General features: G+C 36.0%; 8 protein-coding genes and 1 pseudogene across 9 annotated transcripts; 7 read left to right on the top strand and 2 right to left on the bottom strand.

The window, feature by feature from the left end:
* Window positions 1-21,337: 21,337 nt before the first annotated feature.
* LOC141655927 (uncharacterized) lies at window positions 21,338-23,319 on the bottom strand. Its single transcript, XM_074462920.1, has 5 exons — window positions 23,066-23,319; window positions 22,866-22,973; window positions 22,676-22,754; window positions 21,804-21,902; window positions 21,338-21,691 (listed from the first exon to the last, which is right to left on the bottom strand). Exons 1-5 carry the CDS (start codon window positions 23,224-23,226, stop codon window positions 21,578-21,580), a joined length of 561 nt encoding a protein of 186 aa, XP_074319021.1. The 5' UTR covers window positions 23,227-23,319; the 3' UTR covers window positions 21,338-21,577.
* A 6,955-nt stretch (window positions 23,320-30,274) lies between these two features.
* Window positions 30,275-33,028, bottom strand: LOC141654879 (uncharacterized). Its single transcript, XM_074461991.1, has one exon. It carries the CDS (start codon window positions 33,026-33,028, stop codon window positions 30,275-30,277), a length of 2,754 nt encoding a protein of 917 aa, XP_074318092.1.
* Window positions 33,029-53,440: 20,412 nt separating this feature from the next.
* Window positions 53,441-54,648, top strand: LOC141656797 (jasmonate-induced protein homolog). 2 transcript variants are annotated; one of them, XM_074463850.1, is made up of 3 exons: window positions 53,441-53,675; window positions 53,819-54,151; window positions 54,280-54,648. In XM_074463850.1, exons 2-3 carry the CDS (start codon window positions 53,825-53,827, stop codon window positions 54,469-54,471), a joined length of 519 nt encoding a protein of 172 aa, XP_074319951.1. In that variant the 5' UTR covers window positions 53,441-53,675; window positions 53,819-53,824; the 3' UTR covers window positions 54,472-54,648. The 2 variants fall into 2 exon arrangements, with proteins under 2 accessions (XP_074319951.1, XP_074319952.1); XM_074463851.1 differs by lacking the exon at window positions 53,441-53,675 and having other exon boundaries at window positions 53,810-54,151.
* Window positions 54,649-60,399: 5,751 nt separating this feature from the next.
* Window positions 60,400-62,230, top strand: LOC141655926 (uncharacterized). Its single transcript, XM_074462919.1, has 2 exons — window positions 60,400-61,642; window positions 61,939-62,230. The coding sequence occupies exon 1, from the start codon at window positions 60,520-60,522 to the stop codon at window positions 61,597-61,599; it is 1,080 nt and encodes a 359-aa protein (XP_074319020.1). The 5' UTR covers window positions 60,400-60,519; the 3' UTR covers window positions 61,600-61,642; window positions 61,939-62,230.
* An 8,385-nt stretch (window positions 62,231-70,615) lies between these two features.
* LOC141654878 (jasmonate-induced protein homolog) lies at window positions 70,616-71,196 on the top strand. The gene is made up of 2 exons (XM_074461990.1): window positions 70,616-70,942; window positions 71,071-71,196. Exons 1-2 carry the CDS (start codon window positions 70,616-70,618, stop codon window positions 71,194-71,196), a joined length of 453 nt encoding a protein of 150 aa, XP_074318091.1.
* A 4,953-nt stretch (window positions 71,197-76,149) lies between these two features.
* On the top strand, window positions 76,150-77,177 carry LOC141656793 (jasmonate-induced protein homolog). Its single transcript, XM_074463846.1, has 3 exons — window positions 76,150-76,198; window positions 76,345-76,677; window positions 76,807-77,177. The coding sequence occupies exons 2-3, from the start codon at window positions 76,351-76,353 to the stop codon at window positions 76,930-76,932; spliced, it is 453 nt and encodes a 150-aa protein (XP_074319947.1). The 5' UTR covers window positions 76,150-76,198; window positions 76,345-76,350; the 3' UTR covers window positions 76,933-77,177.
* A 3,117-nt stretch (window positions 77,178-80,294) lies between these two features.
* On the top strand, window positions 80,295-83,625 carry LOC141656792 (uncharacterized; annotated as a pseudogene).
* Window positions 83,626-91,543: 7,918 nt separating this feature from the next.
* On the top strand, window positions 91,544-92,869 carry LOC141654877 (uncharacterized). The gene has a single exon (XM_074461989.1). The coding sequence runs from the start codon at window positions 91,544-91,546 to the stop codon at window positions 92,867-92,869; it is 1,326 nt and encodes a 441-aa protein (XP_074318090.1).
* Window positions 92,870-125,542: 32,673 nt separating this feature from the next.
* LOC141656791 (jasmonate-induced protein homolog) lies at window positions 125,543-126,587 on the top strand. The gene is made up of 3 exons (XM_074463845.1): window positions 125,543-125,597; window positions 125,744-126,076; window positions 126,206-126,587. The coding sequence occupies exons 2-3, from the start codon at window positions 125,750-125,752 to the stop codon at window positions 126,395-126,397; spliced, it is 519 nt and encodes a 172-aa protein (XP_074319946.1). The 5' UTR covers window positions 125,543-125,597; window positions 125,744-125,749; the 3' UTR covers window positions 126,398-126,587.
* Window positions 126,588-144,179: the final 17,592 nt, after the last annotated feature.

Genomic DNA, 144,179 nt, shown 5'->3' with positions numbered 1-144,179 from the left:
TTAAATCTTCACATGCTAGGATTAATTTAATGGATGTTGCATTGCATGCATATAACCGACGATATATCGAGTGCGAATAAATTCCCTAATCATTAGTAGAGGCCGCTATCGAGGCGGGCGGGATTAGGTGTTCGATCAAAAGAGCTTCCTAATACGTACCCTCACCCCTTACTCCAGATCTCCGTGAGCACCCGTGTTCATTGGCATCCACGAGAGTCATTCTAGACATAGAATGCTAAGGGTAACGATTGCTTAGTGTTCATGTCACTACTTTGTGTCTTGACATGACATGAGGTATTCGAACGGTTCCAATTTCCCATAAAAATTGGTGGCGACTCCATACGAAATGCAAACGCTTGTTTTCGAGCCCCTTCATCCAAGCGCCCCCGTGGGCGGCCCGCTGTCCACAGTTTGGCGACTCCGCTGGGGATAATACACTTACGTGTAGCCAAGGGTGAAACTTGAACAAGGTTAGGGAATAAGTTTGTACAAGACAATTGTCGGTTTTCATAACTCGGTCTTCCTAGACCGTTTAATTCGGCCTTCCTAGGCCCAACCCAACCCATTCGACCAATCGTCCCGTCTAAACGGTCCTAATTCTTATTTGGGCCTAAGGATGGATAGCGATTGACGTCATCCATACCATGATGCTTACTCTTGTTTGTATCAAGGGCCTTCACTACTTGAGGAAATGGACTAGGAATCGGCCTTACTCTTGTTTGGCACGAGCCTCTCCACAGACTTCGGGTTTGATGGTTCGGTATGGCAACCCACCCTTTAAACCAAAACCCTTCTAAAAGCACTCAGCATCCCGTTATAATGCCTGTATAAATATGTAAACCTTACGTGATCACCATTTCAAAACAAATCATGACGAATTTTCAAAAAAAAAAAATCAAAACCCAAATTTCAATCAAGAATTTCGAAATAGGGCCTTTAATTAATACAAAATCCGGTCAAAACTCTGTCCGTTCGTCGTGTCAAAATTCGGGCCACAAGCCCATTTCAAACCTCACTTCGAGTCCACTCCTACAACTACACTACAGTTGACTAGGACGCACATTTTCAAAGACCTTGTCTTTCTTCAAAACTCACTCAACACAAGTGGCACACACCCACTTCACGAGTCAAAATCTTTCCTCTTTTAGCAAGTGTGATAGAAAGGTCGATCGTGTTTTGATTCGTCGCCGATCTCTTATCCAGTTTCCAAGATGCCCGGATCAAGTGATGATACGAACCTCCAGCAAATTCAAGAAAGTAATGATCGAATCCTAGCCGCGCTAGCCCAAATGCAAGTCACCCAAAACCAAACCTATGACCGCCTCGAGCTCATCGAAGGCCGTATCTTTGACGTAGAGGGAAGGTTGCCTCCCATTAAAGGTGAAGTACTACAATTTTCCGACGACGAGTCTAAGGATGAGAATCCAATCATAGGGACAACCGCAGCTGAGAAAAGACTCCAATACCTAGAGGAGCAATTGATGTACCTTAAGGGGGATGACATTTACAGGGAGAACAATCGTAAGTATGAAGCCGTCAATTCCAAATTGCCCACTAACTTTAGCATGACGGATATCCCTAAGTTTAAAGGACACGAGAACCCTTTGAACCACATCCGTGCCTTCAAGGATTACATGTCTATCAAAGGCATCAAACCCGAGATGTTCTTAAGGATCTTTCCTTCATCTCTCGACACCATCCCAAAGCAATGGTTCTACACTTTAGACCACAAAAAGGTCGCTACCTGGGAAGACGCCGCGATCGAATTCTCAAAGCAATACGCGGATAATGCCGAGATCCAAGTCAATATGCGCACTCTAGAGGTTCTTACCCAGAATGACAAGGAAGGATTCACCGACTTTCTAAGTAGGTGGAGGAAGACTAGTACTCAACTAGTAGAACGCCCGGATGAGGCCACTCTTGTGGAAAAGTTCGTGGATAATCTCAAGCCCATATCCAAGAAAACTAGCCCACCAAGGAAGTTCACAAACCTTGGGGATACATACTCCAATGCTCTAAAAAGGCTAGTGAAGCAAGGCAAACTCCAACCCATTGGACCTACTCCCGAACCCGAAAGGAAATCCAAATTCTGGGACGAAAATTCCTACTGTGAATACCATAGGGGCAAGGGGCACGACACAGAAAAATGCTACAAGTTGAAACACGTGCTTCAAGACATGATTGAAGATGGTCGACTTCCAATACCACCAGGAGGTAAGCCCAACAACACTCAGAATCCTCTTGGAGTTCTAGTGATTACAAGTGATGAATCTACCTTAGATTGCTCACATCTCATTTCTCCCACCGAAAATGAAATTCATGCAATTGAGAAAGAAAGACTCTACTCTACCATCTCCCCTACCATTTCCGACTTCATCGCATGGGCAAGGAGTGTAGATAGACAAGTGTGGGAACTAGAAAACATGGTAACAACCTTGCGCAATCCCAATGCAACACCTAAAAAGCGTGTACCATTGACCTTCCCTCAAAATGCCACTATGCAAGAAGTAGTCACCATGGTCGACAAGCTAGTCGATCAAATCATACAACTAGAAAGTGACATCATGAGGATGAGGGAACTAGCCGCAATCAATGGGGTTTGGGCCGATGACGATGAAGACGAATATCTCATTGAAAACTCCTTAGTCAAGGAAATAGTCCAAAATGGCGAAGACCAAGATGTGGATCACCTAACTCGCTCGGGTCGTCCATACCAAAGCACTACTCAAAACGGTCCAACCAACGTCATCACACCAAATGACAACGAAGATGACCCCACTGATCATTTGCTCAAGCAATTACAAAGAACCAAGGCTGATCTTTCAGTCTGGCAACTAGTGGCAAGCTCATTTCCACACCGCCAAGCTTTACTGCAAGCTTTGGCCAAATTGAATGTGGCACATAACTCTACTCCCGAAGATGTAGTCAACTTGGTCTTCCAAGAATCACCGAAGCTAAGTAATCCTATTACTTTTTCAGACGAAGACTTGCCACCTTTTGGCGCCAGTCACAACCTTGCTCTATACATCACCGTCATCTGTCTAAAGAAGAATGTGCTAATGACCTTGGTAGACGATGGCTCCGCGGTCAACGTCATACCCCTCAAAACGGCATACAAACTAGGCATGAAAGAGTCGGACTGGACCCCTACAAATCAAGGTGTACGTGCATATGACGGTACACGACGAAAAGTGGTAGGACTTGCTAACCTAACCATAGCAACGGGAAAAGGTCAACTTCCAAATAGTGGACATCGAAGCTTCATTCAACATACTTCTGGGAAGGCCTTGGATTCATGCTTCCAAAGCAGTAACATCCACCCTTCATCAAAAGATCAAGATCCCACTAAATGGCAAGGTTGTGACGATTACTTCGTCACCCATCAAGGCCATAATCGAGAAGCAATCAAACAATCAAGTCCTTGCGGATCCCATATACGAACTTGGGGGCTTCCAAAGTGTAAATGTCATAGAAAGTGAGTTGGCACCCTTATACTATAATCCCTACTCTAACTTGGTGGTCAACCACATACTCAAAAACCAGGGATACTTCCCTGGAATGCCTTTGAACCCAGTTCGGAAGAACACCTTCGCGCCATACAAGAAAGGCAACTCATCAAGAATACCACTTGGACTAGGGTCCAAACCCACAACAGAAGAAGTTCTCGAAATGCTCACCCAAGTCCAAAACCGCAAGTATGTAGGAGTCCAAATGAGGCCATATCTCCCTACCTTGAATGGATACTTCGTTCAAGAAGGAAGTTCGGAACTCTTTCATGGATTTCCCGAACCTTGGCATTACCTCGAGAAGAAGTTAGCCGGAATCGAGATCTTTCACGATTGCTACTTCATCCCTCCGAAACGGTTCCTACTCACAAAAAAACCCGTCAAGCACCTTGCTTAGACGAACAAGCTGTTAGCCTCCTATTTGGAGAGGACCGATTTGTTAGGGCCGCGCAGGATGAGATCATTACTACGATACTTCAAGACGATCGCTTCAACCCCACCGCCTTGATCACGGAAATCGACACAAAGTAGCAGAAAGGGTGGAGGAAATCAATCAAATGGACCAACAATCAAGGAAGACTCTTCAAGCTCACCACTGGAGAAGGAGAGATGTTCAAAGAAGAACCAGAAGACGACGAGTTCGAATCGGAGTCGGAGTCGGAGTCCGAGTCGAGTCAGAGGAGTCATTAGAGAGTCTACTCCCCCGTCATCCCCACTCCCTTCGTTTCTCCTAGCTTATTTTCAAGTAGTCACAGTAGTTCGGGAAATGCCCCAATTACTGTCCCTTTGCCGCCACTATCCATCGATCAGTTGGCTCATTTGTTTCAACTTTACTCAAATCTTAATATGAATAAATCAGGTTCTGCTTACTCTTCGCGTTATCTTGAGTGCAATTCTGTTTATGATGATACTGAGGACGACCAAAACCCAGACTTGACCGAAATACCTCCCTACGTAGCCAGAGAAATACTGCAAGAAGGGGAGGGGGGACCTGTAATTGAGGACACCGAACCCATCAATGTAGGAACTGAACTAGAACCCAAAGAACTTAGGATAGGGACTACCTTGAGCTCTACCGAACGGGCCGACTTCGTAGACCTCCTAAATGAATTCAAAGACGTTTTCGCTTGGTCCTACAAAGACATGCCAGGGATCGACAGGGATATCGCCGAACATAGGATTCCGATTAAGCCAGGTTTCAAACCTGTGAAACAAAAGCTTCGACGAATGAGAACAGAGTGGGCTCTAAAGATTAAGGAAGAAGTTGACAAGCAATTCAAAGCCGGGTTCATCAAAGTTTCCGAGTATTCTGACTGGGTAGCTAACATAGTACCCGTACCCAAAAAGGATGGGAGAATCCGAGTTTGTGTTGACTTTAGGGATTTGAACAAAGCAAGCCCAAAAGACGACTTCCCTCTACCTCACATTGACATATTGGTAGACAATCATCGTGCAGACCACGCATTACTATCCTTCATGGATGGATATGCGGGTTACAATCAAATCAAAATGGCCATGGAAGACATGCATAAGACCGCGTTCGTCACCCAATGGGGAACCTATTGCTATACAGTAATGCCATTCGGATTGATCAACGCCGGAGCTACATACCAACGCACCGCGACTACACTCCTACATGACATGATGCATAAAGAAGTCGAGGTATATGTGGATGACATGATCGTCAAATCCAAGGAAAGAGAGGGACATATCGCGAACCTTCGCAAGTTCTTCGCAAGGCTACGGAAGTACAACATGAGACTCAATCCTCAAAAATGCACATTTGGGGTAACATCTGGCAAACTCCTAGGATACGTCGTTAGCCAACGTGCCATAGAAATAGATCCTTCCAAAATCAAAGCTCTGATCGAAATGCCACAACCTCAAACAGAAAAAGAAGTCAGAGGATTCATGGGAAAAGTGCAATACATAAGTCGATTCATATCGAAACTTACGATGATTTGCGAGCCTATTTTCAAGAAACTCAAGAAAACAGACCACACCATGTGGGATGATGACTGTCAAAAGGCGTTCGACAGAATCAAGGAGATATTGGCTAAACCACCAGTGCTCATGCCACCACAACAAGATCAACCTCTTGGTTTGTATCTCACAAGAATCGAAATCGCCATGGGTGCTATGCTAGCTCAAACCGTAGGAAGTGAAGAAAGAGCTATTTACTACCTAAGTAAGAAGTTCTTGGAATACGAGTGCAAATACTCACAACTCGAAAAGACATGCCTCGCTCTTGTGTGGGCAACAAAGAAGCTACGTCACTACATACTTAGCTACTCCGTCAAGATATACTCCAAAATGGATCCCATCAAATACCTCTTCGAGAAACCCGTTCTCAACGGACGTCTTGCAAGATGGACCATGATGCTCTCAGAATTTGACCTCAAATATGTGCCACTGAAAGTTATAAAGGGTCGTGCCGTCGCCGAATTCTTCGCAGAAAATCCCATCAACGACGCACAAACCATAGATACTTGGTCATTTCCCGACGAGGATATACTTCAAACTGATGTAGACTCTTGGGATCTATACTTTGATGGAGCATCAAACCTAAGAGGGTTTGGGATAGGAGTGTTGCTCATTTCTCCTGAAGGTGAGCATACACCGATCGCTGTCAAACTCGACTTCGAGGTGACAAACAACGCTGCAGAGTATGAAGCTTGTCTCATTGGACTACAAGCGGCAGTAAGCTTAGGCATTAAAAACCTACGAGTGCACGGGGATTCGTCACTGATCATCAACCAAGTTACAGGATCCTGGAAAATCCGAAGTGAAAGCCTAGCACCCTATCAGGCTAGGATAGACCAAGTGGCTCAATTCTTTGATCATGTAACCTACTTACACCTACCTCGAGAAGAAAATCAATTTGCGGACGCTCTTGCGAAGCTTGCATCTTTGATAAATATGCCAGATTACATGATGGAAATGCCTTTGTGTATCGAACGACGGTCGGAGCCAGCGTATGTCCACCAAATTACCGATGAAGAAGAAATCGCACAAGAACCCTGGTTCCAAGCAATCCTGAATTTCAAGCTTAATGGTACCTATCCACCAGATATGGACAAAAGGGGACAACGAGCTATACGCCTACTAGCTTCCCAATACATCCTAATGCAAGGAGAATTGTACAAAAGAACACCTCTTGGTGTAGTCCTACGTTGCCTTGATCATTCACAGGCACGAAAGGTAATGGAAGAAGTCCACAATGGAGAATGCGGTCCTCACATGAGCGGACCTATGATGGCAAATAAAATCACACGTCTAGGGTACTATTGGACCACAATGGAATCCGATTGCATCAAATATGTGAGGCATTGCCACAATCACAAATCTTCGAACGTACAACATGTCCCTCCTTCGTTGCTCTATACGATGACATCTCCTTGGCCATTTTCCGCATGGGGAATTGACATAATTGGGAAAATAACCCCGGTAGGAACAGGGGTCACTTTGTTTCATCCTAGTAGCAATTGACTACTTCACCAAGTGGGTAGAAGCGGCTTCCTACACCGCTCTTACGGCTAAAAATGTGGCAAAGTTCATACAAAACAACATCATCTGTCGATATGGTTGCCCACATGAAATCATTAGCGATAATGGGTCACACTTCCAAGCCGAAACCGAACAATTGCTAGCCAAGTACAAGATCAAGCATCACCACTCCTCGCCCTATAGACCACAGACTAACGGCGCGGTAGAAGCAGCTAACAAAAATGTCGTCACGATCCTCAAGAAAATGACTGACAACTATAGAGATTGGCCGAGCAAAATACCCTTCGCTTTGTGGGGGTATCGAACATCCGTCGGGGACGCCCACCGGGGCTACTCCTTTCTATTTGACCTACGGCATGGAAGCCGTACAACCAGTTGAGCTAGAAATACCATCTCTGCGCATCCTCCTCGAGAGTCAAATCCCGGAAGCCGATTGGAAGAAAGACAGATACGAAGAACTCATCCTCCTGGATGAGCGTAGGCTACGTGCCTTACATAATGTCCAAACATATCAAGCACGTATCAAACGAGCTTTCAACAAAAGAGTTAGGCCAAGAAACATCAAAGAAGGAGACTTAGTACTCAAATCGGTTAGAGCTCTTTTACCTGTCGACCCAAGGGGAAAATTCAAACCTAACTGGGCCGGACCATATCTAGTCAAATCAATTCTCCCAGGGGGTGCGGTTAGAATCATGGACCTAGATGGGAATGAGTTCTCAAACCCCACAAATCTCGACCAACTGAAACGATACTATGCCTAGGATAGAACAGAAACGCGCCTCGCGTAAACCCACGTGTCGCTCTTGTGGCACTAAATAAACGGCCCCTGGCCTATTTGAATGTCACTATGCTCTTGCATCTTGGCAAACTTGTCATCCTCATATCATCAAACAAACTAAATTCGCACCTCCAGAGTAAGCAAAAGCTCATGCTTATTTTCTATGTTCATTACAAGCTCTTGCTTCGAACAATTATTCTTTTACATTTACTCGAACTACGCGCAAGGGTTTGATTTCGCTTTTTTAAGTGAATACGTAGGCAATCCTTCACGGGATTCAACCCACCGTCATATTTAAAATGTAAATAGAAGGACATTTGCATTGCATTTGAAATTCGACAAGGATAATAATAGAAAATACCAACGGTTTCATAACCATTTAACCTTTTTATTTCATTCATCCATTTTCTAATAAAAATAGTACGACAAATAATAAAAATAGATAGGCTAGGATTCTAAAAATCCCTCCTTTTTATTACAACAATAATAATAATAATGAAATAATAATAATAAGACTTGGGCTATTCCTCCATCTTTCCCTTGCCCTTGTCGTTCTTGTCATATTTCTTGTCACGACCTCGAGCCGGGCGCTCTTGCACCACTTCAGACCTAATCACCAACGGTCTTTCTCGAGGCCTGACTCTTCCGTTCTTGCCAATCACCATCTCTGCGACAGGAGTAGTCTTCGATTTCTTCGAAGGATGAATGACTTGAAAGCCGGCTTCTTCTTCTCCTTCAGTCAGATGCTTCTCTTTCTCTTTCTCTCCCTCGCGCACTTTGTAGTCAACGGGCTCGCGCTTCCTCAGTCTTTCGCGCTCTTCCGAAGTTGCAGCCTTTCTCCACCTCAGATAGGAATCCGACACCCACAAAGCATTGGCGGAGAAACTCAGGAACCACATGTTTCTTTGGGCCCATTTCATAGCCCACTCTCTTCGGCTCTCGGTAGTCAACGCCATAGCAGTCTGCGGGACAGTGTCAAGCCTAGGGATCATCTGCTTCAACCCGACTTGCCTCATCAACCTCTCAGGAAAGATGCATACCATAAACTCCAATCCAGGAATGCGCACGGACCTAGTAGGATCCAAAGAAGATACTCCGGTGACAGACTTGAGGTGCCACCACGGTACAACCCACTTGATCAAAGGGCCATCATCAGTCTTCAGCTTGTTCTTCCAATAGTCATAGACCCGAGTGAAATCCACCATGTACAACCTCGTCCTCATCGAAATCATACGGGCATGATAGGAAAGTGCATGAACAGGGGGCTCGAGCAATCGGAGCCGTTCCATAAGCCAAACCTACCAAAACAGGTATTAGACACCCGCAAAAAAAAAAAAAAAAAAAAAAAAAAAAAAACGAAAGAGAAAAAAAAAAAAAAAAAAAAAAAAAAAAAAAAAAAAAAAAAAAAAAAAAAAACGAAAAAAAAAAAAAAAACGAAAAGAAAAGAAAAAAACCAAAAAAGAAGAAGGTGTCTTTTACCTGTAGGATGACGGGACTCCCCAAAAATGGAAGATCGTGGTTGGATTTCCTATTATCCAAGCCCAAGATAATCTCCCCTAAGCATAGGCAAGCTGGGCTCCTGCGCAGCTCCATTTGCTCAATAAGACCCAATAGACGGGGATCACCTCGCAGTTCTTCGTCAACATGTCCCTGAAAGACATATACATGAAGCAAACAGAAGCCAAATGCTCTCCTTCTAGCAACATAAGAGACAGTAGGGTCGGCCCTGTTGATGAATCGATCTATAAAATCCAACATCCGCACGCCTTTCGAAGTAACAAGACGATCCACCTCGAGTCTGGTCAGTCCAAGCAAATCTCTAAACTTGCTCTTATACTCTTGAGCAGTAGAAGGGATGGCAGGTAAATGTTCAGGGTCCCACCCGCCAATAGCAGCAATTTCCTCCGGAAAAGGACAAATATCACCTCCTGGGAACGCAAAAACATGGTAATTTGGATCCCAATAATCAAGGCAAGCATCCAAGAACGGTTTTACAACCTTAATGAGTTTCAAACTCAACAAAGACCCAAGGTTATAAGCACCCATATCATGCTTCTCCGTGTTCGAAAATTCATTGGTTCATTCCTTCAAGCGGATCTCCAAAGTATTCATGATGATAATTTTCTCTTGAGAATTTGTTTTGAGAATTTTATGAGAGGCGACGAAGAAGAGACGGAAGAATTATATAATTTAAAGCTTCGTCGACGTTTCTATTTATACCAATTGCTGTTTCCAAAAATCCGCCAGAACTGCCCTGCTTGGGAACAGGCGCGGCACCTGCTGCGCCTCTTCAAAGGGACGCAGCTCATGCTGCGCCTCTTCCCCAGACTCACTTCTGTGATTTCCGTGTTTGGATCTTTCCTAATTCTATAACGAATAATTTCCTATTCCTACGGGATTTTATTTTGGTAAATCCGAGAAATTTACCATGCTTCAGGTTTCCTAAATTCGCGGGCACGCATTTCGAGGCGACATCGACACTTCCGCCATTTCAGCACACTTTAAATCATTTCTTTTTTTGACATAATTTATTCTTTATTTTCATTTTAATAAAATTTCAATATTTTCATTTCTCCACTTTCTAACTTATAGATTTCTCTTTTTCTTTTTTTTTAGGGGGTAGCCCTCCCTACCGTCCGGTCATTTCTGACAAATTTTTTGCATTTTGGTCCTTTTGAGTCTCATTTTGCACTAATTAAAGGCCTTATGCGTATATAAAATGTATGTGTTGCGTGATTTTTTCTATGTAAATTTCGGCAGCATGACGGCGTAAACCGTTGTCTACCAAACCTGTTCAAGAACTAACTGCGGTACAAACAAAGACAACCAAAGAAAAAGGCACTCGGGCCGTCATATATGCAACAAAAAGCAAATGTACAAATAACCGGCTTGCGCCCCGAACAAGGTACAAATGTACAAGCAAACTGGGGCTTGCGCCCCGAACAAGTCAAAAAGACCAAGTAAACTGGGGGCTCGCGCCCCAAACCAAGTCCAAAAATGTTTCAAAATCAGATGTACAAAACTACACAAGCTACTGCTGGGCGCCCTCCAGCTCGGCAACCCTCGCCATAAGAGCAGCGATCTCGGCATCCCGAAACTCGAGCTCCCTCGACAGGCGAGCCGTCTCCTCCCGAGCCTGGGCCAACTCCCGTCCCGACTCGCGGTCACCCTGCAAACAGCAACGAATTGGCTCCTGTCAATCAACTCAATCAAAACTGGAAATCAAAGGGAGATCGAAAAATGGGTATAAAGGTTCATACCTGACGACCTCGACCGCCGACGAGTGCCTCAATGGCCGTAGCTCGTAGCCGGTTGGCCACCCTCCATAGTGCCACGAACCGAGATGGTGCGACCTGCATTTCAAAAGAATTCTCAGTAAATTAAACAAATTCAATCAAATGTGTTCTTACACGAAAACTATGCAAAATGGGAGCTCACCCTCCGAATCAGATGCTGCCAGTCATCTAGGCCAGCATCCGTCACAGCTACGTCAAAGTCACGTAACTCGGAGATCGTCGTCCTCCCAGTAGCGTCAGTGTACTCAAGGGTCTCGGGGTACTCTGGGGGCTCGATGCCCGCCGCCTCAACCTCCTGCAAAGACAAATGGCCCTCGTTAATCGATGATCTTTCGTCGCAATTCTCGAAAATCAAAATCCGACAAGAAAACGAAAGATACTCACCACTACCGGCCAATACGCCAACCTCCCGTAAAGGAACGCCGAGTAATCCTCGTCGGGGAGAAGAAGGTCGTCACCACCGACACCGGCCAAGTCCGCCTCCCTCTCAGCCTCAGAAGGCTCCCTAAACATCGTCCTAGGAGGATCGACGGGAACCGTCAACGCGCCCCGAAAGCACTGACGAGCCAAACGCTCGCCCAGATACCACACAGGACCCATCGACGTCCACAACAGCAGCCGACTCGAGCTCCTAGGTCGAAGGACCTCAGCAACAAAAGGAGGCGCTCCAGCATACTCCGCCCAAGGTCTGGGCACCCACTGCAACAATATGAAGGCAAAGGTCATTCCTATGATCAATTTAAAGCAAAGGACAAAAATATGAATGAATACAAGTGGGATACTCACGCCGCTCAGCTGAAGGGCGTTCACATCCCGCCGGTAGACGTTGTGAGAAGAACGCTTGCTCTTCGTCCGACACATGACCCAATCCCTCACCACGGGATAGGCCCTCTCCAACGGCTCCGTCCTCTTGGGCGCGAGGCCCGGAAAGTAGGAGTACACCCACGCCTATAAAACAGAATAGTCAATGACGATCTTTCGATCTTTGATAAAAGAAAGGAATTTACGTTGATCTAAAGGAAGGTTCATACCTCCAACAGTAGCCCAGGTCCGACAGCGCCAGGAGAAGTCCCCTTCTCCATCAACTCCGGACGAACCATGGCCCTCATGAAGCGGATGAGGACCGCAAAACCAAGAAGATGACCCGTCCCAGCGCCCTAGGGAACTCAGGTCAGAAAGAAAGGGAAGAAGCTTCGTCGACAGCCTCTCACCCTTGTCTCCGAGGTAAATCGAAGACAAGAACCACCAAAGCCACAGACGAGCCCTCTGCTCGGCTGTACAAGGAGGAGGAGTCGTCTCCCTCCCATCGATCACCACCGATGTCGGGGTCTTCCCCGCAAAGTAATCTCGAACATAGGTACTGGGTACCAAACCCGGCACCGCAACAATGCCTTCGGCGACGGTTCCACCGATCAACCTCCTCGCTTCGGCCGAATCCGCCCTCATGCCGGTCTCCGGCCACGTCATCTCCTCAGTCCCACACGGCAGACCAGAAATCATGCCGTAGTCCTCCAAGGTGACCCCCACCTCACCAAAAGGCAGGTGAAACGTGGAAGTCGTGTCCCAGAATCGATCCAAGAAAGCGCGGACCAGGCTAAGGTTGGCCCGCAACTTCCTCTTCACGATATCCCTCCAGACCTGAACCAGAGGACCAAACGCTCCGCGCTCAATCATGGCCCTCTCCTCCTCCGACAGCCGCTCGTAATGCTCCATCGCTGTCGTATACCCCGAGAACGACCGGATGTTCCCGGCCTCCTATTATGATTTGAAACAAAGCTATCTTTAGTTTTGAAATAAATTTAAAAGAGATTTGAACAAAAATAGAAAAGGATAGGTAATGAGTTAGGGAATTCCTATTTACCAAGCTCTTCACCGTCCTGTAGGACAAGTGACCCTCTGCAGCCCACACAAGGTGCCTACTCTCCCGTGTCTCGGCCACGCAGAGCACCTCTCACCGGGCGACCTCCTCGTCCGAGATGGGCCCGTCTCGGAATCTCCTCCTCATCGCCGGCCTCCTCCTCGGGAACCTCCTCTGCAGCGACCATCACCGCGCGGTGAAGGCCCGCTCCAAAGCCTCCTCAACAACAGCGGCATCTACATCCATGGGATCTCTCCCGGAAGTGGAAGCATCGTCACCTGCAGCGATTAAAGCAAATCCAGGCCGCATCACATGATGGCAAGCCTTTGTTAAGTAGTATTTCGAGCCTTCAAGGCCCTAAATCGCCCTTTCGGCCATCCTTGGCCATATTCCCACCAAATCAATCACTCATGTGATGAATAGGGTCAAGTCAAGTCCAAAGTCAAGGCCTAGTTCCGAGTTCGAGTCGAAAATTCGGCAGCATTTCGCTATAACGGCGATTATGCCCTAAAAAGTGTCCTGAAAAAGTTGTCACAAACCAAAATTCCAAGATGGTGGAGAGTTTACCCATCATCCAAGGGTCCCGAATATCAAATTTCATCACCAATGGGCAATCCTAGGGCCATTTTCGAAGTAATTTATGATCTAGCTGTGAAACCGTCTCAAAATTCGCTCAAGGGCTCAAAACTTGGTGAAAATTCGAAGTAAATACATGGTTATGTTCCTAACATTGCCTACTACTCATTTCTAGTATCAATTTGGCATGACAAATCCATTTGGGGGAAAAGCCCCAAATTTTCGATCAAAAGGGTCGAAAACCCTAATGTTCGCGGCTCAAAATTCGACAAATGTGGAAGATTAATGCAAGATTAAAGCACATACCTCGATTAGTCATATTTTAAGCAAGCTTTTGAATCCAACCTCGACGAAATTGGTGAAGATTTGAGAGAGAATGGAGTAATTTATGTTTCGAAATAATGAAATAAATCTCTTCTGATTTCGCGTTTTTACGCAGAATTGCTGAATTGGGGAACAGACGCAGCAGGTGCTGCGCCTCTTCCAAGAGACGCAGCTCTTACTGCGCCTCTTCCTTTGTTTCCCTCCATATGGATTTTCAAAAATCCGTTATGAGTTCGTTATTCGTGGGCCCATCTTTGGTGTGCCTCTTCCTCGATGACATTTTATCACTTTGGTCCGTTTCGACGATTTCCTTTCGTTCCGGCCCGCGTTTTATCCAGTGCGACTGTATTTTGCAGTATTGTCCAAATTCATTTTATCCCGCGCCGCAGTATTTCGCAGTATTGCTCAACCATTTTATCCGGCGCAGTAGTATTTTGCAGTATTGCTCACTCAAGACTTTCTTTCATGACGATTAAGATGTTCCTAGTCGTCAAATCATTTTACCCAGCGCAGTAGTATTTTGCAGTACTGCTCATTCGAGGGTTTCCCCTACGACGATCAAGATGTTCCTAGTCGTCGATATGTTCCCCAACTAGAGTTCGCTTGAGACCGACGCAGCGATTCCCCCGGCGGTTTCTACGACGTCCCGCTTGTTTTCAATATCTCTTATTCCCCGCGAAGTTCGATTAAGTCTCAGGTATGATCTCTTCTTATGGCTGGCGAGCTTCCTTACGTAGTCTAATGGACTTTAAACGACCCTCCCCGATAGTCGACAGACTCTAAAATGTTCCCGACGACAGGTCCTTGGCTCAGACCCCTTGAGCCGCCTCGCGTCGCCATAGTCGTCAGGTTGTAATCTTCGATTGACCTGATGGCTATACTTTGACTTTCGCCTTGTCCAAGCCTCAGTCAAAGTGGGGGCTCAGAGACACCTCGTTTCCGCACCCCTCGCAAACCACCCGGTGATGATTGGGCCGCATGTTTGATTCGCGGAACGATTAGTGACAATTCGTAAGATTATCGTCAAGTGATTGCTCAAAAATTAATGTCAACCTCTTAGTTGTCATCTACGTGCCGATACGGTCGTTTTGGCAGTAATTAGAGTACATTCGGAGTCCGGGTCAAAAACCGTCTCCATTTTCTGATAGCTGTTAAATCCCGAGTCAGAATGTTCTGGAATGTTCCGGATATTTCTATTCCATATTTATCAAATTTTATCTTTTGGCAAACAATATCCCGTAATATTCAAAAGATAATCGAATTAAATCCGTCCTACCATAACTTAAACACGGAAATCTTTCTTCTTGAGAGGAAACCTCCTGGGGAACAGACGCACAGTCTTTGCGCCTCTTCCAAGAGACGCAGTGGCTGCTGCGCCTCTTCCCAGGCCCTTCTTTGCATGATTTACGTATCTTTTTCATATCTTTCCGAGATTCACTTCCAAAGAGTCTCCGAAACCCTATTCCTTCACGTGATTAGTATAAATAGGAGCTTTCGTTCCTCATATTTCTCACGCGAGTGTCCGCCCTTCTCTTCTCCCTTTGCATTCTAGACTTCGTTCTTACTAATTGGCGCCTACGTGCTTGGACTTCCGACCACGTAAGCTCGGATCTTTCCGGGTACCAGCCTCTCCGTTGCATGACCGACCAATTTGACCACTACACTCAATCAATCTAATTAATCAATCGTTTTCCTCTTACGAGGACACTCTTTTCTTGCATTCGCGTCGAGCATCACTAATCGATCTTCTTAGTTCTTCTCGTTCCGTCAACATGTAAGTCTGAGGGTGTATATTCCTTTTATTTATTGTATTTTAATTATTGTATAACAATTGTAAGGTTTATGTCGGAAACACCATTAAAATCGATTTCTAAAACCGTCTTTAAAACCTGTTTTTGCGGATTTCCGAGAGATGATCGTCGAGAGAAGACGCAGAATCGCTGCGCCTCTTCGAAGGAGCGCGGCACCTGCTGCGCCTCTTCGTGAGGCTGCCGCAGTTCCTGCTTCTTTTCTTCTTCCTCCGTCCTCTGTAATTCGTACCAAAATTATTCCTTTTGTTTTGTTCTTTAATTCTTCATCACGGTAATTTATAAATCATATGTATGTTGTATATAATTCATCGTTCATGCTTAATTAATCCTCAAGTCCGACTTAAATCCCTTATAATTCATATTTGCGGTTTTTTCGTCATTAAATTCAAGTTTCGGGTTTCGTAGGTTCAATTCGTTCATATTGAGTTTCTGGGATTCGTTGTTGATAAATTTGCATCTGTTTATTTATTGTTCATCACTAATTCGTCATCAATTCATCATGTTTAGTTTAATCAATTAATTCGTTCAGTTAGTTTAATCATTAATTAACATCGACCCTTCACATAATTAATCCGTTTAATTCCGTCTCATCCATGTTTTACTGTTTTATGACCATATTCATATGTAAATAATTCATTAATCACTTTCACCCGAGTCAATTATCAAATCAATCCTTAAAATTAACAAATAACATTAACGGTTTGCAGTTCCGGCTTCACAGCCAGAACTCACCCTTGGAACAGACGCAGCAACTGTTGCGCCTCTTCCAAAGGGCGCATTACTCGCGCTGCCTGTTCAGGTGAATTCTGTCCCTGAACTCCTTTTCTGCCTTGACCTAGTTTGTTTAGATTACGTATTAATTAACTAATATCCGTATTATCACGCTAATTCCTGTCCGTAATTTTATTCTTTTATTCGTTTTCTCAAACATCCGTTTTAAAGGTATTTTCGACATAAATCGCCTATCCAATGTAATTAATGTAATTTTTATTATTGCACTTATATTTATTGTATTTCTTTTATCATTTGTATGCTTTCACACGTAATAAGCATTAAATCCTACTTCGACCCAATTGTATGCTAATTAACTGTCAACCGACTTAGTTAAATCTTCACATGCTAGGATTAATTTAATGGATGTTGCATTGCATGCATATAACCGACGATATATCGAGTGCGAATAAATTCCCTAATCATTAGTAGAGGCCGCTATCGAGGCGGGCGGGATTAGGTGTTCGATCAAAAGAGCTTCCTAATACGTACCCTCACCCCTTACTCCAGATCTCCGTGAGCACCCGTGTTCATTGGCATCCACGAGAGTCATTCTAGACATAGAATGCTAAGGGTAACGATTGCTTAGTGTTCATGTCACTACTTTGTGTCTTGACATGACATGAGGTATTCGAACGGTTCCAATTTCCCATAAAAATTGGTGGCGACTCCATACGAAATGCAAACGCTTGTTTTCGAGCCCCTTCATCCAAGCGCCCCCGTGGGCGGCCCGCTGTCCACATCAACACGCATCGAAAGTCCATACCACGGCATAGACTACGCTGGGGGCAAATTGATGGGGCATATTCTGCACCCGCTGACCAGGTCAACATATTGACCAAGGTCAGAGCTAAAAGACAACAAGTCAAGAGAAAAACGGCCTAACCGACAAAGCCTATCGGCCTGTCACTTGGGTCTCGGCTCGGCAACTAGTCGGCCGAGAGGCATATCCGTGTACTCGTATCCAGTCCCCTCGGCATGGAGTCAACCAGGCCTGCCGGCCTGTCATGGGTCCCTCGGCCGAGGGTAAGACAGTCTTTCCACCTGCTACGCCACTTGGCCACTACGCGACAAAAGGTGAAAGTCTATAAATACTCCACATCTCTCATTGAGAAATAAAACTGGAAAATCTGGTATCAAACTCCCTTATCTCTCTACAATATACTTTGCCAAGTTAAACATACAACTTATCTCTCTAAGTTTACTAACTTGAGCGTCGGAGTGAGTACGCTCGGCCCCAAGCCGAGCCCTCAGTTTGTTCATCTTTACAGGAAAGAGTAAAAGGAAGAGACGAGCAACGACATCATTCTACAAGCTCAAGTGGTCACAATCCTGCTCCGGAATTACACCCGGAACAATTGGCGCCGTCTGTGGGGATAACGTACTAAAAGCTAGTCACCTACATTACTAAAAAAAAAAAAAAAAAAAAAAAAACCATTCAGCGAGCTAAGAAGATGTCAAAGCAAGAAGAAACTGTGAGTGAAGGAACTGCATTCTTCCAGGATGACACGTTCCGTAATTCTGAGATCGAGCGGTCCCCCACCGGCCGAGTCACGACACGGCGCTCGGATGCCGAAAGAGCTCACCGCTGCCTACCGACCAAGTCACTGTCATGGGACATGTGGTCGATGCAGCCAAATTAAAGCTATTCCTGGACCTGATGGGTAGTACGCCGGTTACCCCTGTCACGACGACGGGGACGGCAGCGCATCCACAGGTGACCAGGGCCCATAGAGTGACCCCGAACAACTTTGGTTCCTAAATGCCCTGCACCGGAACGTGTGGAGCATTTCAGACCTATTAGTTTGTGCAATGTGATTATGAAAATTGTGACAAAATGTATTGCAAATAGGTTGAAGAAGTATTTGGGGGTGTTGGTTGGGCCTTTTCAAAATGCATTCGTTCCGGGAATGAGTATTTCGGATAATATTTTACTGGCGCATGAGTTTATTCATAAAGTTTCATCTTCAACTATTGGTAATACTGGCAGGATGGCCTTCAAGGCGGATATGAGCAAAGCATACGATAGGATGGATTGGAATTTTATTGAGGGAACCCTTTCCAAATTAGGTCTACCTCGGAAGGTCATTGACCTAATTATGCAATGCATTTCTACTGTTTCGTATGAGGTTCTTATTAATGGTATCCCATCGTCCTCTATCAAGCCGTCTTGTGGTTTACGTCAAGGTGATCCTCTATCACCCTATATTTTTGTGTTATGTACGGAAATGTTATCTCTTAACCTTCTGAAGGCTGAGGAAGATGGGAATCTACGTGGTACTGCTTTATGTAGAAATAGTCTTCCGCTGTCTCATCTGCTCTTTGCGGATGACTCCATTTTTTTCGTGGAAGGTCACGAAAACTCTTGTCAGGTACTTTTTTCTATCCTTGAGAAATATTGTCGAGCGTCTGGTCAAGTAATAAATCACGATAAGTCTGCACTTTTAATTAGCCCAAGTTCCACAATGTCTTTTGCTCGAAAATGTATGCAGGTGTTAGAAGCACCGGTTTCTAACTCATTAGGCACTTACCTAGGTTTACCATCGGATGTTGGTAATGCTCTTGAAAAGGTGACCAAAAAATGTCTTTTTAATTTTGTTATTGAAAAGATACAGCGAAGAATAGCTTCTTGGAATGGGATTCTACTGTCTCCAGCTGGTCGTTTAACTCTTATTACGTCTGTCCTTTCCTCTATCTCTATTTACTTTCTATCGGTATTTAAATTACCGGTAAGTGTGTCTAACAAGATTGATTCTATGTTGTCACATTTTTTGTGGAAAGGTTGTCGTGTGGGAAAGACTATTAGTTGGTGTAGTAAACTTTTTCTGAGTCAATCTAAATCTTTGGGTGGTCTGGGTGTTCGGAATTTAAAATGCTTCAATCAAGCGTTATTAGCTAAAGTTGCCTGGCGTATTATTTCTAATCCATCTTCGTTGATTGGTCGTACTTTGGGTCTTAAGTATGGTATGATAAATCTTTTAAATGAAAGTAAAAAAAGTCCTACTTCTAATGTCTCTTGGGGAGGAAGAAGTATTCTATGGGGCTACGATGTTATTAAATCTTCTTGTGCTTGGAAAATTTCTCCACATTCTTCTCTGAATGTGTGATCTGCGAAATGGGTAGAGGGATGTTGTCTATCTCCTAAGGATCCAGAGTTGCTTGCTAATAGCCCTAAACTATCATCTTTACAAGTGAGGCACTTAATTAATGTGGAGTCTTTGTCTTGGGATAAATCCCGTGTGTGTTGTTTCTTTGAAGAGAGATGGGTGGGTAAAATCTTGGCCATACCTATTAGTTTATCACTTTCTAAGGATCTTCTTTACTGGAATGAGTCGCTTGGGGGGCAATATATGGTGAAGCAGGGGTATTTCTTAGCTCATTAACTTCCACTATAACAAATCATCACTTGGCCTCTGCAGCTCCGAAGGGGGTGGCTTACATGGTCCATGTGGTGGTGCGGGAATGCATGGGCCCGGGGGGATTCAACCCCTCGTCATCAAAAAAAAAAAATCATCACTTGCGCCACGAATTACGCCACGGGAATTTGTAATTCGTGGCAAAAATTTACTTGGCCACGGAAAAAAACAATTAAGATAAAATTACTTGAAAAGTTATGCCACAGGAAAAAAACAACTGTGGCTAATATTCACTTGCGCCACGTATTATGGCCACATCCGTGGCAAATTGTGTTTTTGGCCACGAATTAAGCCACGCCCGTGGCAAAAACATTTTTAGCCACGAGTAAGACTTGCCATGGCAAAAAATTATCTTAGCCATGAATGAGGCCGACCGTGGCCAAAACAAAATGTCTTAGCCCCGAATATACTACGTTGTAGCAAATAATCGTCTTCCGTTAAGAGAGAAATTCGTGACATATACTTACAGAGTTTTAGTTTTAGCACTTCCAACGTCGATTTTTTATATGAATTAGTGAACAAGTATGACCCGACCCGAACTTACTTTAGGTGACACGACAAAAAGTTACTTATTCTCCAAAAAATATAAAATTATCGTAAAAATTATTAATAAGTACGATATAATTATTAATGAAACGCACTTTCTTATTTTAGACGGGCTATTTCCCGTCTGAAATAAGACGGATCAAATGTAGGCATTTTACTATAAGATGTTATTATTTTCTGATAAAATGTTACCATTATTTTCAGGGTAAAAAGTGACAACTTTAGTTATAACATTTTGTCATTAAATGGCTACATTCTATTAAAAAAATGGTGACATTTGGTCCGTCTTATTTTAAACCGTCTGAACTAAGACTTATTGTTAATGAAATATCAAATTCAACACAAACGTTAGTCAATATCATGTAAAAAAAACATGAAAGATAAAAATGAAAACTTAGAGCCCTTTTTTTGAAAAAAAAAAAAAAAAGAAAAATAGTTTGCCAAGTTCCTGGTGTTTGTTTTGTCGAAATAAATGACCTAAAAGAAGAATTCCACTACTACAAAAATCAATAAAGAGGACGGTTCAAAACCGTCCTTATTACGTAAACTAACCGTCCTTAATTCACCCGTCCTCGTAGGCTAAGAGGACGGTTAAGATAAAGTCAAACCGTCTTCTTTTGTTTGTAAAAGCAGGACGGTTGCCTCAAAGAACCGTCTTCTTTTTATTTTCAAAGAGGACGGGTACAGGTCAGAACCGTCCTCTTTTGAATAATGACGCTTTTTCTTCCAACCGTCCTCTATATATTTTTTGCGCCAAATTCACGTTTTTTGCGCCAAATTTTAAAATGTATTTCGCGCTAAAAATTTCACGCCAATTTCAGGTTTTTTGCGCCCATTTTTTAAATCAATTCTGCCCCCATTTTTTAAATCAACTTCAGGCCAATTTTCAAATATAATCTGCACACAATATTGCACATATCGATACGCTTTCACACAACCATATTTTTGAAAAAGAAATTGTTTCATTCATATTCTATACGACAATAGTCGCTTAATATTATATTCGGCTACATTTCAAAAAATCCAGCAAATCTTACCATTATACTCTAAAATCCAACCAAATAAAACCATATAAGTTTGAACCTCCAAAATACAAGGCTATCAACGACTAATTTTTAAACACACGCACTAACACAAGTTTCTCCATCCACAAACCATCACACAAACTATCTGATCAACCTAATTACTTTAGACGTTGCCATCAAATACTTGCGCCTTAAACTTCAAAGCATATTCAGCCCAAATTTCCCGCACCTCATCAATTTGCTCAACCGAGTATGTTTTCGGAGCTTTAATCATGAACTACATACAAAGTAACCAAAAAACACAATTATAATTATTTACATACCAACATATTTAATTTATATAAAATGAAGTAAATATTGAAACAAAATAAACAAATGAAAGGACGTACATTTGGAATAATACTAATATATCGTCCTCTGATGATCTCCAACATATATCGGCAGACATAATATCCACATAAAACGGTCCCAAATGGCTGTGTAGGACACTAAATTCAAAATCATGTCAAGTGTCAACTACAACGTATATACAATAAGCCCACAACAAAGAAAAAGGTTGTTTGATGAGAATAATCCAAATAGTATTACTAGTCTTCTCATCCACCATTAATCAATGGAAAGGGTTCCTTAACTTACGTTCAATACAAGGCTGAAGAAATTGACCCTAGTTTAGCTAAAAAAAGCTAACATGAATACCATCACTGCAATACTAACGCCTAAAACATGAATGCCAAAACACAAAATTAAGGCAAAATAACTCAGGCTTGGAGTCTAAAATGGAAGAAAGTAAATAGTGAGCACACATTGTTATTGAATTGAATTTGTGTTCTCCACTACCAAATCAAAACCCATATCAAACACCAAATTATTCACATTACCACTGAAGATTCAAAAGCATAGCAAGAAGTAAAACCCGTTTAGAGGAAAATGCCGAATCAACACAACATTGACTATACCCTCACAAAAAAATAATTGCTAATTAAGTATGAAATAAGACTTGGCTTCAGATCGAGGAAAAGGCATGAAATCTGGGGCGAAAAAGGCTAACTCTGTATGAAATAATAAGACTACTGGGAATAAGCAATTAGGGCTGGTGTAGTAGAAGAAAAATGACTCACAAGTCAGATTAATATGAGTAAAAATATAGTTGGGATTAATTTGAGCATACGAGTAATTGTTTGGATTATTCTCACCAAATAACCCAAAAAAAACATAGATTATATAATTTTGGAGATAAAAGTACTATTAGTTGAAGGAGTACCTTTATAATTTTCCATTCAAGCTGTTTTTGTGGGTGACACCCGAAAAGTGGATCCATAGAGTTTAGCTTCGTAATTGCCCTGTGTTAAATATATGTTATAGACATGCCTTAATTATATTTATTTTAATTAAACAAATGTAAAGCTATGAAATAATTGCAATTTCTTAAATCATATACATGCCGAGCTTACAAATTAATTGTATCCTTCAAAAATTTACGAGGCTCTAGAGTTCCAGTTGGATCACACCAATATACTACACCATCCTTTGGATTAATGGCAGCCAACATCCAATGATTACTACCATTTATAAAATAAAACAATCAGCATCGCGTATTAATAAGTAGCATTGAATAATATAATTAATAGTAGTATGAAAAAAAGGTACATACCCTTCAAAATATGGAGCAAAAACAAGCTTTCGACTCCTTTCACAACCCGTACATGTCATAGCCTTAACAATATAGTCTGACCGATTATCTTCATTTTCAAAACTAGCGAACTTGGACAATAATGTGGGGCACAAGAATCCATATGAATTTGTACATTGCATACTCTCTAGCAGCTCAGTTAAATACCTACCACAAAAAAATGATAATTGATCGTCTCAGCATATGTTAATGACTCATATGGTTTAAAAATGCAGTTTAGAAGTAATATACAAGAAAAATGCAGTATAGGGTCTTTAAGCAAAGTTCTTGTGCATTTCCTTTTAACATTAACTTTGTGATGTTTACCAACGTATTAAGAGTCAGGCATGGATACATGAGGGAGAATGTAAGAGTCAGTGTAGCATAGCAACTTCAAACTGTTTTGGATATCGATCTCAATGCTCATTTTGTTATTCCAGTCCTTGACTATACACATTTTTGGCACAAGGCATGTACAGGTCAGGTGAAAAATGCTAGCTTTACATTTAACATCCTGCTTTCGGTAGAGTGATTCTCTCATGAATAGAGGAGAATAAATTTGGCTGGACTCATAGCTAAGCATGCAAAACAAAATTAAGAAAATTGTATAAAACATTTCGAAGATTAAAAATCAAACCTCATGAACAAAGCAATGTGAGAGGCACTTATCTCTTCTTCGTCACACCAATGAATAAGGTCTTCATAGGTAAGCATGCATTTACTTGTTCGTGGTGTAGTATATGCTCTTTTATATCTACGGTGATCATCGTTGCACTTGTCTTTAACACACGAGCCTCATTTATTAACTTCTTCAACGACATGGTTCTCCACTTTTCCCTGAACTGAAGACTAACTTCTACGCCAAGAAAACTTGCTGATTTTGAGTCTAAAGGCTTAGGGTTTGGTTGTCTAGAATTGGTTGATTCCCGTGTCATATCTTCTCGTATATTTTTCTGCACGGTTATCAAAAGCATTTAATTCGAAACATTGTATAGTGACTGATATCAATACCAACATCCTTATCAAGAAGGATGAAAAGAAAAATAAATAGACTATGAATGCATGTCTCTCTATTAGCCGTCAACAAATGAAATTACCTCATTAGGACTATGAATATTATTTTGTGGCCATTGAACAAATGAGCCCTTAGCATCATTCAATATCTTCAAGTCGCCAACAGGCACCGGCAACAAAGTATTTTCGGATCCACCGTAGACTTTCTTGATTGTGACTTTTTTAAAACCATTACTTAGGGAGGCGCCGTGAATGAAAACAAACTCCCATTACGTGACATGTACACCAACCCTGAAGCCACTATCGGTTTCCCCGGCAATGATAATATACAATTTTTCCAAGCCTACACAATTCAAATTAATCATAATTTCAAAGTATGTCATATATATCAAATGTGTCATAAGAATATTAAAAACCAGTACGAACAAGGACTTTTCAAAAAAAAACTGCATATAAAAAACCGACCAGTTTACTTGAAAGTAATGATATGAAAATCTAACCATTATACCATCAAACTGCTATTTGTTATATATATAAGTAGCAAATGTCATTTTTGTGCTCCTACAGTTCCATAACTACAAATTTATAATTTCGTGCTTTTACAGGCAAGCTCCTAAGGCTCCTAACATTTCTGACCCTCTCTCTGTTCCTAGTAGTATGCCTAGTCAAGATCAACAACTATGGAGATTAACATAGAGAAACTGTGTACCTTGCCAGTCCTATATTTCGACATGTCAGATATGCGGTCACAGTCACAAGTCAAGGCACTCAAAGCGAAAAGGCATCACGAGATAAAAACGTAATCGATCACACCCTCCAATCATTTCAGTGGGCAGCCATCAAAACTGTTTTTTGGTAAGAGTATGATTCCGTGCAATACTATAATAGAAACACGATTTTCCAGAGATGAAGTCAGAGTCACTTAAACACGATTTTTTTATGTTCACCTTATGATCTTACCAATTCACTCTCATTGTAATTTTTCGGCACACCTAAATGTGAAACTGGACTCCGCTTTTCAGATTGCAGAGAAATGTAATTCACAGGTTTGATTTTTAGATGAAGTCACAGTCACAGTCACAGGTTTGATTTTTAGATTTGCCCTAGGTAAATGTAATTCCTCCTGAGCACAAAGTAGATAGATAAATATGATATAGTGGGAGAGATTATAATTTGACTACCTCTAGTGGTGAGATAGGAATCTTTGGAATGGTGGCCACTGGAGTACGGAAAACCTCATTAGAGAGCGGCTCCTTAGTAGATGGCTGAACTGATTTCTCCGTATGAGATGGCTCATCATCGGGCGACTCCTCTCCAGACTCATCTCCAGAAGATGGCTCCTCTCTAGCTTGTGATTGAGCCGCCTCCATAGATGCACCATTTCCTTGTGTACTCTTAGTTATCGCGTCCATGAAACGAGCTAATACTTCTTCACTTGGTCGCTCACCCGTTTGCCAGAACTTCAACATCACCAATTGTGTTTCTTTCAATTGCTCTTCCAAAGTACTTATCTGCTCGAGAAAAAATTTGAATAAGAAATCAACTTCTTATTGAACACTTCTCCAACTCTTGACTTAAGCCAATGTTTAGTAATTGCCAACGTTTAGTAATATTTACCTTCTCTTTCAACTGTGTTGGAGTTGGGTTTTTGGGAGCTTTCCCAAAATATTCTTTTATGCCTATGCCATTAGGAACTCCTCGAACACGACCAGGATGTTCAGCCTTGCCAAGCGCCTTAGCGAGTATATCTTCTCGTCCCTTGGGAACAAATACTCCTGCCTTGACGTCTTTGTTTATTGCTTCCTACACATACTCATATAAAATCAAATAGTTATGAACAACATTATCTACACATTCATTAGTTTTAACGTACAGTTCAAATGTGATATTAACTTACAATTTTTTTTTCCACTTCCTTAACATAATCGGTCATATCTCCATTCTCGGACTTGTGAGCCCTTAGCCAAATTAAATAACGATCAACTTTCTCTATTGGGCATCCCTTCGCGGCAAAGTCTGCTTTCTAAAAAAAGCATTTAAGTTAGCTAAATATCAAATAGTTGTGAATAAACAATAAAAAGATAACTTACAACTTTCTTCTCAACTCCTCGATATCCTCCTCGAGAACCATGGTATTGTGCTTGCCTTTGAGCCGCATTCTTCTTGTTTTTCTCACTAATGGCCTGTTTTCATCCCAAAATATCATTTTATATTGTATAACCATCAATTTGCAGCCAAAAAAAAAGTAACTTGCTTACATCCAAAAAATATGATACAATGGAAAATTAATTAATCATGCATCGCCAAGACACTTCACGAACTTAATCAAATCTCACATATCAGCTTGTTTGTAAGTAGTTTAATAACCACAAGTTTAATAAACCTTTTCCAAATTCACCAAAATCAAAACAAAAAGATTGCAATTACACTGGTTACAACTAAAACTGGTTACAACTAAAACTTCACCTGATGAATTAAGTGACCTTCTATCAAACAAATCAGATAAATTAAGTGATAACTTCACCGATGAATTAAGCTAGCTTACTCGCAAAACATTTAAGAATAGAGGTGAACCATCAACAACCCATTATCAAACAAATCATGACGCAAAATTGTTGCATTCGACCAGGATAAATTCTGCACTCGACCGGATATTGTCGCATTGCGCGTGAAATTTTAATGAAACACGCCTTTTTTGTACAGGTTTTTAAATCACCCCGACATAAATTACTGCATCTGACCAGATATGCACTGCCCTCTGGCGTAAAATCAAGGCCAATACCACTAGTGCGACCAAAACTGAGATTAATCAAATATAAATAATGGACTGAATGTGAAATATAAATTGGTGCAGTATGGAGGTGACTAGTGCTAGAATTACCTTAAATGCATCGATAGTATGAGATGCCACAAATGAATTCCATTGATCAGGGCGTTATCTCTTTCCACAAGGTCGGTGGTGTCCACCGGATAGCTCCCGTCTCCTCATCGTATAACCACTCACAGACTAACTTACTCTTCCACTTTCTCCATAACTCTCCCGCCTTAGCAAGACACCAATCTTCACGTCCCTTCATAATTGTGAATGCCCCCTACATGGTCAAAGTAAAATAAAAACAGATATTAATAAAACTAACCTTTTGTATAAGAAAAGATAAATGATATTTAAAAGCTAAGTAATTTTTTACATACTCCGATAATATCTAACATATCTCTTCTTGTCACTTGATCCACATCGTCCCATTTTTCAACCGTGCAGCTAATATGTCCGCGAACAGTAATTCCAATCCAACTACTGAACTTAGCAGCCCAATCTCCAGTCGGCAAATTCAGCACACTATCCCATTCTAACTTAATTGGGTCCTCATCTCTAATAGCTTTTGATGCTAACTTCAAAACCGATCGACCCCTCTCCGAACGCTTTTCTCTCTTTGTCGTACCATCATCAGATTGGCTGGAGCTATTTTTTTTCTTACTTCTTTTTCTCTTTTGCGCTGTCATCGATCAACCTGCACATAAATTTTTGGAATTAGTATTATTCTTAAATCACAAAAGCCACAGCCAATCTTTAGAAACTAGACGGTTGACATAAAAGTAAATCGCGGCAAAGAACAAATGCAAGATTAAGTTCAAAGATATAAAAAACGAAATAAGGAAATCGATCGGAGAGATGATGCCCTCGATTGACTAGATATCCGTTGAAATGGGTCCATCAAATTTACATCAAAACTGATCCTTGGGATAGCCATATTCCTAAAACCCATGTGAGTGGGAATTGGAAAGCTATCTGCAGGGTTAAGGAGGCTCTTAAATCTGGCTATTGTAATGGGACTTGGCTTGCTGATCAGAAGAGGTATACTATCTGTTCTGGCTATGATTGGCTTAGGCACAAAGAACAGATGCGGCTAAGACAACAAATAGCTAAATGTACTGGCAGTCTACTATGAAGTTAGGCAGCAGAGAAATCAGGTGCGCCTGGATGGAAAATTGCAGCACCCTAAGTGTTTGATTCATCAAATCCAGATGCGGCTAAGACAACAAATAGCTAAATGTACTGTAGTTCATCCCATGTAATGTTATTATTTGCTTAGCTTGTAATAGTCTTTTGAGCTTAATGAGAACTTACATTCTACCAAAAAAATAAATAAATAAAATAATAAAATAAATTATAAATCTAAATTTGACCATGTTTAATCAAACATCATCATCACGGCGACGTTTTTTTGAATTGGTTTCACTGTCAATCCATATCCCCTCACTATGATCATCACGCGTGTATAAACTCGAGGGCTTAAGAATATCAACGTCTTCAAACCGTGGTAACTGCTGATCGACGCCCTCAAATACAACATCTTCATCACAAGTATCCATTGCACGCCTACTGATACGTGCATTTTATATAGTCTTTTTAGCCTGTTTTATGCACGTATTTTTATGCTTTTATCGTGGTTTTATGCTACGAAATGCCCCGAATTGCATACTTTGGAAGTTCTTGTCTTATTTGCAGGTATAGATCCGAAAGTAGCGGAATCAAGTCATTTACCGTCCGTTTTGCATGCATTTGGAGGAAGAGTAGATTTGGAGCGGGATTTATTGCTGTCTTGGGATGCGTGAAGGTGTTTCGGGCGCTAAAAGGACAAGTCAAAGTCAAATTGACAAGAATGATGAGCTGCTGAAGTCAAGTTTCACTTGATCGAGTGATTTATTACTCGATCGAGTGGCTTAGGAGTCAATAATCAGTCGATCGAGTAGACTTTGTAGTCGATCGACCAGTTTCTTTTATGCACTAGCTCGATCGAGCACTTTCCTTGGTCGATCGAGCTGTTTTCTGGCTGAGTTTGCTCGATCGAGTGATTTCTTTACTCGATCGAGTGGCTTCACTGACGGGTTGGGCTTTTAAGCTTTAATTCGTTAATTAGGTTTAATCCTACTCCTATTTTCTTATAAATAGGAGTTAGGGATGTCATTTGTAATCATCCAATAATCCAAGGATCACGTCGCTCTTCTCCCTTCCTCTATACACTGTTACTTTTATTCCTGTTCATTTCCGGATCTCTTTAATTCAGTAATTCTTTCTTCCTTTCTCTCTTTTTATTTAATGGTTATTATTCCCTCTCCCTCTTTATTTATTGTTCTTATTGATTCCATGTCTAGTTAAATTCCCCCTAGTATGTTAGGATTAGGGAAGCCGTGGTAGCGATGCTTTAACTGTATTAAATAGATTAGCCTTGCGATAGGAATTGTATTAGGCAATTTAATTGTTATCCAGTCGAATGTATGCATGCAGGAGACCAATAATTCTAGTTAACCCCGACCTAGATCGAAAGATTGGAAGGGAAGGCTTGCTTAATTACAATAGGGTATTGCAGTGAGGGCGAAAGTTAAGCTGTTTACACTCTAGGGCGGTTTAAGGACCGAAAGGTGACGACCATAGCTCTTCTTATCAATAGTCTAATCGCCTTAATATTCCCGATAGTATAAGATCTGATAGCTGCCACGGTGGACCGACTCCTAACATACTCCCTTCTCTCTTGCTGTTAATTTCTCTTATTCATTTCCCTCGCTTTAATCTCTAGTTTAGTTAAATCAATTCAACCCCCATTTCTGTGACACCCTGACAGACCGAATTAGACAGATAGATAGCAACATAGCCTCCCTGTGGAGATCGACCCTACTTACCGCTGACTTCTGTTAGTAGTATCTAGGTATTTTATTTTTGGTGTAGAAACGACCGCATCACCTACCGCGTACAGATAAAACAACGGACCAATTTTTGTCCACCGGATCTGTTACATAGAACACTTGTTTTGCTTGAGTGGCTAATATGAAAGGGTCTTCCTTATGACCGACTTTACCAAGATTCACCAACGTGAATCCTAATTCATCCTTGCGAACACCATTATTACTTTCAATCCACTTGCAACCAAAAATAGGAATTTTGAATTCCCAATAATTCAGCTCCCAAATCTCCTCAATAACTCCATAGTAATGCATTTTACTCAAAATTGGATTTTTATCTTTCGAACTAGCAAAGTACATTGCTTCTGCTTCTACACAAACGCCACTATTTTGCATTGTGCTCATGTCATCTTGCTTACGAGTGTAAAACGTACAACCATTAATGGCATAACCAAGATAAGAAGAGGCGGAAATATCTCGGTCCATAACAAAGTCTTTTTAATGGGAAGAGATAGCGTCTGGGTATTCTTGCAAGTCTTGAATGACTCGACTCTTAAACCAAACTCTAAAAGTTTTATTGTGCTCATTAGCAATCCACTTCTCGGTTTTATTTCGGTGATAATTCCTTAAGAACACCATGTGTTCTTCGATGTATGGTTGTACCTCATCCTCATTGTGAAGGACGTATGTATGTGCAATATGCCACTTCTCTGTTGTCATATCTTGACAAACATGACCTCTCAGCCCTTTCCCCATCATCCACTCACTATGCCGACTCTTAGGAACCCCAAGTAATTCAGCATCAGATAAGTGAGTATAACAAAAAGAAAGTGCTTCGTCAATAATTGCACGCTCAGCAATACACCCTTCGGGCCGGTATCTATTAGAAGTATAGGACTTGTACACTTTCATCAATCTTTCAAACGGATATTGATACCTCAAATAAACTGGGCCAAGATATCTAATCTCTCTAACCAAGTGTATAGTTAGATGAACCATGATCGTGAAAAAGGAAGGAGGAAAATACATTTCAAACTCACAAAGAGTTGAAACAATTAGTTTTTGCAAGGAGTCCAACTCTGAGGGAGCAATTACTTTATTGCATATGGCATTGAAAAAAAAACAGAACTTACTTATAGCGAATCGAACCTTTTTAGGTAAAATAGAACGAATAGCTACAGGTAGTAATTGTTGCATCAATGCATGAGAGTCATGAGACTTTAAACCAGTAAGCTTGAGATCTCGCATTGATACGAGGTTACTTATATTCGAAGAATATCCCTCTGGCACTTTAACACCATGCAAGCACTGACAAAACTCCATCTTCTCCTTTTTTGAAAGGGTATGAGCAGCCGGAGGCAAATAAGCACGCGTTCCTTTCTCTTGCGGCGCTAGCTCAGGCCTAATTTTCATTTCCATCATATCTTTCCTAGCCGCCTTATTGTCTTTTGACTTATTTGGAACATTGAGAAGAGTGTTGATGATATTATCACATACATTCTTCTCAATATGCATAACATCTAAGCAGTGTCTTATAGAGAGATCACGCCAATAAGGAAGTTGCTCAAAAAGAGGACTCATCTTCTTATAACCACGAGATGCCAATTTGGAACCTTTCTTCCCATATATAATCTGAATACTTTTTACCTTTTCATATACTTCATGACCAGTTAATATCTTAGGAGGTGGACGATGCTCGGCTTTTCCATTAAACGCTTTTTGTAGCCTACGATATGAATGGTCCTCATCTAAAAACCTACGAGATCCTAAGTAAGCTTGCTTTCGAGAAAATGTCAAATAACAAGAATATACATCTTCTCCACACAAAGGGCACGCCTCTTTTCCATGTACAGTATGCCCACACAGATTGCCATATGCAGGAAAGTCAAAGATAGTGCACAATAACATTGCTTTTAAATTAAATACGCTATTCTGGTAGGCATCAAAAACTTCTATCCCTTTATCCCATAATATTCTCAAATCCTCGAGAAGAGGAGCCAAATAGACATCTATATCATTACCAGGTTCTTTAGGCCCAGAAATCAACAAAGACAACATCAAATATTTGCGTTTCATGCATAAATATGGAGGTAAGTTGTAAATAGCTAAAAGCACTGGCCAAGTACTATGTTGACTACTCAAACTTCCATAAGGATTCATCCCGTCGGTTGATAATGCAAGACGAAGATTTCTGGATTCTTTGCCAAACTCCGGGTACTTAGAATCAATGAACTTCCACTCTAACCCATCAGCTGGGTGTCTCAACTTCCCATCATTAGCTTTGGCAGTTCTATGCCATGTCAATAGCTTCGCATCTTCCTTATTCGCAAAAAGGCGTATCAACCTTGGAATGATTGGAAAATACCACAAAACTTTTGCTGGGATCCCCTCCTTCTTTTTATACCGCCACTCTTTACAAACCGGACAGTGAGTGCATGTCTCATATTCTTTGCGATACAATATACAATCATTAGGACATGCATGAATCTTTTCATATTTCATACCAATTCCTCGAAGTATCTTCTTTGCCTCATAGGTGCGATTAGGAAGAACATTATCTACCGGAAGCATGTCTTTCAACAATTCTAGGAGGTCATTAAAACTCTTGTCGCTCCACCCATTTTTAGCTTTCAAATTATATAACTTAACAATTGATGCCAATTTAGTGTATTTCTTGCAGCTCTTATACAATGGCATCTCAGAATCTTTTAACTTCTCTAATACAACACTTATGTCATCCAAATTATTTTCATCAACGTCTACATCATCATCATCTATAATATCTTCATCAATATTTATAGACGAGTTCTCTTCTTCCTCATTCTCTCCACAAAAATCTCCCCATATATTTTCAGAGTTATCATCAGACTCATCAACCGAATCAGAATTCATATCCATTCCCAAACCCGAATCTTCTTCTGGCGCATCAGAATCCTTTTCAATTAGATTAAAACATGTTTCTTTTTCCATCTCACTAAATTGGATATTTATATCTTCTCTCATTCCTCTTTTTATTGTTCTAGATTCTCCGTGAAAAGTCCAGCATCTATATTTTGGATTAAATTTTCTCTTCTGTAAATGAATTTGTACATCTGAAAAGCTCATATGCGTCATATTAAGACACATATCACAAGGGCACGCCATACTAGATGTGTTTGTCACATTCTCTCTAACAAAGGCATAAAATTCAGCTAACCCGGCATCATATTCTGGGTCACCTTTTTTTGCATCAGACATCCAAGTACGAGCCATATTTATCTATATAGTTACATAGATAAGTCAGATGTGAAAAGTTAGAAGACTAACTGAATACCAAATTGATAAATTATGTACTTCAGAGAATCACATAAATTGTGTTTTTCACTTTTTTTTTTCATTTAAATACGATGATCTGACACAATGCTAATAAAAGAGTGTCAAAAATGATTTGATGGAAGATGAACCTGAGCTAAATTCAAGAATAACAAAGTGTCTACAATTTTAAAAGTAATTTTTTTTCTCTAACAAGTTAGTTAAAGATGCAAAGTTCAACAAGAATAGAGACTTTATTTTCCTGGAACTAATGAGGTGTTTTGCTATGTGCTAAGATAGAGGATGGATGAGATAAATTTGAAGATAACATATTAGTGCCAGAGAATAGAGAGGGGAAAGCTGCGCACTTAAATTTCATAATAACATAAGCAAATCAATTTTATAATATCATAAATTCCAAGAAACTAAAAGTTCACGGCAAAACTAACGGAATTGAGACTGAGTTCCTGTAAAGTTTAGTAGTTCATGTCCTTAACTGAAAAATAAGTGATAGTTTAGGTCCTTCTCTTGCCCTTAACTCTCCGAATTAACATGATCAGGATTTCTAACCTTCTACCCACCTCTTAGTTCCTCCATCACTAGAGCGTTCCTCCTTATTCATCTACTGCCCACATCCCAAAAAAAAAAATCTAAATTTAATAAGATGAAGTCAACTAAACAAATGGGATTCCAGTATGGAGATTATTGAAGAATCCAAAAACAGGTCGATGTGGATGCGGGCTTAGGCCAACGACGTATGGTAAACTAATAGTTGAAGAATAGTATCTCATTCGGGGCCCCTAAGTTCAAATTCGGGCTCCGCTACCGCCAACATTCAATTTAATAAAATCTCCATGCGCTGTCCCAACACTTATTTTCTCTGCGGTTGATCAAACTACAACAAGCTAATGGCCATATCAGATGAACATTGAGTTTTTAATTTCTGCATTTGTAATCAGTTGCTGTCACGGAAAAGTTTCATGTGTCTGTTCATTTGTGATCAGTTGCTGTCACAGAAAATATGAAGAAAGAAACGGAGTAACATAGATCAGAATTGCTGTAAATTATCATAGCATTCTCTGCAGGACTGTTGATTTTAATGCGATTGTGGATTACATTCAAGGATTGCGGTTCTAATGAGGCATACTCACTCACACGAAGATCGTAGTCGAACAGGCGCCTTTGTGACGACATATGGTAAACTAATAGTTGAAGAATTAAGATCTCCACTACAAAAACTACACCTCTCTATTAGTGTGCCAACGAAGCTGGTCAGGGAGTATTGGTAGCTAATTAGCTATGTAAAGCTGTTGTTCGAGTCTTTTGATTTTACAAAAAAAGGGTAATCGTTCGATTCCTTTTTTTGAGCAACTGTCATTATTAGAGAGGACTACAAAGAATATATGTATCATCAGCTGAGAACACAAAAAGAGGCCATCACAATGACGCATATACCACATGGTCATAGTCAATTTGCAACAGAAAATGACACAAACTGCTTGCATCACCACAGTTTCTTTAAGATTGAAAATTGCTATATTAGAATATGGATATGATTGTAAAACATACAATAGATGACTCCGTATTGAATGGGTAGAGCCTGAGACCTTAATGCAATATGAAAATTCGGACATACATCAGAGATGGTGTACACAAAGTAACAGTTACCTGAAAATAGACATACCTCCGTATTCTGAATCTGAGTAAAGATGCCATTTTTTAACCTCTTCTTTAGAATTGAAGAATCTAAAACTATTGTTGCCTGTGTATCGTTTACCATAATTCACCAATTTTATGGCAAATGATAATCAATTTCTCATTATAAAGGTCGGTCTCATGATAATCTAACTATAAAATTGTCTTATACGAAAGAGATTGCAGTAAGAAAGATTGATAAATACAGCAAAATCAACAATTAAGCATATAAGCACAAGCAGAGTAAGGGAATTGGGGATAAGCACAAGCAAATTAACGAAAAATTGGAGCAATAGCACAAGCAATTAACGAATTGTCAGAAATTAAATGCAGAATATGATATATAGAATTGATTTTATTGTTCAATTATGATAGCCACGAAATTAATTTGTACTAACTAAACGATATATCAGATACATAATGAAGAATATGACGATTGACACACACCTCGATAAGGCGATGAACGACTGACGGTGATCGTGCTACGCTGTTGCTTTAGGGCGATGATGAAGAAGAATGTTGAGGCGGTGGTTTGCGAGGTGCTGGTGGTTGCGTCAGAGTTGAACGACAGCCGATAAGGTGGTTTATGTTCTTTAGGGTATAAACAAGGGTTGTGTATTGTTTGAATAAGCAGGGGTTATAGGATTAGGATTTTCGATCAGCAGTATATTAAAATAAAAGAAGACGGTGGAGTAATCTAACCGTCTTGTTATTAAATTACAAGAAGACGGTCGAGTAATATAACCGTCTTGTATTTTATTTAGAAGACGGTTCTATTGACTAACCGTCCTTGTTACTTTTACAACGAGGACGGTTGTCTCTATTAACCGTCCTAAGTATGTATTAACTAATGGCGCCAAAATTTTTGACTGATATAAGACGGTTCCGTATCCAACCGTACTCTAAGTGGCGTCCTCTTTGAGTAAAATTGTAGTAGTGTTCACTCAATTCGGACATGAGGGCGTGAAGTTATTAGCATTCAAAGTACTCTTTTATTATAAATTTGAACCTTAAGCGATAACGGTGTTCGTTGGTGCGGGACCGAACCGAACATGACCAAACTCTTTAGATCGAAGACCAAGTAAGGGTTGAATGGCAAGCCGAGAACCGGACAATATTAATATTAGTCCAGTTCGGTCTAGACCAAAAAACGCGTGGAACGGACCGAGTCAAATGGACCGAATGTGGTTGCCATAGACATCATGTAGTTAGATCTGGCAAAAGGGACTCGGCCCGAATAACCCGACTAGCACCAGTATAACAAAATTGATTGTTATTCCTAAATAACTTAAAAACAACTAACCTGGAAATGATCTAAACCCGAAATTACCTGACCCGACCTGAATTCTTACAAATCGGAACAACCCTAACTCGAATTGACCCGACCCGATTGACCAGTTTGTCAAGTCCAGGTGCAGTTTATATTATTAGAACATAAAAACTTTAAACAACATTATTTTCTTACTAGATTTGAGTACATTATTACATGTCTTATAATAAGTGTAAACAAAGTAGGAAAAAGGCAATAATGTTACAAATTTAAAGATTCTTTTGTCATATAAGTTTTGTTTATGGTCCGTTTTGCGGTCCATTCTGTTTGGTCCAAGACCGAATCGAAGACCAAAGTAAAGTAAATTGAAGGACATTAAAGCTGACCAAAACAACCCTACCGAGCGCAAAGATATGAGATTCAACTACCGATATATTTTAATAATAATATTAATTAAAAAAATACTAAAACAAGGTTAATACGGTAATGCACTAATACCCATGCTCCAAAGAGTCCAAACCCACAAAACCAAAAAAACACAAACATTTGAACTACGGATCTCCCTCTCTCTCTAAAAAAAACCCTCTCTAAAAACCTAGCCTCCATTATTATTCGGGGGCTTCCATCGATCATCCATCGATGGTAAGCTCCACAAAAGCTTTCTTAAACAACTAATATTATGCAGATCTATCTTATTTTCAATAATAGTCTCCCTTTTGGTGAGATCTGTTGTTCCGTCCCTTCTTTCGGGGTTTTTCCATTTTTTCGTGGGATTGTTATCAATATAATAAGTTTTAATCGACGGGGAGATAGTCAGATTTGTTTCGTGGATGAATACATCAAGACGGCTACACTGTTTCCCTCCATCAAGAAGGATGCAAAGACATCGATTATTCATAGATTCAAGAAATTTATGATTTTGGAGCGCGGCACATTACCGATATTTAGATAGTTATTTTGAATGTATTTTTTACGTTAGCAATCTTGATTTTTCTTTGTCTATTTGTTATCTTCATTGTAACCTACGCTTAGTTGATTATTAATGAGATGACAATTTCAAAAAAAAAAAAAACACAAACATTTGCATAGTTACCACTTACAATAAACTAATGAAACTAAAAGACCGAACACATCCCCCAAACCAACCGAAGTCCCACAAAACCATCCAGCCGCTCGATCCCTTACTAGCTTGAACCACCAAGGAACCACCAGTGACTAGTACAACCTGTCGATTGCATCAATCATCTGGATTGCACGCGAACCACCATCGTGCACATCTTAATTCCAAAGGTAATTACAGGAGCCCTAATTTTCAATTTGAAATTAGTTTTTGTCTATTTAATCGGATTGCTATGAATCGGAATGCTAATCTGATTACTGTTTGTTAATCGGATTACTGTTATAAATATGAATTAATCTAGTTCTTGCTAATTATTTTGCACGATTTTTTCAATCTTCGTACTACGTACTAAGAAATTTCGTGTGATGGGTGTGATTATCATTGTACTAAAAGGCTAATTATTAACAAGAGCCCTCCCACGATTACTGATGTTTGCTTGTGATGATCATTTTAGTTTGTTGATTATAATGTTTGTTTGTTGATTATCCTACTGCTATGTTTGTTGACTATTATCATTTAAGACGGGTATATCCGGCTTAAGCTAAAGACAGGTCAACTATGCCCATGTGAGATGATACTTCACCCTTTTTTATTAGTGAGACGGATACCTCCATCTTAAGGGTAAAAATTAGCAGCAAAATGCAACTTGGAAGTTCATGTAGTTCGCTGAAACTTCGATTATGCTTTGATTAATTAATTGCTAAAACTTGGAAGTTCGTATGCTAATACATGTGAGTAATATTTTAATTGTGAAGCAATGCAGTTAAGTATTTTAGCACCATCAGAATTTAAACGGAGATTACGGGATTAGCTGAGTGAGAAATCTTATGTTTCTATGTTGTATGTGCCTGATATTAAAGGATCGAAGGAATGGAAGTGTGAGCTTACTAGAACTCCTTATGGCAAACACTTCATACATGAGGTTTTCACTAAATTTCTTTGTTTTTTTATAAGTTTTCTAATTTAGTTTGCGTGCAAAATTGAACGGATGATGTGTGTTGGCTATCAAATTTTTCAGGAGTTGAATGCTTACATGAGATTCTTGTACGAATGAATGTTTCCTGACAACTAGCTATTCGACTGAATGTGTCGTTGAGCTGATATGATTTTTTCCATGGGCACCTCTTTCTGGATAAAGAAACAAGAGGACTTGGAATATTGTAAGTTCGAAAACGTCGGATTATCTAAGATATGTTCCCCTATTTTGATATGGATTGCTTTAATGAATGCTATACTGTAAACCGCGACTTCACATTGAGTATTGGCAATACTTGTGCAAAATCTGCTTGTCCAACTTTATTTATTTTCTAAAGCTCCATCCTATTATATTATTGTCATTAAAGTGTGACTTAGTTCAGGTTTATGGTGAAATCAAATAAGGCACACTTCACTTTGTTTGATATCTAGATTCGTCAAAGGCTGTTTTTGATTTGTCTTGTCTTAAATGTATTGCTGCATACAATGATTTATTACCTTGTGATTTTCTCTTAGTCAAAGCCAGTACACTATATAAACTTGCCATCATCATCAACTATGATCTTTAATTAGGCTGTTTTTACTTTTGTCAAGGCCAGTCTCTCTGATATATAATGACTAAAGAAGAAACCGAGTTAATTACGGCCTTAATTTACGATTTAGCGATTATGATTATTGTTATGGTTATGGTTATGCAGCTTATACGAATTCCTTTTGAAATAAAAATACTCTCTTTACTTCTATAGTGCTATACAAATTGATTTTCTAAACCATCCAAGTGTTCTTGGCTTCATGCTGCTTATTTGACCCATCAGGAGCTTAGAATGGTCGGATTTTAACACGGATGTGATATATCATCTACAAAAAAACATTCATGTGTGGTTGTTTTGATATCCTTTTCATGCTATGCATATAAGCTAATTTGACCAGTAGTTGAACTAAAATCATTTTTGAACAAGACAGAATACTTCATACTTATTGTGAATTTTGGTCGCTTACTTAAAATTATTCAAGCTCTAATGTTAAACATGAAAACTTTTGTGAATGAAGTATCATTTTGTGTGACGATGATGATGAAAAAAAGACTCGAAATACTTGGAACTCTGATAAGCAAAATCCTAGTAGGTGAGGAGGTACTCCTCACTCCCCAAAGGTTAGTATCTCATTAAAAGAATGTCATAGGTTTGTCTATATTGTTATGGAGAAATATATAAGGAGCAATGTAGATAAATGTTCATAATTTTCTTTAAGATTAATAACAATTTTGTTATTATTTTTGCAGGTTAATACTTTGTAATTTGAGTCTTAGACAGTTGCTGGAGAGTACCCATATGAAGCAGATATTTATATTAAATAATTTAAATTTATTTTTTATTTTTATGAATTTGGGTGTAATTTTTTCTTTGATTAAAGACATTGTATGTTTGACTAAATACTTTAATAATATCAACCTATTATTTCTCACTTTGTCGTCATCACACGTGTTATTGTGTTGATAAATATGATCGTTAAGATCATTTGAAGCCACATGCAAGAAATTTGTGTCGACAATTTCCCGTGGATAGTAAACGGCTAGCCACGGGAAAATGTACTATCTGCCAGCGATTTTCTTGTATTTAAAAAGTTGTTAGCCACGGGAAATCAATGTCTTGCCACGGAAGACAATACTTTATTTAAAACATTTAGCCACGGGAATTGTCACATTGCCACGATAGAATCTTGTGGTTATTAAAATTTTAGCCACGGAAGTAAATTTTGGCCACGAATTTTAGCCACGGGAATTATCTCATTGCCACGATAGAATCTTGTGGCTATTAAAATTTTAGCCACGGGAGTAATTTTTGGCCACGAATTTTAGCCACGTAAAAATCTGTGGCAAAAGAACCAGGTATTTGCCACATCCATGTTTTTCCCGTGGCTATTTAGTAGCCACGACCACTTGCGCCACGGAAGATTTTCCGTGGCCAATTCCTTTAGCCACGGAAATTTGGCACTTGCGCCACGAATTAAACCGTGGCGTAAGTGGTGAATTGTTGTAGTGTTCATTGGAATGAAAATGCAACAAGGAAGGATTTAAGTAGACTTGGGGATGATTATAAGATGTTTGTAAAGAAGACTTTGTGGCATTTACCGGGACCAAGAGTTTGGTCTGTTCTTCTCTGGAAGATTTTAACCGACTCATTGCCGGTGGGTTCTGAGTCCCAAAGGCGACAACTTGATAGGTTTGTTTTGGAATGCCCTATGTTGGATTCGTGTTCAACAATTGAAACTACTGCTCATTTGTTTCGAGATTGTGAGGTAGCAAAAAGACTGTGGATGGGAAGTTATTTGGGCATTAAGATAGACAATGGCTTACAGTTGGATATCAAAAGATGGATCATAAATTGGATTAATCTACTTAAGAAGTCTAAGGACAATAATGTAGGTCTTCTTTCTTTCTTATGTACGCTTTGGACGATATGGAAGGTCCGTAACTGTAATGCTTTTGGGGATGGTTGTAATGCTATGGCGGGGTGTCGACTGTATGAGGGTCATTTCAATTTAGCAAGATCAGTGATTGATAATCTAACTCCAACTGGGCCACCAGGGTTTGCAAAAACTATCACCTTTGATGATGACACTGATGTGGTTCAAAGATTACGGGCTGGGGAGGAGATTAATCTTTTTGATTTACGCTATAAGTGTATTAAGTATTCTATCTGTGTGGATGCATCATGGACACCTTCTCGGAAAATTGGTGTTGGATGGGTTTGTTATGGACCAGACGGTACTGCCACATCCTGCTCTATGTCTTCCTTCGCACAAAGCCCGGAACAAGCGGAGGGAAGGGGTATTTTGGAGGCACTTCTGTGGGCACGCAGGATGAAACACTTGCACATCTCTATTGCCTCTGATTGTCTTCGTTTACTTGCTCAAATTGTTGAAGGAGTGTCCAACAACCATTTCACAACTACAATTGTTCCTGATATCATGGATTTGGCTAAAGAGTTTCATTGTATTTCCTTTTCTTTTATTAGTAGAACTTGTAATGTTGCCGCTCATAAACTAGCATACTCGGCTAGTCGATGAGTTTGGCGTTTTATCTTGTCAAAAAAAAAAAAAAAAAGAGCATATATCACTAATAGCAAGTCAAAGTAGCTAATTCCAACAAAATCATCATATATTATATTAAAGCAATAATCGCCACCCCCGTTGATCGCCACATGTCACAACTCCTTCAAACGCCATGTGTCATTCTCTATTTAAAAAAAATAAGCTGAGCAATCACGTAAACATGGAAAAAAAAATAAGGAAGTTGCTAATTTTAAAGTTTATTTGTGCGTAATTTTAGGAGTTATTTTCGGTATAATATTTTAACAAATCAACTTAAAAAAAATTTAAGAGATATTTCCAGTATCATTTTTTAACATATTTTCGGCATACTTTTTTAGCAGATATTTCACAATTTTTTAGGAGATATTTTCGGTAGATTATTTTTGCTTTATATATAATATTTCGATAAATCAGCTAAACGGATCATAATCATTTATTACTATAAAGTCAATTGTCAAAGACATTATACGAATTGCCATAACTACTGACTTTTCTTCCTAAAAATGAAACTGTATAAAATTTTCAAAATCCAATTGCGTACTGGTACGTTTTGGAAACATAAGATTTATTCCCGCAATAGGATATTTAAAGTTACAAAATCTTAACTGATAGCCTACTTTGAATACACAATAAAATTTAGTTGCAATAAGAAATTTAAGGTTACATTTGTTAATTTAGGATGAAATTTGAATAGAGTTATTATATTTGTTTTTTTTTACATAAAGAATATTATATTTGATTTTTTTTCTACATATATAGAGTATTATGTTTGTATAATGTGACTCATATGTTCTCGCCTAAATTATTGGGGGATATAATTATGATATAATCATAAGTTAACCTAAATATATCATACTCATATAATATTAAAGATACTATTTTCTCTTTAAAAAATTTTGCTTCAAAGGTTATATATATGTACTCGGAAAGACATTCATGCGTATAAAGTAATTAATTAATACTCCGTATGATTTTTGGAACGCAAAATGTACCTCATTTCAATTCGTATATTAGCTATTATGAGGACACTACGAGACGGCTTAAATCATTTACTGCCTTATTGGCGATTGAAGGAAAGTTAGGAAAGTTACGGGAATGGAGTGAGTACTAGTTTAGCTCCCGTGCAATGTATGCACGGTATATATAGAGTTTTACTTTTTTTTAGTATATTATACTTATGAAATATAAATTAGCTAATCTTTTTTTTTTTAGGTTTCTTATCGTTATATTTTGATTTGAAAATCAAAGTCTAAATCGTATTAATCATGAAATGAGTATTTCAATGAAATTTTTTCCTATTACCGAGAGATTAATGGTGTTATTTTATAAAATTTCACTGATAATATATTTTTAGCCGCAACTTTTTATCATAGAAAATCAATGAATTTTTTCGTATAATTCTTTAAACAAAAAAAAACTCCCTTTTTATATCATAAAAAGATTGGAGATAATTTTGTATAGAATGTAAAATACTAAATGACATAAATATTAAATCTGAAAGATTATGTGTATTATAGTGCACCATACTTATAGAATATGCTAAAAATAACTAAACTTTATTTTAGGAAATATGTTTAGGCGGGAAAATTTGGAGCTTTGCCTATTCGTTTAGTGCGAAAGTGGTAATTAAGCCCCTTAACTTTGTTCAATTGTGAATTAGGCCCCATAAGTTTTAATTGGAGTAATCAAGCCCCTTAAGTTTCACCAAAAATAAAATTCAACCCCATTTTTAAAATTTTCACAAAAATTTTAATAACTTTGTTCAATTGTGAAAATTTTAATAACTAAATTTTCACTAATTTAGTGGGAGACATAATAGGAAAAAAATAAATCTAATGGGTCCCTCACCCCATCATGCGAGAGGTCTCTCAATAACGTTATTGAGAGGCCGTCTCTCCGGAGTTTTTGTGAAAAAAAATACTTTATTTATTTTAACTTTGTTGTTCAATCTCTCATTTTAAATTATCTCAAATTAGCAGTTGTGTTACATGACAAAATGATTTAACAATTTTGAGAGGTAAGTGTTAACATAGCTAAATAAACAAAAGAAAAGAAATAAAAATATTTGTATTTGACGACTTAAAAGGCGAATGAATAGGCGGTGTTGATGGTGGGAGGTCGTGATAAGGGAGGGGTCGTGATGGGTGGGTAACGAGAGGGTAGGGAATAGCATGTTTACGAGAATGGTGATTATGGTAGAGGTAGCTAGGGGACGTAAGGGATGGTAGAAACAAGATTGCAAGAAGGGGTAGGGTAGTTGGAGGACGACGTAGGATATGGATTCCAGTGTGGTGGTTATTAGTTGTGGTGAGCTACTGAATAGGGGTTGAAATGAACGCCGTCTGAGGTGTTAGATGCGGTCCCACTACGGTGGAGGGTGTGCTATGGTGGGTCTCGAGGTCGTCCGTCAGTGATGGCGAACACTGTTGCTAGAAGTCCAGGTGAAGGTGGGTGAGAGAGGAAATGAAAAAGAAGGTAGAAAATTGAGACGGAAACATGAAACAAGAGGGGTAATATGATAAAAAGCGTACAACAATGAGTAAAATTAAATGTATATTGCGTAATAAACATGTTAGAAAATCTATAATAATGTTCACTTTTCCGATTTCACCTCTCATAAGTTAAAAAATCGAAAAAAAAGTAGAGTACTTCCAATAAAATTAAGCAACATAAACTTATCAAAAGTGTATAGTCAGACAAAATAATTTTTTCTAAAATATATTTATTTACAAATCTAAAAAATACCTAAGTTGTTATTTTTAAGAATACTTTTTATTACCACCCGTGCAATGCACGGGTTCAAAAACTAGTTATATGCATATTGGGAACCAACCCTAAAATAAATGTTGACTAATTGTAAATATGATATTATATTTATTATGCATTGACATCTAATATGACATTAATTAACAAGCAAATATCACATAATGATTTTAAAAATAGAATCCTTCAAAAATAATGTTGACTAGTTTTTCACTCTCGCCTAGGCCATGGCCAAGCGGACCTGGAAAGAGCTTCGTCTCCGAGGAGATATGGCCTCTGTTATAGCTATTTCATTTTGAATGGATGAGTTTACTCATTACTCAACTCTTTTAGTTGATAGCTAAACTCATACTTATGTTCAGAGGCGAATCTTTGGTCAGTTGGGCCTGGGCCCAGCCCACCCTGACCAAAGGGCCTAATCCATGTACTAGGCAGCTCAATGTTAAAGATAATACTTAATGATCATGGTAAATGCTAATACGAGTAATAAATAACTTCTATATTTGTGTTGAATGCATTAATTAGGCAAGTGATATACATATCCCGTCATTATATCCCAATTTCCAAGTTTAAGTGATGTAGACTACAATAAAAAGATAGTTGTATTATTACTGTTGAGTAATTAATAATCATTACTCTTCTTGTTTTATATTTTTTGTTTGATAAATCATAAATGTCAAATTTGACGAATTGGAGAACCTCATAGATAGGAATAATCACAGTTCCAAGACTATACAACTGGATGTACAATGAGCATTGTACATCCAAGGTTATTTTAGTCTTTTTCAAATATTTTTGCAAAAAAAAGGGTAACGTACTTCAATTTTCAATCTAATCCTCATTCACTGTTTCCATATTTTTCTAACTTCTCTTCATCTACCTTCATCATCCAGTTAATGAATCATCTTCTCCCTTAAATTATTATAATTAATTGATTATGCGGAACTGAACATCATCTTGAAAGAATTTTTTTATCCAAAATTTAGAATGCATGAAAATAGTTGTAGCTCGTATTATTTTTACATTAGCTCGTATTCTTATCTGAATATCTCGTATTCTTAAGTGCTCGTATTTTAAAGCTCATGATCATTTTAAGCTCGTATTCTTTTTACATTAGCTCGTATTCTTATCTTAACAGCTCGTATTCTTATGTACTCGTATTTTTAAGCTCGTGTTCTTTTTACTTTAGCTCGTATTCTTATCTTAATAGCTCATATGCTTATGTGCTCGTCTTTTTAAGTTCGTGATCCTTTTAAACTCGTATTCTTTTTACATTAACTCATATTCTTATCTTAATAGCTCGTATTCTTAAGTGCTCGTATTTTTTTGTTCATATTCTTTTAATAATAATTCGTATGATTGCTGTAGAAATTTACCTCAAAGTATTGTTAGATGCATTTTTCCTTCCTGATGATGATATAAATTGCTTCTTGTTCACGAAATATTGTTAGATGCGTTTTTCCTCGATGATGATGTAAATTGCTTCTCTTTCACCATTTTAGAATCAAAATTATGGAGAAGAGAGATTTGTCGACTGTCGTTTAAGAGAAATTTAGAGAAGGGAAGGAAGAGGGTTTGTCGACTGAAGAGAAATCAGAATTAGGGAAAAAGGAGATGCGTAGGATTTATTTTTATTTTTATTGGGCTTAGATAGATATATATAGTATATGGGCCTGTTGTACAATGTTACTGTACAACAGGATGTAGGATCCTATTTGTGGAATAATCATAAGATAGTGTTTTGGAAAAATCGTCTTATAAGACCGTCTCACACTAAAATTTAATCTTATTTTCAACAAGCCCGTAAAATAAGTAGGACATCAACTATACAAGTAAAATGAGAAAAATCAGAAGAGTACGCCTTAAAATTGTAAACTATGCTTGTTTGTTTACCCTTACTTTTTGATAACATTCTCGATGTACCTTACAAAATTTAAAAAAAAAAACATTTATATTATCCTAAACGGCTTTAACTTCAAATATGATTGAAAAGTATATTACATTTAAATTATAATGGATTTTGAGCGTTATTTTTCGTTGTTATGAGAATATGAAATATAAAGAAATAGTTTATACTTAAATTTAATTTGCAAACTTTTGTCCGGCCCACGTTGAAAATCCCTTCAAGATTCGCCAAGGCTTATGTTGTAGTTGTTCATGCCATGATCAAGGCTAATTTCCTTTCTTGTACAAAGTTTGCTAAAGCAAAATTTATTTTTGGGCATACCATTAAATGTTACACGCTTGTGGTAAGATATGGACTACTCACTAGTGACTTAATTTAGTAGGAACAAGGTAAGTCATCTAATACACTTGAACACGTCTAACTCAACAAATTGAAAAGCACGGCAGAAGTTTTGATTCTTGCACAAGGACGCCTAGTTATGAGTTTTCTCATTAATTGTATTTTAGTTGCACGAATTTAAGCTAAAATGTTTGAATTAAAAATTATAATGAGCGTTGAGGAAAATCATTAACCCCTAAACGATGACCTGGAAGTTGCTTGATCGACTACTGACCCGACCCAATCACCGATTGGAAATAGGACAACCGGATTAAGGTGTCTAATTAAAATGAATCATACCGAAATCGAATAGAAACGAAATTAGATTTGACCACATATTCTTACTTTAAACCTTTCGTTGTATAAACAAATATCATAGTTTCGGAAAAAGGAAACCCTTCAGCTCCGAAATTCTTTTCGCCTTCTTAGTAAAATTATTGATTTCTAAAACGATTAGTAACTACAAAATAATATATCAGATTTATGTAAATATAGGAGACAAAATTCTTAACTCTGTTATCAAATTAATATACAAATTTATATAAATGGGTAGAATAACTAAAACCACAGTTTTTATTGTGTACAACCGTCTCAACTATGAGACGTTCCCTTTATGTAAAAAGATAACCCGTTTATTAATAATAACCGAATTAACTTTTTTTATAAAAGTGACATCACAAGTGGATTTTGGGCAAAACACATTATATCAATGAATGAAGTGTTTGGCATTTCAGAATCTTATGCCATATGAGTGGATTTACTATTTGTTCCAAAAGGGATTGAATCTACCATGCATTGCTACGTGTGTGGATATGTTTTAAGCGTAGATTGGTTGTCAATGGCCATATTGGGAATAAATTCCCCACCAAAATGATAAAATTTCTCGATTAATACGAACGAAAAAAGTAAGTATTCTTCTGAAAAGACGCGTCTTAAATGAGTAATAAAATCAAACAACATAAAGTAGAAATATATAACTCACTTAGAGAAACCACGGATTTCGACCATTTTGCTAGTATTCACACTAGCTATTATCTTTGTGTATCAAAATGAGGGTATACCACTTATACGAAATCGGTTGTTCTATTTGATAACCGTCATCAAACGTGGATGTCTTTATACCTTTAAGATATCTACGAAGGTCCTAAAAAGATCCACGTCAAATATATGAAGTCCCATATTAATGGTAGACTTAACTTCTTAGAGTAGTATATTATCTTTGCATGTGTTGTTTGGTTTTTTATATATCAGTTCATCGCGCACACAACATACACACAACATGATTTATGTAACCGTACTTAGAGGGGTTACCAAATTACAAAGACCCCTTAAACACCCCTTAACTAACAATTATGATCAACTTTAGACCATTGTTAGTCCTATACATGCATTATCGGGGAATCCATCCGTGTGAATCAATTTTGTGTCGCTCACTACAAGGATAACACGGAAAAGTGACGAACGAATCCGTCACTATATAGCATTTCCCGTCACAAAAAGCGGGTTTGTGACGGATTACCCGTCACAAACCGTCGTCACTATATATGGTCACAAAAAGCGGGTTTGTGACGGATAATCCGTCACAAATCCATCTCAGTGACGGTTTGTGACACGATAATCCGTCACATAGTTTACCATCAGTGACACGTGTACTCCGTCACAAAATATTAGTATGTGACGGCTAATCCGTCACAAATGACTCTTCTTGTGACGGACTATCCGTTGCAAAACAGAATTTTTGTGACGGACTTTCCGTCGCAAATTGGACTTTTGTGACGGACTTTCCGTTGCAAAAAAGAATTTTTGTGACGGACTTTCCGTCGCAAATTGGACTTTTGTGACGGACTTTCCGTTGCAAAAAAGAATTTTTGTGACGGACTTTCCGTCGCAAATCAGAATTTTTGTGACGGATTTGTGACGGCTAATCCGTCACAAACTGAAACAACATTTTTAAAAAAACCCTGCTGCTGGCCACAATGCACGTAGCATTGTTTCAGTAAAACCTGCAATATACCACACAATCCCGTCGACCGCAAAGCGGGAATCTATGTCAAGTCGACCGCAAAGCGGAACCAATCAACAATACGTTTTAACTAACACCAACACCGAATCATAAAGTTAAAGGTTGTCTTTTATAAATAAAATCTAACATAATTAAGTTAGTGGTTTACATAAACTTCATCAAATCTACCAAGGTTCAAGATTTGATTTTTAGTTAAGAAACTAAGAGTTTACCTAATCGGGGTAACGTGCTGACTACCAAATGGATGACCATCATCTGTGAAATCGTCTCTATGAAATGGAGGCGGACCACCCGAGCACGTAGGGGGGAGGGGAGTCCATCCATACTTCTCGAACAAGAACGCCTCCATGCTATCTCCTTTGTGCTTTTGGGTCATCATCTCTCCTTCCATCCTACCGATTTGCTGTCGCAATTGTGAATTTTCCATTGTGACTCGGGAAAGCAAACTAGGTGAGTAAGAAGAAACCGAGTGACGGGCAAGCCTATTAGCTGGAGGATCGTACAACTCTGGTGCCACTGACCCCATACCCCACACGCGCATCTTCCTATTATAGCCTCCACTGGCAGTATAGTAGGACTCGTTCGGATCTGGTTCCAGTCCCTCGGGCATTGGCTGGTTCATAAGTCGACGGTAACCAACCTGAAAAAGTAATAAGTAGGAAAAAAGTGTTAGTTAAAATTTAAATTAAATAATACCTTACTAATTTATAAAATAACATAAGAAGGCTAATTAAATCGATTTTTTCTAATTAAAGAAACTTACATCGGTCTCTTCTGCTCGAGGGTTAATCCAGTTGTCATGCTTATCTTTCTTGGACTTCTCCATGAGCTTGTACGGTGTGGCTTCAGCACCCTGAAAAAATTATATGAAAAAAATATTACTCCGTATTATAGATCGATAATCGTTAATTCTTTGTTATGAGAAAACTAAGTTATGAAATATACTAAAAATAATACTTAAATGAAATAAGAAATTTTATAAATTTGGGAACTCAAATGTACTTACCAATTCCTTAAAAGCCAAAACTGCATTCTTCCTTCCGAGAGTGTGAGTTGTTAATGCTTTCCCATCTTTCGATCCCGACCTTCTATTTACCTTATTTATTTACGAAGTTTTAGCAAATTCGGAATTCTCTATTGGCCTTTTCTTCAATTTCTCCCAATTTGTGACGGTAAGCCACTCCGGCTTTTTCTTTGCGGTGACGGCATGGCCGATACACTGGGTAATACGCCTCTTGATCCGGCTCTCCCACTCAGTCCTAAGGGGATATCCTCGTTCGTCGGCCCGAACACTACCCTGAAATTAAAAAAAATGAATTGTTATTAGTAGATAAATAAATTTAATTATATTATTAAAGAATAAAAATATTATTAAAGAATTAACCTCAAAATATTGCCACATCCTCTCTCGCTGCTCATGAGTCATCTCTGTCCAATTGGTGACGTACTCCACGTACGTATGAGTGAATGACTTGGTCAAATAATCGCGGATCAACTTGTCCTCCCACCTTGAAATAAATGACATATATTAGATCAGGTGATTTAAAATAAAATTATTAAAGGAAAAATTGCAAAATATTACCTATTATAGTTGATATTTTTCAAAATATCACATATTATACTTATATTTTCAAAGTATAATATATAGGATTTTGAAAAATATTGACTATAATGGGTAGTATTTTGAAATGCGTCATTATTTAAATAATATACAAGAAAGTCAATAAAAAATAAAAAGGGAAAGCATTACTTACCAGGATCCTATGGCAGGATCCTGTGATAGAACAACTCGCATGTCCTCTGGCTGCTGCTGCTGGTGTGGCTGTGGTTGCGGCTCCTCTACCTCCTGCTTCTCCTCCTCCCGGTCACGTCGTGCACGACTACCACCTCCAAACAATTTGTAAATGACATTTTAAACCAATTTCCATCATTTGACATTAGTTTATAATCATATCTAACTTACATTTAAAACAAATTTCTAACTTACAATTTATATTCTACTACTATACTACTAATTTCTAACTTATATTTTTAACCAATTTACAACATTTTTGACCAATTTACAACATTTTACTAATATATTAACTTGGAATAATTGATAAGAATAATCCCACCTTTGTCTACTCTTCCCAAAATAGTCCCAGCTTTAACTAATCCAAGAATGATCTCACCTTTGTAACAACTCTTCTTAAAATGAGCCTTTACTTGTTTGTAACCTATAATAGAAGGTAATTTTCTTTTTATTTGTTAATTGTATCAATCAATCATTCATTCATCAACACCCCCTTCCCCTACCTCCTCTCTTCTAGTTTGTGTCACCGTGTTTTGTCTTTGCCAAATTCCAGATTCTTTTTCCTCTTCTGCCTTTATTCTTCCACTTCTTGTAATTCCTTCATTTTATTTCTTTTTGTCATTTCTCTCTAATTTTGCTCTAATTTCTAACTTACATTTTTAACAAACATAAAAATTTCTAACTTACATTTTTAACCAATTTCTAATATTCTACTAAAATATTAACTTTAACAATATCAACAACAATAATACACACAACATCAACTATAACAACATAAACAATAACTACATCAACAACAACAATGGCTACTATCCTAGAGTCATGTGGTTAATTATTTAAATAATAATTAGTAATTTAAAAAGATAATTAGTAAGAAAAGATTACCTAATTACCTAAAACTGAAAATGGTGGTGGTTGATTGCGGTGGCAATGAATAGGTGGCGGCGCCGGCAGAGGGTGGCGGCGCGGACCTTGACAAGTGACGGTGGTTGATGTGGTGAACAATGGTGGTGGTCGATGTTTTGGGGTAAATAATTAGGGAAATTGATTTGGGGGAAATAAGAAAGGTAAAGGGGGACGCGACTTTGTTTTATCAGAAAAAAAAAAACTTGTGACGGACTAGCCGTCACAAATTCCGTTGCAAACCCGCATTTTTTGAATTTTTGTGACGGAATATCCGTCACAAGTTTTAATTATTCCGTCACGTACGTACTTTTTAGATTCCCTCTGCAAGAAGTGACGTGTGTCAGTTAAAAAAAATTTGTGACGGACTCGCCGTCACAAATATCCGTTGCAACCCCGCTTTTTTTGAATTTTTGTGACGGAATATCCGTCACAAGTTCCTTTTTTGTGACGGAATATCCGTCACAAGTTCCTTTTTTGTGACGGATCACCCGTCACAGACTTTGGCGCCCTTGTTTTTGTCAACCCGCCAAATTCTTGTGACGTTATGTGACGGCTAGTCCGTCACAAATCCGTCAAAAGTCCGTTGCAAACCCGTATTTTGTGACGGGATTTTCATCCGTCCCTATTGTTCCGTCACTATGCCGTGTTATTCTTGTAGTGGCTGGCTGATTTAGGTTTTGTTTTGATTGATACAAAGAAAACTAATTCTGATATAAGTTTAACCTGGAGTCACGTCCTTTCGGTTTACTCAACCAAATTTTGAGTTTTACTAGGTGAATTTAGAATGGTCCAGGTCGAATATCCTAATTAAAATCATACAAGCTTTAGCATGTTATAGTCCAAGTCACCAACACACCACCACAATCCTTTTCCCGAGAGTTATGTTTTACTCTTTTTTCTTAAATTCTAGGGTAACTTATCTAACAATTTTTCAACTCTTTTTTTATGAACGAAGTTCATTTTATCTTAAAATTGGATTAATATGCTTTCAGTCGTAGTCATTTATTTACATAATTATTTCGTTTATGTGTGTTTCATTTATTTGTTTATCTTTCTTCATTAGAAATATTTATGGAGGGTAATGTGATCATCCTCATTACTTATTGTCCACTTGTCACTCAATAATAGTGCCCACAAATTATTCAAAATATATCTTCATTATCTTCTGAGTTATCTATTCATATCTTTTTGTATATTTTAATAATTCATGTCTATATAACTTTTCGTAATTCACTTGTACACAATCTCCATTAATGATTGTTTGTTGCGGCTAGGTTTAGGTCTCTTAGGCTCTTAGCTTTGTTAGTCAAGCTTGTATAAATAATGTTGTCATGTACAAATTTTTTTTTTCAAAAATAATGTTTGCATTTCATCAGAAAAGAAAATACATATGCAAAAACTATCACACTATGAAACAAAACAAAATATATTGTCAAGATACAGCTCACCCATGATAAAGGCACATGTGAGTATCCCATATTGGAAAAAGATGAGAGAGTTGTCTATCATATAAACCAAGGAGATACTTCACCCATAGCCAATTGGTTTTGGGATGGAACCTTTTTAGACTTATAAGCCGGACTCTCTCTCCTCCATGCAGGTGCGGCCCAGGCCCGATAACGGAATTTATCATGTTATCAGAGCGCATGGTCGAAAAAACTAAAACAAAGACCTGGGCATGAAAAATAGAAAACGAAAAAACTGGGCCAGAAAATTGCAGTTGGATAAAAGAAAAAACTAAAACAAAGACCTGGGCATGAAAAATAGAAAAAGAAAAAACTGGGCCAGAAAATTGCAGTTGGATAAAAGACTTGAAAAAATCCAATCTGCCTAAAACAGGGACCTCACATGTGAGGGGGAGTGTCAAGATACAACTCACCTATGATAAAGGCACATGTGAGTATTCACATTGGAAAAAGAGGAGAGAGTTGTCTATCATATAAACCAAGGAGATACTCCACCCATAGCCAATTGGTTTTGGGATGGAACCTCCATGGACTTATAAGCGGGACTCTCTCTCCTCCATGCAGGTGCGGCCCAGGCCCGATAACGGAACTTGTCATATATCCTGTTAGAAAGAGGATAAAAGCGAGCTGTATGCGATAACTAGGAAAATAGATGATTTATAAGCCTATGATGATCTTTCTGTTTAGTTTTCATGATCATTCAAATTAATAGCCACCAGCTAGCTATATGAGTTTCCTTTAGACAACAATTTTGCTTTCATGCATGTTAAATGTATTATATATTCAGTTCTTATTGATTCCCTGTTCTATCACAAATAGTCTCCTACTCTTTCCATGGTCTTTGTGCCAATTTCAAAGGTAGCAAATGATCGGGATGGAGGGATTACCACGTTTAATGATTGCACAACTCTCTGTATTGTACTTACAAAAGTATGTAGAAAATAAGTGTTAGCTATTTAACTTGAGTCCCTATTTTTTTACGATTGTCATAAGGTAGTCTCTTTAGTCAAAGAAAAGAAACGAAGAATATGATTCTTGTTTAAAGGAGGTGATGGAAAATTCTTACGCTATGGTGTAAATTAGAATAATGAATCTACTTTTTTTTATATCCGTTATTGCGCATAGATGTTTCCGAATACTATATAAATAGCTTAGGTGGTAGTATGGTTGGGGCAAGCAAGACGCAACGTTGAAATTATTAACATCTTCACAAATTTCAAGGTATGAAGACTTTTGGTGCATGAAACTAATTATTATTGTTATTTTTTAAATAAATTACATGGTATTTGGTTTTGTTTTATTACTTTCATTGTTTTGAATGAAACTAAGTGATTAAGATTCTTGTGTAATATGTACCATTAAAGCTCGATATGGCTACGATGCAAGAACAAAATGTCGCGGTTTGCGAGAAGACAGTCAAGCAACCACAAAATGGTACCCAAGCCACCATGAATAACCAGACCCATTTTGCTATGACCTTAGCTAGATCTCATAACTGGTCAGGCGCTCCGGTTGGCACTTTTCCGGAGAAGATTTTTCCCAATAACAGTGCCATATTTACCCACTTGAAGGGGAACTTTTTTGGTTCCAAAGCGGCAGTGGTGTATAATGGGAAAAATGCATCAGGAGGGGACTGTTCGTGGGTTTTGGCATGGCATGCACCCGCAGATAACACATCACCTCAGACTCCTAACAGGGTAAATATGAATTATTTTAAACGCACCACGCACTTATATTGGTGATGATAAGTTGATTAATCATTTTATTAGGTTGCATTTTATTTTCCTCGTATCATTTTAATTTTTTTTTCTTTGTTTAAACGCAGGTGTATGTTGTATGTGGCGCAAAACAAGTCATTGCCAATCTGACCTTTGATCAAATTCAGCAAAAGTTGGACACTGCATTAACTTTTGACACTTCCACCGACGCGGCTACCAAGACACGTGCTGACGGCAACATCAGTGACACAGTCCCAGACATTGCTACTCTTATCGCGGACTTTAAACTTATCCAGTAAAGTCATGGACCATAGTTGTCCATATATATAAAGTATTGTAATAATAAAGGGTCGAAAAATTACCCTGTAATCTATGCCTTCATGTTTGCTTCCGGTGCATGTACACTGGTTGCTAAACTATTACCTATTAAGAAGGTTAAATAAATCAGTAAAGTGAGTAATAATTATGACCATAAACTTCATTTTAGTCTATTTACATTGTCAAATTTGCGAGCCTAGTTACTTGTACAAGAACGCATGAGGATGAGTTTGCGATATTGAAGCCAACACTCGTTTATAGCCTTAAACTAATTGACTGGCTTTAAATAATGGTCCCCTTTGAGACTACAAGTATAGAAAGTTGTGGCCTACTAATAATTTTTTCGTAGAAGTTAAAAAAAAAAAACAATTTCCGCAATTTTTCATTTATTCATAATCTCAACATCTATAGTGTTTCAAACCACAATATATGAATAAGAGCATGTACTCATGGGACAAATAGTAGCTAGGGCCGAAATTTATCATCAATTTCGTTTAATGTTTTACCAATCTTCCTCCATAGAGACATAACTATTGATGTAGTGTTCCATGTAACAAACTTCAATGAGCAATATTAATATCAATATATTTCTACATATGTCACTAATAGCAAGTTAAAGTAGCTAATTCCAACAAAATTAAATGCATATTGGGAACCAACCCTAAAATAAATGTTGACTAATTGTAAATATGATATTATATTTATTATGCATTGACATCTAATATGACATTAATTAACAAGCAAATATTACATAATGATTTTAAAAATAGAATCCTTTCAAAAATAATGTTGACTAATTTTTCACTCTTGCCTAGGCCATGGCCAAGCGGACCTGGGAAGAGCTCCGTCTCCGAGGAGATATGGCCTCTGTTATAGCTATTTCATTTTGAATGGATGAGTTTACTCATTACTCAGCTCTTTTAGTTGATAGCTAAACTCATACTTATGTTGTAGGTGTTCATGCCATGATCAAGGCTAATTTCCTTTCTTGTACAAAGTTTGCTAAAGCAAAATTTATTTTTGGGCATACCATTAAATGTTACACGCTTGTCGTAAGATATGGACTACTCACTAGTGACTTAATTTAGTAGGAACAAGGTAAGTCATCTAATACACTTGAACACGTCTAACTCAACAAATTGACAAGCACGGCAGAAGTTTTGATTCTTGCACAAGGACGCCTAGTTATGAGTTTTCTCATTAATTGTATTTTAGTTGCACGAATTTAAGGTAAAACGTTTGAATTAAAAATTATAATGAGTGTTGAGGAAAATCATTAACCCCTAAACGATGACCCGGAAGTTGCTTGATCGACTACTGACCCGACCCAATCACCGATTGGAAATAGGACAACCGGATTAAGGTGTCTAATTAAAATGAATCATACCGAAATCGAATTGAAACGAAATTAGATTTGACCACATATTCTTACTTTAAACCTTTCGTTGTGTAAACAAATATCATAGTTTCGGAAAAAGAAAACCCTTCACCTCCGAATTCTTTTCGCCTTCTTATTAAAATTATTGATTTCTAAAAAGATTAGTAACTACAAAATAATATATCAGATTTATGTAAATATAGGAGACAAAATTCTTAACTCTGTTATCAAATTAATATACAGATTTATATAAATGAGTAGAATAACTAAAACCACAGTTTTTATTGTGTACAACCGTCTCACACTATGAGACGGCCCCTTTATGTAAAAAGATAACCCGTTTATTAATGATAATTGAATTAACTTTTTTTTTTATAAAAGTGACCGTCTCACGGTGTGAGACCGTCTTATAGTACCATCTCTCGCGAGCGTGTTATGTGACAACATCACAAATGGATTTTGGGCAAAACACATTATATCAATGAATGAAGTGTTTGGCATTTCGGAATCATATGCCATATGAGTGGATTTACTATTTGTTCCAAAAGGTATTGAATCTACCATGCATTACTACGTGTGTGGATATGTTTTAAGCGTAGATTGGTTGTCAATGGCCATATAGGGAATAAATTCTCCACCAAAATGATAAAAATTCTCGATTAATACGAACAAAAAAAGTAAGTATTCTTCTGAAAAGACGCGTCTTAAATGAGTAATAAAATCAAACAACATAAAGTAGAAATATATAACTCACTTAGAGAAACCACGGATTTCGACTATTTTGCTAGTATTCACACTAGCTATTATCTTTGTGTATAAGGGTATACCACTTATACAAAATCGGTTGTTCTATTTGATAACCGTCATCAAACGTGGATGTGTTTATACCTTTAAGATATCTACGAAGGTCCTAAAAAGATCCACGTCAAATATATGAAGTCCCATATTGATGGTAGACTTAACTTCTTAGAGTAGTATATTATCTTTGCATGTGTTGTTTGGTTTTTTATATATCAGTTCATCGCTTAGAAAGACCCCTTAAACACCCCTTAACTAACAATTATGATCAACTTTAGACCATTGTAAGTCCTATACATGCATTATCGGGGAATCCATTCGTGTGAATCAATTTTGTGTCGCTGGCTGATTTCGGTTTTGTTTTGATTGATACAAAGAAAATTAATTCAGGTATAAGTTTAACCTGGAGTCGCGTCCTTTCGGTTTACTCAACCAAATTTTGAGTTTTACTAGGTGGATTTAGAATGGTCCAGGTCGAATATCCTAATTAAAATCATACAAGCTTTAGCGTGTTATAGTCCAAGTCACCAACACACCACCACAATCCTTTTCCCGAGAGTTATGTTTTACTCTTTTTTCTTAAATTCTAGGGTAACTTATCTAACAAATTTTCAACTCTTTTTTTTATGAACGAAGTTTATTTTATCTTAAAATTGGATTAATATGCTATCCGTCGTAGTCATTTATTTACTTAATTATTTCGTTTATGTGTGTTTCATTTATTTGTTTATCTTTCTTCATTAAAAATATTTATGAAGGGTAATGTGATCATCCTCATTACTTATTGTCCACTTGTCACTCAATAATAATGCCCACAAATTATTCAAAATATATCTTCATTATCTTCTGAGTTATCTATTCATATCTTTTTGTATATTTTAATAATTCATGTCCATATAACTTTTCGTAATTCGCTTGTACACAATCTCCATTAATGATTGTTTGTTGCGGCTAGGTTTAGGTCTCTTAGGCTCTTAGCTTTATTTGTTAGTCAAGCTTGTATAAATAATGTTGTCATGTACAATTTTTTTTTATTTCAAAAATAATCTTTGCATTTCATTAGAAAAGAAAATACATATGCAAAAACTATCACACTATGAAACAAAACAAAATATATCCTGTTAGAAAGAGGATAAAACCGAGCTGTATGCGATAACTAGGAACATAGATGATTTATAAGCCTGTGATGATCTTTCTGTTTAGTTTACATGATCATTCAAATTAATAGCCACCAGCTAGCTATATGAGTTTCCTTTAGACAACAATTTTGCTTTCATGCATGTTAAATGTATTATATATTCAGTTCTTATTGATTCCCTGTTCTATCACAAATAGTCTCCTACTCTTTCCATGGTCTTTGTGCCAATTTCAAAGGTAGCAAATGATCGGGATGGAGGGATTACCACGTTTAATGATTGCACAACTCTCTGTATTGTACTTACAAAAGTATGTAGAAAATAAGTGTTAGCTATTTAACTTGAGTCCCTATTTTTTTACGATTATCATAAGGTAGTCTCTTTAGTCAAAGAAAAGAAACGAAGAATATGATTCTTGTTTAAAGGAGGTGATGGAAAATTCTTACGCTATGGTGTAAATTAGAATAATGAATCTACTTTTTTTATATCCGTTATTGCGCATAGATGTTTCCGAATACTATATAAATAGCTTAGGTGGTAGTATGGTTGGGGCAAGCAAGACGCAACGTTGAAATTATTAACATCTTCACAAATTTCAAGGTATGAAGACTTTTGGTGCATGAAACTAATTATTGTTGTTGTTATTTTTTAAATGAATTACATGCTATTTGGTTTTGTTTTATTACTTTCATTGTTTTGAATGAAACTAAGTGATTAAGATTCTTGTGTAATATGTACCATTAAAGCTCGATATGGCTACGATGCAAGAACAAAATGTCGCGGTTTGCGAGAAGACAGTCAAGCAACCACAAAATGGTACCCAAGCCACCATGAATAACCAGACCCATTTTGCTATGACCTTAGCTAGATCTCATAACTGGTCAGGCGCTCCGGTTGGCACTTTTCCGGAGAAGATTTTTCCCAATAGCAGTGCCATATTTACCCACTTGAAGGGAAACTTTTTTGGTTCCAAAGCGGCAGTGGTGTATAATGGGAAAAATGCATCAGGAGGGGACTGTTCGTGGGTTTTGGCATGGCATGCACCCGCAGATAACACATCACCTCAGACTCCTAACAGGGTAAATATGAATTATTTTAAACGCACCACGCAATTATATTGGTGATGATAAGTTGATTAATTATTTTATTAGGTTGCATTTTATTTTCCTCGTATCATTTTAATTTTTTTTTCTTGGTTTAAACGCAGGTGTATGTTGTATGTGGCGCAAAACAAGTCATTGCCAATCTGACCTTTGATCAAATTCAGCAAAAGTTGGACACTGCATTAACTTTTGACACTTCCACCGACGCGGCTACCAAGACACGTCTGACGGCAACATCAGTGACACAAATCCCCAGACATTGCTACTCTTATCGCGGACTTTAAACTTATCCAGTAAAGTCATGGACCATAGTTGTCCATATATATAAAGTATTGTAATAATAAAGGGTCGAAAAATTACCCTGTAATCTATGCCTTCATGTTTGCTTCCGGTGCATGTACACTGGTTGCTAAACTATTACCTATTAAGAAGGTTAAATAAATCAGTAAAGTGAGTAATAATTATGACCATAAACTTCATTTTAGTCTATTTACATTGTCAAATTTGTGAGCCTAGTTACTTGTACAAGAACGCATGAGGATGAGTTTGCGATATTGAAGCCAACACTCGTTTATAGCCTTAAACTAATTGACTGGCTTTAAATAATGGCCCCCTTTGAGACTACAAGTATAGAAAGTTGTGGCCTACTAATAATTTTTTCGTAGAAGTTAAAAAAAAAACAATTTCCGCAATTTTTCATTTATTCATAATCTCAACATCTATAGTGTTTCAAACCACAATATATGAATAAGAGCATGTACTCATGGGACAAATAGTAGCTAGGGCCGAAATTTATCATCAATTTCGTTTAATGTTTTACCAATCTTCCTCCATAGAGACATAACTATTGATGTAGTGTTCCATGTAACAAACTTCAATGAGCAATATTAATATCAATATATTTCTACATATGTCACTAATAGCAAGTTAAAGTAGCTAATTCCAACAAAATTAAATGCATATTGGGAACCAACCCTAAAATAAATGTTGACTAATTGTAAATATGATATTATATTTATTATGCATTGACATCTAATATGACATTAATTAACAAGCAAATATTACATAATGATTTTAAAAATAGAATCCTTTCAAAAATAATGTTGACTAATTTTTCACTCTTGCCTAGGCCATGGCCAAGCGGACCTGGGAAGAGCTCCGTCTCCGAGGAGATATGGCCTCTGTTATAGCTATTTCATTTTGAATGGATGAGTTTACTCATTACTCAGCTCTTTTAGTTGATAGCTAAACTCATACTTATGTTGTAGGTGTTCATGCCATGATCAAGGCTAATTTCCTTTCTTGTACAAAGTTTGTTAAATTAAGAAAACAGAATATGGAATATATGCACAATATTTGGAGATAATTATGAGTTGTTTATATATGTAAAGATATATTTTGTTAGCATAATTGTAGGAGTAATTTATGGATAGTCAAAGATTTAGCTGACAATATTATTTGTATATATAGTCTATGCATTGTACGTCTATGTTCAAGGAAATAAGAAGATTACAATTCCTCTTCTCTGTTCTTAGCAATTTCACATGATATCAGAGCGAGAAACGATCCAACACAAAATCAATCACAAAAATCCAAAGGAGTACCGATTTCACCATGACAGGTGATGACAAATTAAAAGGAGCGAAGGAGGGTCCAAAGACCATTCCCATGACGTCGCCATTATACTTACACCCTTCGGATAATCCAAATTTAGGTGTTACGCAAATCATTTTCGACGGGAATAATTATGATTTGTGGGCAGCCGCTGTTAAAAACGGATTAGATGCCAAAAACAAATTGGCATTCATTGAAGGGAGGGTTAAGAAACCCGTATGTGATGAGGAAGAAGAATCCATGGAGTCTGTAGCATGGAGACAGTGCAATGCTATGGTTCGGGCGTGGCTTCGGAATGTGATCGATCCGAAACTACATTCGAGCATCACGTTTACTCAACCAGTACATGAAATCTGGGAGGAGTTACGTGGAAGATACTCAGCGGGAAACGCACCCCGAGTTCACCAATTAAAAGGCGACCTCAACGAGTGCAAGCAAGGGAATGATTCGGTGGTTGAGTATTATACTCGACTCAAGACAATCTGGGATGAATTAGCGAATTACAGCACGGTGAAAGCATGTACGTGCGGAGCGGCAGTTTCGATAGCAAAAGAAAAGGAAGAGGAAAAGGTTCACCAATTCCTAATGGGATTGGATTCCAAATTATACGGTAACATTCGAACTAACTTGTTGATGGAAGACCCTATTGCTAGTATGAACCGAGTCTATGGTCTCATATTAAGAGAAGAAAGACATGCCTCCATGACCAAAGTTAAGGAGGACAGGGTAGAAGCAGCCATGGCTGCGAGAATACCGAATACAGGAAGAGGACGAGGTGGATACAAGAAACTTGAGATTGATGAAGATAATCCCCCACCACAATGTACTTATTGCAAAAAATATTTTCACACTGAAGAGAATTGTTATGATAAGCATGGATACGAAGAGGTGAAGGCGAGAAAAAGAGGCCGTGGTAGAAGAGGTGGAGGAAGTAACCGTGGGGGAAGTACCCGAGGAAGAGGCCATGGACGTGGTTACCAGGCCAATGCTATTGGCAGCAGCTCGTCGGGAAGCAACAACAATGCAGACACCTCAAAACAGAGTATTCCTTTCACCACCGAGGAAATCGAAAAGATATAGATCTTGTTGAGTGGCAGTGCAGATGGAAATGGCAAATTACAAGGTATGAAAATTACTTTAGATGTCGATTGGCTAATAGATAGTGGATGCTCACACCATATGACGGGTAAGAAAGACTTACTTAAAAATATTTGGCGTGAGGATTCGTGCACTGTCAGCCTACCGGATGGAAGAAGAATGAAAGCCGAGTTACATGGAGAAGTCCAATTGAGCAAGAATTTCATTTTGAAGGATGTTTTATTTGTGCCAACACTTACTTGCGACCTTATTTCCGTTCAACAATTAATAAGTGAAAACAATTGTGTAGTAACTTTTTATTCTGATCATTGTGAATTGCAGGACCGGACTACGAGGATGACGATTGGACGGGGTGAGCATAGGCAAGGGGTGTATTATTACAAGTCGGAACGGTTGGAGAAAGTGAGACAAGTGACCGTAGAAAGGGAAGGAAGATTATGGCACAAGCGACTTGGACATCCTTCTAAAAGTATTTTTTCGCGTTTTTCTACTTTAGTTGGACGTAATTTAAATTGGAACTCGGATATGGTTTGTGATTCTTGTTGTAGGGCGAAACAAACTCGTAACCCTTTTCATTTGAATAATAAACGTTGTGATGTTTTGTTTGGGCTCATTCATTGCGACATATGGGGGCAATATCGAGTAGCTAGTTTGATTCGAGCACACTATTTTTTGACCATAGTCGATGACCATAGCCGGGGAGTTTGGGTCTACCTCATGAAAGACAAAAGTGAAGCGGGTGATTTCATGAAAAATTTTTGTCAAATGGTCAAAACTCAATTTCAGACTTGTATTAAAATAATCCAAAGTGACAATGGGACGGAATTGTTGGCTGGGTCAATGCAGCGATATTATGAGGAAAATGGTATATTATTTCAAACTAGTAATACCGGTACACCCCAACAAAATGGTCGAGTGGAAAGGAAACATCGTCACATACTTGAAAAGGCTCGTGCTTTACGTTTTGAAAGTGGATTACCTATACAGTTTTGGGGAGAGTGCATATTAACATCAGCTTACCTCATAAATCGTACACCCACACCGTTATTGGATGGAAAAACCCCGTATGAAATTTTATATCACAAAAAGCCGAATTATGATAATGTTAAAATTTTAGGTTGCTTGTGTTATGTACATACTAAAACGCGAGACAAATTTGACGAGCGGGGGAAACGTTGCATATTTATTGGTTACCCGCACAGTAAAAAGGGATGGAAGGTGTACGATTTAAAGGAAAAGCGGGTTTTTGTATCACGCGATGTTAATTTCTATGAGAATGTTTTTCCCTATTTGGTGACTGACAATGATGCAAAGGCACAACAAAGGGACAGCAGCACCGTGTTACAGCATGAGGAATTTTCAGAATACATGGATGATGTTGAGAATGCTGTTCCCCATGTTGTAAGGGGGAGCAATGACACAGGGGAGAAAGAGACGGCAACTAAGGATGATGGCGAGTTGCATGATAATACAGAGGTTACAGAGAAGGCTGGCAATGGTGATATAGGGACAGAGAGGTGCGAAAATGGTGATGCAGAAGCCACTGAGGCTGACCAGACCACGACTAATGACAGAGTAAAGGAACGCATGGGTCGTGGAGCTCGGGCAAAATTCGAACCGTCATGGAAGAAGGATTATTATTGCAAGTCTACTAGAATAATACACCCTACGTCACATGCTCATCACGAACAAGAAAAATCCTCGTCGTCAGGTACGCGCTATCCGTTAGCCAATTATGTTGCTACTAATTGTTTTTCACATTCTCACAAAAGTTTTCTAGCAAAGATTGATAAACACAGTGAGCCGACTTATTATTATGAGGCAGCACAAAGTGTGGAATGGAGAGAGGCAATGAGAAAAGAGATAGACGCATTGGAAGGAAATGGGACGTGGACAATAGTGAACTTGCCAGAAGGAAAGAAACCGATAGGATGCAAGTGGGTCTACAAAATTAAATACCGAGCAAATGGAGAGATTGAACGGTATAAAGCAAGACTTGTGGCGCAAGACTTCACCCAAGTTGAAGGGATAGATTTTCATGAGACATATGCGCCGGTAGCGAAAATGACGAGTGTGAGATGTATGTTAGCAGTTGCGGTATTGAAGGGATGGTGCATTGAACAATTGGATGTTAATAATGCATTCCTCCATGGAGACCTTGAGGGGGAAGTTTACATGAAAATACCACAAGGATTTGAGAGAAAAGGCGAAAACAAAGTGTGCAAATTAATGAAGTCAATTTATGGTTTGAAACAAGCTTCCCGTAATTGGTTTGCTAAGTTGACGGTCGCAATGAAAAGCTACGGATTCATACAGTCACTAGCCGACTACTCCCTGTTCACGTACAATCAGAATGAAGCGTTCATTGGGGTACTTGTCTACGTAGACGACATGATTGTGGTTAGCAATGACAAGAGAGCTTGTGCAAAGTTCAAAGCATTCTTGGACAAGCAGTTCGGGATCAAGGACTTGGGGCTGCTCAAATTTTTCCTGGGTATTGAAGTAGATCACGGAGCACACGGATTATTTTTAAATCAAAGAAAATATGCAATGAGTATAGTCGAAGAGAGTGGAATGGCTGGAGCAAAGACAGCAAGTACTCCGATTAGGCCGAGACACAATTTATCGTTGGCAAAAGGATATGTGTTAAAAGATATCATGAAATATCGAAGGCTCGTTGGAAGGTTAGTTTACTTAATGATTACAAGGCCGGATCTTGTTTATGCAGTACATATTTTATCGCAGTTCGTTAATGAGCCAAGAAAGGAGCATTGGGAAGCGGCATTACGAGTAGTGCGATACATTAAGGGAAATCCAAGCAAAGGGATAACCTTTAAGAGGCGAGTTGATTATCAATTAAGAGGTTTTTGTGAGTCGGATTATGCGTCATGTCCGATTACAAGGAGGTCATTGAGTGGTTACTTTGTATCAATTGGTGAGTCACCGATATCGTGGAGGGCTAAGAAGCAAGTGACAGTGGCGAAATCAACGGCGGAGGCCGAATATAGAGCAATGGCAGGAGTTACTAGTGAACTCATTTGGATAAAATCGTTCCTTGCCTCATTAGGCGTTTTTCACACAAGACCGATGAAGCTATATTGTGATAACCAAGCGGCAATACATATTGCCAGAAATCCGGTGTTTCACGATCGAACAAAGCACATTGAGATAGACTGCCATTTTGTGAGACAGCACTTAGTGTCAAATACCATCAACACGTTTCACGTTCGAAGTAAGGAGCAAATAGCGGACTTGTTTACGAAAGCGTTAGGAGGAGAAAGCTTTGATCATCTTCAGTACAAGTTGGGTCTCGGATTACCAAGACCGCCAACTTCAGGGGGAGTGTTAAATTAAGAAAACAGAATATGGAATATATGCACAATATTTGGAGATAATTATGAGTTGTTTATATATGTAAAGATATTTTTTTTTTTTTTTTTTTTTTTGGCAGCAGTAAAGAAAGTGTTTTACATATTACCAACTCGATTCTCCGAGTCGGATTTTATTATTACATTATTTGGAAAAGAAATTAAACTAAGGACGGGGTTGACAAACAAAATAGGCTTCTTCAGGGGACGATCCAAGCTTGCCAAATGAGCGAAAACTTCTTTTCTCTTCTTTATTAGGTGAGCTTCAGAGGAGTACCTGCAACAAGACACACTTACGCCACGAGGACGTAGAAATTTACGGGAAGAGGATCTACTTGTAGAGAAAGTAGAAAAATTGTGTCTCGTAGATTCATCCCCTTGGCTATGATTCTTCTTAGAGGTAGAAATTCTCAATTTCTCGCTCACATGACGATTAGAGGGGTACCTGCAAAGCGTACGTGTAGTAGGAGGACATGATAATTTACCAGACGAAGAAGTCTTACACTTCTTAGGACTCGCTGAAAAAAGAAACGGCTGATCATTAGGGGCTATAGAGCAAAAGGAGGTGTTGGCCGAGTTATTCACCAAAGAAATAGGTAAGCATGAATTAGGAGTGACAACCGTAGAATTTTCTTGGAGGATTTGAATACCAGGCGGAGAGAAGTTATCACAAATAGAGGACGAACTCGAACTTTCGCCACAAAAGAGGGATGCCCTCGAACTAGTATCATGAATCACATTGATGACATCCGAAGAAGAAGACGTGTCGTCCTTCATCACCATCATCTTAAATTTCGGCTTTTTAGAACGTCTTCTTCTCTTCTTCTTCTTACCATGAACTCTTGTAATACCTCCCTCCTTAGTGACCTCGATATTAAGGATCCGAATTGTTATAGTCGACAGTTCTCTTTTATGGTAATAACTCACCTTATTTCCTTGAAGTAGCTTTTTGTAATCTTGTCCGGAGATCCTTAATCGAGAATTTCCTCCACCCTTTTTTGAGAACTCAAGAACTAACTTGTTAGGAATATGTTCATTCTTCTCTGAATCAATCCCACAAGAACTTTGAGCATCATCCATCTCCATATTCACACTCTCATTATCCTTTATACGCACATCATTATGATTTTCCGTCACCTCCATAATCACACTTTCACTATCTTTTATATTCATTTCAGAATCTGACCCATGTACCTGTTCCTGTTCCTGCTTCCTACATTTCACATCCACGCCAGCCATAGGAGCGACTTCCAATACTCTTTTACCATTTTCCTTAAAGAGAATGTGACCTTTAACGACATCTAATTCCCTTAAGACATCCTTATTTCTAGGTTCGACCACCAATGCCTCCACCAAATCCGTTTCAGCTTCCAAAAACCGTTTCAACTTCATAAAAGCAACTGCCCTACGAAAAAGTGCCTTGACATTATGAGGAAATGTGTCCAATATCATGGAGCACAAATCAATAGCAGCTTGGTATTCCTCCAGTTTCAGGGCACACGCGGCGAGATTAGAATTAAGAGAGACCGCAAGGTCCGATAAAGATTGGATATCTTCACCACCAATAATTCCCAGACTCAAACCTAAAAGTTTACAAGCTTCATCGTAGCAATCGGCAGCCCTATCAAAAAAATTTTGTTTGAAAAAACCATTCCCCTTGTCTTTAAGCCCCTTCACCTCAAATATAGGTGACCCCTGAAGTTTCATAAAGCAACCTAACATCCTATCCCCTTCTTCCTCCATAAACCCATCACTCACATGAGCACAAGCAAAGGCTTCTAGGAATTTATGATAAACAGTAGAAGAAGACATAGTAACAGCACAACACCGAAGTAGAGTAAACGACACACCTTAAAATCCCTACTCAGAAAACGGAACTAACAGAACCAAAACCCCTCCACATGACAGAGACCAAGGTCCCAACAAATAACAAAAACGTCGAATGGACACCGCAGTAAAAAACAAAGCCACCACAAGAACTTATAAAAGCTTGAAAAAACCAGAAATACGTGATCAGAGAGAGAATCCGACCACAGCGAAAATAGAACGATTAGTAACCGAGAGTAACAAGACGCAGAAGAAGCAACCAAACCTGGAGCATTAAAACTTAATCGAATCGAAATCAAACATCCACCGTCAGCCACCGGATGATAGTGAAGAGAAGGAAAAGAAAGAAACAAGGGCAGGAGAAACCTCGCCGGCGACCTAAGGAGACAGTCGGAGAAGTCGCCGGCGAGGAGGTGATGGATTTGGGGTTTTTAATTTAGGGGTTTTTAATTTAGGGGTTTTTTTCTCTCTCTGGATTCTCTCTCTCTATCAATTTACGAAGTAATTTTGTACCAATGTAAAGATATATTTTGTTAGCATAATTGTAGGAGTAATTTATGGATAGTCAAAGATTTAGCTGACAATATTATTTGTATATATAGTCTATGCATTGTACGTCTATGTTCAAGGAAATAAGAAGATTACAATTCCTCTTCTCTGTTCTTAGCATTTTCACAAAGTTTGCTAACGCAAAATTTATTTTTGGGCATACCATTAAATGTTACACGCTTGTCGTAAGATATGGACTACTCACTAGTGACTTAATTTAGTAGGAACAAGGTAAGTCATCTAATACACTTGAACACGTCTAACTCAACAAATTGACAAGCACGGCAGAAGTTTTGATTCTTGCACAAGGACGCCTAGTTATGAGTTTTCTCATTAATTGTATTTTAGTTGCACGAATTTAAGGTAAAACGTTTGAATTAAAAATTATAATGAGCGTTGAGGAAAATCATTAACCCCTAAACGATGACTAGGAAGTTGCTTGATCGACTACTGACCCGACCCAATCACCGATTGGAAATAGGACAACCGGATTAAGGTGTCTAATTAAAATGATTCATACCGAAATCGAATTGAAACGAAATTAGATTTGACCACACATTCTTACTTTAAACCTTTCGTTGTATAAACAAATATCATAGTTTCGGAAAAAGAAAACCCTTCACCTCCGAATTCTTTTCGCCTTCTTATTAAAATTATTGATTTCTAAAAAGATTAGTAACTACAAAATAATATATCAGATTTATGTAAATATAGGAGACAAAATTCTTAACTTTGTTATCAAATTAATATACAGATTTATATAAATGAGTAGAATAACTAAAACCACAGTTTTTATTGTGTACAACCGTCTCACACTATGAGACGGCCCCTTTATGTAAAAAGATAACCCGTTTATTAATGATAATTGAATTAACTTTTTTTTTATAAAAGTGACCGTCTCACGGTGTGAGACCGTCTTATAGTACCATCTCTCGCGAGCGAGTTATGTGACAACATCACAAGTGGATTTTGGGCAAAACACATTATATCAATGAATGAAGTGTTTGGCATTTCGGAATCATATGCCATATGAGTGGATTTACTATTTGTTCCAAAAGGTATTGAATCTACCATGCATTACTACGTGTGTGGATATGTTTTAAGCGTAGATTGATTGTCAATGGCCATATAGGGAATAAATTCTCCACCAAAATGATAAAAATTCTCGATTAATACGAACAAAAAAAGTAAGTATTCTTCTGAAAAGACGCGTCTTAAATAAGTAATAAAATCAAACAACATAAAGTAGAAATATATAACTCACTTAGAGAAACCACGGATTTCGACTATTTTGCTAGTATTCACACTAGCTATTATCTTTGTGTATAAGGGTATACCACTTATACGAAATCGGTTGTTCTATTTGATAACCGTCATCAAACGTGGATGTCTTTATACCTTTAAGATATCTACGAAGGTCCTAAAAAGATCCACGTCAAATATATGAAGTCCCATATTGATGGTAGACTTAACTTCTTAGAGTAGTATATTATCTTTGCATGTGTTGTTTGGTTTTTTATATATCAGTTCATCGCGCACACAACATACACACAACATGATTTATGTAACCGTACTTAGAGGGGTTACCAAATTACAAAAACCCCTTAAACACCCCTTAACTAACAATTATGATCAACTTTAGACCATTGTTAGTCCTATACATGCATTATCGGGGAATCCATCCGTGTGAATCAATTTTGTGTCGCTGGCTGATTTAGGTTTTGTTTTGATTGATACAAAGAAAATTAATTCAGGTATAAGTTTAACCTGGAGTCGCATCCTTTCGGTTTACTCAACCAAATTTTGAGTTTTACTAGGTGGATTTAGAATGGTCCAGGTCGAATATCCTAATTAAAATCATACAAGCTTTAGCGTGTTATAGTCCAAGTCACCAACACACCACCACAATCCTTTTCCCGAGAGTTATGTTTTACTCTTTTTTCTTAAATTCTAGGGTAACTTATCTAACAAATTTTCAACTCTTTTTTTTATGAACGAAGTTTATTTTATCTTAAAATTGGATTAATATGCTATCCGTCGTAGTCATTTATTTACTTAATTATTTCGTTTATGTGTGTTTCATTTATTTGTTTATCTTTCTTCATTAAAAATATTTATGAAGGGTAATGTGATCATCCTCATTACTTATTGTCCACTTGTCACTCAATAATAATGCCCACAAATTATTCAAAATATATCTTCATTATCTTCTGAGTTATCTATTCATACCTTTTTGTATATTTTAATAATTCATGTCCATATAACTTTTCGTAATTCGCTTGTACACAATCTCCATTAATGATTGTTTGTTGCGGCTAGGTTTAGGTCTCTTAGGCTCTTAGCTTTATTTGTTAGTCAAGCTTGTATAAATAATGTTGTCATGTACAAATTTTTTTTATTTCAAAAATAATCTTTGCATTTCATTAGAAAAGAAAATACATATGCAAAAACTATCACACTATGAAACAAAACAAAATATATCCTGTTAGAAAGAGGATAAAACCGAGCTGTATGCGATAACTAGGAACATAGATGATTTATAAGCCTATGATGATCTTTCTGTTTAGTTTTCATGATCATTCAAATTAATAGCCACCAGCTAGCTATATGAGTTTCCTTTAGACAACAATTTTGCTTTCATGCATGTTAAATGTATTATATATTCAGTTTTTATTGATTCCCTGTTCTATCACAAATAGTCTCCTACTCTTTCCATGGTCTTTGTGCCAATTTCAAAGGTAGCAAATGATCGGGATGGAGGGATTACCACGTTTAATGATTGCACAACTCTCTGTATTGTACTTACAAAAGTATGTAGAAAATAAGTGTTAGCTATTTAACTTGAGTCCCTATTTTTTTACGATTATCATAAGGTAGTCTCTTTAGTCAAAGAAAAGAAACGAAGAATATGATTCTTGTTTAAAGGAGGTGATGGAAAATTCTTACGCTATGGTGTAAATTAGAATAATGAATCTACTTTTTTTTTATATCCGTTATTGCGCATAGATGTTTCCGAATACTATATAAATAGCTTAGGTGGTAGTATGGTTGGGGCAAGCAAGACGCAACGTTGAAATTATTAACATCTTCACAAATTTCAAGGTATGAAGACTTTTGGTGCATGAAACTAATTATTGTTGTTGTTATTTTTTAAATAAATTACATGCTATTTGGTTTTGTTTTATTACTTTCATTGTTTTGAATGAAACTAAGTGATTAAGATTCTTGTGTAATATGTACCATTAAAGCTCGATATGGCTACGATGCAAGAACAAAATGTCGCGGTTTGCGAGAAGACATCAAAGCAACCACAAAATGGTACCCAAGCCACCATGAATAACTGGACCCATTTTGCTATGACCTTAGCTAGATCTCATAACTGGTCAGGCGCTCCGGTTGGCACTTTTCCGGAGAAGATTTTTCCCAATAGCAGTGCCATATTTACCCACTTGAAGGGAAACTTTTTTGGTTCCAAAGCGGCAGTGGTGTATAATGGGAAAAATGCATCAGGAGGGGACTGTTCGTGGGTTTTGGCATGGCATGCACCCGCAGATAACACATCACCTCAGACTCCTAACAGGGTAAATATGAATTATTTTAAACGCACGCACGTAATTCTATTGGTGATGATAAGTTGATTAATCATTTTATTAGGTTGCATTTTATTTTCCTCGGATCATTTTAATTTTTTTTCTTGGTTTTAACGCAGGTGTATGTTGTATGTGGCGCAAAACAAGTCATTGCCAATCTGACCTTTGATCAAATTCAGCAAAAGTTGGACACCGCATTAACTTTTGACACTTCCACCGACGCGCTACCAAGACACGTGCTTTGACGGCAACATCAGTGACACAGTCCCCGACATTGCTACTCTTATCGCGGACTTTAAACTTATACAAGAAGGTCATGGACCATAGGTGTCCATATATATAAAGTATTGTAATAATAAAGGGTCGAAAAATTACCCTATAATCTATGCCTTCATGTTTGCTTCCGGTGCATGTACACTGGTTGCTAATACTATTACCTATTAAGAAGGTTAAATAAATCAGTAAAGTGAGTAATAATTATGACCATAAACTTCATTTTAGTCTATTTACATTGTCAAATTTGCGAGCCTAGTTACTTGTACAAGAACGCATGAGGATGAGTTTGCGATATTGAAGCCAACACTCGTTTATAGCCTTAAACTAATTGACTGGCTTTAAATAATGGCCCCCTTTGAGACTACAAGTATAGAAATTTGTGGCCTACTAATAATTTTTTCGTAGAAGTTAAAAAAAAAAAAAACAATTTCCGCAATTTTTTATTTATTCATAATCTCAACATCTATAGTGTTTCAAACCACAATATATGAATAAGAGCATGTACTCATGGGACAAATAGTAGCTAGGGCCGAAATTTATCATCAATTTCGTTTAATGTTTTACCAATCTTCCTCCATAGAGACATAACTATTGATGTAGTGTTCCATGCAACAAACTTCAAAGAGCAATATTAATATCAATATATTTCTACATATGTCACTAATAGTAAGTTAAAGTAGCTAATTCCAACAAAATTAAATGCATATTGGGAACCAACCCTAAAATAAATGTTGACTAATTGTAAATATGATATTATATTTATTATGCATTGACATCTAATATGACATTAATTAACAAGCAAATATTACATAATGATTTTAAAAATAGAATCCTTTCAAAAATAATGTTGACTAATTTTTCACTCTTGCCTAGGCCATGGCCAAGCGGACCTGGGAAGAGCTCCGTCTCCGAGGAGATATGGCCTCTGTTATAGCTATTTCATTTTGAATGGATGAGTTTACTCATTACTCAGCTCTTTTAGTTGATAGCTAAACTCATACTTATGTTGTAGGTGTTCATGCCATGATCAAGGCTAATTTCCTTTCTTGTACAAAGTTTGCTAAAGCAAAATTTATTTTTGGGCATACCATTAAATGTTACACGCTTGTCGTAAGATATGGACTACTCACTAGTGACTTAATTTAGTAGGAACAAGGTAAGTCATCTAATACACTTGAACACGTCTAACTCAACAAATTGACAAGCACGGCAGAAGTTTTGATTCTTGCACAAGGACGCCTAGTTATGAGTTTTCTCATTAATTGTATTTTAGTTGCACGAATTTAAGGTAAAACGTTTGAATTAAAAATTATAATGAGCGTTGAGGAAAATCATTAACCCCTAAACGATGACCCGGAAGTTGCTTGATCGACTACTGACCCGACCCAATCACCGATTGGAAATAGGACAACCGGATTAAGGTGTCTAATTAAAATGAATCATACCGAAATCGAATTGAAACGAAATTAGATTTGACCACATATTCTTACTTTAAACCTTTCGTTGTATAAACGAATATCATAGTTTCGGAAAAAGAAAACCCTTCACCTCCTAATTCTTTTCGCCTTCTTATTAAAATTATTGATTTCTAAAAAGATTAGTAACTACAAAATAATATATCAGACTTATGTAAATATAGGAGACAAAATTCTTAACTCTGTTATCAAATTAATATACAGATTTATATAAATGAGAAGAATAACTAAAACCACAGTTTTTATTGTGTACAACCGTCTCACACTATGAGACGACCCTTTATGTAAAAAGATAACCCATTTATTAATGATAATTGAATTAACTTTTTTTTTTTTATAAAAGTGACCGTCTCACGGTGTGAGACTGTCTTATAGTACCATCTTTCGCGAGCGTGTTATGTGACAACATCACAAGTGGATTTTGGGCAAAACACTCAATGAATGAAGTGTTTGGCATTTCGGAATCATATGCCATATGAGTGGATTTACTATTTGTTCCAAAAGGTATTGAATCTACCATGCATTACTACGTGTGTGGATATGTTTTAAGCGTAGATTGGTTGTCAATGGCCATATAGGGAATAAATTCTCCACCAAAATGATAAAAATTCTCGATTAATACGAACAAAAAAAATAAGTATTCTTCTGAAAAGACGCGTCTTAACAGGGCCGTCTCTGAGATTTTAGGGCCCCGTGCGAAAATTTAAATCGGGCCCCTATATAATACTGTTCTAATTATAATTTTACCGATATTGTATAATTTTAAGTTGATATACCTAAACTTTAACCTTTTTTTAATCCCAAATTTTAAAAATCATCTTTTTTTTATGTCATCTTAAAATTTGTTTTGAGGTTATGTGAAAGTCGATTTTCTTTTACCGTTCTCATCTTAAATGATGTTATTGGCTATTCTTGGAGCAACTGGTTTTCATTTCCATTATAAAAGGGGACATATCATATTAACAACATCCAAATGAAAAAAAATTATTTTTAAATTTTTTTTTTTTTTTTTTTTTTTTAGTATTTATTAGTTGAAGACTTGAAGTGAGTATTAATTGGGTGTAAAGGAGTGTGCATAAAAAACAAATTAACATAAAAATAAGGTGGAACAAAGGAGTGTGCATAGAGGATATTGCTCAAATTATTAAATTTCAATATATAACTTTGTCCAAAAAAAATGCCAGTAGTAGGAATCGAGCACGTGATTTAATTGCTACCTCAAAAGTTTCCCAACAATAATACCTCTAGACCACATCACACTATATGTTTGTATCTACCGTCAAAATACTCTTATATAAACTTTCTTTTTTTGTTGGGCTTTCAAAGACCAATTTTGGGCCAAAATTTTGGGGGCCCTGTGCGGTTGCACGGGCCGCACACCCTCAAAGACGGGCCTGCGTCTTAAATGAGTAATAAAATCAAACAACATAAAGTAGAAATATATAACTCACTTAGAGAAACCACGGATTTCGACTATTTTGCTAGTATTCACACTAGCTATTATCTTTGTGTATGAAAATAAGAGTATACCACTTATACGAAATCGGTTGTTCTATTTGATAACCGTCATCAAACGTGGATGTCTTTATACTTTTAAGATATCTACGAAGGTCCTAAAAAGATCCACGTCAAATATATGAAGTCCCATATTGATGGTAGACTTAACTTCTTAGAGTAGTATATTATCTTTGCATGTGTTGTTTGGTTTTTTATATATCAGTTCATCGCGCACACAACATGATTTATGTAACCGTACTTAGAAGAGTTACCAAATTACAAAGACCCCTTAAACACCCCTTCTCTAACAATTATGATCAACTTTAGACCATTGTAAGTCCTATACATGCATTATCGGGGAATCCATTCGTGTGAATCAATTTTGTGTCGCTGGCTGATTTCGGTTTTGTTTTGATTGATACAAAGAAAATTAATTCGGGTATAAGTTTAACCTGGAGTCGCGTTCTTTCGGTTTACTCAACCAAATTTTGAGTTTTACTAGGTGGATTTAGAATGGTCCAGGTCGAATATCCTAATTAAAATCATACAAGCTTTAGCGTGTTATAGTCCAAGTCACCAACACACCACCACAATCCTTTTCCCGAGAGTTATGTTTTACTCTTTTTTCTTAAATTCTAGGGTAACTTATCTGACAAATTTTCAACTCTTTTTTTTATGAACGAAGTTCATTTTATCTTAAAATTGGATTAATATGCTATCCCTCGTAGTCATTTATTTACTTAATTATTTCGTTTATGTGTCTTTCATTTATTTGTTTATCTTTCTTCATTAAAAATATTTATGAAGGGTAATGTGATCATCCTCATTACTTATTGTCCACTTGTCGCTCAAAAATAATGTCCACAAATTATTCAAACTATATCTTCATTATCTTCTGAGTTATCTATTCATATCTTTTTGTATATTTTAATAATTCATGTCCATATAACTTTCACAAATTCTTGTTTGTGACGGCATATATCCGTCACTCTTAAGTGACGGATACCAATTTACCTTACAAAGTACCCACTTTTTCTCTCTCTGCAACACTATTCATGTGGTCCCCTTTCTCCACTAACCCATTTTGTTACCATTTTATCTCACAAAATATCCGCCACAAATGGGAAACCCGTCACAAGGGAGACCAATTGTATAACTTTTCGTAATTCGCTTGTACACAATCTCCATTAATGATTGTTTGTTGCGGCTAGGTTTAGGTCTCTTAGGCTCTTAGCTTTGTTAGTCAAACTTGTATAAATAATGTTGTCATGTACAAATTTTTTTTTTTTTCAAAAATAATCTTTGCATTTCATTAGAAAAGAAAATACATATGCAAAAACTATCACACTATGAAACAAAACAAAATATATCCTGTTAGAAAGAGGATAAAATCGAGCTGTATGCGATAACTAGGAACATAGATGATTTATAAGCCTATGATGATCTTTCTGTTTAGTTTTCATGATCATTCAAATTAATAGCCACCAGCTAGCTATATGAGTTTCCTTTAGACAACAATTTTGCTTTCATGCATGTTCAATGTATTATATATTCAGTTCTTATTGATTCCCAGTTCTATCACAAATAGTCTCCTACTCTTTCCGTGGTCTTTGTGCCAATTTCAAAGGTAGCAAATGATCGGGATGGAGGGATTACCACGTTTAATGATTGCACAACTCTCTGTATTGTACTTACAAAAGTATGTAGAAAATACGGAGTAAGTGTTAGCTATTTAACTTGAGTCCCCATTTTTTTACGATTATCATAAGGTAATCTCTTTAGTCAAAGAAAAGAAATGAAGAATATGATTCTTGTTTAAAGGAGGTGATGGAAAATTCTTACGCTATGGTGTAAATTAGAATAATGAATCTACTTTTTTTTTTATATCCGTTATTGCGCATAAATGTTTCCGAATACTATATAAATAGCTTAGGTGGTAGTATGGTTGGGGCAAGCAAGACGCAACGTTGAAATTATTAACATCTTCACAAATTTCAAGGTATGAAGACTTTTGGTGCATGAAACTAATTATTGTTGTTGTTATTTTTTAAATAAATTACATGCTATTTGGTTTTGTTTTATTACTTTCATTGTTTTGAATGAAACTAAGTGATTAAGATTCTTGTGTAATATGTACCATTAAAGCTCGATATGGCTACGATGCAAGAACAAAATGTCGCGGTTTGCGAGAAGACAGTCAAGCAGCCACAAAATGGTACCCAAGCCACCATGAATAACCAGACCCATTTTGCTATGACCTTAGCTAGATCTCATAACTGGTCAGGCGCTCCGGTTGGCACTTTTCCGGAGAAGATTTTTCCCAATAGCAGTGCCATATTTACCCACTTGAAGGGAAACTTTTTTGGTTCCAAAGCGGCAGTGGTGTATAATGGGAAAAATGCATCAGGAGGGGACTGTTCGTGGGTTTTGGCATGGCATGCACCCGCAGATAACACATCACCTCAGACTCCTAACAGGGTAAATATGAATTATTTTAAACGCACGCACGTAATTCTATTGGTGATGATAAGTTGATTAATCATTTTATTAGGTTGCATTTTATTTTCCTCGGATCATTTTAATTTTTTTTTCTTGGTTTTAACGCAGGTGTATGTTGTATGTGGCGCAAAACAAGTCATTGCCAATCTGACCTTTGATCAAATTCAGCAAAAGTTGGACACTGCATTAACTTTTGACACTTCCACCGACGCGGGCTACCAAGACACGTGCTGACGGCAACATCAGTGACACAGTCCCAGACATTGCTACTCTTATCGCGGACTTTAAACTTATACAGTAAGGTCATGGACCATAGGTGTCCATATATATAAAGTATTGTAATAATAAAGGGTCGAAAAATTACCCTATAATCTATGCCTTCATGTTTGCTTCCGGTGCATGTACACTGGTTGCTAATACTATTACCTATTAAGAAGGTTAAATAAATCAGTAAAGTGAGTAATAATTATGACCATAAACTTCATTTTAGTCTATTTACATTGTCAAATTTGCGAGCCTAGTTACTTGTACAAGAACGCATGAGGATGAGTTTGCGATATTGAAGCCAACACTCGTTTATAGCCTTAAACTAATTGACTGGCTTTAAATAATGGCCCCCTTTGAGACTACAAGTATAGAAATTTGTGGCCTACTAATAATTTTTTCGTAGAAGTTAAAAAAAAAAAAAACAATTTCCGCAATTTTTTATTTATTCATAATCTCAACATCTATAGTGTTTCAAACCACAATATATGAATAAGAGCATGTACTCATGGGACAAATAGTAGCTAGGGCCGAAATTTATCATCAATTTCGTTTAATGTTTTACCAATCTTCCTCCATAGAGACATAACTATTGATGTAGTGTTCCATGCAACAAACTTCAAAGAGCAATATTAATATCAATATATTTCTACATATGTCACTAATAGTAAGTTAAAGTAGCTAATTCCAACAAAATTAAATGCATATTGGGAACCAACCCTAAAATAAATGTTGACTAATTGTAAATATGATATTATATTTATTATGCATTGACATCTAATATGACATTAATTAACAAGCAAATATTACATAATGATTTTAAAAATAGAATCCTTTCAAAAATAATGTTGACTAATTTTTCACTCTTGCCTAGGCCATGGCCAAGCGGACCTGGGAAGAGCTCCGTCTCCGAGGAGATATGGCCTCTGTTATAGCTATTTCATTTTGAATGGATGAGTTTACTCATTACTCAGCTCTTTTAGTTGATAGCTAAACTCATACTTATGTTGTAGGTGTTCATGCCATGATCAAGGCTAATTTCCTTTCTTGTACAAAGTTTGCTAAAGCAAAATTTATTTTTGGGCATACCATTAAATGTTACACGCTTGTCGTAAGATATGGACTACTCACTAGTGACTTAATTTAGTAGGAACAAGGTAAGTCATCTAATACACTTGAACACGTCTAACTCAACAAATTGACAAGCACGGCAGAAGTTTTGATTCTTGCACAAGGACGCCTAGTTATGAGTTTTCTCATTAATTGTATTTTAGTTGCACGAATTTAAGGTAAAACGTTTGAATTAAAAATTATAATGAGCGTTGAGGAAAATCATTAACCCCTAAACGATGACCCGGAAGTTGCTTGATCGACTACTGACCCGACCCAATCACCGATTGGAAATAGGACAACCGGATTAAGGTGTCTAATTAAAATGAATCATACCGAAATCGAATTGAAACGAAATTAGATTTGACCACATATTCTTACTTTAAACCTTTCGTTGTATAAACGAATATCATAGTTTCGGAAAAAGAAAACCCTTCACCTCCTAATTCTTTTCGCCTTCTTATTAAAATTATTGATTTCTAAAAAGATTAGTAACTACAAAATAATATATCAGATTTATGTAAATATAGGAGACAAAATTCTTAACTCTGTTATCAAATTAATATACAGATTTATATAAATGAGAAGAATAACTAAAACCACAGTTTTTATTGTGTACAACCGTCTCACACTATGAGACGACCCCTTTATGTAAAAAGATAACCCGTTTATTAATGATAATTGAATTAACTTTTTTTTTTTTATAAAAGTGACCGTCTCACGGTGTGAGACTGTCTTATAGTACCATCTTTCGCGAGCGTGTTATGTGACAACATCACAAGTGGATTTTGGGCAAAACACTCAATGAATGAAGTGTTTGGCATTTCGGAATCATATGCCATATGAGTGGATTTACTATTTGTTCCAAAAGGTATTGAATCTACCATGCATTACTACGTGTGTGGATATGTTTTAAGCGTAGATTGGTTGTCAATGGCCATATAGGGAATAAATTCTCCACCAAAATGATAAAAATTCTCGATTAATACGAACAAAAAAAATAAGTATTCTTCTGAAAAGACGCGTCTTAAATGAGTAATAAAATCAAACAACATAAAGTAGAAATATATAACTCACTTAGAGAAACCACGGATTTCGACTATTTTGCTAGTATTCACACTAGCTATTATCTTTGTGTATGAAAATAAGAGTATACCACTTATACGAAATCGGTTGTTCTATTTGATAACCGTCATCAAACGTGGATGTCTTTATACTTTTAAGATATCTACGAAGGTCCTAAAAAGATCCACGTCAAATATATGAAGTCCCATATTGATGGTAGACTTAACTTCTTAGTGTAGTATATTATCTTTGCATGTGTTGTTTGGTTTTTTATATATCACCATCGCGCACACAACATGATTTATGTAACCGTACTTAGAAGAGTTACCAAATTACAAAGACCCCTTAAACACCCCTTAACTAACAATTATGATCAACTTTAGACCATTGTAAGTCCTATACATGCATTATCGGGGAATCCATTCGTGTGAATCAATTTTGTGTCGCTGGCTGATTTCGGTTTTGTTTTGATTGATACAAAGAAAATTAATTCGGGTATAAGTTTAACCTGGAGTCGCGTCCTTTCGGTTTACTCAACCAAATTTTGAGTTTTACTAGGTGGATTTAGAATGGTCCAGGTCGAATATCCTAATTAAAATCATACAAGCTTTAGCGTGTTATAGTCCAAGTCACCAACACACCACCACAATCCTTTTCCCGAGAGTTATGTTTTACTCTTTTTTCTTAAATTCTAGGGTAACTTATCTGACAAATTTTCAACTCTTTTTTTTATGAACGAAGTTCATTTTATCTTAAAATTGGATTAATATGCTATCCCTCGTAGACATTTATTTACTTAATTATTTCGTTTATGTGTCTTTCATTTATTTGTTTATCTTTCTTCATTAAAAATATTTATGAAGGGTAATGTGATCATCCTCATTACTTATTGTCCACTTGTCGCTCAAAAATAATGTCCACAAATCAGTGGCGTCTAAGGCCCAGGGCAGCCCAGGGCGGTCGAACCGGGCCTCCAAATTTTAGGCCCAAGTTCGTTGTCCAGTCCATCACCATTTGATAAAAAAAAAAAAAAAAAAAGAAACTAAACTAATTGAGCGTTGGAACATACGGGAGTCAACTACACTCCTAATTTTCTTCCCCAATTTCCTAATTTATCTCCTTCCCAATTATTTCATTCCCAAAATCCCAATTCTGATATCTCGTTCCCGATTTCCACTCAACAGATTCCCAAAATAATCAATCAAGCGTTATAATCAATCAAACGTTCATAAAATCTCTGATTTCTGATTATATATATCTTGATTCTTCACAAAATTATGACACAAATTTACAATCAATTATTCTCATCTCCCAATTTTTCCTTCGATCGGATTAACCACTGGATTAAAGATCAATCTGTTACTATTTTTGACAGAAAGCATCCGTTGTTCATCAGTTTCAAGTTGCCGACAAGGTATAAATTCTTCTCTAATATTAGTTTGTAAATTGTAATTCATAACTATTTTGTTTAATTATTATTTCGTTATATGGGTCTGATTCAGACCGTCTGATGTCTGAAAAATTTATTGATGGCGACGCCGCGACGGAGTTCGGATATGTGACCGCGATGGCGAGATCTGCTCGACTGCTCCCCATTAACATTTGGTTAATTGTTTGTATTTTATTGAAGGTTTTCGGCTTTTGGAATTTTTTTTCATGGAAATTGATTCAAACGGAGGAGCATAGAACACTTGTACATCAATTTCAAGTCTACTGTATCAGGTTGTTTCTTTCCCTTCTACCAATTTTTAACATGCCACCGAGAATAAGAAAGTTTGATTCGGGTTCTGAAAAACGTAAAAAAAGGAAGCGAATAGAAGAGTTAACTCGATCCCAAACCGGAGCCCTTGATAAATTTTTTGTGAAAGAGACTAGTATTGCGGCTGAAAATTGTGTTGATGGTGATGATTTGGTGATTGTTAATGAAAATGCTGCAAATTGTGCCCCCAAAGACGACTATGTGATTGTTAATGATAATAATGTTAATGAGGATGATACTAATAATAGTAATGATGGTGATTATAATGAAAATAATACTGAAAATAATGATGATAATAGTAACAATAAAAATGACGATGTTATTGTAGAGGAAGTCCTTGATGGTAAAAATGATGATGTTAATGTGGAGGAAGTCCTTAATACAAATGCTGATAATGTTGAGAATGTGTTCGATATTTTTGATCCGAGAAATTGGAATGTGCTTGACACTAATATGATCAGTATTTTAGCCGATAAAGGTCCTCAAAGAGATTTATCATTTGAAAAAGGTCCCAAGGATTATCGGTCTAGACAATTTTCACAACATGGTTCACTAGAGTTTTGTCAAATGGGGAGAAGTGTGATAGGGATTGGCTCGTATATTCAAAGGAGCTTGATAAAGTATTTTGTTTTTGTTGTAAAATATTTAGAAAAGGTGCGGCTAGAGGTCAATTAGCTAATGAGGGTTTTGGGCATTGGTCTCACCTTAGTGATAGACTTAAGGAGCACGAAAACGGTGTTGAACATATTACTAATATGACTGCTTGGTATGATTTACGTGAACGAGTTAAAAAGAATAAAACAATTGATAAAGTGGCTAAAAAGAAAATGAAAAAAGAGAAAGATCATTGGAAAAATTTATTGCAAAGAGTTATATATGTGGTGGAATTTCTAGCAAAGCATAACTTACCCTTCCGCGGTAAAAAACAAAGATTATATCAAAAAAATAATGGTAATTTTTTAGGTTTAATTGAAATGTTAGCGAAGTTTGACCCTATTATTCAAGAGCATGTTCTTCATATAACTAATGATAAGATTCATTTTCATTATCTTGGTCATAATATTCAAAACGAATTGATACTTCTTATTGCTTCAATTATTAAGGCTGAAATTATTAAAAATGTTAAAGAAGCAAAGTATTTTTCTCATATTCTTGATTGTACTCCTGATATTAGTCATCAAGAGCAAATGTCATTGATTTTGAGATATGTTGATGTGTCTTCTAATTCTATTTGTGTTCAAGAGTCTTTTTTAGGATTTTTGAATGTAGACGATACTACTGGTCAAGGTCTTTTTAATGTTTTATTAAATGAGCTCAAATCACTTGACCTTGATGTTGATAATGTGAGAGGACAAAGTTACGATAATGGCTCAAATATGAAAGGTAAACACCAAGGGGTACAAAAAAAACTTTTAGATATAAATTGTCGAGCATTTTTTACTCCTTGTGGTTCTCATAGTCTCAACTTAACATTATGTGATATTGCGAATAGTTGTGGTAAGGCAAAAGATTTTTTCGGAGTCATTCAAAGAATATATACTATTTTTGCAAATTCAACAAAAAGATGGAAAATTTTGTTAGAAAATGTACCCGATCTTACTCTAAAACCCTTATCATCTACTCGTTGGGAAAGTCGTGTTGAAAGTGTTAAAGCTATAAGATTTCAAATTGCGGAGGTACGCGAAGCTTTACTTCAAGTAGGAGAAACGGACAATGATTCTAAGATAAGGAGTGAAGCTAGATCCTTGGCAAAAAATGAACTTGGCGATTTTGAGTTTTTGGTAGCATTGGTCATTTGGTATGAAATATTGTTTAGAGTTAATTATGTTAGCAAAAGTTTACAATCACATAATATGGTTCTTGATATAGCAATTGAAGATATTAGGAAATTGATTTTGTTTTTTGAAGAATATAGAGAATCTGGATTTTTGGATGCTTTAAGTGTCGCTAAAAACATTGCCATTGAATTGAATGTGGATCCGATATTTCCGAAAAGACGAGAAATTAGAAGGAAAAAACATTTTGATGAAAATCAAGCTAGCTCATCCGACGAGGTTCCCAAACTACCGAGGAATCATTTAGAGTGAATTATTTCTTATATATTGTTGATCGTGCTATTGGTTCACTTGATAAAAGATTTGAGCAATATCAAGAGTTTCAAAATATTTTTGGATTTTTGTTCACTTCTAGTCATTTGCATTCATTAGATAACGAAACCTTGAATTCTAAATGTAATAATCTTCAAAAGGCTCTTACTAATGGCGAACAATTTGATATTAATGGAAATGATCTTTCTATGGAGTTAAAGTTGCTCAAGGATATTTTGCCTGATAAAGAGATGAAAGCCACTGATATCTTAGATTTTTTGAAACTTAAATGTTATTTCCCTAATGCATTTATTGTGTATCGAATTTTGTTGACTATACCTGTGACAGTTGCATCTGCGGAAAGGAGTTTCTCAAAGTTGAAGTTGTTGAAATCTTATTTACGCTCCACAATGTTGCAAGAAAGACTTAATGGATTAGCATTGATAGCCATAGAGAAAGATTTGTTGAAGAAGGTTGATTATGAGCATCTGATTGATATATTTTCTTCAAGAAAAGCTCGCAGGAGGCTACTTTTCAAGTGATTATTTTATATACGTAGTTTTGAATGAATAAATGATGTAATCCAAGTTTTCTTATGTACTTTTACGTGTTAAGCATATGAAAAATAAACAGTTTGTTCACTTTTTAGGGCCTCATTTTGTTTTTCCGCACTGGGCCTACAATTCTTTTGAGACGCCCCTGCCACAAATTATTCAAACTATATCTTCATTATCTTCTGAGTTATCTATTCATATCTTTTTGTATATTTTAATAATTCATGTCCATATAACTTTCACAAATTCTTGTTTGTGACAGCATATATCCGTCACTCTTAAGTGACGGATACCATTTTACCTTACAAAGTACCCACTTTTTCTCTCTCTGCAACACTATTCATGTGGTCCCCTTTCTCCACTAACCCATTTTGTTACCATTTTATCTCACAAAATATCCGCCACAAATGGGAAACCCGTCACAAGGGAGACCAATTGTATAACTTTTCGTAATTCGCTTGTACACAATCTCCATTAATGATTGTTTGTTGCGGCTAGGTTTAGGTCTCTTAGGCTCTTAGCTTTGTTAGTCAAACTTGTATAAATAATGTTGTCATGTACAAATTTTTTTTTTTTCAAAAATAATCTTTGCATTTCATTAGAAAAGAAAATACATATGCAAAAACTATCACACTATGAAACAAAACAAAATATATCCTGTTAGAAAGAGGATAAAATCGAGTCAGTATGCGATAACTAGGAACATAGATGATTTATAAGCCTATGATGATCTTTCTGTTTAGTTTTCATGATCATTCAAATTAATAGCCACCAGCTAGCTATATGAGTTTCCTTTAGACAACAATTTTGCTTTCATGCATGTTCAATGTATTATATATTCAGTTCTTATTGATTCCCTGTTCTATCACAAATAGTCTCCTACTCTTTCCGTGGTCTTTGTGCCAATTTCAAAGGTAGCAAATGATCGGGATGGAGGGATTACCACGTTTAATGATTGCACAACTCTCTGTATTGTACTTACAAAAGTATGTAGAAAATACGGAGTAAGTGTTAGCTATTTAACTTGAGTCCCCATTTTTTTACGATTATCATAAGGTAGTCTCTTTAGTCAAAGAAAAGAAATGAAGAATATGATTCTTGTTTAAAGGAGGTGATGGAAAATTCTTACGCTATGGTGTAAATTAGAATAATGAATCTACTTTTTTTTTATATCCGTTATTGCGCATAAATGTTTCCGAATACTATATAAATAGCTTAGGTGGTAGTATGGTTGGGGCAAGCAAGACGCAACGTTGAAATTATTAACATCTTCACAAATTTCAAGGTATGAAGACTTTTGGTGCATGAAACTAATTATTGTTGTTGTTATTTTTTAAATAAATTACATGCTATTTGGTTTTGTTTTATTACTTTCATTGTTTTGAATGAAACTAAGTGATTAAGATTCTTGTGTAATATGTACCATTAAAGCTCGATATGGCTACGATGCAAGAACAAAATGTCGCGGTTTGCGAGAAGACAAATAAGCAGCCACAAAATGGTACCCAAGCCACCATGAATAACTGCACCCATTTTGCTATGACCTTAGCTAGATCTCATAACTGGTCAAAGCGCTCCGGTTGGCACTTTTCCGGAGAAGATTTTTCCCAATAGCAGTGCCATATTTACCCACTTGAAGGGAAACTTTTTTGGTTCCAAAGCGGCAGTGGTGTATAATGGGAAAAATGCATCAGGAGGGGACTGTTCGTGGGTTTTGGCATGGCATGCACCCGCAGATAACACATCACCTCAGACTCCTAACAGGGTAAATATGAATTATTTTAAACGCACGCACGTAATTCTATTGGTGATGATAAGTTGATTAATCATTTTATTAGGTTGCATTTTATTTTCCTCGGATCATTTTAATTTTTTTTTCTTGGTTTTAACGCAGGTGTATGTTGTATGTGGCGCAAAACAAGTCATTGCCAATCGACCTTTGATCAAATTCAAAAAAAGTTGGACACCGCATTAACTTTTGACACTTCCACCGACGCGCTACCAAGACACGTCTTGACGGCAACAACATGACACAAAGTCCAGGACATTGCTACTCTTATCGCGGACTTTAAACTTATACAAGAAGGTCATGGACCATAGGTGTCCATATATATAAAGTATTGTAATAATAAAGGGTCGAAAAATTACCCTATAATCTATGCCTTCATGTTTGCTTCCGGTGCATGTACACTGGTTGCTAATACTATTACCTATTAAGAAGGTTAAATAAATCAGTAAAGTGAGTAATAATTATGACCATAAACTTCATTTTAGTCTATTTACATTGTCAAATTTGCGAGCCTAGTTACTTGTACAAGAACGCATGAGGATGAGTTTGCGATATTGAAGCCAACACTCGTTTATAGCCTTAAACTAATTGACTGGATTTAAATAATGGCCCCCTTTGAGACTACAAGTATAGAAATTTGTGGCCTACTAATAATTTTTTCGTAGAAGTTAAAAAAAAAAAACAATTTCCGCAATTTTTTATTTATTCATAATCTCAACATCTATAGTGTTTCAAACCACAATATATGAATAAGAGCATGTACTCATGGGACAAATAGTAGCTAGGGCCGAAATTTATCATCAATTTCGTTCAATGTTTTACCAATCTTCCTCCATAGAGACATAACTATTGATGTAGTGTTCCATGTAACAAACTTCAATGAGCAATATTAATGTCAATATATTTCTACATATGTCACTAATAGCAAGTTAAAGTAGCTAATTCCAAGAAAATTAAATGCATATTGGGAACCAACCCTAAAATAAATGTTGACTAATTGTAAATATGATATTATATTTATTATGCATTGACATCTAATATGACATTAATTAACAAGCAAATATTACATAATGATTTTAAAAATAGAATCCTTTCAAAAATAATGTTGACTAATTTTTCACTCTTGCCTAGGCCTGGCCAAGCGGACCTGGGAAGAGCTCCGTCTCCGAGGAGATATGGCCTCTGTTATAGCTATTTCATTTTGAATGGATGAGTTTACTCATTACTCAGCTCTTTTAGTTGATAGCTAAACTCATACTTATGTTGTAGGTGTTCATGCCATGATCAAGGCTAATTTCCTTTCTTGTACAAAGTTTGCTAAAGCAAAATTTATTTTTGGGCATACCATTAAATGTTACACGCTTGTCGTAAGATATGGACTACTCACTAGTGACTTAATTTAGTAGGAACAAGGTAAGTCATCTAATACACTTGAACACGTCTAACTCAACAAATTGACAAGCACGGCAGAAGTTTTGATTATTGCACAAGGACGCCTAGTTATGAGTTTTCTCATTAATTGTATTTTAGTTGCACGAATTTAAGGTAAAACGTTTGAATTAAAAATTATAATGAGCGTTGAGGAAAATCATTAACCCCTAAACGATGACCCGGAAGTTGCTTGATCAACTACTGACCCGACCCAATCACCGATTGGAAATAGGACAACCGGATTAAGGTGTCTAATTAAAATGAATCATACCGAAATCGAATTGAAACGAAATTAGATTTGACCACATATTCTTACTTTAAACCTTTCGTTGTATAAACGAATATCATAGTTTCGGAAAAAGAAAACCCTTCACCTCCTAATTCTTTTCGCCTTCTTATTAAAATTATTGATTTCTAAAAAGATTAGTAACTACAAAATAATATATCAGATTTATGTAAATATAGGAGACAAAATTCTTAACTCTGTTATCAAATTAATATACGATTTATATAAATGAGTAGAATAACTAAAACCACAGCTTTTATTGTGTAAACCGTCTCACACTATGAGACGGCCCCTTTATGTAAAAAGATAACCCGTTTATTAATGATAATTGAATTAACTTTTTTTTTTATAAAGTGACCGCTCACGGTGTGAGAGACTGTCTTATAGTACCATCTCTCGCGAGCGTGTTATGTGACAACATCACAAGTGGATTTTGGGCAAAACACTCAATGAATGAAGTGTTTGTCATTTCGGAATCATATGCCATATGAGTGGATTTACTATTTGTTCTAAAAGGTATTGAATCTACCATGCATTACTACGTGTGTGGATATGTTTTAAGCGTAGATTGGTTGTCAATGGCCATATAGGGAATAAATTCTCCACCAAAATGATAAAAATTCTCGATTAATACGAACAAAAAAAGTAAGTATTCTTCTGAAAAGACGCGTCTTAAATGAGTAATAAAATCAAACAACATAAAGTAGAAATATATAACTCACTTAGAGAAACCACGGATTTCGACTATTTTGCTAGTATTCACACTAGCTATTATCTTTGTGTATGAAAATAAGGGTATACCACTTATACGAAATCGGTTGTTCTATTTGATAACCGTCATCAAACGTGGATGTCTTTATACCTTTAAGATATCTACGAAGGTCCTAAAAAGATCCACGTCAAATATATGAAGTCCCATATTGATGGTAGACTTAACTTCTTAGAGTAGTATATTATCTTTGCATGTGTTGTTTGGTTTTTTATATATCAGTTCATCGCGCACACAACATGATTTATGTAACCGTACTTAGAGGAGTTACCAAATTACAAAGATCCCTTAAACACCTCTTAACTAACAATTATGATCAACTTTAGACCATTGTAAGTCCTATACATGCATTATCGGGAATCCATTCGTGTGAATCAATTTTGTGTCGTCATGATTTCGGTTTTGTTTTGATTGATACAAAGAAAATTAATTAAGGTATAAGTTTAACCCGAGTCGCGTCCTTTCGGTTTACTCAACCAAATTTTGAGTTTTACTAGGTGGATTTAGAATGGTCCAGGTCGAATATCCTAATTAAAATCATACAAGCTTTAGCGTGTTATAGTCCAAGTCACCAACACACCACCACAATCCTTTTCCCGAGAGTTATGTTTTACTCTTTTTTCTTAAATTCTAGGGTAACTTATCTAACAAATTTTCAACTCTTTTTTTTATGAACGAAGTTCATTTTATCTTAAAATTGGATTAATATGCTATCCGTCGTAGTCATTTATTTACTTAATTATTTCGTTTATGTGTCTTTTATTTATTTGTTTATCTTTCTTCATTAAAAATATTTATGAAGGGTAATGTGATCATCCTCATTACTTATTGTCCACTTGTCGCTCAAAAATAATGTCCACAAATTATTCAAACTATATCTTCATTATCTTCTGAGTTATCTATTCATATCTTTTTGTATATTTTAATAATTCATGTCCATATAACTTTTCGTAATTCGCTTGTACACAATCTCCATTAATGATTGTTTGTTGCGGCTAGGTTTAGGTCTCTTAGGCTCTTAGCTTTGTTAGTCAAACTTGTATAAATAATGTTGTCATGTACAATTTTTTTTTTCAAAAATAATCTTTGCATTTCATTAGAAAAGAAAATACATATGCAAAAACTATCACACTATGAAACAAAACAAAATATATCCTGTTAGAAAGAGGATAAAATCGAGTCAGTATGCGATAACTAGGAACATAGATGATTTATAAGCCTATGATGATCTTTCTGTTTAGTTTTCATGATCATTCAAATTAATAGCCACCAGCTAGCTATATGAGTTTCCTTTAGACAACAATTTTGCTTTCATGCATGTTCAATGTATTATATATTCAGTTCTTATTGATTCCCTGTTCTATCACAAATAGTCTCCTACTCTTTCCGTGGTCTTTGCGCCAATTTCAAAGGTAGCAAATGATCGGGATGGAGGGATTACCACGTTTAATGATTGCACAACTCTCTGTATTGTACTTACAAAAGTATGTAGAAAATACGGAGTTAGTGTTAGCTATTTAACTTGAGTCCCCATTTTTTTACGATTATCATAAGGTAGTCTCTTTAGTCAAAGAAAAGAAATGAAGAATATGATTCTTGTTTAAAGGAGGTGATGGAAAATTCTTACGCTATGGTGTAAATTAGAATAATGAATCTACTTTTTTTTTTATATCCGTTATTGCGCATAAATGTTTCCGAATACTATATAAATAGCTTAGGTGGTAGTATGGTTGGGGCAAGCAAGACGCAACGTTGAAATTATTAACATCTTCACAAATTTCAAGGTATGAAGACTTTTGGTGCATGAAACTAATTATTGTTGTTGTTATTTTTTAAATAAATTACATGCTATTTGGTTTTGTTTTATTACTTTCATTGTTTTGAATGAAACTAAGTGATTAAGATTCTTGTGTAATATGTACCATTAAAGCTCGATATGGCTACGATGCAAGAACAAAATGTCGCGGTTTGCGAGAAGACAGTCAAGCAGCCACAAAATGGTACCCAAGCCACCATGAATAACCAGACCCATTTTGCTATGACCTTAGCTAGATCTCATAACTGGTCAGGCGCTCCGGTTGGCACTTTTCCGGAGAAGATTTTTCCCAATAGCAAGCCATATTTACCCACTTGAAGGGAAACTTTTTTGGTTCCAAAGCGGCAGTGGTGTATAATGGGAAAAATGCATCGAGAGGGGACTGTCGTGGGTTTTGGCATGGCATGCACCCGCAGATAACACATCACCTCAGACTCCTAACAGGGTAAATATGAATTATTTTAAACGCACGCACGTAATTCTATTGGTGATGATAAGTTGATTAATCATTTTATTAGGTTGCATTTTATTTTCCTCGGATCATTTTAATTTTTTTTCTTGGTTTTAACGCAGGTGTATGTTGTATGTGGCGCAAAACAAGTCATTGCCAATCTGACCTTTGATCAAATTCAAGAAAAGTTGGACACCGCATTAACTTTTGACACTTCCACCGACGCGCTACCAAGACACGTCTTTGACGGCAACATCAGGTGACACACCCCGGACATTGCTACTCTTATCGCGGACTTTAAACTTATACAGTAAGGTCATGGACCATAGGTGTCCATATATATAAAGTATTGTAATAATAAAGGGTCGAAAAATTACCCTATAATCTATGCCTTCATGTTTGCTTCCGGTGCATGTACACTGGTTGCTAATACTATTACCTATTAAGAAGGTTAAATAAATCAAGAAAGTGAGTAATAATTATGACCATAAACTTCATTTTAGTCTATTTACATTGTCAAATTTGCGAGCCTAGTTACTTGTACAAGAACGCATGAGGATGAGTTTATATATTGAAGCCAACACTCGTTTATAGCCTTAAACTAATTGACTGGCTTTAAATAATGGCCCCCTTTGAGACTACAAGTATAGAAATTTGTGGCCTACTAATAATTTTTTCGTAGAAGTTAAAAAAAAAAAACAATTTCCGCAATTTTTTATTTATTCATAATCTCAACATCTATAGTGTTTCAAACCACAATATATGAATAAGAGCATGTACTCATGGGACAAATAGTAGCTAGGGCCGAAATTTATCATCAATTTCGTTTAATGTTTTACCAATCTTCCTCCATAGAGACATAACTATTGATGTAGTGTTCCATGTAACAAACTTCAATGAGCAATATTAATATCAATATATTTCTACATATGTCACTAATAGCAAGTTAAAGTAGCTAATTCCAACAAAATTAAATGCATATTGGGAACCAACCCTAAAATAAATGTTGACTAATTGTAAATATGATATTATATTTATTATGCATTGACATCTAATATGACATTAATTAACAAGCAAATATTACATAATGATTTTAAAAATAGAATCCTTTCAAAAATAATGTTGACTAATTTTTCACTCTTGCCTAGGCCATGGCCAAGCGGACCTGGGAAGAGCTCCGTCTCCGAGGAGATATGGCCTCTGATAGAATAAGTAATTATTATGTAAATTGTAATTATTTATTTACTGATGTAGTTACCTAGTTTAGTGGTATTTGTTACCTAGTTTAGTGTAACCTAGTCCTTAATTGTAGCTTAGCAATATTGTATTTATACCCAAAGTTTAATCAATAGAAGGCAACCATTAATCTCCTTTATGGTATCAGGTTTCTAGGTTAATCCTACCGAAATCGCTTCCGCTAATCTTTCTTCTTCTTCTCCCATTCCCGACATCACGTCACCCTCAATGGCCCCTGAAGCAAAGTCGACTTTTCACCCGGCTCTTGCAGTGAACAATATCACGAATCACATTCCTATCAAACTCGGAATGGATAACGATCAATACCCTCTTTGGGTGGCATTGTTCACAAATCATGCCAAATCCAATCGAGTGCTTCACCATATAGTCGAACCTAAGGTCGCCGTCACCGGCCCTGTCACGAACGACGAAAAGGAGTTGTGGGAAACGCTCGATGCCACGGTGTTGCAATGGATCTACTCCACCATCACCACCGAACTCTTGGAGACTATCATCGAAGCCGAGTCTACGGCTATGGAGGCTTGGCAACGTATTGCTGATATTTTCCAAGACAACGCGAATTCCAGGGCGGTTACGCTCGAGCAGGAATTTTCGCACGTCGAAATGGCGGATTTTTCCTCTGTTTCGGCATACTGTCAAAGGCTCAAATCTTTGGCGGACCAACTGAAGAATGTCGGATCTCCCGTATCTGATAATCGTCTGGTTCTTCAATTGGTTTCCGGTCTATCTCCGGCATATCATAATGTAGGGACTATAATTCGACAAAAGTCCCCTCTACCTGCCTTCTATCGTGCTCGATCCATGTTGACGCTCGAAGAGGCAGGGCTTGCTAAACAGGCTGCTACGACTTCATCGGAGGCTCTTTATGCTCGTGGTGGAGTTGATAGCGATAATGGAGGGCAATCGTCGAAGGGTTCTGGATCTGGGAACGGCAAGGGTGGCCGCGACAATGGTTCTGGTGGGAAGAAAAAGGGCAAAGGCGGGAAAGGCGGCAAGGGACAATCTACTCCAGCCGCTGCTCCAGCCACTTCGACTCCTGCCGCACCACAACAGTGGTCAGGAGGATACGGGCCGTGGCAGTGGCCGTCGGCTCCTTGGGGTTATCCACCTTGTCCGTATCCGTCTAGCCCGTGGGTTATGCGACCCACTTATACACCTCGGCCTCAGCAAGGGATCTTGGGTCCTCGTCCTCAGGCGTATGTAGCTGCTGATGGATCACAACCGTCTCAAACTGACATTGAGGCGGCCATGTATACTCTCGGACTCACCCCACCCGAACCATGGGTCATGGACACGGGTGCTACGTCTCATATGACGGCGAATCCAGGTATTCTATCGTCTTTTATTAATTCGAGCTTTAATAATGGCATTGTAGTCGGAAATGGTCACTCAATCCCGATTCGTGGTCACGGTCACACTTCCTTAAACAAACCACACCCTCCTTTCATCTTAAAAAACGTCCTAGTTGCCCCCAAATTAGTCAAAAACTTAATTTCCGTTAGAAAATTCACCACCGATAATATGGTCGATTGAATTTGACCCTTTTTTTTCTTCGTGAAGGATCTACGGACGGGGACTCGTCTAATGAGGTGTGAGAGTAGGGGTGGTCTTTATCCTGTGTCGTCCATCACGAAGTCAGCCGCGCATTTTTCGACTTTTGCAGCTTTAGCTCCGTCCGAATGGCACAATCGCTTAGGTCATCCGGGCAGTCCTATTATTTCTGTTCTTAGGCAAAATAAATTCATAGATTGTAATTCGAATTCTCTAAATCGCTTTTGTCAATCTTGTCCGCTTGGAAAACATGTTCGATTACCTTTTGTTAGCTCTATTTCTCGTACTTGTATGCCTTTCGATATTTTACATTGTGATTTATGGACATCACCGACATTGAGTTCTTTAGGTCACAAGTATTATCTTGTCATTTTGGATGATTTTACCAATTTTGTATGGACATTTCCTATTGCTACAAAAAATCAAGTAAATTCCATATTAACAAAATTTCATAACTTCGTCCAAACTCAATTTGAACGAAAAATTAAAACGATTCAATGTGATAATGGAACAGAATTTGTCAACAATCTGTTTCGAGATTTTTGTGCTGCTAATGGTTTGGTTTTTCGCCTTTCATGTCCTCACACATCGTCTCAAAACGGCAAGGCCGAACGCAAAATTGCTCCATTAATAACATAGTTCGTACTCTTCTTTTTCATGCCTCACTACCGACTCGTTTTTGGCATCATTCCCTAGAAGTAGCTACATACATTTTGAACATTCTTCCAAGCAAACCCATTGCCTATAAAATTCCCCTTCAACTCTTATACAATCGCACACCTATTTATAGCCATCTCCGTGTCTTTGGATGCTTGTGTTTTCCTTTGGTACCATCGACAACTATAAATAAGTTGCAACCCCGGTCTTCCCCTTGCGTGTTCCTTGGCTATCCAAAAGATCATCGCGGTTATAAGTGTCTCGACATGTCCACTAATAAACTTATTATCAGTCGTCACGTTCTCTTCGATGAACACACCTTCCCTTTTGCGTCTGTCCATCACCCCGACACTCATACCTATGATTTTTTGGATGACGGAGTCTCCCCATATGTCCTTCGCCATATGACCTCTCCCTCCCCAGCCACGACACCCATCCCGCCTGACCAACCAACCCGTGACCAGCCTCCACCGGTCACACCTGCCCCGGTACAGCCAGCTACTGCCCCAGCCACTTCACACCCCGCACCCGCCTCTGCCACGGCCCAATCAGCAGCTGCCTCACGCCACCCTTTCTCCAAACCCACTACCCGAGCCGATCATGGTATTTACAAACCAAACCCTCGCTACGTCAAACCACCAGCCTCCGAACACAATTTGTCACACATTGTAGCCATTTCACCTATTCCTAGGAATCCCGTGACTGCTATTCGTGACCCAAATTGGAAACTGGCCATGGATGACGAGTATAAAGCTCTTATTGATAATAAGACATGGGTCTTGGTTCCTCGTCCTAAGAACGTAAATGTCATTCGCTCCATGTGGATTTTTCGTCATAAATTTAATTCTGACGGTTCTTTTGAAAGGTATAAAGCTCGTCTTGTAGGTGACGGTAAGACTCAACAGTTGGAATCGATTGCATGGCGAAACATTTAGTCCTTGTGAAGCCGCTACACCAACACGTTCTTACTTCTTGCATTATCGAAGTCTTGGTCAATTAACCAACTTGACGTCAAAAATGCTTTTCTCCATGGCAACCTTAATGAAACGGTTTATATGTACCAACCGCTTGGGTACAAGGATAATTCTCGGCCTGATTTTGTATGTCTACTCCAAAAATCCTTGTACGGTCTCAAACAAGCTCCTCGCGCATGGTATAAACGGTTTGCGGACTTTCTTGCTACCATTGGTTTCACGCATAGCAGAGTGGATCACTCTTTATTTATCTTTCGACATGGTACTAATCTCGCCTATTTATTGCTCTATGTCGATGATATTATACTCACGTGTTCTTCAGCTGCTCTTCGTTCTCAAATTATGCGTAGTCTCCAAACGGAATTCGCTATGAAGGATCTTGGCCCACTAAATTATTTCTTGGGTATTTCCGTCAAACAAAGTTCCAAAGGTATGTTCTTGTCCCAAACCAAGTATGCAAATGAGATTGTTGAGAGAGCCGGCATGGCCTCTTGCAAAGCCGCGCCACTCCAGTTGACACTAAACCAAAATTAAGCGTCGTCACTTCCGTCCCGTTCGAGGACCCTACTCAGATCGTAGTCTTGCCGGTGCTCTTCAATATTTGACATTTACTAGACCCGACATTACCTACGCCGTGCAACAAATTTGTCTCTTCATGCACAATCCGATGACCGAACACATGGCCGCTCGTAAACGAATTATTCGTTATGTACACGATCACCGACCGTGGCCTATGGCTCAACAAATCTGCTCCGTCCCTCCTACGGGCCTACACGGATGCCGATTGGGGTGGGTGTCCGGATACGCGTCGTTCTACATCCGGTTATTGTGTTTTCTTAGGTGACAATTTGATTTCATGGGCATCTAAACGACAACCTACTTTGTCCAAATCAAGTGCAGAAGCCGAGTATCGTGGCGTAGCGAATGTTGTCGCTGAATCGTTTTGGCTTCGTAACCTGTTGGTCGAGCTTCACGTGCCTATGCCTAAAGCTACACTTGTTTATTGTGACAATGTAAGTGCTATCTATCTATCGAGCAACCCAGTTCAACACCAACGTACAAAACATATTGAGATGGACATTCATTTTGTTCGCGAGAAAGTTGAACGCGGCGAAGTTCGTGTTAGCCATGTCGCATCACGTTATCAAATAGCGGATATTTTCACCAAGGGCCTTCCTCTCGTCCTTTTGACGATTTCCGTGCGCGCTTTAAACGCTCGCTCACCTCCCGTTTCAACCAAGGGGGTATGATAGAATAAGTAATTATTATGTAAATTGTAATTATTTATTTACTGATTTAGTTACCTAGTTTAGTGGTATTTGTTACCTAGTTTAGTGTAACCTAGTCCTTAATTGTAGCTTAGCAATATTGTATTTATACCCAAAGTTTAATCAATAGAAGGCAACCATTAATCTCCTTTAGCCTCTGTTATAGCTATTTCATTTTGAATGGATGAGTTTACTCATTACTCAGCTCTTTTAGTTGATAGCTAAACTCATACTTATGTTGTAGGTGTTCATGCCATGATCAAGGCTAATTTCCTTTCTTGTACAAAGTTTGCTAAAGCAAAATTTATTTTTGGGCATACCATTAAATGTTACACGCTTGTCGTAAGATATGGAATACTCACTAGTGACTTAATTTAGTAGGAACAAGGTAAGTCATCTAATACACTTGAACACGTCTAACTCAACAAATTGACAAGCACGGCAGAAGTTTTGATTATTGCACAAGGACGCCTAGTTATGAGTTTTCTCATTAATTGTATTTTAGTTGCACGAATTTAAGGTAAAACGTTTGAATTAAAAATTATAATGAGCGTTGAGGAAAATCATTAACCCCTAAACGATGACCCGGAAGTTGCTTGATCAACTACTGACCCGACCCAATCACCGTTTGGAAATAGAACAACCGGATTAAGGTGTCTAATTAAAATGAATCATACCGAAATCGAATTGAAACGAAATTAGATTTGACCACATATTCTTACTTTAAACCTTTCGTTGTATAAACGAATATCATAGTTTCGGAAAAAGAAAACCCTTCACCTCCTAATTCTTTTCGCCTTCTTATTAAAATTATTGATTTCTAAAAAGATTAGTAACTACAAAATAATATATCAGATTTATGTAAATATAGGAGACAAAATTCTTAACTCTGTTATCAAATTAATATACAGATTTATATAAATGAGTAGAATAACTAAAACCACAGTTTTTATTGTGTACAACCGTCTCACACTATGAGACGGCCCTTTTATGTAAAAAGATAACCCATTTATTAATGATAATTGAATTAACTTTTTTTTTTTTTTATAAAAGTGACCGTCTCACGGTGTGAGACTGTCTTATAGTACCATCTCTCGCGAGCGTGTTATGTGACAACATCACAAGTGGATTTTGGGCAAAACACTCAATGAATGAAGTGTTTGTCATTTCGGAATCATATGCCATATGAGTGGATTTACTATTTGTTCTAAAAGGTATTGAATCTACCATGCATTACTACGTGTGTGGATATGTTTTAAGCGTAGATTGGTTGTCAATGGCCATATAGGGAATAAATTCTCCACCAAAATGATAAAAATTCTCGATTAATACGAACAAAAAAAGTAAGTATTCTTCTGAAAAGACGCGTCTTAAATGAGTAATAAAATCAAACAACATAAAGTAGAAATATATAACTCACTTAGAGAAACCACGGATTTCGACTATTTTGCTAGTATTCACACTAGCTATTATCTTTGTGTATGAAAATAAGGGTATACCACTTATACGAAATCGGTTGTTCTATTTGATAACCGTCATCAAACGTGGATGTCTTTATACCTTTAAGATATCTACGAAGGTCCTAAAAAGATCCACGTCAAATATATGAAGTCCCATATTGATGGTAGACTTAACTTCTTAGAGTAGTATATTATCTTTGCATGTGTTGTTTGGTTTTTTATATATCAGTTCATCGCGCACACAACATGATTTATGTAACCGTACTTAGAGGAGTTACCAAATTACAAAGATCCCTTAAACACCTCTTAACTAACAATTATGATCAACTTTAGACCATTGTAAGTCCTATACATGCATTATCGGGGAATCCATTCGTGTGAATCAATTTTGTGTCATTGGGCGATTTCGGTTTTGTTTTGATTGATACAAAGAAAATTAATTAAGGTATAAGTTTAACCTGGAGTCGCGTCCTTTCGGTTTACTCAACCAAATTTTGAGTTTTACTAGGTGGATTTAGAATGGTCCAGGTCGAATATCCTAATTAAAATCATACAAGCTTTAGCGTGTTATAGTCCAAGTCACCAACACACCACCACAATCCTTTTCCCGAGAGTTATGTTTTACTCTTTTTTCTTAAATTCTAGGGTAACTTATCTAACAAATTTTCAACTCTTTTTTTTATGAACGAAGTTCATTTTATCTTAAAATTGGATTAATATGCTATCCGTCGTAGTCATTTATTTACTTAATTATTTCGTTTATGTGTCTTTTATTTATTTGTTTATCTTTCTTCATTAAAAATATTTATGAAGGGTAATGTGATCATCCTCATTACTTATTGTCCACTTGTCGCTCAAAAATAATGTCCACAAATTATTCAAACTATATCTTCATTATCTTCTGAGTTATCTATTCATATCTTTTTGTATATTTTAATAATTCATGTCCATATAACTTTTCGTAATTCGCTTGTACACAATCTCCATTAATGATTGTTTGTTGCGGCTAGGTTTAGGTCTCTTAGGCTCTTAGCTTTGTTAGTCAAACTTGTATAAATAATGTTGTCATGTACAAATTTTTTTTTTTTTCAAAAATAATCTTTGCATTTCATTAGAAAAGAAAATACATATGCAAAAACTATCACACTATGAAACAAAACAAAATATATCCTGTTAGAAAGAGGATAAAATCGAGTCAGTATGCGATAACTAGGAACATAGATGATTTATAAGCCTATGATGATCTTTCTGTTTAGTTTTCATGATCATTCAAATTAATAGCCACCAGCTAGCTATATGAGTTTCCTTTAGACAACAATTTTGCTTTCATGCATGTTCAATGTATTATATATTCAGTTCTTATTGATTCCCTGTTCTATCACAAATAGTCTCCTACTCTTTCCGTGGTCTTTGTGCCAATTTCAAAGGTAGCAAATGATCGGGATGGAGGGATTACCACGTTTAATGATTGCACAACTCTCTGTATTGTACTTACAAAAGTATGTAGAAAATACGGAGTAAGTGTTAGCTATTTAACTTGAGTCCCCATTTTTTTACGATTATCATAAGGTAGTCTCTTTAGTCAAAGAAAAGAAATGAAGAATATGATTCTTGTTTAAAGGAGGTGATGGAAAATTCTTACGCTATGGTGTAAATTAGAATAATGAATCTACTTTTTTTTTTATATCCGTTATTGCGCATAAATGTTTCCGAATACTATATAAATAGCTTAGGTGGTAGTATGGTTGGGGCAAGCAAGACGCAACGTTGAAATTATTAACATCTTCACAAATTTCAAGGTATGAAGACTTTTGGTGCATGAAACTAATTATTGTTGTTGTTATTTTTTAAATAAATTACATGCTATTTGGTTTTGTTTTATTACTTTCATTGTTTTGAATGAAACTAAGTGATTAAGATTCTTGTGTAATATGTACCATTAAAGCTCGATATGGCTACGATGCAAGAACAAAATGTCGCGGTTTGCGAGAAGACAATCAAGCACCACAAAATGGTACCCAAGCCACCATGAATAACTGACCCATTTTGCTATGACCTTAGCTAGATCTCATAACGGGTCAGCGCTCCGGTTGGCACTTTTCCGGAGAAGATTTTTCCCAATAGCAGTGCCATATTTACCCACTTGAAGGGAAACTTTTTTGGTTCCAAAGCGGCGGTGGTGTATAATGGGAAAAATGCATCGAGGGGACTGTTCGTGGGTTTTGGCATGGCATGCACCTGCAGATAACACATCACCTCAGACTCCTAACAGGGTAAATATGAATTATTTTAAACGCACGCACGTAATTCTATTGGTGATGATAAGTTGATTAATCATTTTATTAGGTTGCATTTTATTTTCCTCGGATCATTTTAATTTTTTTTTCTTGGTTTTAACGCAGGTGTATGTTGTATGTGGCGCAAAACAAGTCATTGCCAATCTGACCTTTGATCAAATTCAGCAAAAGTTGGACACTGCATTAACTTTTGACACTTCCACCGACGCGGCTACCAAGACACGTGCTGACGGCAACATCAGTGACACAGTCCCAGACATTGCTACTCTTATCGCGGACTTTAAACTTATACAGTAAGGTCATGGACCATAGGTGTCCATATATATAAAGTATTGTAATAATAAAGGGTCGAAAAATTACCCTATAATCTATGCCTTCATGTTTGCTTCCTGCATGTACACTGGTTTGCTAATACTATTACCTATTAAGAAGGTTAAATAAATCAGTAAAGTGAGTAATAATTATGACCATAAACTTCATTTTAGTCTATTTACATTGTCAAATTTGCGAGCCTAGTTACTTGTACAAGAACGCATGAGGATGAGTTTGCGATATTGAAGCCAACACTCGTTTATAGCCTTAAACTAATTGACTGGCTTTAAATAATGGCCCCCTTTGAGACTACAAGTATAGAAATTTGTGGCCTACTAATAATTTTTTCGTAGAAGTTAAAAAAAAAAAAAAACAATTTCCGCAATTTTTTATTTATTCATAATCTCAACATCTATAGTGTTTCAAACCACAATATATGAATAAGAGCATGTACTCATGGGACAAATAGTAGCTAGGGCCGAAATTTATCATCAATTTCGTTTAATGTTTTACCAATCTTCCTCCATAGAGACATAACTATTGATGTAGTGTTCCATGCAACAAACTTCAAAGAGCAATATTAATATCAATATATTTCTACATATGTCACTAATAGTAAGTTAAAGTAGCTAATTCCAACAAAATTAAATGCATATTGGGAACCAACCCTAAAATAAATGTTGACTAATTGTAAATATGATATTATATTTATTATGCATTGACATCTAATATGACATTAATTAACAAGCAAATATTACATAATGATTTTAAAAATAGAATCCTTTCAAAAATAATGTTGACTAATTTTTCACTCTTGCCTAGGCCATGGCCAAGCGGACCTGGGAAGAGCTCCGTCTCCGAGGAGATATGGCCTCTGTTATAGCTATTTCATTTTGAATGGATGAGTTTACTCATTACTCAGCTCTTTTAGTTGATAGCTAAACTCATACTTATGTTGTAGGTGTTCATGCCATGATCAAGGCTAATTTCCTTTCTTGTACAAAGTTTGCTAAAGCAAAATTTATTTTTGGGCATACCATTAAATGTTACACGCTTGTCGTAAGATATGGACTACTCACTAGTGACTTAATTTAGTAGGAACAAGGTAAGTCATCTAATACACTTGAACACGTCTAACTCAACAAATTGACAAGCACGGCAGAAGTTTTGATTCTTGCACAAGGACGCCTAGTTATGAGTTTTCTCATTAATTGTATTTTAGTTGCACGAATTTAAGGTAAAACGTTTGAATTAAAAATTATAATGAGCGTTGAGGAAAATCATTAACCCCTAAACGATGACCCGGAAGTTGCTTGATCAACTACTGACCCGACCCAATCACCGATTGGAAATAGGACAACCGGATTAAGGTGTCTAATTAAAATGAATCATACCGAAATCGAATTGAAACGAAATTAGATTTGACCACATATTCTTACTTTAAACCTTTCGTTGTATAAACGAATATCATAGTTTCGGAAAAAGAAAACCCTTCACCTCCTAATTCTTTTCGCCTTCTTATTAAAATTATTGATTTCTAAAAAGATTAGTAACTACAAAATAATATATCAGATTTATGTAAATATAGGAGACAAAATTCTTAACTCTGTTATCAAATTAATATACAGATTTATATAAATGAGAAGAATAACTAAAACCACAGTTTTTATTGTGTACAACCGTCTCACACTATGAGACGACCCCTTTATGTAAAAAGATAACCCGTTTATTAATGATAATTGAATTAACTTTTTTTTTTTATAAAAGTGACCGTCTCACGGTGTGAGACTGTCTTATAGTACCATCTTTCGCGAGCGTGTTATGTGACAACATCACAAGTGGATTTTGGGCAAAACACTCAATGAATGAAGTGTTTGGCATTTCGGAATCATATGCCATATGAGTGGATTTACTATTTGTTCCAAAAGGTATTGAATCTACCATGCATTACTACGTGTGTGGATATGTTTTAAGCGTAGATTGGTTGTCAATGGCCATATAGGGAATAAATTCTCCACCAAAATGATAAAAATTCTCGATTAATACGAACAAAAAAAATAAGTATTCTTCTGAAAAGACGCGTCTTAACAGGGCCGTCTCTGAGATTTTAGGGCCCCGTGCGAAAATTTAAATCGGGCCCCTATATAATACTGTTCTAATTATAATTTTATCGATATTGTATAATTTTAAGTTGATATACCTAAACTTTAACCTTTTTTTAATCCCAAATTTTAAAAATCATCTTTTTTTTATGTCATCTTAAAATTTGTTTTGAGGTTATGTGAAAGTCGATTTTCTTTTACCGTTCTCATCTTAAATGATGTTATTGGCTATTCTTGGAGCAACTGGTTTTCATTTCCATTATAAAAGGGGACATATCATATTAACAACATCCAAATGAAAAAAAATTATTTTTAAATTTTTTTTTTTTTTTTTTTTTTTTAGTATTTATTAGTTGAAGACTTGAAGTGAGTATTAATTGGGTGTAAAGGAGTGTGCATAAAAAACAAATTAACATAAAAATAAGGTGGAACAAAGGAGTGTGCATAGAGGATATTGCTCAAATTATTAAATTTCAATATATAACTTTGTCCAAAAAAAATGCCAGTAGTAGGAATCGAGCACGTGATTTAATTGCTACCTCAAAAGTTTCCCAACAATAATACCTCTAGACCACATCACACTATATGTTTGTATCTACCACAAAATACTCTTATATAAACTTTCTTTTTTTGTTGGGCTTTCAAAGACCAATTTTGGGCCAAAATTTTGGGGGCCCTGTGCGGTTGCACGGGCCGCACACCCTCAAAGACGGGCCTGCGTCTTAAATGAGTAATAAAATCAAACAACATAAAGTAGAAATATATAACTCACTTAGAGAAACCACGGATTTCGACTATTTTGCTAGTATTCACACTAGCTATTATCTTTGTGTATGAAAATAAGAGTATACCACTTATACGAAATCGGTTGTTCTATTTGATAACCGTCATCAAACGTGGATGTCTTTATACTTTTAAGATATCTACGAAGGTCCTAAAAAGATCCACGTCAAATATATGAAGTCCCATATTGATGGTAGACTTAACTTCTTAGAGTAGTATATTATCTTTGCATGTGTTGTTTGGTTTTTTATATATCAGTTCATCGCGCACACAACATGATTTATGTAACCGTACTTAGAAGAGTTACCAAATTACAAAGACTCCTTAAACACCCCTTCTCTAACAATTATGATCAACTTTAGACCATTGTAAGTCCTATACATGCATTATCGGGAATCCATTCGTGTGAATCAATTTTGTGTCGGGCGATTTCGGTTTTGTTTTGATTGATACAAAGAAAATTAATTCGGGTATAAGTTTAACCTGAGTCGCGTTCTTTTTCGGTTTACTCAACCAAATTTTGAGTTTTACTAGGTGGATTTAGAATGGTCCAGGTCGAATATCCTAATTAAAATCATACAAGCTTTAGCGTGTTATAGTCCAAGTCACCAACACACCACCACAATCCTTTTCCCGAGAGTTATGTTTTACTCTTTTTCTTAAATTCTAGGGTAACTTATCCGACAAATTTTCAACTCTTTTTTTATGAACGAAGTTCATTTTATCTTAAAATTGGATTAATATGCTATCCCTCGTAGTCATTTATTTACTTAATTATTTCGTTTATGTGTCTTTCATTTATTTGTTTATCTTTCTTCATTAAAAATATTTATGAAGGGTAATGTGATCATCCTCATTACTTATTGTCCACTTGTCGCTCAAAAATAATGTCCACAAATTATTCAAACTATATCTTCATTATCTTCTGAGTTATCTATTCATATCTTTTTGTATATTTTAATAATTCATGTCCATATAACTTTCACAAATTCTTGTTTGTGACAAGATATATCCGTCACTCTTAAGTGACGGATACCAATTTACCTTACAAAGTACCCACTTTTTCTCTCTCTGCAACACTATTCATGTGGTCCCCTTTCTCCACTAACCCATTTTGTTACCATTTTATCTCACAAAATATCCGCCACAAATGGGAAACCCGTCACAAGGGAGACCAATTGTATAACTTTTCGTAATTCGCTTGTACACAATCTCCATTAATGATTGTTTGTTGCGGCTAGGTTTAGGTCTCTTAGGCTCTTAGCTTTGTTAGTCAAACTTGTATAAATAATGTTGTCATGTACAAATTTTTTTTTTTTTTTCAAAAATAATCTTTGCATTTCATTAGAAAAGAAAATACATATGCAAAAACTATCACACTATGAAACAAAACAAAATATATCCTGTTAGAAAGAGGATAAAATCGAGCTGTATGCGATAACTAGGAACATAGATGATTTATAAGCCTATGATGATCTTTCTGTTTAGTTTTCATGATCATTCAAATTAATAGCCACCAGCTAGCTATATGAGTTTCCTTTAGACAACAATTTTGCTTTCATGCATGTTCAATGTATTATATATTCAGTTCTTATTGATTCCCTGTTCTATCACAAATAGTCTCCTACTCTTTCCGTGGTCTTTGTGCCAATTTCAAAGGTAGCAAATGATCGGGATGGAGGGATTACCACGTTTAATGATTGCACAACTCTCTGTATTGTACTTACAAAAGTATGTAGAAAATACGGAGTAAGTGTTAGCTATTTAACTTGAGTCCCCATTTTTTTACGATTATCATAAGGTAATCTCTTTAGTCAAAGAAAAGAAATGAAGAATATGATTCTTGTTTAAAGGAGGTGATGGAAAATTCTTACGCTATGGTGTAAATTAGAATAATGAATCTACTTTTTTTTTTATATCCGTTATTGCGCATAAATGTTTCCGAATACTATATAAATAGCTTAGGTGGTAGTATGGTTGGGGCAAGCAAGACGCAACGTTGAAATTATTAACATCTTCACAAATTTCAAGGTATGAAGACTTTTGGTGCATGAAACTAATTATTGTTGTTGTTATTTTTTAAATAAATTACATGCTATTTGGTTTTGTTTTATTACTTTCATTGTTTTGAATGAAACTAAGTGATTAAGATTCTTGTGTAATATGTACCATTAAAGCTCGATATGGCTACGATGCAAGAACAAAATGTCGCGGTTTGCGAGAAGACAATCAAGCAGCCACAAAATGGTACCCAAGCCACCATGAATAACTGACCCATTTTGCTATGACCTTAGCTAGATCTCATAATCGGTCAGCGCTCCGGTTGGCACTTTTCGGGAGAAGATTTTTCCCAATAGCAAGGCCATATTTACCCACTTGAAGGGAAACTTTTTTGGTTCCAAAGCGGCAGTGGTGTATAATGGGAAAAATGCATCAGGAGGGGACTGTTCGTGGGTTTTGGCATGGCATGCACCCAGATAACACATCACCTCGCACTCCTAACAGGTAAATATGAATTATTTTAAACGCACGCACGTAATTCTATTGGTGATGATAAGTTGATTAATCATTTTATTAGGTTGCATTTTATTTTCCTCGGATCATTTTAATTTTTTTTTCTTGGTTTTAACGCAGGTGTATGTTGTATGTGGCGCAAAACAAGTCATTGCCAATCTGACCTTTGATCAAATTCAGCAAAAGTTGGACACTGCATTAACTTTTGACACTTCCACCGACGCGGCTACCAAGACACGTGCTGACGGCAACATCAGCGACACAGTCCCCGACATTGCTACTCTTATCGCGGACTTTAAACTTATACAAGAAGGTCATGGACCATAGGTGTCCATATATATAAAGTATTGTAATAATAAAGGGTCGAAAAATTACCCTATAATCTATGCCTTCATGTTTGCTTCCTGCATGTACACTTTGGTTGCTAATACTATTACCTATTAAGAAGGTTAAATAAATCAAGAAAGTGAGTAATAATTATGACCATAAACTTCATTTTAGTCTATTTACATTGTCAAATTTGCGAGCCTAGTTACTTGTACAAGAACGCATGAGGATGAGTTTGCGATATTGAAGCCAACACTCGTTTATAGCCTTAAACTAATTGACTGGCTTTAAATAATGGCCCCCTTTGAGACTACAAGTATAGAAATTTGTGGCCTACTAATAATTTTTTCGTAGAAGTTAAAAAAAAAAAAACAATTTCCGCAATTTTTTATTTATTCATAATCTCAACATCTATAGTGTTTCAAACCACAATATATGAATAAGAGCATGTACTCATGGGACAAATAGTAGCTAGGGCCGAAATTTATCATCAATTTCGTTTAATGTTTTACCAATCTTCCTCCATAGAGACATAACTATTGATGTAGTGTTCCATGCAACAAACTTCAAAGAGCAATATTAATATCAATATATTTCTACATATGTCACTAATAGTAAGTTAAAGTAGCTAATTCCAACAAAATTAAATGCATATTGGGAACCAACCCTAAAATAAATGTTGACTAATTGTAAATATGATATTATATTTATTATGCATTGACATCTAATATGACATTAATTAACAAGCAAATATTACATAATGATTTTAAAAATAGAATCCTTTCAAAAATAATGTTGACTAATTTTTCACTCTTGCCTAGGCCATGGCCAAGCGGACCTGGGAAGAGCTCCGTCTCCGAGGAGATATGGCCTCTGTTATAGCTATTTCATTTTGAATGGATGAGTTTACTCATTACTCAGCTCTTTTAGTTGATAGCTAAACTCATACTTATGTTGTAGGTGTTCATGCCATGATCAAGGCTAATTTCCTTTCTTGTACAAAGTTTGCTAAAGCAAAATTTATTTTTGGGCATACCATTAAATGTTACACGCTTGTCGTAAGATATGGACTACTCACTAGTGACTTAATTTAGTAGGAACAAGGTAAGTCATCTAATACACTTGAACACGTCTAACTCAACAAATTGACAAGCACGGCAGAAGTTTTGATTCTTGCACAAGGACGCCTAGTTATGAGTTTTCTCATTAATTGTATTTTAGTTGCACGAATTTAAGGTAAAACGTTTGAATTAAAAATTATAATGAGCGTTGAGGAAAATCATTAATCCCTAAACGATGACCCGGAAGTTGCTTGATCGACCATCGACCCGACCCAATCACCGATTGGAAATAGGACAACGGGATTAAGGTGTCTAATTAAAATGAATCATACCGAAATCGAATTGAAACGAAATTAGATTTGACCACATATTCTTACTTTAAACCTTTCGTTGTATAAACGAATATCATAGTTTCGGAAAAAGAAAACCCTTCACCTCCTAATTCTTTTCGCCTTCTTATTAAAATTATTGATTTCTAAAAAGATTAGTAACTACAAAATAATATATCGATTTATGTAAATATAGGAGACAAAATTCTTAACTCGTTATCAAATTAATATACGATTTATATAAATGAGAAGAATAACTAAAGCCACGCTTTTATTGTGTACAACCGTCTCACACTATGAGACGACCCCTTTATGTAAAAAGATAACCCGTTTATTAATGATAATTGAATTAACTTTTTTTTTTTATAAAAGTGACCGTCTCACGGTGTGAGACTGTCTTATAGTACCATCTTTCGCGAGCGTGTTATGTGACAACATCACAAGTGGATTTTGGGCAAAACACTCAATGAATGAAGTGTTTGGCATTTCTAATCATATGCCATATGAGTGGATTTACTATTTGTTCCAAAAGGTATTGAATCTACCATGCATTACTACGTGTGTGGATATGTTTTAAGCGTAGATTGGTTGTCAATGGCCATATAGGGAATAAATTCTCCACCAAAATGATAAAAATTCTCGATTAATACGAACAAAAAAAATAAGTATTCTTCTGAAAAGACGCGTCTTAAATGAGTAATAAAATCAAACAACATAAAGTAGAAATATATAACTCACTTAGAGAAACCACGGATTTCGACTATTTTGCTAGTATTCACACTAGCTATTATCTTTGTGTATGAAAATAAGAGTATACCACTTATACGAAATCGGTTGTTCTATTTGATAACCGTCATCAAACGTGGATGTCTTTATACTTTTAAGATATCTACGAAGGTCCTAAAAAGATCCACGTCAAATATATGAAGTCCCATATTGATGGTAGACTTAACTTCTTAGTGTAGTATATTATCTTTGCATGTGTTGTTTGGTTTTTTATATATCAGTTCATCGCGCACACAACATGATTTATGTAACCGTACTTAGAAGAGTTACCAAATTACAAAGACCCCTTAAACACCCCTTAACTAACAATTATGATCAACTTTAGACCATTGTAAGTCCTATACATGCATTATCGGGAATCCATTCGTGTGAATCAATTTTGTGTCGCCGGTCGATTTCGGTTTTGTTTTGATTGATACAAAGAAAATTAATTCGGGTATAAGTTTAACCTGGAGTCGCGTCCTTTCGGTTTACTCAACCAAATTTTGAGTTTTACTAGGTGGATTTAGAATGGTCCAGGTCGAATATCCTAATTAAAATCATACAAGCTTTAGCGTGTTATAGTCCAAGTCACCAACACACCACCACAATCCTTTTCCCGAGAGTTATGTTTTACTCTTTTTCTTAAATTCTAGGGTAACTTATCCGACAAATTTTCAACTCTTTTTTTATGAACGAAGTTCATTTTATCTTAAAATTGGATTAATATGCTATCCCTCGTAGTCATTTATTTACTTAATTATTTCGTTTATGTGTCTTTCATTTATTTGTTTATCTTTCTTCATTAAAAATATTTATGAAGGGTAATGTGATCATCCTCATTACTTATTGTCCACTTGTCGCTCAAAAATAATGTCCACAAATTATTCAAACTATATCTTCATTATCTTCTGAGTTATCTATTCATATCTTTTTGTATATTTTAATAATTCATGTCCATATAACTTTCACAAATTCTTGTTTGTGACAAGATATATCCGTCACTCTTAAGTGACGGATACCATTTTACCTTACAAAGTACCCACTTTTTCTCTCTCTGCAACACTATTCATGTGGTCCCCTTTCTCCACTAACCCATTTTGTTACCATTTTATCTCACAAAATATCCGCCACAAATGGGAAACCCGTCACAAGGGAGACCAATTGTATAACTTTTCGTAATTCGCTTGTACACAATCTCCATTAATGATTGTTTGTTGCGGCTAGGTTTAGGTCTCTTAGGCTCTTAGCTTTGTTAGTCAAACTTGTATAAATAATGTTGTCATGTACAAATTTTTTTTTTTCAAAAATAATCTTTGCATTTCATTAGAAAAGAAAATACATATGCAAAAACTATCACACTATGAAACAAAACAAAATATATCCTGTTAGAAAGAGGATAAAATCGAGCTGTATGCGATAACTAGGAACATAGATGATTTATAAGCCTATGATGATCTTTCTGTTTAGTTTTCATGATCATTCAAATTAATAGCCACCAGCTAGCTATATGAGTTTCCTTTAGACAACAATTTTGCTTTCATGCATGTTCAATGTATTATATATTCAGTTCTTATTGATTCCCTGTTCTATCACAAATAGTCTCCTACTCTTTCCGTGGTCTTTGTGCCAATTTCAAAGGTAGCAAATGATCGGGATGGAGGGATTACCACGTTTAATGATTGCACAACTCTCTGTATTGTACTTACAAAAGTATGTAGAAAATACGGAGTAAGTGTTAGCTATTTAACTTGAGTCCCCATTTTTTTACGATTATCATAAGGTAGTCTCTTTAGTCAAAGAAAAGAAATGAAGAATATGATTCTTGTTTAAAGGAGGTGATGGAAAATTCTTACGCTATGGTGTAAATTAGAATAATGAATCTACTTTTTTTTATATCCGTTATTGCGCATAAATGTTTCCGAATACTATATAAATAGCTTAGGTGGTAGTATGGTTGGGGCAAGCAAGACGCAACGTTGAAATTATTAACATCTTCACAAATTTCAAGGTATGAAGACTTTTGGTGCATGAAACTAATTATTGTTGTTGTTATTTTTTAAATAAATTACATGCTATTTGGTTTTGTTTTATTACTTTCATTGTTTTGAATGAAACTAAGTGATTAAGATTCTTGTGTAATATGTACCATTAAAGCTCGATATGGCTACGATGCAAGAACAAAATGTCGCGGTTTGCGAGAAGACAAATCAAGCAAACCACAAAATGGTACCCAAGCCACCATGAATAACTGACCCATTTTGCTATGACCTTAGCTAGATCTCATAATCTGGTCAGCGCTCCGGTTGGCACTTTTCCGGAGAAGATTTTTCCCAATAGCAGTGCCATATTTACCCACTTGAAGGGAAACTTTTTTGGTTCCAAAGCGGCAGTGGTGTATAATGGGAAAAATGCATCAGGCGGGGACTGTTCGTGGGTTTTGGCATGGCATGCACCCGCAGATAACACATCACCTCAGACTCCTAACAGGGTAAATATGAATTATTTTAAACGCACGCACGTAATTCTATTGGTGATGATAAGTTGATTAATCATTTTATTAGGTTGCATTTTATTTTCCTCGGATCATTTTAATTTTTTTTCTTGGTTTTAACGCAGGTGTATGTTGTATGTGGCGCAAAACAAGTCATTGCCAATCTGACCTTTGATCAAATTCAGCAAAAGTTGGACACTGCATTAACTTTTGACACTTCCACCGACGCGGCTACCAAGACACGTGCTGACGGCAACATCAGTGACACAGTCCCAGACATTGCTACTCTTATCGCGGACTTTAAACTTATACAGTAAGGTCATGGACCATAGGTGTCCATATATATAAAGTATTGTAATAATAAAGGGTCGAAAAATTACCCTATAATCTATGCCTTCATGTTTGCTTCCGGTGCATGTACACTGGTTGCTAATACTATTACCTATTAAGAAGGTTAAATAAATCAGTAAAGTGAGTAATAATTATGACCATAAACTTCATTTTAGTCTATTTACATTGTCAAATTTGCGAGCCTAGTTACTTGTACAAGAACGCATGAGGATGAGTTTGCGATATTGAAGCCAACACTCGTTTATAGCCTTAAACTAATTGACTGGATTTAAATAATGGCCCCCTTTGAGACTACAAGTATAGAAATTTGTGGCCTACTAATAATTTTTTCGTAGAAGTTAAAAAAAAAAAAAAACAATTTCCGCAATTTTTTATTTATTCATAATCTCAACATCTATAGTGTTTCAAACCACAATATATGAATAAGAGCATGTACTCATGGGACAAATAGTAGCTAGGGCCGAAATTTATCATCAATTTCGTTTAATGTTTTACCAATCTTCCTCCATAGAGACATAACTATTGATGTAGTGTTCCATGTAACAAACTTCAATGAGCAATATTAATGTCAATATATTTCTACATATGTCACTAATAGCAAGTTAAAGTAGCTAATTCCAAGAAAATTAAATGCATATTGGGAACCAACCCTAAAATAAATGTTGACTAATTGTAAATATGATATTATATTTATTATGCATTGACATCTAATATGACATTAATTAACAAGCAAATATTACATAATGATTTTAAAAATAGAATCCTTTCAAAAATAATGTTGACTAATTTTTCACTCTTGCCTAGGCCATGGCCAAGCGGACCTGGGAAGAGCTCCGTCTCCGAGGAGATATGGCCTCTGTTATAGCTATTTCATTTTGAATGGATGAGTTTACTCATTACTCAGCTCTTTTAGTTGATAGCTAAACTCATACTTATGTTGTAGGTGTTCATGCCATGATCAAGGCTAATTTCCTTTCTTGTACAAAGTTTGCTAAAGCAAAATTTATTTTTGGGCATACCATTAAATGTTACACGCTTGTCGTAAGATATGGACTACTCACTAGTGACTTAATTTAGTAGGAACAAGGTAAGTCATCTAATACACTTGAACACGTCTAACTCAACAAATTGACAAGCACGGCAGAAGTTTTGATTCTTGCACAAGGACGCCTAGTTATGAGTTTTCTCATTAATTGTATTTTAGTTGCACGAATTTAAGGTAAAACGTTTGAATTAAAAATTATAATGAGCGTTGAGGAAAATCATTAACCCCTAAACGATGACCCGAAGTTGCTTGATCAACTATCGACCCGACCCAATCACCGATTGGAAATAGGACAACCGGATTAAGGTGTCTAATTAAAATGAATCATACCGAAATCGAATTGAAACGAAATTAGATTTGACCACATATTCTTACTTTAAACCTTTCGTTGTATAAACGAATATCATAGTTTCGGAAAAAGAAAACCCTTCACCTCCTAATTCTTTTCGCCTTCTTATTAAAATTATTGATTTCTAAAAAGATTAGTAACTACAAAATAATATATCAGATTTATGTAAATATAGGAGACAAAATTCTTAACTCTGTTATCAAATTAATATACAGATTTATATAAATGAGTAGAATAACTAAAACCACGCTTTTATTGTGTACAACCGTCTCACACTATGAGACGGCCCTTTTATGTAAAAAGATAACCCATTTATTAATGATAATTGAATTAACTTTTTTTTTTTTTATAAAAGTGACCGTCTCACGGTGTGAGACTGTCTTATAGTACCATCTCTCGCGAGCGTGTTATGTGACAACATCACAAGTGGATTTTGGGCAAAACACTCAATGAATGAAGTGTTTGTCATTTCGGAATCATATGCCATATGAGTGGATTTACTATTTGTTCTAAAAGGTATTGAATCTACCATGCATTACTACGTGTGTGGATATGTTTTAAGCGTAGATTGGTTGTCAATGGCCATATAGGGAATAAATTCTCCACCAAAATGATAAAAATTCTCGATTAATACGAACAAAAAAAGTAAGTATTCTTCTGAAAAGACGCGTCTTAAATGAGTAATAAAATCAAACAACATAAAGTAGAAATATATAACTCACTTAGAGAAACCACGGATTTCGACTATTTTGCTAGTATTCACACTAGCTATTATCTTTGTGTATGAAAATAAGGGTATACCACTTATACGAAATCGGTTGTTCTATTTGATAACCGTCATCAAACGTGGATGTCTTTATACCTTTAAGATATCTACGAAGGTCCTAAAAAGATCCACGTCAAATATATGAAGTCCCATATTGATGGTAGACTTAACTTCTTAGAGTAGTATATTATCTTTGCATGTGTTGTTTGGTTTTTTATATATCAGTTCATCGCGCACACAACATGATTTATGTAACCGTACTTAGAGGAGTTACCAAATTACAAAGATCCCTTAAACACCTCTTAACTAACAATTATGATCAACTTTAGACCATTGTAAGTCCTATACATGCATTATCGGGAATCCATTCGTGTGAATCAATTTTGTGTCATTTGGTCGATTTCGATTTTGTTTTGATTGATACAAAGAAAATTAATTAAGGTATAAGTTTAACCTGGAGTCGCGTCCTTTCGGCTTACTCAACCAAATTTTGAGTTTTACTAGGTGGATTTAGAATGGTCCAGGTCGAATATCCTAATTAAAATCATACAAGCTTTAGCGTGTTATAGTCCAAGTCACCAACACACCACCACAATCCTTTTCCCGAGAGTTATGTTTTACTCTTTTTTCTTAAATTCTAGGGTAACTTATTTAACAAATTTTCAACTCTTTTTTTTATGAACGAAGTTCATTTTATCTTAAAATTGGATTAATATGCTATCCGTCGTAGTCATTTATTTACTTAATTATTTCGTTTATGTGTCTTTTATTTATTTGTTTATCTTTCTTCATTAAAAATATTTATGAAGGGTAATGTGATCATCCTCATTACTTATTGTCCACTTGTCGCTCAAAAATAATGTCCACAAATTATTCAAACTATATCTTCATTATCTTCTGAGTTATCTATTCATATCTTTTTGTATATTTTAATAATTCATGTCCATATAACTTTTCGTAATTCGCTTGTACACAATCTCCATTAATGATTGTTTGTTGCGGCTAGGTTTAGGTCTCTTAGGCTCTTAGCTTTGTTAGTCAAACTTGTATAAATAATGTTGTCATGTACAAATTTTTTTTTTTCAAAAATAATCTTTGCATTTCATTAGAAAAGAAAATACATATGCAAAAACTATCACACTATGAAACAAAACAAAATATATCCTGTTAGAAAGAGGATAAAATCGAGTCAGTATGCGATAACTAGGAACATAGATGATTTATAAGCCTATGATGATCTTTCTGTTTAGTTTTCATGATCATTCAAATTAATAGCCACCAGCTAGCTATATGAGTTTCCTTTAGACAACAATTTTGCTTTCATGCATGTTCAATGTATTATATATTCAGTTCTTATTGATTCCCTGTTCTATCACAAATAGTCTCCTACTCTTTCCGTGGTCTTTGTGCCAATTTCAAAGGTAGCAAATGATCGGGATGGAGGGATTACCACGTTTAATGATTGCACAACTCTCTGTATTGTACTTACAAAAGTATGTAGAAAATACGGAGTAAGTGTTAGCTATTTAACTTGAGTCCCCATTTTTTTACGATTATCATAAGGTAGTCTCTTTAGTCAAAGAAAAGAAATGAAGAATATGATTCTTGTTTAAAGGAGGTGATGGAAAATTCTTACGCTATGGTGTAAATTAGAATAATGAATCTACTTTTTTTTTTTTATACTCCCTCCTATCCACCCTTTTTTTCCCCTTTGAAGTGGGCACGGAGATTAAGGGTGGGGAGTATAATATTGATAAAGATATGAGTGGGGTTTGGTAATTGGAGAGAGGTATGAATAATTATGATTAAATATTAATAAAGGAGATGGGTGGGGTTTGGTTATTGGAGAGAGGTAGGAATAATTAGAATTAAATATTAATAAAGTATATAGTGGGGTTTGATGAGTGGAAAGAGGTAAGAGTATAATATTAATAAAAACTTTCTTAAAAAGGAAAGGGGAAGAAAACCTGAATAATCCGTTTTAGGAAATAGGGAAGAAAAGAGTGGATAGGAGGGAGTATCTGTTATTGCGCATAAATGTTTCCGAATACTATATAAATAGCTTAGGTGGTAGTATGGTTGGGGCAAGCAAGACGCAACGTTGAAATTATTAACATCTTCACAAATTTCAAGGTATGAAGACTTTTGGTGCATGAAACTAATTATTGTTGTTGTTATTTTTTAAATAAATTACATGCTATTTGGTTTTGTTTTATTACTTTCATTGTTTTGAATGAAACTAAGTGATTAAGATTCTTGTGTAATATGTACCATTAAAGCTCGATATGGCTACGATGCAAGAACAAAATGTCGCGGTTTGCGAGAAGACAGTCAAGCACCACAAAATGGTACCCAAGCCACCATGAATAACCGCACCCATTTTGCTATGACCTTAGCTAGATCTCATAACTGGTCAGGCGCTCCGGTTGGCACTTTTCCGGAGAAGATTTTTCCCAATAGCAGTGCCATATTTACCCACTTGAAGGGAAACTTTTTTGGTTCCAAAGCGGCAAAGGGTGTATAATGGGAAAAATGCATCAGGAGGGGACTGTTCGTGGGTTTTGGCATGGCATGCACCCGCAGATAACACATCACCTCAGACTCCTAACAGGGTAAATATGAATTATTTTAAACGCACGCACGTAATTCTATTGGTGATGATAAGTTGATTAATCATTTTATTAGGTTGCATTTTATTTTCCTCGGATCATTTTAATTTTTTTTCTTGGTTTTAACGCAGGTGTATGTTGTATGTGGCGCAAAACAAGTCATTGCCAATCTGACCTTTGATCAAATTCAGCAAAAGTTGGACACTGCATTAACTTTTGACACTTCCACCGACGCGGCTACCAAGACACGTGCTGACGGCAACATCAGGTGACACAAATCCCGGACATTGCTACTCTTATCGCGGACTTTAAACTTATACAAGAAGGTCATGGACCATAGGTGTCCATATATATAAAGTATTGTAATAATAAAGGGTCGAAAAATTACCCTATAATCTATGCCTTCATGTTTGCTTCCGGTGCATGTACACTGGTTGCTAATACTATTACCTATTAAGAAGGTTAAATAAATCAGTAAAGTGAGTAATAATTATGACCATAAACTTCATTTTAGTCTATTTACATTGTCAAATTTGCGAGCCTAGTTACTTGTACAAGAACGCATGAGGATGAGTTTGCGATATTGAAGCCAACACTCGTTTATAGCCTTAAACTAATTGACTGGCTTTAAATAATGGCCCCCTTTGAGACTACAAGTATAGAAATTTGTGGCCTACTAATAATTTTTTCGTAGAAGTTAAAAAAAAAAAAAAACAATTTCCGCAATTTTTTATTTATTCATAATCTCAACATCTATAGTGTTTCAAACCACAATATATGAATAAGAGCATGTACTCATGGGACAAATAGTAGCTAGGGCCGAAATTTATCATCAATTTCGTTTAATGTTTTACCAATCTTCCTCCATAGAGACATAACTATTGATGTAGTGTTCCATGCAACAAACTTCAAAGAGCAATATTAATATCAATATATTTCTACATATGTCACTAATAGTAAGTTAAAGTAGCTAATTCCAACAAAATTAAATGCATATTGGGAACCAACCCTAAAATAAATGTTGACTAATTGTAAATATGATATTATATTTATTATGCATTGACATCTAATATGACATTAATTAACAAGCAAATATTACATAATGATTTTAAAAATAGAATCCTTTCAAAAATAATGTTGACTAATTTTTCACTCTTGCCTAGGCCATGGCCAAGCGGACCTGGGAAGAGCTCCGTCTCCGAGGAGATATGGCCTCTGTTATAGCTATTTCATTTTGAATGGATGAGTTTACTCATTACTCACTCTTTTTAGTTGATAGCTAAACTCATACTTATGTTGTAGGTGTTCATGCCATGATCAAGGCTAATTTCCTTTCTTGTACAAAGTTTGCTAAAGCAAAATTTATTTTTGGGCATACCATTAAATGTTACACGCTTGTCGTAAGATATGGACTACTCACTAGTGACTTAATTTAGTAGGAACAAGGTAAGTCATCTAATACACTTGAACACGTCTAACTCAACAAATTGACAAGCACGGCAGAAGTTTTGATTCTTGCACAAGGACGCCTAGTTATGAGTTTTCTCATTAATTGTATTTTAGTTGCACGAATTTAAGGTAAAACGTTTGAATTAAAAATTATAATGAGCGTTGAGGAAAATCATTAACCCCTAAACGATGACCCGGAGTTGCTTGATCGACCATCGACCCGACCCAATCACCGATTGGAAATAGGACAACGGGATTAAGGTGTCTAATTAAAATGAATCATACCGAAATCGAATTGAAACGAAATTAGATTTGACCACATATTCTTACTTTAAACCTTTCGTTGTATAAACGAATATCATAGTTTCGGAAAAAGAAAACCCTTCACCTCCTAATTCTTTTCGCCTTCTTATTAAAATTATTGATTTCTAAAAAGATTAGTAACTACAAAATAATATATCAGATTTATGTAAATATAGGAGACAAAATTCTTAACTCTGTTATCAAATTAATATACAGATTTATATAAATGAGAAGAATAACTAAAACCACAGTTTTTATTGTGTACAACCGTCTCACACTATGAGACGACCCTTTATGTAAAAAAGATAACCCGTTTATTAATGATAATTGAATTAACTTTTTTTTTTTTATAAAGTGACCGTCTCACGGTGTGAGACCTGCCTTATAGTACCATCTTTCGCGAGCGTGTTATGTGACAACATCACAAGTGGATTTTGGGCAAAACACTCAATGAATGAAGTGTTTGGCATTTCTAATCATATGCCATATGAGTGGATTTACTATTTGTTCCAAAAGGTATTGAATCTACCATGCATTACTACGTGTGTGGATATGTTTTAAGCGTAGATTGGTTGTCAATGGCCATATAGGGAATAAATTCTCCACCAAAATGATAAAAATTCTCGATTAATACGAACAAAAAAATAAGTATTCTTCCGAAAAGACGCGTCTTAACAGGGCCGTCTTCGAGATTTTAGGGCCCCGTGCGAAAATTTAAATCGGGCCCCTATATAATACTGTTCTAATTATAATTTTACCGATATTGTATAATTTTAAGTTGATATACCTAAACTTTAACCTTTTTTTAATCCCAAATTTTAAAAATCATCTTTTTTTATGTCATCTTAAAATTTGTTTTGAGGTTATGTGAAAGTCGATTTTCTTTTACCGTTCTCATCTTAAATGATGTTATTGGCTATTCTTGGAGCAACTGGTTTTCATTTCCATTATAAAAGGGGACATATCATATTAACAACATCCAAATGAAAAAAAATTATTTTTAAATTTTTTTTTTTTTTTTTTTTTTTTAGTATTTATTAGTTGAAGACTTGAAGTGAGTATTAATTGGGTGTAAAGGAGTGTGCATAAAAAACAAATTAACATAAAAATAAGGTGGAACAAAGGAGTGTGCATAGAGGATATTGCTCAAATTATTAAATTTCAATATATAACTTTGTCCAAAAAAAATGCCAGTAGTAGGAATCGAGCACGTGATTTAATTGCTACCTCAAAAGTTTCCCAACAATAATACCTCTAGACCACATCACACTATATGTTTGTATCTACCGTCAAAATACTCTTATATAAACTTTCTTTTTTTGTTGGGCTTTCAAAGACCAATTTTGGGCCAAAATTTTGGGGGCCCTGTGCGGTTGCACGGGCCGCACACCCTCAAAGACGGGCCTGCGTCTTAAATGAGTAATAAAATCAAACAACATAAAGTAGAAATATATAACTCACTTAGAGAAACCACGGATTTCGACTATTTTGCTAGTATTCACACTAGCTATTATCTTTGTGTATGAAAATAAGAGTATACCACTTATACGAAATCGGTTGTTCTATTTGATAACCGTCATCAAACGTGGATGTCTTTATACTTTTAAGATATCTACGAAGGTCCTAAAAAGATCCACGTCAAATATATGAAGTCCCATATTGATGGTAGACTTAACTTCTTAGAGTAGTATATTATCTTTGCATGTGTTGTTTGGTTTTTTATATATCAGTTCATCGCGCACACAACATGATTTATGTAACCGTACTTAGAAGAGTTACCAAATTACAAAGACCCCTTAAACACCCCTTCTCTAACAATTATGATCAACTTTAGACCATTGTAAGTCCTATACATGCATTATCGGGAATCCATTCGTGTGAATCAATTTTGTGTCGTTCGATTTCGGTTTTGTTTTGATTGATACAAAGAAAATTAATTCGGGTATAAGTTTAACCTGGAGTCGCGTTCTTTCGGTTTACTCAACCAAATTTTGAGTTTTACTAGGTGGATTTAGAATGGTCCAGGTCGAATATCCTAATTAAAATCATACAAGCTTTAGCGTGTTATAGTCCAAGTCACCAACACACCACCACAATCCTTTTCCCGAGAGTTATGTTTTACTCTTTTTCTTAAATTCTAGGGTAACTTATCCGACAAATTTTCAACTCTTTTTTTATGAACGAAGTTCATTTTATCTTAAAATTGGATTAATATGCTATCCCTCGTAGTCATTTATTTACTTAATTATTTCGTTTATGTGTCTTTCATTTATTTGTTTATCTTTCTTCATTAAAAATATTTATGAAGGGTAATGTGATCATCCTCATTACTTATTGTCCACTTGTCGCTCAAAAATAATGTCCACAAATTATTCAAACTATATCTTCATTATCTTCTGAGTTATCTATTCATATCTTTTTGTATATTTTAATAATTCATGTCCATATAACTTTCACAAATTCTTGTTTGTGACGGCATATATCCGTCACTCTTAAGTGACGGATACCAATTTACCTTACAAAGTACCCACTTTTTCTCTCTCTGCAACACTATTCATGTGGTCCCCTTTCTCCACTAACCCATTTTGTTACCATTTTATCTCACAAAATATCCGCCACAAATGGGAAACCCGTCACAAGGGAGACCAATTGTATAACTTTTCGTAATTCGCTTGTACACAATCTCCATTAATGATTGTTTGTTGCGGCTAGGTTTAGGTCTCTTAGGCTCTTAGCTTTGTTAGTCAAACTTGTATAAATAATGTTGTCATGTACAAATTTTTTTTTTTTTCAAAAATAATCTTTGCATTTCATTAGAAAAGAAAATACATATGCAAAAACTATCACACTATGAAACAAAACAAAATATATCCTGTTAGAAAGAGGATAAAATCGAGCTGTATGCGATAACTAGGAACATAGATGATTTATAAGCCTATGATGATCTTTCTGTTTAGTTTTCATGATCATTCAAATTAATAGCCACCAGCTAGCTATATGAGTTTCCTTTAGACAACAATTTTGCTTTCATGCATGTTCAATGTATTATATATTCAGTTCTTATTGATTCCCTGTTCTATCACAAATAGTCTCCTACTCTTTCCGTGGTCTTTGTGCCAATTTCAAAGGTAGCAAATGATCGGGATGGAGGGATTACCACGTTTAATGATTGCACAACTCTCTGTATTGTACTTACAAAAGTATGTAGAAAATACGGAGTAAGTGTTAGCTATTTAACTTGAAACCCCATTTTTTTACGATTATCATAAGGTAATCTCTTTAGTCAAAGAAAAGAAATGAAGAATATGATTCTTGTTTAAAGGAGGTGATGGAAAATTCTTACGCTATGGTGTAAATTAGAATAATGAATCTACTTTTTTTTTTTATATCCGTTATTGCGCATAAATGTTTCCGAATACTATATAAATAGCTTAGGTGGTAGTATGGTTGGGGCAAGCAAGACGCAACGTTGAAATTATTAACATCTTCACAAATTTCAAGGTATGAAGACTTTTGGTGCATGAAACTAATTATTGTTGTTGTTATTTTTTAAATAAATTACATGCTATTTGGTTTTGTTTTATTACTTTCATTGTTTTGAATGAAACTAAGTGATTAAGATTCTTGTGTAATATGTACCATTAAAGCTCGATATGGCTACGATGCAAGAACAAAATGTCGCGGTTTGCGAGAAGACAAATCAAGCGACCACAAAATGGTACCCAAGCCACCATGAATAACTGCACCCATTTTGCTATGACCTTAGCTAGATCTCATAACTGTCAGCGCTCCGGTTGGAACTTTTCCGGAGAAGATTTTTCCCAATAGCGAAGCCATATTTACCCACTTGAAGGGAAATTTTTTTGGTTCCAAAGCGGCAGTGGTGTATAATGGGAAAAATGCATCAGGAGGGGACTGTTCGTGGGTTTTGGCATGGCATGCACCCGCAGATAACACATCACCTCAGACTCCTAACAGGGTAAATATGAATTATTTTAAACGCACGCACGTAATTCTATTGGTGATGATAAGTTGATTAATCATTTTATTAGGTTGCATTTTATTTTCCTCGGATCATTTTAATTTTTTTTCTTGGTTTTAACGCAGGTGTATGTTGTATGTGGCGCAAAACAAGTCATTGCCAATCTGACCTTTGATCAAATTCAGCAAAAGTTGGACACTGCATTAACTTTTGACACTTCCACCGACGCGCTACCAAGACACGTGCTTTGTGACGGCAACATCAGTGACACATCCCGACATTGCTACTCTTATCGCGGACTTTAAACTTATACAAGAAGGTCATGGACCATAGGTGTCCATATATATAAAGTATTGTAATAATAAAGGGTCGAAAAATTACCCTATAATCTATGCCTTCATGTTTGCTTCCTGCATGTACACTTTGGTTGCTAATACTATTACCTATTAAGAAGGTTAAATAAATCAGTAAAGTGAGTAATAATTATGACCATAAACTTCATTTTAGTCTATTTACATTGTCAAATTTGCGAGCCTAGTTACTTGTACAAGAACGCATGAGGATGAGTTTGCGATATTGAAGCCAACACTCGTTTATAGCCTTAAACTAATTGACTGGCTTTAAATAATGGCCCCCTTTGAGACTACAAGTATAGAAATTTGTGGCCTACTAATAATTTTTTCGTAGAAGTTAAAAAAAAAAAAAACAATTTCCGCAATTTTTTATTTATTCATAATCTCAACATCTATAGTGTTTCAAACCACAATATATGAATAAGAGCATGTACTCATGGGACAAATAGTAGCTAGGGCCGAAATTTATCATCAATTTCGTTTAATGTTTTACCAATCTTCCTCCATAGAGACATAACTATTGATGTAGTGTTCCATGCAACAAACTTCAAAGAGCAATATTAATATCAATATATTTCTACATATGTCACTAATAGTAAGTTAAAGTAGCTAATTCCAACAAAATTAAATGCATATTGGGAACCAACCCTAAAATAAATGTTGACTAATTGTAAATATGATATTATATTTATTATGCATTGACATCTAATATGACATTAATTAACAAGCAAATATTACATAATGATTTTAAAAATAGAATCCTTTCAAAAATAATGTTGACTAATTTTTCACTCTTGCCTAGGCCATGGCCAAGCGGACCTGGGAAGAGCTCCGTCTCCGAGGAGATATGGCCTCTGTTATAGCTATTTCATTTTGAATGGATGAGTTTACTCATTACTCAGCTCTTTTAGTTGATAGCTAAACTCATACTTATGTTGTAGGTGTTCATGCCATGATCAAGGCTAATTTCCTTTCTTGTACAAAGTTTGCTAAAGCAAAATTTATTTTTGGGCATACCATTAAATGTTACACGCTTGTCGTAAGATATGGACTACTCACTAGTGACTTAATTTAGTAGGAACAAGGTAAGTCATCTAATACACTTGAACACGTCTAACTCAACAAATTGACAAGCACGGCAGAAGTTTTGATTCTTGCACAAGGACGCCTAGTTATGAGTTTTCTCATTAATTGTATTTTAGTTGCACGAATTTAAGGTAAAACGTTTGAATTAAAAATTATAATGAGCGTTGAGGAAAATCATTAATCCCTAAACGATGACCCGGAAGTTGCTTGATCGACTACTGACCCGACCCAATCACCGATTGGAAATAGGACAACGGGATTAAGGTGTCTAATTAAAATGAATCATACCGAAATCGAATTGAAACGAAATTAGATTTGACCACATATTCTTACTTTAAACCTTTCGTTGTATAAACGAATATCATAGTTTCGGAAAAAGAAAACCCTTCACCTCCTAATTCTTTTCGCCTTCTTATTAAAATTATTGATTTCTAAAAAGATTAATAACTACAAAATAATATATCAGATTTATGTAAATATAGGAGACAAAATTCTTAACTCTGTTATCAAATTAATATACAGATTTATATAAATGAGAAGAATAACTAAAACCACAGTTTTTATTGTGTACAACCGTCTCACACTATGAGACGACCCCTTTATGTAAAAAGATAACCCGTTTATTAATGATAATTGAATTAACTTTTTTTTTTTATAAAAGTGACCGTCTCACGGTGTGAGACTGTCTTATAGTACCATCTTTCGCGAGCGTGTTATGTGACAACATCACAAGTGGATTTTGGGCAAAACACTCAATGAATGAAGTGTTTGGCATTTCGGAATCATATGCCATATGAGTGGATTTACTATTTGTTCCAAAAGGTATTGAATCTACCATGCATTACTACGTGTGTGGATATGTTTTAAGCGTAGATTGGTTGTCAATGGCCATATAGGGAATAAATTCTCCACCAAAATGATAAAAATTCTCGATTAATACGAACAAAAAATATAAGTATTCTTCTGAAAAGACGCGTCTTAAATGAGTAATAAAATCAAACAACATAAAGTAGAAATATATAACTCACTTAGAGAAACCACGGATTTCGACTATTTTGCTAGTATTCACACTAGCTATTATCTTTGTGTATGAAAATAAGAGTATACCACTTATACGAAATCGGTTGTTCTATTTGATAACCGTCATCAAACGTGGATGTCTTTATACTTTTAAGATATCTACGAAGGTCCTAAAAAGATCCACGTCAAATATATGAAGTCCCATATTGATGGTAGACTTAACTTCTTAGTGTAGTATATTATCTTTGCATGTGTTGTTTGGTTTTTTATATATCAGTTCATCGCGCACACAACATGATTTATGTAACCGTACTTAGAAGAGTTACCAAATTACAAAGACCCCTTAAACACCCCTTAACTAACAATTATGATCAACTTTAGACCATTGTAAGTCCTATACATGCATTATCGGGGAATCCATTCGTGTGAATCAATTTTGTGTCGCTGGCTGATTTCGGTTTTGTTTTGATTGATACAAAGAAAATTAATTCGGGTATAAGTTTAACCTGGAGTCGCGTCCTTTCGGTTTACTCAACCAAATTTTGAGTTTTACTAGGTGGATTTAGAATGGTCCAGGTCGAATATCCTAATTAAAATCATACAAGCTTTAGCGTGTTATAGTCCAAGTCACCAACACACCACCACAATCCTTTTCCCGAGAGTTATGTTTTACTCTTTTTTCTTAAATTCTAGGGTAACTTATCTGACAAATTTTCAACTCTTTTTTTTATGAACGAAGTTCATTTTATCTTAAAATTGGATTAATATGCTATCCCTCGTAGTCATTTATTTACTTAATTATTTCGTTTATGTGTCTTTCATTTATTTGTTTATCTTTCTTCATTAAAAATATTTATGAAGGGTAATGTGATCATCCTCATTACTTATTGTCCACTTGTCGCTCAAAAATAATGTCCACAAATTATTCAAACTATATCTTCATTATCTTCTGAGTTATCTATTCATATCTTTTTGTATATTTTAATAATTCATGTCCATATAACTTTCACAAATTCTTGTTTGTGACAGCATATATCCGTCACTCTTAAGTGACGGATACCATTTTACCTTACAAAGTACCCACTTTTTCTCTCTCTGCAACACTATTCATGTGGTCCCCTTTCTCCACTAACCCATTTTGTTACCATTTTATCTCACAAAATATCCGCCACAAATGGGAAACCCGTCACAAGGGAGACCAATTGTATAACTTTTCGTAATTCGCTTGTACACAATCTCCATTAATGATTGTTTGTTGCGGCTAGGTTTAGGTCTCTTAGGCTCTTAGCTTTGTTAGTCAAACTTGTATAAATAATGTTGTCATGTACAAATTTTTTTTTTTCAAAAATAATCTTTGCATTTCATTAGAAAAGAAAATACATATGCAAAAACTATCACACTATGAAACAAAACAAAATATATCCTGTTAGAAAGAGGATAAAATCGAGTTTGTATGCGATAACTAGGAACATAGATGATTTATAAGCCTATGATGATCTTTCTGTTTAGTTTTCATGATCATTCAAATTAATAGCCACCAGCTAGCTATATGAGTTTCCTTTAGACAACAATTTTGCTTTCATGCATGTTCAATGTATTATATATTCAGTTCTTATTGATTCCCTGTTCTATCACAAATAGTCTCCTACTCTTTCCGTGGTCTTTGTGCCAATTTCAAAGGTAGCAAATGATCGGGATGGAGGGATTACCACGTTTAATGATTGCACAACTCTCTGTATTGTACTTACAAAAGTATGTAGAAAATACGGAGTAAGTGTTAGCTATTTAACTTGAGTCCCCATTTTTTTACGATTATCATAAGGTAGTCTCTTTAGTCAAAGAAAAGAAATGAAGAATATGATTCTTGTTTAAAGGAGGTGATGGAAAATTCTTACGCTATGGTGTAAATTAGAATAATGAATCTACTTTTTTTTTTTTATATCCGTTATTGCGCATAAATGTTTCCGAATACTATATAAATAGCTTAGGTGGTAGTATGGTTGGGGCAAGCAAGACGCAACGTTGAAATTATTAACATCTTCACAAATTTCAAGGTATGAAGACTTTTGGTGCATGAAACTAATTATTGTTGTTGTTATTTTTTAAATAAATTACATGCTATTTGGTTTTGTTTTATTACTTTCATTGTTTTGAATGAAACTAAGTGATTAAGATTCTTGTGTAATATGTACCATTAAAGCTCGATATGGCTACGATGCAAGAACAAAATGTCGCGGTTTGCGAGAAGACAGTCAAGCAACCACAAAATGGTACCCAAGCCACCATGAATAACCAGACCCATTTTGCTATGACCTTAGCTAGATCTCATAACTGGTCAGGCGCTCCGGTTGGCACTTTTCCGGAGAAGATTTTTCCCAATAGCAGTGCCATATTTACCCACTTGAAGGGAAACTTTTTTGGTTCCAAAGCGGCAGTGGTGTATAATGGGAAAAATGCATCAGGAGGGGACTGTTCGTGGGTTTTGGCATGGCATGCACCCGCAGATAACACATCACCTCAGACTCCTAACAGGGTAAATATGAATTATTTTAAACGCACGCACGTAATTCTATTGGTGATGATAAGTTGATTAATCATTTTATTAGGTTGCATTTTATTTTCCTCGGATCATTTTAATTTTTTTTTCTTGGTTTTAACGCAGGTGTATGTTGTATGTGGCGCAAAACAAGTCATTGCCAATCTGACCTTTGATCAAATTCAGCAAAAGTTGGACACTGCATTAACTTTTGACACTTCCACCGACGCGGCTACCAAGACACGTGCTGACGGCAACATCAGTGACACAGTCCCAGACATTGCTACTCTTATCGCGGACTTTAAACTTATACAGTAAGGTCATGGACCATAGGTGTCCATATATATAAAGTATTGTAATAATAAAGGGTCGAAAAATTACCCTATAATCTATGCCTTCATGTTTGCTTCCTGCATGTACACTTGGTTGCTAATACTATTACCTATTAAGAAGGTTAAATAAATCAGTAAAGTGAGTAATAATTATGACCATAAACTTCATTTTAGTCTATTTACATTGTCAAATTTGCGAGCCTAGTTACTTGTACAAGAACGCATGAGGATGAGTTTGCGATATTGAAGCCAACACTCGTTTATAGCCTTAAACTAATTGACTGGATTTAAATAATGGCCCCCTTTGAGACTACAAGTATAGAAATTTGTGGCCTACTAATAATTTTTTCGTAGAAGTTAAAAAAAAAAAACAATTTCCGCAATTTTTTATTTATTCATAATCTCAACATCTATAGTGTTTCAAACCACAATATATGAATAAGAGCATGTACTCATGGGACAAATAGTAGCTAGGGCCGAAATTTATCATCAATTTCGTTTAATGTTTTACCAATCTTCCTCCATAGAGACATAACTATTGATGTAGTGTTCCATGTAACAAACTTCAATGAGCAATATTAATGTCAATATATTTCTACATATGTCACTAATAGCAAGTTAAAGTAGCTAATTCCAAGAAAATTAAATGCATATTGGGAACCAACCCTAAAATAAATGTTGACTAATTGTAAATATGATATTATATTTATTATGCATTGACATCTAATATGACATTAATTAACAAGCAAATATTACATAATGATTTTAAAAATAGAATCCTTTCAAAAATAATGTTGACTAATTTTTCACTCTTGCCTAGGCCATGGCCAAGCGGACCTGGGAAGAGCTCCGTCTCCGAGGAGATATGGCCTCTGTTATAGCTATTTCATTTTGAATGGATGAGTTTACTCATTACTCAGCTCTTTTAGTTGATAGCTAAACTCATACTTATGTTGTAGGTGTTCATGCCATGATCAAGGCTAATTTCCTTTCTTGTACAAAGTTTGCTAAAGCAAAATTTATTTTTGGGCATACCATTAAATGTTACACGCTTGTCGTAAGATATGGACTACTCACTAGTGACTTAATTTAGTAGGAACAAGGTAAGTCATCTAATACACTTGAACACGTCTAACTCAACAAATTGACAAGCACGGCAGAAGTTTTGATTCTTGCACAAGGACGCCTAGTTATGAGTTTTCTCATTAATTGTATTTTAGTTGCACGAATTTAAGGTAAAACGTTTGAATTAAAAATTATAATGAGCGTTGAGGAAAATCATTAACCCCTAAACGATGACCCGGAAGTTGCTTGATCAACTACTGACCCGACCCAATCACCGATTGGAAATAGGACAACCGGATTAAGGTGTCTAATTAAAATGAATCATACCGAAATCGAATTGAAACGAAATTAGATTTGACCACATATTCTTACTTTAAACCTTTCGTTGTATAAACGAATATCATAGTTTCGGAAAAAGAAAACCCTTCACCTCCTAATTCTTTTCGCCTTCTTATTAAAATTATTGATTTCTAAAAAGATTAGTAACTACAAAATAATATATCAGATTTATGTAAATATAGGAGACAAAATTCTTAACTCTGTTATCAAATTAATATACAGATTTATATAAATGAGTAGAATAACTAAAACCACAGTTTTTATTGTGTAAACCGTCTCACACTATGAGACGGCCCTTTTTATGTAAAAGATAACCCATTTATTAATGATAATTGAATTAACTTTTTTTTTTTTTTATAAAAGTGACCGTCTCACGGTGTGAGACTGTCTTATAGTACCATCTCTCGCGAGCGTGTTATGTGACAACATCACAAGTGGATTTTGGGCAAAACACTCAATGAATGAAGTGTTTGTCATTTCGGAATCATATGCCATATGAGTGGATTTACTATTTGTTCTAAAAGGTATTGAATCTACCATGCATTACTACGTGTGTGGATATGTTTTAAGCGTAGATTGGTTGTCAATGGCCATATAGGGAATAAATTCTCCACCAAAATGATAAAAATTCTCGATTAATACGAACAAAAAAAGTAAGTATTCTTCTGAAAAGACGCGTCTTAAATGAGTAATAAAATCAAACAACATAAAGTAGAAATATATAACTCACTTAGAGAAACCACGGATTTCGACTATTTTGCTAGTATTCACACTAGCTATTATCTTTGTGTATGAAAATAAGGGTATACCACTTATACGAAATCGGTTGTTCTATTTGATAACCGTCATCAAACGTGGATGTCTTTATACCTTTAAGATATCTACGAAGGTCCTAAAAAGATCCACGTCAAATATATGAAGTCCCATATTGATGGTAGACTTAACTTCTTAGAGTAGTATATTATCTTTGCATGTGTTGTTTGGTTTTTTATATATCAGTTCATCGCGCACACAACATGATTTATGTAACCGTACTTAGAGGAGTTACCAAATTACAAAGATCCCTTAAACACCTCTTAACTAACAATTATGATCAACTTTAGACCATTGTAAGTCCTATACATGCATTATCGGGGAATCCATTCGTGTGAATCAATTTTGTGTCGCTGGCTGATTTCGGTTTTGTTTTGATTGATACAAAAAAAATTAATTAAGGTATAAGTTTAACCTGGATTCGCGTCCTTTCGGCTTACTCAACCAAATTTTGAGTTTTACTAGGTGGATTTAGAATGGTCCAGGTCGAATATCCTAATTAAAATCATACAAGCTTTAGCGTGTTATAGTCCAAGTCACCAACACACCACCACAATCCTTTTCCCGAGAGTTATGTTTTACTCTTTTTTCTTAAATTCTAGGGTAACTTATCTAACAAATTTTCAACTCTTTTTTTTATGAACGAAGTTCATTTTATCTTAAAATTGGATTAATATGCTATCCGTCGTAGTCATTTATTTACTTAATTATTTCGTTTATGTGTCTTTTATTTATTTGTTTATCTTTCTTCATTAAAAATATTTATGAAGAGTAATGTGATCATCCTCATTACTTATTGTCCACTTGTCGCTCAAAAATAATGTCCACAAATTATTCAAACTATATCTTCATTATCTTCTGAGTTATCTATTCATATCTTTTTGTATATTTTAATAATTCATGTCCATATAACTTTTCGTAATTCGCTTGTACACAATCTCCATTAATGATTGTTTGTTGCGGCTAGGTTTAGGTCTCTTAGGCTCTTAGCTTTGTTAGTCAAACTTGTATAAATAATGTTGTCATGTACAAATTTTTTTTTTTCAAAAATAATCTTTGCATTTCATTAGAAAAGAAAATACATATGCAAAAACTATCACACTATGAAACAAAACAAAATATATCCTGTTAGAAAGAGGATAAAATCGAGCTGTATGCGATAACTAGGAACATAGATGATTTATAAGCCTATGATGATCTTTCTGTTTAGTTTTCATGATCATTCAAATTAATAGCCACCAGCTAGCTATATGAGTTTCCTTTAGACAACAATTTTGCTTTCATGCATGTTCAATGTATTATATATTCAGTTCTTATTGATTCCCTGTTCTATCACAAATAGTCTCCTACTCTTTCCGTGGTCTTTGTGCCAATTTCAAAGGTAGCAAATGATCGGGATGGAGGGATTACCACGTTTAATGATTGCACAACTCTCTGTATTGTACTTACAAAAGTATGTAGAAAATACGGAGTAAGTGTTAGCTATTTAACTTGAGTCCCCATTTTTTTTACGATTATCATAAGGTAGTCTCTTTAGTCAAAGAAAAGAAATGAAGAATATGATTCTTGTTTAAAGGAGGTGATGGAAAATTCTTACGCTATGGTGTAAATTAGAATAATGAATCTACTTTTTTTTTTTTATATCTGTTATTGCGCATAAATGTTTCCGAATACTATATAAATAGCTTAGGTGGTAGTATGGTTGGGGCAAGCAAGACGCAACGTTGAAATTATTAACATCTTCACAAATTTCAAGGTATGAAGACTTTTGGTGCATGAAACTAATTATTGTTGTTGTTATTTTTTAAATAAATTACATGCTATTTGGTTTTGTTTTATTACTTTCATTGTTTTGAATGAAACTAAGTGATTAAGATTCTTGTGTAATATGTACCATTAAAGCTCGATATGGCTACGATGCAAGAACAAAATGTCACGGTTTGCGAGAAGACAGTCAAGCGACCACAAAATGGTACCCAAGCCACCATGAATAACTGGACCCATTTTGCTATGACCTTAGCTAGATCTCATAACTGGTCAGGCGCTCCGGTTGGCACTTTTCCGGAGAAGATTTTTCCCAATAGCAGTGCCATATTTACCCACTTGAAGGGAAACTTTTTTGGTTCCAAAGCGGCAGTGGTGTATAATGGGAAAAATGCATCAGGAGGGGACTGTTCGTGGGTTTTGGCATGGCATGCACCCGCAGATAACACATCACCTCAGACTCCTAACAGGGTAAATATGAATTATTTTAAACGCACGCACGTAATTCTATTGGTGATGATAAGTTGATTAATCATTTTATTAGGTTGCATTTTATTTTCCTCGGATCATTTTAATTTTTTTTCTTGGTTTTAACGCAGGTGTATGTTGTATGTGGCGCAAAACAAGTCATTGCCAATCGACCTTTGATCAAATTCAGAAAAGTTGGACACTCGCATTAACTTTTGACACTTCCACCGACGCGCTACCAAGACACGTCTTTGACGGCAACATCAGTGACACAGTCCCAGACATTGCTACTCTTATCGCGGACTTTAAACTTATACAAGAAGGTCATGGACCATAGGTGTCCATATATATAAAGTATTGTAATAATAAAGGGTCGAAAAATTACCCTATAATCTATGCCTTCATGTTTGCTTCCGGTGCATGTACACTGTTTGCTAATACTATTACCTATTAAGAAGGTTAAATAAATCAGTAAAGTGAGTAATAATTATGACCATAAACTTCATTTTAGTCTATTTACATTGTCAAATTTGCGAGCCTAGTTACTTGTACAAGAACGCATGAGGATGAGTTTGCGATATTGAAGCCAACACTCGTTTATAGCCTTAAACTAATTGACTGGCTTTAAATAATGGCCCCCTTTGAGACTACAAGTATAGAAATTTGTGGCCTACTAATAATTTTTTCGTAGAAGTTAAAAAAAAAAACAATTTCCGCAATTTTTCATTTATTCATAATCTCAACATCTATAGTGTTTCAAACCACAATATATGAATAAGAGCATGTACTCATGGGACAAATAGTAGCTAGGGCCGAAATTTATCATCAATTTCGTTTAATGTTTTACCAATCTTCCTCCATAGAGACATAACTATTGATGTAGTGTTCCATGCAACAAACTTCAAAGAGCAATATTAATATCAATATATTTCTACATATGTCACTAATAGTAAGTTAAAGTAGCTAATTCCAACAAAATTAAATGCATATTGGGAACCAACCCTAAAATAAATGTTGACTAATTGTAAATATGATATTATATTTATTATGCATTGACATCTAATATGACATTAATTAACAAGCAAATATTACATAATGATTTTAAAAATAGAATCCTTTCAAAAATAATGTTGACTAATTTTTCACTCTTGCCTAGGCCATGGCCAAGCGGACTGGGAAGAGCTCCGTCTCCGAGGAGATATGGCCTCATTATAGCTATTTCATTTTGAATGGATGAGTTTACTCATTACTCAGCTCTTTTAGTTGATAGCTAAACTCATACTTATGTTGTAGGTGTTCATGCCATGATCAAGGCTAATTTCCTTTCTTGTACAAAGTTTGCTAAAGCAAAATTTATTTTTGGGCATACCATTAAATGTTACACGCTTGTCGTAAGATATGGACTACTCACTAGTGACTTAATTTAGTAGGAACAAGGTAAGTCATCTAATACACTTGAACACGTCTAACTCAACAAATTGACAAGCACGGCAGAAGTTTTGATTCTTGCACAAGGACGCCTAGTTATGAGTTTTCTCATTAATTGTATTTTAGTTGCACGAATTTAAGGTAAAACGTTTGAATTAAAAATTATAATGAGCGTTGAGGAAAATCATTAACCCCTAAACGATGACCCGGAAGTTGCTTGATCGACTATCGACCACCCAATCACCGATTGGAAATAGGACAACCGGATTAAGGTGTCTAATTAAAATGAATCATACCGAAATCGAATTGAAACGAAATTAGATTTGACCACATATTCTTACTTTAAACCTTTCGTTGTATAAACGAATATCATAGTTTCGGAAAAAGAAAACCCTTCACCTCCTAATTCTTTTCGCCTTCTTATTAAAATTATTGATTTCTAAAAAGATTAGTAACTACAAAATAATATATCAGACTTATGTAAATATAGGAGACAAAATTCTTAACTCTGTTATCAAATTAATATACGATTTATATAAATGAGAAGAATAACTAAAACCACGTTTTATTGTGTACAACCGTCTCACACTATGAGACGACCCCTTTATGTAAAAAGATAACCCGTTTATTAATGATAATTGAATTAACTTTTTTTTTTTTATAAAAGTGACCGTCTCACGGTGTGAGACTGTCTTATAGTACCATCTTTCGCGAGCGTGTTATGTGACAACATCACAAGTGGATTTTGGGCAAAACACTCAATGAATGAAGTGTTTGGCATTTCGGAATCATATGCCATATGAGTGGATTTACTATTTGTTCCAAAAGGTATTGAATCTACCATGCATTACTACGTGTGTGGATATGTTTTAAGCGTAGATTGGTTGTCAATGGCCATATAGGGAATAAATTCTCCACCAAAATGATAAAAATTCTCGATTAATACGAACAAAAAAAATAAGTATTCTTCTGAAAAGACGCGTCTTAAATGAGTAATAAAATCAAACAACATAAAGTAGAAATATATAACTCACTTAGAGAAACCACGGATTTCGACTATTTTGCTAGTATTCACACTAGCTATTATCTTTGGGTATGAAAATAAGAGTATACCATTTATACGAAATCGGTTGTTCTATTTGATAACCGTCATCAAACGTGGATGTCTTTATACTTTTAAGATATCTACGAAGGTCCTAAAAAGATCCACGTCAAATATATGAAGTCCCATATTGATGGTAGACTTAACTTCTTAGAGTAGTATATTATCTTTGCATGTGTTGTTTGGTTTTTTATATATCAGTTCATCGCGCACACAACATGATTTATGTAACCGTACTTAGAAGAGTTACCAAATTACAAAGACCCCTTAAACACCCCTTAACTAACAATTATGATCAACTTTAGACCATTGTAAGTCCTATACATGCATTATCGGAGAATCCATTCGTGTGAATCAATTTTGTGTCGCTGGCTGATTTCGGTTTTGTTTTGATTGATACAAAGAAAATTAATTCGGGTATAAGTTTAACCTGGAGTCGCGTCCTTTCGGTTTACTCAACCAAATTTTGAGTTTTACTAGGTGGATTTAGAATGGTCCAGGTCGAATATCCTAATTAAAATCATACAAGCTTTAGCGTGTTATAGTCCAAGTCACCAACACACCACCACAATCCTTTTCCCGAGAGTTATGTTTTACTCTTTTTTCTTAAATTCTAGGGTAACTTATCTGACAAATTTTCAACTCTTTTTTTTATGAACGAAGTTCATTTTATCTTAAAATTGGATTAATATGCTATCCCTCGTAGTCATTTATTTACTTAATTATTTCGTTTATGTGTCTTTCATTTATTTGTTTATCTTTCTTCATTAAAAATATTTATGAAGGGTAATGTGATCATCCTCATTACTTATTGTCCACTTGTCGCTCAAAAATAATGTCCACAAATTATTCAAACTATATCTTCATTATCTTCTTCATTATCTATTCATATCTTTTTGTATATTTTAATAATTCATGTCCATATAACTTTCACAAATTCTTGTTTGTGACGGCATATATCCGTCACTCTTAAGTGACGGATACCATTTTACCTTACAAAGTACCCACTTTTTCTCTCTCTGCAACACTATTCATGTGGTCCCTTTCTCCACTAACCCATTTTGTTACCATTTTATCTCACAAAATATCCGCCACAAATGGGAAACCCGTCACAAGGGAGACCAATTGTATAACTTTTCGTAATTCGCTTGTACACAATCTCCATTAATGATTGTCTGTTGCGGCTAGGTTTAGGTCTCTTAGGCTCTTAGCTTTGTTAGTCAAACTTGTATAAATAATGTTGTCATGTACAAATTTTTTTTTTTTCAAAAATAATCTTTGCATTTCATTAGAAAAGAAAATACATATGCAAAAACTATCACACTATGAAACAAAACAAAATATATCCTGTTAGAAAGAGGATAAAATCGAGCTGTATGCGATAACTAGGAACATAGATGATTTATAAGCCTATGATGATCTTTCTGTTTAGTTTTCATGATCATTCAAATTAATAGCCACCAGCTAGCTATATGAGTTTCCTTTAGACAACAATTTTGCTTTCATGCATGTTCAATGTATTATATATTCAGTTCTTATTGATTCCCTGTTCTATCACAAATAGTCTCCTACTCTTTCCGTGGTCTTTGTGCCAATTTCAAAGGTAGCAAATGATCGGGATGAAGGGATTACCACGTTTAGTGATTGCACAACTCTCTGTATTGTACTTACAAAAGTATGTAGAAAATACGGAGTAAGTGTTAGCTATTTAACTTGAGTCCCCATTTTTTTACGATTATCATAAGGTAGTCTCTTTAGTCAAAGAAAAGAAATGAAGAATATGATTCTTGTTTAAAGGAGGTGATGGAAAATTCTTACGCTATGGTGTAAATTAGAATAATGAATCTACTTTTTTTTTTTTATATCCGTTATTGCGCATAAATGTTTCCGAATACTATATAAATAGCTTAGGTGGTAGTATGGTTGGGGCAAGCAAGACGCAACGTTGAAATTATTAACATCTTCACAAATTTCAAGGTATGAAGACTTTTGGTGCATGAAACTAATTATTGTTGTTGTTATTTTTTAAATAAATTACATGCTATTTGGTTTTGTTTTATTACTTTCATTGTTTTGAATGAAACTAAGTGATTAAGATTCTTGTGTAATATGTACCATTAAAGCTCGATATGGCTACGATGCAAGAACAAAATGTCGCGGTTTGCGAGAAGACAAATCAAGCGACCACAAAATGGTACCCAAGCCACCATGAATAACCAGACCCATTTTGCTATGACCTTAGCTAGATCTCATAACTGGTCAGGCGCTCCGGTTGGCACTTTTCCGGAGAAGATTTTTCCCAATAGCGATGCCATATTTACCCACTTGAAGGGAAACTTTTTTGGTTCCAAAGCGGCAGTGGTGTATAATGGGAAAAATGCATCAGGAGGGGACTGTTCGTGGGTTTTGGCATGGCATGCACCCGCAGATAACACATCACCTCAGACTCCTAACAGGGTAAATATGAATTATTTTAAACGCACGCACGTAATTCTATTGGTGATGATAAGTTGATTAATCATTTTATTAGGTTGCATTTTATTTTCCTCGGATCATTTTAATTTTTTTTTCATGGTTTTAACGCAGGTGTATGTTGTATGTGGCGCAAAACAAGTCATTGCCAATCTGACCTTTGATCAAATTCAGCAAAAGTTGGACACTGCATTAACTTTTGACACTTCCACCGACGCGGCTACCAAGACACGTCTTGTGACGGCAACATCAGTGACACAGTCCCAGACATTGCTACTCTTATCGCGGACTTTAAACTTATACAAGAAGGTCATGGACCATAGGTGTCCATATATATAAAGTATTGTAATAATAAAGGGTCGAAAAATTACCCTATAATCTATGCCTTCATGTTTGCTTCCGGTGCATGTACACTGGTTGCTAATACTATTACCTATTAAGAAGGTTAAATAAATCAGTAAAGTGAGTAATAATTATGACCATAAACTTCATTTTAGTCTATTTACATTGTCAAATTTGCGAGCCTAGTTACTTGTACAAGAACGCATGAGGATGAGTTTGCGATATTGAAGCCAACACTCGTTTATAGCCTTAAACTAATTGACTGGCTTTAAATAATGGCCCCCTTTGAGACTACAAGTATAGAAATTTGTGGCCTACTAATAATTTTTTCGTAGAAGTTAAAAAAAAAAACAATTTCCGCAATTTTTTATTTATTCATAATCTCAACATCTATAGTGTTTCAAACCACAATATATGAATAAGAGCATGTACTCATGGGACAAATAGTAGCTAGGGCCGAAATTTATCATCAATTTCGTTTAATGTTTTACCAATCTTCCTCCATAGAGACATAACTATTGATGTAGTGTTCCATGTAACAAACTTCAATGAGCAATATTAATGTCAATATATTTCTACATATGTCACTAATAGCAAGTTAAAGTAGCTAATTCCAAGAAAATTAAATGCATATTGGGAACCAACCCTAAAATAAATGTTGACTAATTGTAAATATGATATTATATTTATTATGCATTGACATCTAATATGACATTAATTAACAAGCAAATATTACATAATGATTTTAAAAATAGAATCCTTTCAAAAATAATGTTGACTAATTTTTCACTCTTGCCTAGGCCATGGCCAAGCGGACCTGGGAAGAGCTCCGTCTCCGAGGAGATATGGCCTCTGTTATAGCTATTTCATTTTGAATGGATGAGTTTACTCATTACTCAGCTCTTTTAGTTGATAGCTAAACTCATACTTATGTTGTAGGTGTTCATGCCATGATCAAGGCTAATTTCCTTTCTTGTACAAAGTTTGCTAAAGCAAAATTTATTTTTGGGCATACCATTAAATGTTACACGCTTGTCGTAAGATATAGTGACTTAATTTAGTAGGAACAAGGTAAGTCATCTAATACACTTGAACACGTCTAACTCAACAAATTGACAAGCACGGCAGAAGTTTTGATTCTTGCACAAGGACGCCTAGTTATGAGTTTTCTCATTAATTGTATTTTAGTTGCACGAATTTAAGGTAAAACGTTTGAATTAAAAATTATAATGAGCGTTGAGGAAAATCATTAACCCCTAAATGATGACCCGGAAGTTGCTTGATCAACTACTGACCCGACCCAATCACCGATTGGAAATAGGACAACCGGATTAAGGTGTCTAATTAAAATGAATCATACCGAAATCGAATTGAAACGAAATTAGATTTGACCACATATTCTTACTTTAAACCTTTCGTTGTATAAACGAATATCATAGTTTCGGAAAAAGAAAACCCTTCACCTCCTAATTCTTTTCGCCTTCTTATTAAAATTATTGATTTCTAAAAAGATTAGTAACTACAAAATAATATATCAGATTTATGTAAATATAGGAGACAAAATTCTTAACTCTGTTATCAAATTAATATACAGATTTTTATAAATGAGTAGAATAACTAAAACCACAGTTTTTATTGTGTACAACCGTCTCACACTATGAGACGGCCCTTTTATGTAAAAAGATAACCCATTTATTAATGATAATTGAATTAACTTTTTTTTTTTTTATAAAAGTGACCGTCTCACGGTGTGAGACTGTCTTATAGTACCATCTCTCGCGAGCGTGTTATGTGACAACATCACAAGTGGATTTTGGGCAAAACACTCAATGAATGAAGTGTTTGTCATTTCGGAATCATATGCCATATGAGTGGATTTACTATTTGTTCTAAAAGGTATTGAATCTACCATGCATTACTACGTGTGTGGATATGTTTTAAGCGTAGATTGGTTGTCAATGGCCATATAGGGAATAAATTCTCCACCAAAATGATAAAAATTCTCGATTAATACGAACAAAAAAAGTAAGTATTCTTCTGAAAAGACGCGTCTTAAATGAATAATAAAATCAAACAACATAAAGTAGAAATATATAACTCACTTAGAGAAACCACGGATTTCGACTATTTTGCTAGTATTCACACTAGCTATTATCTTTGTGTATGAAAATAAGGGTATACCACTTATACGAAATCGGTTGTTCTATTTGATAACCGTCATCAAACGTGGATGTCTTTATACCTTTAAGATATCTACGAAGGTCCTAAAAAGATCCACGTCAAATATATGAAGTCCCATATTGATGGTAGACTTAACTTCTTAGAGTAGTATATTATCTTTGCATGTGTTGTTTGGTTTTTTATATATCAGTTCATCGCGCACACAACATGATTTATGTAACCGTACTTAGAGGAGTTACCAAATTACAAAGATCCCTTAAACACCTCTTAACTAACAATTATGATCAACTTTAGACCATTGTAAGTCCTATACATGCATTATCGGGGAATCCATTCGTGTGAATCAATTTTGTGTCGCTGGCTGATTTCGGTTTTGTTTTGATTGATACAAAGAAAATTAATTAAGGTATAAGTTTAACCTGGAGTCGCGTCCTTTCGGTTTACTCAACCAAATTTTGAGTTTTACTAGGTGGATTTAGAATGGTCCAGGTCGAATATCCTAATTAAAATCATACAAGCTTTAGCGTGTTATAGTCCAAGTCACCAACACACCACCACAATCCTTTTCCCGAGAGTTATGTTTTACTCTTTTTCTTAAATTCTAGGGTAACTTATCCGACAAATTTTCAACTCTTTTTTTTTTTTTTTTTTTTATGAACGAAGTTCATTTTATCTTAAAATTGGATTAATATGCTATCCCTCGTAGTCATTTATTTACTTAATTATTTCGTTTATGTGTCTTTTATTTATTTGTTTATCTTACTTCATTAAAAATATTTATGAAGGGTAATGTGATCATCCTCATTACTTATTGTCCACTTGTCGCTCAAAAATAATGTCCACAAATTATTCAAACTATATCTTCATTATCTTCTGAGTTATCTATTCATATCTTTTTGTATATTTTAATAATTCATGTCCATATAACTTTTCGTAATTCGCTTGTACACAATCTCCATTAATGATTGTTTGTTGCGGCTAGGTTTAGGTCTCTTAGGCTCTTAGCTTTGTTAGTCAAACTTGTATAAATAATGTTGTCATGTACAAATTTTTTTTTCAAAATAATCTTTGCATTTCATTAGAAAAGAAAATACATATGCAAAAACTATCACACTATGAAACAAAACAAAATATATCCTGTTAGAAAGAGGATAAAATCGAGTTTGTATGCGATAACTAGGAACATAGATGATTTATAAGCCTATGATGATCTTTCTGTTTAGTTTTCATGATCATTCAAATTAATAGCCACCAGCTAGCTATATGAGTTTCCTTTAGACAACAATTTTGCTTTCATGCATGTTCAATGTATTATATATTCAGTTCTTATTGATTCCCTGTTCTATCACAAATAGTCTCCTACTCTTTCCGTGGTCTTTGTGCCAATTTCAAAGGTAGCAAATGATCGGGATGGAGGGATTACCACGTTTAATGATTGCACAACTCTCTGTATTGTACTTACAAAAGTATGTAGAAAATACGGAGTAAGTGTTAGCTATTTAACTTGAGTCCCCATTTTTTTACGATTATCATAAGGTAGTCTCTTTAGTCAAAGAAAAGAAATGAAGAATATGATTCTTGTTTAAAGGAGGTGATGGAAAATTCTTACGCTATGGTGTAAATTAGAATAATGAATCTACTTTTTTTTTATATCCGTTATTGCGCATAAATGTTTCCGAATACTATATAAATAGCTTAGGTGGTAGTATGGTTGGGGCAAGCAAGACGCAACGTTGAAATTATTAACATCTTCACAAATTTCAAGGTATGAAGACTTTTGGTGCATGAAACTAATTATTGTTGTTGTTATTTTTTAAATAAATTACATGCTATTTGGTTTTGTTTTATTACTTTCATTGTTTTGAATGAAACTAAGTGATTAAGATTCTTGTGTAATATGTACCATTAAAGCTCGATATGGCTACGATGCAAGAACAAAATGTCGCGGTTTGCGAGAAGACAGTCAAGCAGCCACAAAATGGTACCCAAGCCACCATGAATAACCAGACCCATTTTGCTATGACCTTAGCTAGATCTCATAACTGGTCAGGCGCTCCGGTTGGCACTTTTCCGGAGAAGATTTTTCCAATAAGCGGTGCCATATTTACCCACTTGAAGGGAAACTTTTTTGGTTCCAAAGCGGCGGTGGTGTATAATGGGAAAAATGCATCGGGGGGACTGTTCGTGGGTTTTGGCATGGCATGCACCCGCAGATAACACATCACCTCAGACTCCTAACAGGGTAAATATGAATTATTTTAAACGCACGCACGTAATTCTATTGGTGATGATAAGTTGATTAATCATTTTATTAGGTTGCATTTTGTTTTCCTCGGATCATTTTAATTTTTTTTCTTGGTTTTAACGCAGGTGTATGTTGTATGTGGCGCAAAACAAGTCATTGCCAATCTGACCTTTGATCAAATTCAGCAAAAGTTGGACACTGCATTAACTTTTGACACTTCCACCGACGCGGCTACCAAGACACGTCTTGGCAACATCAGGTGACACAGTCCCCGACATTGCTACTCTTATCGCGGACTTTAAACTTATACAAAGAAGGTCATGGACCATAGGTGTCCATATATATAAAGTATTGTAATAATAAAGGGTCGAAAAATTACCCTATAATCTATGCCTTCATGTTTGCTTCCGGTGCATGTACACTGGTTGCTAATACTATTACCTATTAAGAAGGTTAAATAAATCAGTAAAGTGAGTAATAATTATGACCATAAACTTCATTTTAGTCTATTTACATTGTCAAATTTGCGAGCCTAGTTACTTGTACAAGAACGCATGAGGATGAGTTTGCGATATTGAAGCCAACACTCGTTTATAGCCTTAAACTAATTGACTGGCTTTAAATAATGGCCCCCTTTGAGACTACAAGTATAGAAATTTGTGGCCTACTAATAATTTTTTCGTAGAAGTTAAAAAAAAAAACAATTTCCGCAATTTTTCATTTATTCATAATCTCAACATCTATAGTGTTTCAAACCACAATATATGAATAAGAGCATGTACTCATGGGACAAATAGTAGCTAGGGCCGAAATTTATCATCAATTTCGTTTAATGTTTTACCAATCTTCCTCCATAGAGACATAACTATTGATGTAGTGTTCCATGCAACAAACTTCAAAGAGCAATATTAATATCAATATATTTCTACATATGTCACTAATAGTAAGTTAAAGTAGCTAATTCCAACAAAATTAAATGCATATTGGGAACCAACCCTAAAATAAATGTTGACTAATTGTAAATATGATATTATATTTATTATGCATTGACATCTAATATGACATTAATTAACAAGCAAATATTACATAATGATTTTAAAAATAGAATCCTTTCAAAAATAATGTTGACTAATTTTTCACTCTTGCCTAGGCCATGGCCAAGCGGACTGGAAGAGCTCCGTCTCCGAGGAGATATGGCCTCTGTTATAGCTATTTCATTTTGAATGGATGAGTTTACTCATTACTCAGCTCTTTTAGTTGATAGCTAAACTCATACTTATGTTGTAGGTGTTCATGCCATGATCAAGGCTAATTTCCTTTCTTGTACAAAGTTTGCTAAAGCAAAATTTATTTTTGGGCATACCATTAAATGTTACACGCTTGTCGTAAGATATGGACTACTCACTAGTGACTTAATTTAGTAGGAACAAGGTAAGTCATCTAATACACTTGAACACGTCTAACTCAACAAATTGACAAGCACGGCAGAAGTTTTGATTCTTGCACAAGGACGCCTAGTTATGAGTTTTCTCATTAATTGTATTTTAGTTGCACGAATTTAAGGTAAAACGTTTGAATTAAAAATTATAATGAGCGTTGAGGAAAATCATTAACCCCTAAACGATGACCCGGAAGTTGCTTGATCGACTATCGACCCGACCAATCACCGATTGGAAATAGGACAACCGGATTAAGGTGTCTAATTAAAATGAATCATACCGAAATCGAATTGAAACGAAATTAGATTTGACCACATATTCTTACTTTAAACCTTTCGTTGTATAAACGAATATCATAGTTTCGGAAAAAGAAAACCCTTCACCTCCTAATTCTTTTCGCCTTCTTATTAAAATTATTGATTTCTAAAAAGATTAGTAACTACAAAATAATATATCAGACTTATGTAAATATAGGAGACAAAATTCTTAACTCTGTTATCAAATTAATATACAGATTTATATAAATGAGAAGAATAACTAAAACCACAGTTTTTATTGTGTACAACCGTCTCACACTATGAGACGACCCCTTTATGTAAAAAGATAACCCGTTTATTAATGATAATTGAATTAACTTTTTTTTTTTTATAAAAGTGACCGTCTCACGGTGTGAGACTGTCTTATAGTACCATCTTTCGCGAGCGTGTTATGTGACAACATCACAAGTGGATTTTGGGCAAAACACTCAATGAATGAAGTGTTTGGCATTTCGGAATCATATGCCATATGAGTGGATTTACTATTTGTTCCAAAAGGTATTGAATCTACCATGCATTACTACGTGTGTGGATATGTTTTAAGCGTAGATTGGTTGTCAATGGCCATATAGGGAATAAATTCTCCACCAAAATGATAAAAATTCTCGATTAATACGAACAAAAAAAATAAGTATTCTTCTGAAAAGACGCGTCTTAAATGAGTAATAAAATCAAACAACATAAAGTAGAAATATATAACTCACTTAGAGAAACCACGGATTTCGACTATTTTGCTAGTATTCACACTAGCTATTATCTTTGTGTATGAAAATAAGAGTATACCACTTATACGAAATCGGTTGTTCTATTTGATAACCGTCATCAAACGTGGATGTCTTTATACTTTTAAGATATCTACGAAGGTCCTAAAAAGATCCACGTCAAATATATGAAGTCCCATATTGATGGTAGACTTAACTTCTTAGAGTAGTATATTATCTTTGCATGTGTTGTTTGGTTTTTTATATATCAGTTCATCGCGCACACAACATGATTTATGTAACCGTACTTAGAAGAGTTACCAAATTACAAAGACCCCTTAAACACCCCTTAACTAACAATTATGATCAACTTTAGACCATTGTAAGTCCTATACATGCATTATCGGGAATCCATTCGTGTGAATCAATTTTGTGTCATTTGGTGATTTCGGTTTTGTTTTGATTGATACAAAGAAAATTAATTCGGGTATAAGTTTAACCTGGAGTCGCGTCCTTTCGGTTTACTCAACCAAATTTTGAGTTTTACTAGGTGGATTTAGAATGGTCCAGGTCGAATATCCTAATTAAAATCATACAAGCTTTAGCGTGTTATAGTCCAAGTCACCAACACACCACCACAATCCTTTTCCCGAGAGTTATGTTTTACTCTTTTTCTTAAATTCTAGGGTAACTTATCCGACAAATTTTCAACTCTTTTTTTTTTTTATGAACGAAGTTCATTTTATCTTAAAATTGGATTAATATGCTATCCCTCGTAGTCATTTATTTACTTAATTATTTCGTTTATGTGTCTTTCATTTATTTGTTTATCTTTCTTCATTAAAAATATTTATGAAGGGTAATGTGATCATCCTCATTACTTATTGTCCACTTGTCGCTCAAAAATAATGTCCACAAATTATTCAAACTATATCTTCATTATCTTCTGAGTTATCTATTCATATCTTTTTGTATATTTTAATAATTCATGTCCATATAACTTTCACAAATTCTTGTTTGTGACGGCATATATCCGTCACTCTTAAGTGACGGATACCATTTTACCTTACAAAGTACCCACTTTTTCTCTCT

This window comes from Silene latifolia, chromosome 5 (genome assembly GCF_048544455.1).
Source record: "Silene latifolia isolate original U9 population chromosome 5, ASM4854445v1, whole genome shotgun sequence".
Taxonomy (NCBI): Eukaryota; Viridiplantae; Streptophyta; class Magnoliopsida; order Caryophyllales; family Caryophyllaceae; genus Silene; species Silene latifolia.
The sequence above is the reverse complement of the archived record's forward strand: the minus strand, read 5'-3'. Positions and strand labels throughout refer to the sequence as shown.

What these genes read in the sequence shown, in the direction of transcription:
- LOC141655927 (XM_074462920.1), bottom strand. Translation starts at nt 23,226, where the DNA reads ATGCAATGTACAAATTCATATGGATTCTTGTGCCCCACATTATTGTCC. An exon ending in TTGAAGGATACAATTAATTT is followed by an intron (nt 22,755 to 22,865) that starts GTAAGCTCGGCA and finishes TATTTAACACAG; the next exon opens with GGCAATTACGAAGCTAAACT. An exon ending in ATATTAGTATTATTCCAAAT is followed by an intron (nt 21,692 to 21,803) that starts GTACGTCCTTTC and finishes CTTTGTATGTAG; the next exon opens with TTCATGATTAAAGCTCCGAA.
- LOC141654879 (XM_074461991.1), bottom strand. Translation starts at nt 33,028, where the DNA reads ATGGCTCGTACTTGGATGTCTGATGCAAAAAAAGGTGACCCAGAATAT.
- LOC141656797 (XM_074463850.1), top strand. Translation starts at nt 53,825, where the DNA reads ATGGCTACGATGCAAGAACAAAATGTCGCGGTTTGCGAGAAGACAGTC. An exon ending in CACCTCAGACTCCTAACAGG is followed by an intron (nt 54,152 to 54,279) that starts GTAAATATGAAT and finishes GTTTAAACGCAG; the next exon opens with GTGTATGTTGTATGTGGCGC.
- LOC141655926 (XM_074462919.1), top strand. Translation starts at nt 60,520, where the DNA reads ATGACAGGTGATGACAAATTAAAAGGAGCGAAGGAGGGTCCAAAGACC.
- LOC141654878 (XM_074461990.1), top strand. Translation starts at nt 70,616, where the DNA reads ATGGCTACGATGCAAGAACAAAATGTCGCGGTTTGCGAGAAGACATCA. An exon ending in CACCTCAGACTCCTAACAGG is followed by an intron (nt 70,943 to 71,070) that starts GTAAATATGAAT and finishes GTTTTAACGCAG; the next exon opens with GTGTATGTTGTATGTGGCGC.
- LOC141656793 (XM_074463846.1), top strand. Translation starts at nt 76,351, where the DNA reads ATGGCTACGATGCAAGAACAAAATGTCGCGGTTTGCGAGAAGACAGTC. An exon ending in CACCTCAGACTCCTAACAGG is followed by an intron (nt 76,678 to 76,806) that starts GTAAATATGAAT and finishes GTTTTAACGCAG; the next exon opens with GTGTATGTTGTATGTGGCGC.
- LOC141654877 (XM_074461989.1), top strand. Translation starts at nt 91,544, where the DNA reads ATGGCCCCTGAAGCAAAGTCGACTTTTCACCCGGCTCTTGCAGTGAAC.
- LOC141656791 (XM_074463845.1), top strand. Translation starts at nt 125,750, where the DNA reads ATGGCTACGATGCAAGAACAAAATGTCGCGGTTTGCGAGAAGACAGTC. An exon ending in CACCTCAGACTCCTAACAGG is followed by an intron (nt 126,077 to 126,205) that starts GTAAATATGAAT and finishes GTTTTAACGCAG; the next exon opens with GTGTATGTTGTATGTGGCGC.